Source organism: Mercenaria mercenaria, chromosome 6 (assembly GCF_021730395.1).
Source record: "Mercenaria mercenaria strain notata chromosome 6, MADL_Memer_1, whole genome shotgun sequence".
In the NCBI taxonomy this organism is placed as follows: domain Eukaryota; kingdom Metazoa; phylum Mollusca; class Bivalvia; order Venerida; family Veneridae; genus Mercenaria; species Mercenaria mercenaria.
Genome location: NC_069366.1, coordinates 56,342,434 through 56,469,268, shown reverse-complemented (window position 1 = coordinate 56,469,268; position 126,835 = coordinate 56,342,434). Strand labels below are relative to the sequence as shown.

Genomic DNA, 126,835 nt, shown 5'->3' with positions numbered 1-126,835 from the left:
TGTGATCTTGACCTTTGAGTTGCTGATTAAAATTGAGAGGAATCTTGGGCCAAAGTTAAAAATATGTTTGCTTGCTGTCTCCCTACCTACCCACTTAAAATGCTGCACCCCAAAAGTTTTTATTGGACAATGCTGGTCAATTTTTTTTTTAAGCTGTAATATGACAAGTGCCACATATATTTCAAGTAAGCAAAATAATAAGTAAGAATTTTAAAGTTTAAATTGTATTATTTAAGTTCATCCTTTTATATGACATACACTGATTTGTCTTATCTTTACAGAAGAAATATTCTGTAAGAAACGATCATAGTAAAAGTATAATAATTATACTGTACTCCACCAAAAAAAGAAAAAAAAAAGAAAAGAAAAAAGAACTGCCTACCTACCTACCCAACTTTAAAAAGTAGGGTCGGGAGGCAGCAAACAAAGACTTTTTTAAATGTGGCCTTGCTCCAGTGGCACTTACTCAGTACATAAAGTTTGAAAGCTGTAGCTGTTATACTTTATGACTTCCAGTTAGAAATCATTTTCAGTCTTCAGTCTGAGACTCTATTGACCCTCCAAAGAGATAGGGGTCCTTCTCAAGTGGTGCTAAATGATTGTTTAAAGCTGTCTTTACGGCCAATGTAGACCAAGATCAGCCTGCATGTCCTTGTAGGCTGATCATGGTCTGTACTGTTTGCTATGAAGTTAGTAAATATTCTGTGAACACCCCTTCCAATAATAAATGGTACTGCCCAAATTAAATGATAGATCAGTCCATTTTAGAAATTTAGCAGGCCAAAGGTTAAAATAAAACTTAAATATTAATGAAAAGTATGGAAACATATTGTAATGGAGAATTAATGAAAATTTGGCTAATTTCTGTTAATTACTGAGGCTTGAATTGTGGACAACCAAGTAAAAGTTGTAAAGGATAAAATATTTGCTGACTTAACCAATGTTAGCGTATGACAGTTTCATCTGACTGACTTTCATGCAGGCGTTGACCTCAATATCAGTCAACGGTTTACTGAACTTTGACGTTATTGTACTTAGTTATTCATTCTTTTTCTACTTAAAAAATATGATTGTTTTGAAATTATGATTGTTTTGTTGAAACTTGGCAAAGTACATGTATGCATATTGACATAATTTATAATAATATGATGGAAATTTACATAGTATAAGTATATATTATATAGTATACTAATAGCTTAATTACATTCAATATTTAAATAGAAAAGTACTTGCAGATACATGTACATGTAAATTAAATCAGATTTCGAGGTATTAGAACACTTTTCAAACTTTCAAAAGTTTTTCGCAGTATTTGACAGTTCATGTCAGTGATGTCCTGTATGTATAAGAACACTTTCCAAGAGTTTTTTACTTATCTTCTTCTCTAAAACTATTGATTTGAATTACCCCAAACTTGGTCTTTAGCATTCTGGCAAGGTCCTTTCCCATTTATTCAAATGGTACCTGACATGATCCCTTTCAGGAGCCCAAAGTAGGAAAACCTGTAAACAATTTCTTCTTGTGAACCATTTAAAAGACTGTCACCAAACTTGCTTTGTAGGTCCTCTTCCATTCTACTTCTAGCGGGGCACTAGGTAAAGCTTTTACCTGATATTTGTAAACTCTTATTACAACGATGTCCTGTATTGGTTTCCAAGTGTTTTTTTTAACCTCCAAGGGTTTTTCCTTACATTCTGTGAAAAAAATCTAGAAAGCACAACATAATTGTTTCAAAATAAACCCTTTACAAGGCTTTTCCCTAAAAGTTGGAAAAAGCAGCAACTCTCAAGCTATTGGAACTTACTTATTCTGAGGTTTTAAGAAAGCCCTTTCTGTTTTTAGCTCATCTGATTTTTTGAAAAAAAATGATGAGTTATTGTCATCACTTGAGCGGTTGTTGGCGTCGGCGTCGGCGTCGGCGTTGCCTGGTTAAGTTTTATGTTTAGGTCAGCTTTTCTCCTAAACTATCAAAGCTATTGCTTTGAAACTTGGAATACTTGTTCACCATCATAAGCTGACCCTGTATAGCAAGAAACATAACTCCATCTTGCTTTTTGCAAGATTTATGGCCCCTTTTGTACTTAGAAAATATCAGATTTCTTGGTTAAGTTTTATGTTTAGGTCAACTTTTCTCCTAAACTATCAAAGCTATTGCTTTGAAACTTGGAATACTTGTTCACCATCATAAGCTGACCCTGTACATCAAGAAACATAACTCCAGCTTGCTTTTTGCAAGATTTATTGCCCCTTTTGGACTTAGAAAATCAGTTTTCTTGGTTAAGTTTTATGTTTAGGTCAGCTTTTATCCTAAACTATCAAAGCTATTGCTTTAAAACTTGCAACACTTGTTCACCATCATAAGTTGACCCTGTACAGCAAGAAACATAACTCCGTCCTGCTTTTTGCAAGATTTATGGCCCCTTTTGGACTTAGAAAATATCAGATTTCTTGGTTAAGTTTTATGTTTAGGTCAACTTTTTCTCTTAAACTATCAAAGCTATTGCTTTGAAACTTGCAACACTTGTTCACCATCATAAGCTGACCCTGTACAGCAAGCAACATAACTCCATCCTGCTTTTTGCAATAATTATTGCCCCTTTTGGACTTAGAAAATCATTTTCTTGGTTGAGTATTATGTTTAAGTCAACTTTTCTCATAAACTATCAAAGCTATTGCTTTAAAACTTGCAACAGTTTTCACCATCATAAGTGGACACTGTACATCAAGAAACATAACTCTGTCCTGCTTTTTGCAAGAATGATGGCCCTTTTTAGACTTAGAAAATCATGGGTAGGACAATATTTCTATTACACTAAAAAAAATCAGATGAGCGTCAGCACCCGCAAGGCGGTGCTCTTGTTTGATTTGATGCTATGCCCTATTGCTCTTTATAATTTTGGGGGTCAAAATGATGCTTTCATCTTTATGTTAAGTCAGAAGAATGTTCTTCTTTCTCGCTATCAAACTGCTGAAATACTAAATATCTGTATTCAAAGCTGAGTGGTCACTTTGCCTTCGGCCACCAGAGTCAGTCGCTTACAATGAAATGGAAAATGGCTTTAGAAATATTTTTTCATGAAGCATCTTAAAAATGAGGCTAGTTTTTTTGCACTTAAAGTGGCAGTCAGTGTGACCCCTGCAATGGACTGCTGTATCAGGTATTGTATGATGTTAAATAATGTTTTACACTTATTTTAGTCTAAATACAATTTCTTTCAGCCAGTGTTCAGGAATTGTAACTAGTACTGTAAGTTAACTGAAATACTTATTTTAATTAACTTTAATACCTGGTATTTTAAACCCAAAGAAAACAGAATTACAGAACAATTTTATGAAACTGCAAAGTAACTTCAAGTTCCATAAAATGCCTTTATTTTTATGTTAAAAACAGATTAAGCAGATTAAGTTTGTGTAATGACATGGTTAGAAAAGCACATTGAGCATCTCATATTGATATAAATTTATGTCAGTCAGAACCGTAAAGGGAGATAATAAAAAATATAGGATTTAAAAAAAAAATGTTAATCAAATATTTGAATCTATGTCAGTTATCTGTGTTAAGAATAGCACTCTCTCGTATGTAAGGATCTGTGACGTCACCGATAAGGTATGCTATCTAAAAATAGCACGTGACTCAATTTGCGGACAAACAATGTACAATAGCATAAGTAAACTGTAGATTTTGCATTTATTTCGTTATTTTTGTTCAAGTTTCTAGCCTGCACATCGTAAACAAATGTTTTTTCTTCACTTTTAATTTCAATAAACTAGACCGAGAAAAAAAGAGTCTTTATTTTATTAACATACCGAGTTTTCATCAATATATGAATGGATAATGTTATTATATTATACTGTTCATTTTGTGACACATCCAGTTTTCAGAAATAATTAGAAAAAAAAGATGACCACTCGCAAATAATACCAAATGGAAAACGTTATTTAAAACAAAAATGTTTTGACAAAACAGAAAAAAAAATCCCAATTTTTCTTCTTAATTGGTTACCGTCATATATCAACATTATATTTTTGTAATTTGTTTCTTCCGTTCGTGTATATAATTTCAATACTTGAGAATGTAAAGAAAAAATCTTATTATCGCATAACTGAGTTTACTGAAATTTCGATATGTGATGAACAACATGTATATTTTAATGTAAACTGTCATACACATTTCATATTCGGCTACATATTCAGTTCCTCTTTGAAACAATTAACACCTCTGTGATATGCATATAGGTCCCTATGTTGTGTTTTATTACAAATGACCCCTTAGTGTGACATATGATATTTGACTTTCGGAGGTAATATTCAGATGTTATCTGATATTTAAAACATGTTGCTAATCCAATGCAGCACCATTTTTTTGTACCAAATCATACGTAAATATGTATTTTCAATACGGAAATGCTTGACGGACACCGACCACAGCTGACACCTCAACCACCTCATTGGGGATCATCATCAATTTTGCGTCTTGTGTTTTGTGAATCAGTTCTTTAAAATGAAATACGTGTAGACGCTGATACAGCCTTTGAAAGTCATGAATCAAAATCATTTTTCATTAAATGTTTGAACTCTAAGTGCTTTTCTTCGGCGTTTCGAAACTCAGAAATATTGTAATTTGTTCTGTTCTTCTGATGCAATAATTTAATAGTATTTATTGCAGAATATAGGGTGATGTGCATGCAACATGCTTTTTAACAGTGCTCTTTATTTGCTTATGCTTACCCTGTTTTGTATCGTCTCGTTAAAATACTATTACTCGAATATATGTCATTTTGTATATTTTCTACATTCGTTCCAATATGTTTCTTTAATTAAATATTGTTCATTTTATTCATTCTGTTGACAGGTGAGACAATGCAGGTGGCAATTATGTTACAGTTTTTAAATTCCCTGATATTGTCCTTGTCCGCAATTCGCGCATTGCATTATGGTATAACTGCTGTGTGTTCTATTTATAGAACACGAGAGAGTGCTATTGAGTTATCTGTGTTAAGAATTGTTGAAAAGATGGAATTAAGAATCCTCAAAACAAAAATGTGACAGCCACTTTATAAGCAAGTCATTTATAATGGTCCTTAATATTTTACACAAGTGTATCCTTGCATCTGTAAGATCTGTTTTATTTTAAATTTAGAGAAAATGCATTGAAACTGTGGGAACATGCATTAAATTCTGATTAAGAGTGATCATTTTTATTTGTGTTTTGCATAATCTCTCTCTCATTTAGCTGCACAAAATGTTGAATAGTTTTTGCAGACAGTTGTGGTTTAAACAAAGAAAAGCAAATTGTATGATCATCAAAGATCATTAAATTTTGTCAAAATTGTCCTTCACCTTTGAGTATCATGCACATACACTGCAAGTACCTACTGGTAAGGAAATCAATAGCTCCCCCACCCCTCACTTGCATGATCCCCACTGCTGAAATGGTAATTTCAAACCCCGCAAAAGTAGCAAACTGAAATACTTTTGAAAACTGATGTATGTGTAGATATACAAAACTAACATATTAATATTACAGTAAAATTATCGACTGAATTTCTTACAGTCAGTGCAGACCAGTATCGCAATTGTATTGAATTAAGCATAATAGTCACAGTGCATTGTCGGTTAAACTTATGAATAGCCTATTTATCTTCCAGATCTAAATAGTGAGGTATAAAATGATCTTTCTTTAACATTATTATATAATATTATAAACTGTAGATTTATGTTTATTTTTGGACAAAAAAAACTGGCTTTCAGTTCGTTTGCTTTTTGTTTTATAAAATGTCTTCTTTCCTCATCCTTGAATTTACTGTGTATCATGGTGAAACACTGTGCAGATATCAAAATATGAATTTGTTTTCATCATAACTATGCTTACATAGCGTAATCCCATGAGTTCGGATGTATAGTTAACCTTTAGCCTGCTGGCGGCAAGTGGTTTTGCCTTTGCGACCAGTGCAGACCAAGATCAGCCTGCACCTCCATGCCTGCACTATTCGTTATACAGTCAGTACATTTTCAGTGAACACCCCTTTGAATAAGAAGTGGTACTGCCCAAATTGAATGATGGATCAGTCCATTTTAGAAATTTAGCAGGGTAAATTGTTATTTGCAACTTAGCAGGCATCCTTTTGTTTACTTGCAACTTCATGCTTCTTTTTTATATATATAAATACATATTGTACAGTTATTTTTCCATTTTGTCAAAGTATCAGTGGAATTTTTATCTGTAAACTGGAATGGTAACCATCATAATATTATGGTCTGTTTCTATTTTTTGTGCCATTAAATTTATCAAGTTATATTTTTGGCAAATGTTCATATGACTACTTTATATTATATTTGCAGCCTATACAGACTGAATCAAATTTGTTTGTTTAAATTATAAAAATAGCTTGACCGATTTAATGTGTGTGTTAAGCTGTAAACAACCAACGTTCTTAATGAAGACACTTTAAAACATTTATAATAAGAATTCATTATTTTGACATGTTGATAATACATTTGTCTGTCTTACTAACCTGAATAAAGGACAAGTTTACAAAAACATAATACCATTTAAAGATATATAAGCCAGTTTGTATCAGGTTGATCAACAGTTGGTTTGTGAAAAGCTATTTGGAATTTATTAGCTGGCATACAGTGTTATTTATTTATATTTTATCAAAAATGGAAAATGATTCTGAAGCAAATGCTCAAAATGGAGATTGTTGCCATGGTCACCATACCTTACACCATAGTAAGTTCTTTTCTGTTTGATTCAGTTTCTTGCAATATCATTAATGGCAAAATTAATTATTTTAAGCTGAAAACATATTTGTGACTTCATTAATGGCAAATTATTTTAAGCTGAACATATTTGCGACTTCATTAATGGCAAATTATTTTAAGCTGAACATATTTGCGACTTCATTAATGGCAAATTATTTTAAGCTGAACATATTTGCTACCGGTACTTCATTAATGGCAAATTATTTTAAGCTGAACATATTTGCGACTTTATTAATGGCAAATTATTTTAAGCTTAGCATGTTTTGCGATATCATTTGTAGCATGTTTGATAATTCTAAGTTTCACACTTCCTGCAGCATCATTAATGGCAAATTATTTCAAGTTTCACACTTTGCAACATCTTTTTAAAAAAAATATATTTCCGTTTTATTTCACCGCTTTTTTTTCAAGTTTATATACATTGTTGTTCTTCAATGAAAACTTTGCAGTTGGTTTTCATCATAAAACTCCTATGATTTTTAATTAAATACATATTTCCGTTTTAAACTTGATTCTCAGTACATAAAGTTTAAAGAAATTCTGTCTGTAGGAAATTTTTTGGGAATTATAAAAGAAAATTATAGGAAACTGTCAGATGTGTCTTTAAAGCATAATTATACCGAGTGACAGAGTCATGTTTTTCTTGTGGGTATTGATCGATATATAAGGTAGTCAAATTAATAAATAAGCACTGAAATTGCTTTAAAGTCATGGAAAACCTTGAATTTATTCTTTAAGGAAAACTACTGCAGTCAAGGCTTTGCCAAGATTTTATAATAATCCAGACTGATACATTTGTAGTGATAAAAGATCCAATAGTAAAAGGTTTAGATATTTTAATCTCTTAATCCATTCACTATCAACATTATTTTGACCTTATTTTGCTTTCTAATGAGGCTTATGCTTAGTTTTTAATCTCTTACATAACGTTAAAAATGTAATTCTGTTTCACTGTAACATTTATTTCACAGTGAAAGGAGGTGCAGTGAAAATGGAGCCACCGACGAAACGTAAGAGATTATGCACAAGCTGGAAAGTTCAGGCGTCGGATATTGCTCGGAATACATTTAACCCAATTAGAAGTATCGTCGATGGAATGAAGCTGACGCCAAATCCAAAGAAGGATATGATTGCACTTTCTATAGGTAATATTCCTTGTTATTCATGTTCAAATAGGCAGATTTATTTTGCTGACATTTATTATTAATTACCGGGACATAGAAAGGAGGTGACTGTCAGTCTGGTCATTTAGATATGTATTGTGACTGCAGTCAAGTTCTTGTCAAAAGTAATGGACCTGTAATTTTGACAGCTTTTTTATGGGATATGGTTTTTTTTTGCAAATACCTTTAACGAAGCTTAATTGCACTGGGTTTTCTGTATCAGCTACAAAATTTGAAATTTCAAATGTAGAGAATCTTATGTAATTGTAAAGAAATTGTTAATTGGCATTACAGGTCCACTACTTTAACCTTTAGCCTGCTGGCAGCAAGTGATTCTGCCTTTGCTATCGGTGCAGACCATGCAAGATCAGCCTGCACATTCGTGCAGTCTGATCATGGTCTACACTGTAAACACCCCTTCAGTTGATAAATGGTACTGCCCAAATTGAAGAATGGACCAGTCCATTATAGAAATTTAGCAGGCTAAAGGTTAATTCAGCTTTAAAGCAAACAGTAAGTTGTCATGCTTGATCTCTACCTAATAGTCTCTCTGATTAGTCTCTCCTGGACTCTTGGTCTACAGGCTGAAGGTTTGAATCCCTTACCAAGGTGCAGGGACTGGTCAGAAGTCTGGGAAGGAGTAATCAAGAATAGCTGAGAGAACTTTTTATTGAAGTGACATTTAATACATACATACGCGTAGCGTGGCATACTCAGTTACTCGGCTGAGTAACATTTAAAAATAAAAAAATAAAAAATATAACAGGCTAAACACTCCATAGAAGCAATATAAAACTGATCAGGAGTGGGTATTAGGTTGGGAACATGTCATAGCATTATGAGTTAATGCTGTTGTCTTGGTGCTAAGTGACTTTGTTATAATTTTTGTGACGGCAGACTGCTGTTGCTCTTTTATCAAAATTTCGATCAAAATTTATAAAAAAAAAAAAATTTCTTGCTCCACTTGCACTTGTTATTGTAAATACATATTTAAATCTAAATACATTTAAAATTCGAAAGACATATATTATGATTTCAGATGCATATATACTATAGCTGCTATTGACCATAAGAACAATCTTCTTAACGGCAATTGTCCATCACTAGTTAAATTTGGAAGGATAAACAACAGTGTCTATAACAAGTATGAATTCCCAAGCATTATTAAACCTAAACAAAAATAAATTATCTATCCCATAATCAAAGAGAATCAACGGGAGCAAATAAAACAGATTCATAAATTAACATTTAGGCTTTGTTATCTGCATTGCCATAGTATAACACTCAATTTCAGTCATATAAACTATCAATTCATTAATTTCTACATGGAAAACATACAGTTATGAATATATATTTCCGGGTCACTATACTGCAAAGCACCTACTCACCCTACATCACTCCCCCGTCGAGGTAGAGGGTAGTAGAAAGAAACCAAATTTCAACTTCAGCCACCTTCTTCTTATGCCCTTACACTCATTTCCCAAAATTGTTTGCAGAAAAAATACAATAAAAATTATTTAACGCACGAAATAATTATACATCCTACACCTCAATACCTTTGAAATACAGTAATACCTCGATTTCGGTCGCCAAACACAACATAAACGAAAATCTTGCAGGCTCAGTTTAAATGAGCCTGTTCATGGACGGTAGTGGAAGTGCAAGCCCTCTAGCCCCGGCTTCTAGCCCTGGGTTGAGCAGAACTTAACATTACACATGTTATAAGTACCAGAATGTAATTTAGAAACCTAGGATACACATATGTGCATATATTATTGCCTTTTGTTTGAATAAACTATCTGTCTATCTGTGTAACAAATACTCAGAACCAGCAAATATTTAATTATTTATATTGTCTAGACATTTCCTTTATTATTGTTTCATGAATTTAGATTTTATATTTCAGCCTAAACATCTGTCAAAAGACTTTTGTCTCTGTTATAATCATTATTTACTTGATTGTTTCCAAGAATGTAGTGATACATTTTGCGGGAATTGTAAATTATTGTGATATCAAAAACATGCAACAAAGGGCAAACAATAACTTTTAGTAATTAACTTGATCTAGAAATCAATCTAATTAATGCTTACAACATTTTCCTATAAATGCAATATTAAAAAGAGAATTTACTGTAAATTTAGTTGAAGAATGAAATAAGAATCTGATGAAATAGCTTCATCATTTTGTCTGTAAATTTGAAACTGTGGGTAAGTCAAAGTTTGTCCTCAGCAGTCTGATCAGTTCCTAGGCATTTTAGAGTATTTACTGCAAGGTGATTTGCATATATTCCATTGTAACATGTATGAACACATGTGTACTTTATTTAAGAATTTAATAATATTTTCTGTGCGTTTATATGGTACTTCTCGCAAATTAATGAATCACGCTGGCGATTCTTGGATGATTAGCAAGAAGCCTTCCAGTGTGGTTTATTATACCCATATATGAACGCACAAAAAATAGCATTCAATTCTTATATTTACATTTTACGATAGCTTGCTACAAAAATAACTGATTTGCTTTCTAGGAGTATTAGAAAAACAAAATAAATGTCAAGATATTGATCTTTTTGTCATCCTGTAACAGAAAAGTCAAAAGGCCTGCCCACGTTCAACTATAATTCGCCTTCCGATTAAAATACAGTTCCTGGTTTTTGTTTAAAATATTTTAACTCCAGTGAAAATTCATTCAGTCGTGTTTTGTGATCTTTGATGCCAGAAAAATTAGTTAAAGCTATAATTAAATGTTCTTTTTCAAAGTTTTGGCATCAATTTTGAAACAATTTTTGGAACGTGACCATTCTGTTCATGTTTTTGGTGAAGGACGTCAGCGTGCAATCTCGCAGAAAGGGTCGTCATTGATATTATTACTCTAATGTTGTTTATATGAAAATTAATGCTCTTGTCTTTCCATGTAAAATGTAAATTGCAAATTTTGTATACAACAAATAAGTTTGGAAAACAAACTCGTGTTGTTAATCTGCGAATAACAAATTTTGTCCTGAGTAAAACTAAGACAGCCTCGTCCAAGTCCTTCCAAAATGTCAGTACCCACTTGCAACGTTTATCAGCTTATGTAGACTTTTCTTTACATTCCGAGCCGTTTGTGAATATTTTGTTCTTAACTGAAGGAGCATAGTTTTGGTTAGAAAAGTCACCAGAAGTCACCCTTTCCATTTCTTTGCTCTAGAATTGCCACGGGGGAGGCTCCCCGGACCCCGCTTGAGGAGGGGATTCCTCCTCCCACACTCCCCCCTTGAGTAACATCTAAATTGATCACCCTATGCCCCTGACAAAGGTTTAAACAAATTGCATTGAAAACAGTTTCGTGAGATGATAAATGCTTTCAACCAGCTTCTAAAATTAGCTAAAAAATTGTGTTGCTAAATCTTGTTTAAAGGATAAATTAAACAAAAATTGAGCCGTGCCATGAGAAAACCAACATAGTAGGCTTGCGACCAGCATGGATCCGCACAGTCTGGTCAGGATCCATGCTGTTCGCTTTTAAAGCCTACTGCAATTAGAGAAACCATTAGCGAACAGCATGGATCCTGACCAGACTGCGTGGATGCGCAGGCTGGTCTGGATCCATGCTGGTCGCAAACCCACTATGTTGGTTTTCCCATGGAGTGGCTCATTAATGATTTTAAGTATATTGTATTACATTACGGTATTATAATGCCATGTAGAATGATTTATTTGCTCAATTTGATTTACCATACTTGTCTCTAAGGTGATCCGACAGTGTTTGGTAATCTGAAGGTACCAGAAGAAATCGAGACATCGGTTATAAAGTCTATCAGACAACACAAGTACAATGGCTATGGTCCATCTACAGGTATTTATATAAAGTATTCAGTGCAAGAAATTATGTTAAGGAGGTAGGTTACCTTAATATTTGTATGTGCGCACGCCCAACCGGAAGCTAACGTGATGATTTTCGACGACGTTCAATATGACAAACTAAATGTGTTTGTATCTGAAAAAAAAATCATAAATCTGTCTCCAATCTGATGCTTCATGGTTTAATAATGCAGAAATGATGAATAAATTGCCACAGAAATGCTTCAAAACAGTGTTGCCTTAAAATGACGTCATGACGTTACGTGTCAGTTACCACGCAAAATGAATAGCTTTTATTTTGAAAGTACGTTATTCTGTGCATTTTCTTTATTTGAACTATTTTGAAACAGCCAAAATTTGCTGAAATATTTTTAATGAGTCTTTCGCTCTGAATAATGAGCAATATATATTTTGCTTCTTTTATGTAGTTATAATGAAATTTTATGCAGAATGTAAGAAAATGATGATGGTAACTGATATTATTGGGAATATAGTCTGATGAAGGTTACTTAATACGGCCATTTTCAAATAAAAATTGGGCAGTTTGATTTGTAATACCTTTTTTCAGTTTCCATTGATAATTTTTTACTTATATACTAAAACTTAGCTCTAAAATTGTTCAAATTTCAGTAGTTAAATTGTGGTTTCTTGAATTAAATTGATGTTACCATGGAAACGAAGCCCGTGACCTATAAATCTAATGTAAAATTTGAAAGTGTTGACACTGGTATATCTAAGGAACACAGATTCGGCTTTTTATTTGCATTTCAACAATATATCATTGAATGAGAATGATAGCAGCATGCAGAAGAATTTTTCCATAAAAAATGTCAGACAACGGGTACTGCTGTAAGTATTGTAAGCTGTGAAATTTGTTTGAAAAATGCAAATAACACAAAAATATTACTTGCATTAGAAATAAGATGTTTTAAAGCTTCATCAACAAGAATTATATAATTTTATTCAATATTTTTTATAAGAAATTACGAAAAAAAGCAAGATAAAAGCTATTTTAAACATCTCTGTTGCCATGGTTACTTTAAACTTTAAGAAAAATAGGGTACCATGTAAAGTGCTTGGTATTTTACTAATACTACTACCCAAATATTCCATGTTGGTCATTAACAGAATGGCACTGAAGCCGTCGAAAAACCCGTTTTCATACTTGGTAGTTTGAAAATGAGAGAAAATGCGTTACCATGGAAACACGAGCCTCGCGACATATACATTTTAAGCTTATATTAGAAAGCTAACGCGCATACAAGTAAAATTATCAATTATGCAGACTTCTACGGATCGATAACAATGAAACCAAAATACACTGAAAAGTGTCAAATATCCATATTTTCCTTCTTTCAATATAAAATACCTTTGGAGGTTCATGTACTTCAAACCTAGATAAAAATTGTACTTGAAGGGACACTCTGAGATAAATGAAATTAAGATTGTAGCAGTTAAAATATTAAATTACACGAAATACAAAAAATTGCTGCAGTTCAACTAATTTGAATTTACCCTGGTAATAAGGTAACCTACCTCCTTAAGCCCTCAGATTTGCATACTGTGAAAATACACTAATGTACATTATGACAGTAAGTGCCTGTTTCACTCATGATCAAAGTATGTGTCAGATTTTATGCAATGATGTATTAATGTTAAATCCATTGATTTTGCAAGGAAATTTCATTGTTTGAGCCTCGCCATGAGAAAACCAACATAGTGCATTTGCGACCAGCATGGATCCAGACCAGCCTGCGCATCCGCGCAGTCTGGTCAGGATCCATGCTGTTCGCTAATGGTTTCTCTAATTGCAGTAGGCTTTGAAAGGAAAAAAGCATGGATCCTGACCAGACTGCGCAGATGCACAGGCTGGTCTGGATCTATGCTGGTCGCAATTGCATTATGTTTGTTTTCTCATGGTGTGGCCAGGAAATTTCATTATTTTGTCCAAAACAGCTAGATCTATTTTGTTGAGATATAAGTTTGTGGATTTTGGCGTTTGAACATTTAAATGAATTAGAATTTTATTGCTTTCTTGGATTGAATTTCTTTGATTAATACAACAGCAAATTCCACAGAAAAAGTCAACAAATATGTTTGCCAGTTTAGATAACTTTCTTTTAAATAAACACTCTTCAAACAATGCTTTTTCTCACTGAGACTGTCAGCTGAGAGCATAATATGCTATTACAATGTAATTGTATAAGACAAGTACTTTCATGAAGAGTAAACTGTATCAATTTATTAATCAGAGACTCATGCTGTCTGTATTTTTGGTTTTTTTTGAAATGACATTAAAAAATTGCACTATTTAACTCTTGATTATATATTTTTTTTGAACAAAACATTCATTAAATTAGTATGAGGGTTTTGAATTTAGTCATCTGAATAGTTCTGTAAATAAAATTTATTTTAAATTTGTCCTTGTAATTTCAGGTTATAATGCTAGAGAGCGTGGCAAGTTATTATCTTACGAGAAGTCACAATTGAGGCAAGTAATAAAACTATTCAGATATTAACTATAAAGCGATCTTCTTGAAAAGAGAGTAAAATGCATACTTAAGTTAGCTGCCCAGATCTTTACGTCACTTCATACGATGTCTGAATAACTTTGAAGTGCCCAATTATATTTTGTACAGATTTTAATAACTGTTTTGAAATATATGTAGTATGTACTATAACAATGAACTGTGCCAAGCTTCACCAGTATTAGGGGATCAACAAAGAAGTTATGGGAACTTGAAATTTTATACATTTAAAATCTTTAAGTTTCAGACTTAGAATGTTTCAGAAAATCGGTGAATTTGGACGTGGCATTTCAGTGAAGAATTAGAACTTGTTATAAAGGTCATGCAGTTTCTATATTTAGTCCAGTGTTTATATATAAAGAATGTGATGCAACACTCTGCTTTTAAATCTGACATTTATGATGAAATCACATTCATTGCAGTATGCATATTTGTTAAACCTACACATGATATTTACCAGACAAATGCTTAACCGTATTTTAAATTTTGTTTAGCATGCTCGAGGTGTTCCTTGAGCTTCACATAATCATCAAAAAGGCTAAATGGTATGTATGCATAAGTGCATAAGACCGTCCAATCATGTCAAATGTCAAAGGCATTTTTTGGAATACCCACAGCTTTTGATTAAAAGAAGTATACTGAGAAATCATTTATATTTGTGAGGGACTAGTTTTGGCAGATTTCATAGTAAAGTCAATGCACGAAATTCAGTCCCAAGGAACAAGTAAAATTTCCATTCATTATATAAATGATTGTATGTGCAAAAGCTAAAATTCATGATTTCATGATCCCCATGCAATAGCTGTTTCAACTAAATTTGTGAAATTAAATGATTCCACAGTACTGATTTTTTTTTTTTATGTTTCAGGACATCATCCTGACGAGTGGTTGCTCTGGGGCCCTGGATTTATGCATAACATGCCTGGCAAACCCAGGACAGAACATCTTGATACCGAGACCTGGTTTCTCCATATATAAAACATTAGCAGAGTCATTGGGTATCCAAGTCAAACACTACAGTCTACTGGTATATCACACTTTATTGTAGTATTTACAATTTCTAGTTTATTTGTTGTTTTTATATCAAAATTACATGATTGTATATTTTTGTAGTAAGACTTCCCAAAAATATTTCTTAGATGCTTTTTTTACTTACACAAATGCGTTTTATTTTCAACCTTATTTCAGTTAAAATATATGGATGCCAGTTAACTGAACCATTTTTCTAGGATCCCTAAATAGTAACTCAGTAACTGACAACTTCCCCACATGAACCAGAGGTGGATTTGTTTCAACATGATGATGTCGTCTTCAGTCATTACAGAAAACATATGTCACTCCCAGGATTTAAACTTCCTCCAATTGTTCAAACCTGCAGCCTTCTGATTGGGTCTGAGCTAACCATGCAGGCAAGATTTTCCAATTCATTATGATATAAATAGGACAGAAATTTATAAACGGTGATACAGTATCTTGATATTTTGAAAAAAAAAAAAAAACAATACCGAATGTTGGCACTGTTTATTACAGCCAGAGAAATCGTGGGAAGTTGATCTGAATCACCTGGAGTCGCTCATAGATGATCATACTGCAGCCATCATCCTCAATAACCCTTCCAACCCCTGTGGAAGTGTATTCTCCAAACAGCACTTGAAGGATTTTCTCAAGATCTGTGAAACTTACAAAGTTCCAGTCATTGCTGATGAAATATATGAGCATTTTGTAAGTTAAGTTTGAATTTTTAAACCACTGTTTGTTTGTTTGTTTTGGGTGAAGTCCCATTTTTTTTCAACATTAATTATTTCAGTTATGTTATGATAGAAGTTAACATAAACGTTGTTCTTGGATTATGAATAAGCGCAAATCTGTTCTGTGCAAGTAAATGCCAACTTCTTTACTTAAATCGGAGGTGGAGGGCAAATGCTTTCAGCTCTGTGATTGAACAAGCTCATGACTAACTGGTCTCCTTAGCTTAAAGCAGGTTTTCCACTGTGACATTGTTGTAGATAATTATAGCAACGAAAAACAAATAGCTACATTCTAAAATCTCTTTTTAGATGAACAATTTTTTCATGTATGAATAGTTATTGATTTAATTCTGAATGGATGAATTTCATTTGGCTGAAATAGCAGTTAATTAGTGGGTATATGAATTGTTAGTAATAATTGGTTTTTGATCAATCTGAATCCAGAATTATTCTCACAAATACTTACATTACAGTTACGTAACCTTATAAACATTAGCTTACATGAAATAATTAAGAGAGCATGACAAAATTAAATTCATATCAGATTAGTAAATGTCAAAATAACATAATTTGTCACGAATTTCTGTCACGAAATTTCATTGTGAAACATGAAAATCTTTTGTAACTTTAATGATTGATATGAGTAATATAAATTGAATTTAACTTAACTTGCCGTCAGTTTAAATATTTATAATATTATATGCATGTAAATGTAAATTATTGCTAGCTAAAATGATGTTTGGCCAGTGCTTACCACCTTATTATCCCAATGTTGCTGTCAAAAAAATGTGCAGGGCGGGTCATTTTCCTAATGGTCACAGATTTCAATTTAAGCTATCATGCTGACACGATAATTTGCTTGGTGACATGTAGATCTGATCATTGAATCTTGCAGTGTGATAAGATGACTGTTTGCATTTATCAGTGTTTGTAGCACCTTTAAGTAATGGTACTTCCAAATTGAATGGAAAGTTCTTTTAGAAATTGCAGGAAGGTTAATGTTTATCTGCATCTAACCAGTGATATATTCTATACTGTTAGTATTTCAACAGGAAGAAGAAAACATGAGAAACAAGCATACTAATATTGTAACAAGTTGCAGTGCAATGATTGTAACATAGTTAATTTATTTCACATTTTAGTAACATTATTTTATGCTCCTTCTTGTGGAAATTGGATATAGGTTTGTACGGCCATGTGTGACAATTTTTTTGTCACATGCTGCTCCAAAAAGATATGGTTTTGAGACATGAAACTTGACAGAAATGTTAACCAGCATGTGAAGTTGTGCACATGGAGTTTGGTTTTGATTTTATGCAGTAAAAGCAGCAGAGTTATGGCTCTTAGATTAGATATTTCTAAACTTATGATGTGTGCTGGTCAAACACATAATTATGGTTGAGTGTATTTTAATCTGTGCAAGAATGCTAATCACCATACAAAGGTTTGTACTTTAGGCTTTGTTTTTGCTTTTACCGAGTAACAGCAGAATTATGGCCCTTGAATTAAGATTTTTTAATTTTTATAGAGCACTGCTCTAATAGTATATGACATACAGACAGGAAAATTTACTGCAGTCTTAATAAGTATTTGAAATGTTGTAGATGATTTCATTCGAAACAAACAGACATTTATGCAGATAACCATTTGCTTTGAATAGACTTGATTTTATGATTACACCAGTCAAGGTGAAATTGTTCATCATTACAATGAAAACAGATGTACCGGTATGTTACATTATTAAATTATCTATAGTTGAAAAGCATTAAAGGGGCACAACTCCAAAATGACACCTTAATATTATTTTTCATTTTTAAAAAGAAGCAAGCAGATATGAGCATCTATAAATTATCAGCAAATCATGAATGAACATTATACATTATTTTTTACTATGGATTAAAAAATAAGGCTTGTTTGTGCTATCTTTAATATGAAAAAAGACAATGCCTCAATTGGGAATCGATCCAACTTCAACTTATCCCATAACATTTGAAAAGAACAGTCTAATGACAGCATGGAAGGACACATTTTTTAATTCGACAGTAAATATCTCATTCGGTATATCGCATGTTACTGCAGAGGGATCGATTCCGTATCATTTTAAAGGTAGATTTTGGAAAAAAAAAAACACTGCCCATATTTGTACTGATGTGAAAGATGTTGCGGTTAAGTTATGTGGATGCTTATTAGGTACGAGGAAAAAGCATACCGTAATAATTCTTTCAAAAAATCCAAAGTCAGATGCTCTGTGCTCATGCCGGAAGGACACATATTTTAATTAGATAGTGTATATCTCACTCGGTATATCGCATGTTACCGTAGAGGGATCGATCCCGATTTTTTGTCGCTTTGCAATTCCCTCTATGGATTAAATGCTAGGTGACAGTATACTGTGTTTTATGAGTAGGATATAATTGAGGATATTTGTTTGTTTCTGTGTAAGTAAGATTGAAATATCTTTCACGGGTGAATACTAGATGCAGTATTTTCACAAGTGAAAGATATTTTGATCTTACATATAAAACAAACAAATTTCTTTTTATTTTATGTTTTGACTTAAGTTACCCACTTTATAGTTCCTAACCAGTGAAAAGAAATATCTTTCACTGTGAAAATACCAGATATGTTTCACTCTAATATTTTGATCATTCACTGAAAAACATGTGATAAAATCCATATCATTCATTGCATATCATACAGCTGTGAGTGATATAGCTTTGTTGATCTACTTGTAAATTTTTATTTTTTGTATTAAATTTCTAATTTATCACATAAAATGTTATGAAAATTGTAGAAGTGCTTTTTTCTTTATAGTAAATTTTAGGGAGAATATTTCCATGTAAGCTGTTTTTTTCCAGCAACTTTTGGACTGAATGCTTTCGAACTCAACACAAGTTGTCAGTAACATCAAACACTCTCACAAAGCCAAATTTCATACAGTTTAACAAATTGGTGTCCCTCTATAGGGAAATTTTGATGTAAGCTTTTTTTGATAATATTGTCAAAATTAAAGGACACAGCCTGTTATACTGTGAATCCTTTAACCTTTACCCTGCTTAATTTCTAAAATGGACTGGTTATCATTCAATCTTGGCAGTACCACGTATTATTCAAAGGGGTATTCACTAAAAATTTAATGACTGAATAGCGAACAGTGCAGACCATGATCAGCCTGCATGGATGTGCAAGCTGATCTTGGTCTGCACTGGTCGCAAAGGCAAAATCACTTGCCGCCAGCTGGCTAAAGGTTAATTTTATGGGCACAAGAGCTACTTCATAAGGATATGAATTTGTGGTTCAACTTTTCAGCATAAAATGAATGGGAATTTTACTTGTTCTTTGGTATTTAATTTTGTGGATAAACTCGACCATGAAAATAAGTCCGCCCCCCTTCCCCCCTCCCCACCCCCCACACCACCACCACCACCATTAAGTTAGTTCTGATCATTTGATAAACCGGAAGTAATGGCGTAACATCATTTTTTCCAGATAACATTAAAACCTTGACTTGACATATGGAAATGAAAATCGTTTTATGAATTAATGACAACCAATGAGTTAATTTATGATAACAGTAACATGTCTATCTCTCTTAAGGAGGTAGGTTACCTTGTTACCAGGGTAAATTCAAATTAATTGAACCGCAGTGATTTTTTGTATTTTGTGTAATTTAATGTTTTGACTGCTACAATTTCAGTTCCGTTTATCTCTGTCCCTTCAAGTACAATTTTTATCCAGGTTTGAAGTACATGACCCTCTTAAGGTATTTTATATAGAAAGAAGAAGGAAAATACAGATATTTAACACTTTTCAGTGTATTTTGGTTTCATTGTTATCCGTAGAAGTCTGCATAATTAATAGTTTTACTAGTATGCGCATAAGCTTTCTTATAAAAGCTTAAAATGTATATGTCTTGGGGCTCGTGTTTCCATGGTAACGCATTTTCTCTCATTTTTCAACAATTATGTATGAAAACGGGTTTTTCGACGGCTTCAGTGCCATTCTGTTATTGACCAACATGGAATATTTGGGTAATATGATTAGCAAAATACCAAGAACTTTACATGGTACTATGTTTTTCTTAAAGTTTAGAGTAACCATGGCAACAGAGATGTTTAAAATAGCTTATATGTTGCTTTTTATTGTAATTTCTTATAAGAAATATTATATAAAATTATCTTTCTTGTTAATGTAGCTTTAAAACATCTTATTTCTAACGTTAGTAATATTTTCTTATGAATTACAGTTAATTTAACAAATTTCACAGCTTAAAATACTTACAGCAGTGCCCGTCGTCTGACATTTTTATTGAAAAATCGTTCTGCATGCTGCTATTATTCTCATGGATATTGTTGAAATGAAAATAAAAAGCCGAAGCTGTGTTCCTTAAATAGACCAGTGTCAACGCTTTTGAATTTTACAATTAGACATATAGGTCACGGGCTTCGTTTCCATGGTAACATCAATTTAATTCAAGACACCACAATTTTATACTGAAATTTTAACAATTTTAGAGCTTAGTTTTAGTATTTAAGTAACAAATTATCAACGGAAACTGGGAAATAGGTATAACAAATCAAACTGCCCAATTTTTGTTTGTAAATGACCGTAATAAGTTACCTTTCAGCCATCTATATTCCCAATCACATCAGTTACCATCATCCATTTTCTTACATTCCGCATAACATTGCAATATAATTACATAAAAGAAGCAAAATATTGATCATTTTTCAGAGCAAAAGACTAATAAAAAGTATTTCAGCAAATAATGGCTGTTTAAAAATAGTTCAAATAAAGAAAAGGCACAGAATAACGTACTTTCAAAATAAAAGCTATTAATTTTGCGCGGTAACTGACACGTAACGCCATGACGTCAATGACGTCATTTAAGGCAACAATGTTTTGAAGCGTTTCTGCGGCAATTCATTCATTATTTCTGCATTATTAAACCATTAAACATAAGATCGGAGGCAGGTTCAAGATTTATTTCCAGAAGAATGGATATACAAACACATTTAGTTTGTCGTAAACGTCGTCGTAAATCGTCACGTTAGCTTCCGGTTGGACATGCGCACTTACAAATATCAAGGTAACCTACCTCCTTAAGATGAAATATGATATTAAAACATTTGACACATTAAATTTGAAGTAATGTTTTAAAAGTCAGCTTAAGATGTGCAGATCTCTTTACCCTTACAGAAGAAAAAGGCCTGCTGCGTACTCTTGCTGTGTACATACAGCGTATATGATACGTACATGATGTGTACTGAAATCAATAGTACGCGGGATATACACCGCACATACACCGATAGTACGTTTGTAGTACACTTTTGACATGCAAATGAGCTCTGCCGCGTACTACTTGCTGCGTACATGCTGTGGACTACATAGTACACAGGATGTACGCTGGAGGAATTTAGTATGCGGGAAATAGTACGCAGCATGTACCCGGCACATACACTTTTCACATGCAAATGAGCCTGCGGTGTACTACCCCTGCGGCGTACATGCTGTGTACTCCTGCGGCGTACATGCTGTGTACTCCTGCCGCATACATGCTGTGTACTCCTGTGGCGTACATGCTGTGTACTCCTGGCCCGAGTCCTGCGGCGTACATGCTGTGTACTCCTGCTGCATACATGCTGTGTACTCTTGTGGCGAAACTGCTGTGATAATGTAAATTCCTTACCCCACCAACTTTCATATGCAAATGCTTATCATTTGGACAGAAAAAAAACAGAAAAAAGATAAGTGACATGCATCAATAAGTATTTACCCTTACCAAAATAATGTAGATTGATGTTATCAAATAAATTAGTATGCTTTTCTCCATCCACTTTTCAATGAAATAAATCAATTTTTGTAGCATGTAATTTGGTAAACATTTGAAGAAAATGGCGTAACTGCATCAAGGGGAAACAACTTTAATGCAACTAAATATAAGTGTTATGATTTATTATAGACGATGTGTGCGTAGTATGTATTTATTTTGATTAAAATCCATCTGAGAAAATCTAGGACTGGAATTATATAAGCATTTATACACTTTTACGTCCGTAAAAAGTAGCGCACCAAAAAATTTTGGATTGATTTTTTCCAATGGGGCGAGCGCAATTAGCCAAAAACGTTCTGAAAATATACGAGCGGCAAATCCGATGAACAACTTTTTAATTTGGTGAGGCCTTAATGAGTTAACATAATGAGCATTAAAGCCTTTATAAAACATGATAGAATGGTGTTTTGCTTAAGAGTATTCAAATAACAGTGAGAGCTATTAATTCTTCTGATTCGGGCACTGTTGAGGCATTATCTTGGTAATTATTTCATGTATTACAAAATGTAATGCAACGAAGTTCAAATAAGGCTTTTCAATTATCCAAGTTAGAAAGCTCCAGGATTAATTCAAAATGAAAAAGAATATATTTTTACACTGCATGCAAGGTGCAGCTCAGAAATCACTAAGATGTAAGCTTCACAAATGAACACTGCAAATAGTTCGGCAAATTTTCATTGTTCAGAATACCGGTAATCTGAACTATTCTATGCTATTAAGATAAAAGTTACACGGAAATCAAGTTCTTGCTTCCAAAAAAAAAAAATGTACAAATCCTTCCTGCATGAAGTGTACTTCAGACTTTTACCTAAAAAAATTCAAAGTATAAACACCAAAAGAAAATGAACAAGTCCCTCCCGCATATATGAAGTTTACTTCAGACTTTAACTTCTAAAAAAAAACTAAGTATAAATGCCAAAAGAAATTGTACAAGTCTTTCCCGCGTATATGAAGTGTACTGCACAAATTTCAAAGTATCTGCGGTGTACATGCAGTGTACTATTTTCTTGTACAAGTCCCTCCTGCGTACATGCAGTGTACTCCTTAAATTTTCAGAGTCTGTGCTGCGTACTTGAAGTGTACAAGTGACCTCCTGCGTACATGCTGTGTACTCCTCGAAATAGTACACGGCATGTACGCGGCATGCGGTGTATATAAAATGTACTCCTCTGGCGTACTACTGTGTTCGCGGCATATACACAGCAAATACGCAGCATGTACGCCACAGAGGCTTGCTTCTGTAAGGGTAATCATAGCCAAAAATCTAAAGAAAGCACAAAAACCTATACATTTAATTTCACCTTATTATAGACCATTATGTTTATTCAAGACTGAAAGAAGTGTCATTCAAATCTACATTGTAGAAAAATTTCTATCAGCAGAAATGTTTTCAAAATTGTGATTTTCTCATTAACTGCCATTATGAAAGCTTGTGTTTTATTAGCAGAATTTTCTATGGATATTTGGAAGTTTTGAAAAATTGGGGTTTGATCAAATTCTGTATTGTAGAAAAAATTTTGATGGGAACGTGTAGAATTACCTTAATGATTTTACAGCATTTATTATGTGTAGTATCAATTTATATGTCTTATAATTTCAGGTGTTTAGTGGATCAGCATACCACCCACTGGCATCACTGACAGATACTGTCCCTATACTGTCCTGTAGTGGGCTCACTAAAAGGTATGGTTCTGTGTAAACAGCTAATATTTTGTCATAACTAAACTACCAACTGTTTGTACTAATTGTCTGTTCAGTCAGTCATATTGCTTAAATGATTATTGCAGTTCTATGAATTTAGTCGAATTGAAATAAGGAAAATGCAGTAATTTTTTTTAGGGATAATTGATTATAATTGTGCCGTGCCATGGGAAAACCAACATAGTGGGTATGCGACCAGCAAGGATCCGCGCAGTCTGGTCAGGATCCATGCTGTTCGCTAACAGTTTCTCCAATTCCAATAGGCTTTAAAAGCGAACAGCATGGAGCCTGACCAGACTGCGCGGATGCGCAGGCTGGTCTGGATCCATGCTGGTCGCAAACCCACTATGTTGGTTTTCCCATGGCATGGCTCATATGTTATATCCATATGAGGTAAAATTTTCCATTCTTTTCCATTTGAATATGACATGTTTCTAGAACAAATCTGTGAATGTACACCATTATATAGTATTCTTACATGACATTAATATAAAACCAGTCCATAGTGTGTGCTGCATGATTGGTCCATATTAACACAGGTTTGGTGGGCTAATAAGTAAAAAGAAAGTAAATCCGTGAAAGATACGGTTATTTCTGATGTCATACAATAAAACACTTACTGAATGGCTTGCAAACCAAGATTTAAAACTATTGCCCAAAGTCCAAAGATCTTACAAGATGTCCTTAACCTTTAGCCTGCTGGCGGCAAGTGATTCTGCCTTTGCGACCAGTGCAGACCAAGATCAGCCTGCACTTCCGTGCAGGCTGATCATGGTCTGCACTGTTTGCTATTCAGTCAGTAAATTTTCAGTGAACACCTCTTTTAGTAATAAGTGGTATTGCCCAAATTGCATGATGGACCAGTCCATTTTAGAAATTTAGCAGGCTTAGGGTTAATCTAAATAAAGCTACCATAGCCTAATCTGTCTTTGATTATGAATATAGATAAAAGAACACACAAAATGCTGAAGAAATCTACAGTTTTTACTTTTTTAGCAATCCAAATAGAAAATATGTTAGGAAAATGGTCAGCGACCACATATTAAATTGCTCAGGCAAGCCATGGTTGTGTTCACTGTGCATGTATTTTTTTTGCCAGGTTCTTGGTTCCCGGCTGGAGACTTGGCTGGATTGTTATATATGACAGACAGAACATTTTCCAAGAAGAAGTAAGTTAAATATTCTTTTTTACACAAGCAGCCATTTAGAGGGCCCAGGATACATAATGAAAAGAAGCAATGAATGACATTTGATTCACCTATTCCATGATATGTTTTTTCATTGAATACTTTCTAAAATAACAGATATTACCTCTGATATTGCCATTCAAAAGATCTCAGAAAGTAAATAAGAAATACGTTTTTTTCCCAGGTACGTAAAGGTCTGCAGTGTTTATCACAGAAAATCTTGGGTCCAAATACTCTCGTACAAGCATCGCTTCCAGAAATACTCAAAGACACCCCCAAATCATTTTACTCCGATACACTCCAGTTTATTGAGTCAAATGCCAAGTTATTCTATGAGAAGATTTCTGCGATTCGAGGACTGAATCCAGTCATGCCACAGGGTGCTATGTACATGATGGTAAGTAGTTTAAAGACAACAGACAATTTCTCTTATTCTTAGGCATGACAGCATAATTACAGCATATCTTAATTTGATATAAGAAGAAGACCTAAAATGCAGGCTGTCATCATTAGAATTTTAGGAAAATTATGGGTTATAGGAATGGTCTGCGTCTGTCCGTCCGTCTTCCGTCCTTCCGTAACATTTTGTGTCAGCTCTGTATCTCCTAAACCCCTTGAAGGATTTTCATGAAACTTGGGTCAAATGATCACCTCATCAAGAAGATATGCAGAACCCATGAGTCAGCCATGTCGGTTCACGGTCAAGGTCACAACTTAAGGTCAAAGCTTGAGCCTTCCATTTCGTGTCCGCTCTGTATCACCTAAACCCCTTAAAGGATAATCATGAAACTTGGGTCAAATGAACACCTCATCAAGACAATGTGCAGAGCCAATGAGTCAGCCATGTCAGCTCAATGTCAAGGTCACAACTCAAGGTCAAAGTTTTGAGCCTTCCATTTCATGTCCGCTCTGTATCTCCTAAACCCCTTGAAGGATAATCATGAAAAATGGATCAAATGATCACCTCATCAAGACGATATGCAGAACTCATGAGTCAGCCATGTCGGCTCAAGGTCAAGGTCACAACTCAAGGTCAAAGGTTTGAGCCTTCCATTTTGTGTCCGCTCTGTATCTCCTAAACCCCTAGAAGGATTTTCATCAAACTTGGGTCAAATGATCACCTCATCAAGGTAATGTGCAGAACTCATGAGTCAGCCATGTTGGCTCAAGTTTAAGGTCACAACTCCGGGTCAAAGGTTTGAGCCTTCCATTTTGTGTCCGCTCTGTATCTCCTAATCCCCTTGAAGGATTCATATGAAACATGGGTCAAATGATCACCTGTCCAAGACAATGTGCAGAACTCATGAGTCAGCCATGCTGGCTCAAGGTCAAGGTCACAACTTTGGGTCAAAGGTTTGAGCCTTCTATATTGTGTCCACTCTTTATCTCCTAAACTCCTTGAAGGATTTTCATCAAACTTGGGTCAAATGATCACCTCATCAAGAACGCATGAGTCAGCCATGTCAACTCAAGGTCAAGGCCACAACTCAAGGTCAAAGGTTTGAGCTCTGTATCTCCTAAACCCTTCAAAGGATTTTCATGAAACTTGGATCAAATGGTCACCTAATCAAGACGATGTGCAGAATTCATGGGTCAGCCATGTCAGTTCAAGGTCAAGGTCACAGCTCAAGGTCGAAGGTTTACCCTTTCACTATCCATAACAGTGGCGGGGGATTTAGTTGTCTTTCAGACTGCCTTGTTTTTTATACACCCATCTCTGAGAGCGGGGCGTACTATGTGAACATCCGTGGCAGGGAGGCTGCTGCATCCAAAAGCATGTCCTCTTTCTAAGTCAAACTTGCTGACAATGTTTGTGGGCATAATATCTTGACTAAGTTTGATAACCACCAAAATCGCCTCAGGCACTCTTGGATTATGGCCCGTGAATTACTCGAAAAACTGCCAATTTAGCCTGGCTCTCTAAGTCAAACAGTTTTCATCCGATCTTTAAGTCGACCCCTTTAGCAATATGTATTGTAATTTTTTTCAGTGGGTTTCTCATTGTTTAGTATCCTGCATGAATTTTGTCCTAACACAGTGAAACAAACAACACAACAAGATAGACATGCTTTTAATCAGTTAAATTATGAAAAATTTACACATTCAAATAATTTTTTGTATTATAACAGATCGGTATCGAGATGGAACATTTTTCGCAGTATCTGAATGATGTAGAATTTACTGAAGCTTTGGTGACTGAGCAGAGTGTTTTCTGTCTTCCGGCACAGGTAATTATTTCGCTCCCATGCCCTAACCTTGTTTTTATTCTTTTAAACATAATGAATTTACGTTTTTAGCTCACCTGTCACAAAGTGACAAGGTGAGCTTTTGTGATCGCGCGGTGTCCGTCGTGCGTCCGTGCGTCCGTAAACTTTTGCTTGTGACCACTCTAGAGGTCACATTTTTCATGGGATCTTTATGAAAATTGGTCAGAATGTTCATCTTGATGATATCTAGGTCAAGTTCGAAACTGGGTCACGTGCGGTCAAAAACTAGGTCAGTAGGTCTAAAAATAGAAAAACCTTGTGACCACTCTAGAGGTCACATTTTTCATGGGATCTTCATGAAAGTTAATCAGAATGTTCATCTTGATGATATCTAGGTCAAGTTCTTAACTGGGTCACGTGCGGTCAAAAACTAGGTCAGTAGGTCTAAAAATAGAAAAACCTTGTGACCACTCTAGAGGTCACATTTTTCATGGGATCTTTATGAAAGTTGGTCAGAATGTTCATTTTGATGATATCTAGGTCAAGTTTGAAACTGGGTCACGTGCGGTCAAAAACTAGGTCAGTAGGTCTAAAAATAGAAAAACCTTGTGACCACTCTAGAGGTCACATTTTTCATGGGATCTTTATGAAAGTTGGTCAGAATGTTCATCTTGATGATATCTAGGTCAAGTTCAAAACTGGGTCACGTGCGGTCAAAAACTAGGTCAGTAGGTCTTAAAATAGAAAAACCTTGTGACCTCTCTAGAGGCCATATATTTCACAAGATCTTCATGAAAATTGGTCAGAACGTTCACCTTGGTGATATCTAGGTCAAGTTCGAAGCTCCGTCACGTGCCATGAAAAACTAGGTCAGTAGGTCAAATATTAGAAAAACCTTGTGACCTCTCTAAAGGCCATATTTTTCATTGGATCTGTATGAAAATTGGTCTGAATGTTTATCTTGATGATATCTAGGTCAAGTTCGAAACTGGGTCACGTGCTATCAAAAACTAGGTCAGTAGGTCTAAAAATAGAAAAACCTTGTGACCTCTCTAGAGGCCATATATTTCATGACATCTTTATGAAAATTGGTCAGAACGTTCACTTTGATGATATCTAGGTCAAGTTCGAAAGTGGGTCACGTGCCATGAAAAACTAGGTCAATAGGTCAAATAATAGAAAAACCTTGTGACCTCTCTAAAGGCCATATTTTTCATGGATCTGTATGAAAATTGGTCTGAATGTTCATCTTGATAATATCTAGGTCAAGTTCGAAACAGGGTCATGTGCGGTCAAAAACTAGGTCAGTAGGTCTAAAAATAGAAAAACCTTGTGACCTCTCTAGAGGCCATACTTGTGAATGGATCTCCATAAAAATTGGTCAGAATGTTCACCTTGATGATATCTAGGTCAAGTTTGAAACTGGGTCACGTGCCATAAAAAACTAGGTCAGTAGGTCAAATAATAAAATACCTTGTGACCTCTCTAGAGGCCATACTTTTCATGGAATCTGTATGAAAGTTGGTCTGAATGTTCATCTTGATGATATCTAGGTCAAGTTTGAAACTGAGTCAACTGTGGTCAAAAACTAGGTCAGTAGGTCTAAAATTATTAAAATCTTTTGACCTCTCTAGAGGCCATATTTTTCAATGGATCTTCAGGAAAATTGATCTGAATGTTCACCTTGATGATATCTAGGTCAGTTTCGAAACTGGGTCATGTGCGGTCAAAAACTAGGCCAGTAGGTATAAAAATAGAAAAACCTTGTGACCTCTCTAGAGGCCATATTTTTCATGAGATCTTCATGAAAATTAGTGAGAATGTTCACCTTGATGATATCTAGGTAAAGTTCAAAACAGGGTCACGTACCTTCGTAAACTAGGTCAATAGGTCAAATAATAGAAAAACCTAGAGACCATATTTTTCAATGGATCTTCATGAAAATTGGTTAGAATTTTTATCTTGATAATATCTAGGTCAAGTTAAAAACTGGGTCACATGAGCTCAAAAACTAGGTCACTATATCAAATAATAGAAAAAACAACGTCATACTCAAAACAGGGTCATGTGGGAAGAGGTGAGCGATTCAGGACCATCATGGTCCTCTTGTTTAATGTAGTGGAATTGTAGGATAGTTTCAACCTAATTAAAATTTCACGCTTGTTTGTTGTGTTTCTGTTATTGGGGGAAGGGTACTATAAGATTCATCATTTCAGCTATTCCCCCTACCCGTTGTAAACTTAGGGGTCCTATATAGTCCCAAAGTGAATTTAGGAATCCAGTTGATATTTATACTGACAATAAATAAATATGGGAGGCAGGACTTCAGATCACCATTCAGTTTGTTCATTATTTGTCCAGCCATGTTAGTAATGACCTAATTTCCATATTTTAAGTAAAGAGCTTTAGGAATGATTTGTTCGACTTTTTAGCTCACCTGTCACAAAGTGACAAGGTGAGCTTTTGTGATTGCGCGTCGTACGTTGTCAGTGCGTACGTGCGTAAACTTTTGCTTGTGACCACTCTAGAGGTCACATTTTTCATGGGATCTTTATGAAAGTTGGTCAGAATGTTCATCTTGATGATGTCTAGGTCAAGTTTGAGACTGGGTCATGTGCGGTCCAAAACTAGGTCAGTAGGTCTAAAAATAGAAAATCCTTGTGACCTCCCTAGAGACCATATTTTTCGATGGATCTTCATGAAAATTGGTCAGAATGTTCACCTTGATGATATCTAGGTCAAGTTCGAAACTGGGTCACGTTCGGTCAAAAACTAGGTCAGTAGATCTAAAAATAGAAAAACCTTGTGACCTTTCTAGAGTCCATACTTTTCAATGGATCTTCCTGAAAATTGGTCAGAATGTTCACTTTGATGATATCTAGTTCAAGTTTGAAACTGGGTCACGTGCCTTCAAAAACTAGGTCAGTAGGTCAAATAATAGAAAAACCTTGTGACCTCTCTAGAGGCGATATTTTTCATGGGATCTGTATGAAAGTTGGTCTGAATATTCATCTTGATAATATCTAGGTCAAGTTCGAAACTGGGTCAAAAACTAGGTCAGTAGGTTTAAAAATAGAAAAACCTTGTGACCTCCCTAGAGGCCATAATGTTCAATGGATCTTCATGAAAATTGGTCAGAATGTTCTCCTTGATGATATCTAGGTCAAGGTCGAAACTGGGTCACGTGCGGTCAAAAACTAGGTCAGTAGATCTAAAAATAGAAAAACCTTGTGACCTTTCTAGAGTCCATACTTTTCAATGAATCTTCATGAAAATTGGTCAGAATGTTCACCTTGATGATATCAATTTCAAGTTCGAAACTGGGTCACGTGCCTTCAAAAACTAGGTCAGTAGGTCAAATAATAGAAAAACCTTGTGACCTCTCTAGAGGCAATATTTTTCATGGGATCTGTATGAAAGTTGGTCTGATTATTCATCTTGGTGATATCTAGGTCAGGTTCGAAACTGGGTCAACTGTGGTCCAAAACTAGATCAGTAGGTCTAAAAATAGAAAAACCTTGTGACCTCCCTGGAGGCCATATTTCTCAATGGATCTTCATGAAAATTGGTCAGAATGTTCACCTTGATGATATCTAGGTCAAGTTTGAGATTGTTTATCTTGATGATTCAAAGGCCAAGTTTAACAGGTGAGTGATATAGGGTCATCATGACCCTCTTGTTTTATGATAACTGAGCCGCACCATGAGAAAACAAACAGTGCATTTGTGACCAGATTGGATCCAGACCAGTCTGTGCATCCTCGCAGTCTGGTCAGGATCCATGCTGTTTGCTTTAAAAGCCTATTGCAGTTAGAGAAACCATTAGCAAACAGCATGGATCCTGATCAGATGCGCAGGCTGGCCTGGATCAATGCTGGCCGCAAATGCACTATGTTGGTTTTCTCATGTTGCGGCTCATATAGTTGTTTCAGTGTTACTGTTCTTTAGAATTCAATAGAACTGTGTAATCATAAATTCACCTTATTATAATTTCAGTGTTTTGACTTCCCAAACTTCTTCCGTGTAGTCCTGACAGTTCCGCAGGAAAAGTTGAAAGAAGCGTGTGACAGAATAAAGGAGTTCTGTGAGCAGCATTATCAAGATCATCCTAAACAGAACGGGAAACATCAACATGACGGGTATGAGAAGTGGATCGAATGAACATACTGTCAGTGGAAGAGAGACAGGTGACATTGATGAGCTGTTGCAAATAACTATTTTAAGATTGCGTAATTTTCACTAAATTTTATTTTTGCCAATATTGGCAAGTAGCATGACTCGTGAGTTTAAAACAGTTGTGAATAATCATCAGCTTTATGTCTAACAGCATAACAGTTACAAGTCGCAAATTCTGATAAAAGGTCAAAAAAGCCACTGTTGCATTAATGCAAAATAAAATGTGACGGCAAATCTTACCAATGTGAAAATGTCTGCTGACACATATATCACAAAATAAAAGTGATCCAAAAAATATTCAGTCTACAGTATCCCTTCTGATGGTTACTGTAAAGTTGTGCACTTTGAGGAAATACATGTATGAAGGAGAGTTTTCTGCATCTTATTTCTGCAGTATGAAGCCGTCTGCTTAACCAGATAGGGAAAATGATACACATTGAATGATATGGGAAAAGTAAATGTATTCAGTATAAGTTTCTATAGATATGTGTTTTTAATCCAGCTGGTGTGTGCATAGGCTTTGTATTAGTCTAGTATGTTTTGACTTCTGGTTAAAAGTTTTTTTTGCACGTAGTAGAGGATGTAGCAAGTCATCTTCCTGTATTTCCTGTAATGGAACTTAAAATATAAATGAAACTGATAATGTATATATGTACATATCATTTGGTATACAAGTATATACCGGATAGTGTGAGCACACATTCAGGTAGGATTACTGTCCTAATGTTGAACTGTGTGCACACAACTTTATTGTAGAGCTTGAGAAATAAATGTACAGCTTCATTCAGGAACTTGCTTAACTGTGTGAGCAGCTTCAATTCAGAGCATGCTTAATAATTGTGTGCGTAGACTTATTATAGGAATTTGCTTCATTACTGTGTGAACAGCTTCATTTCGGAGCTTGCTTAATCATTGTGTACACAGATTTATTTAGAAACTTGCTTAATAGTCATGTCAACACTTTATTTCGAAACATGCTTAATGATTGTGTCCACATAACAGCTTCGTTTAGGAATTTGTTTAAATGCTTAAAATTTGGCAAATATTAAACTGGACTTGAAAGCCAAACTGTTTATAGGGACATTTTTTTTTAAAGTAAGTTATAGACAGAGAGGAACTAATAGAAAAGCTTTTGCAGAAATGTATTTATTGATCTTAGATGCTGAGCTTCATCCGCCATGCCCCACTTGAGTAGAGAGCAAAATGTATATGAGCCGTGCCATGGGAAAACCAACATAGTGGGTTTGCGACCAGCATGGATCCAGACCAGCCTGCGCATCCGCGCAGTCTGGTCAGGATCCATGCTGTTCGCTAACAGTTTCTCCAAGTCCAATAGGCTTTAAAAGCGAACAGCATGGAGCCTGACCAGACTGCGCGGATGCGCAGGCTGGTCTGGATCCATGCTGGTCGCAAACCCACTATGTTGGTTTTCCCATGGCACGGCTCATATGTGTATGTAAATTTGAGCTTGACTATCCGGAATAAAAAGTGATTTATGCAGCTTTTGCTATAAGTGATAATGGATAAATGTTGCAATTTGTTTTATAAATGTTGCATTTGCTTGGGATAATTACGTTTCTTTTAATATACATGTTTTAAGCAAGTATTTTATGTTATCGATACATCATGTTTATGATTTTTATTGATACATCTTATTGATGATTTTTATTGATACATTGTGTTAATGATTTTAGGACATGGCTCCTTTTAGGACCAAATACATAGTCATATTTTGTTTAGCTCCATGAAAGTACTAAGTCATAATTTTATTACAATGAAACATATTTTTATTTTGTTATATATGAACATATATGTTTTACTTTATTGATCACTGAATCTCATATAAAACTGAGTGAAATCTCATGTAAAATTAAGTGAAATCTTATATAAAGTTAAATCTAATTTAAAACTAAGCGAACAATATGGCTGTTATTGCTTTATCAAATATTCAAAGCCTTGCTGTGGTTTGTCACCTGATTTATAACAGTTCAGATGTGCAAGAATTGAACCAGGAAGGCGTTAGCCAGAATGAATTGATATCTAAGCATTTGAACAATATAAAGTGGTATCTTAGACATTAAGCGTAAGAAGGCATTGATTGTTTTCATTCTGACATGGTCATTGAAATATTTTGACAAAAATTATGCTGAACTTCATTTATGCGGGTAGTAATGAACAGATTATTTTGCGGCAACTTGACATCATAGTTGATGTCAAAATGGTGTCTAACCAGTCCACAATTCAACCATCATTTATCACAGGATATACAATGTACATAGCTTGATCTACTTCTTTAATTGGCAGTCAAATCAAGTCATGTTGTTAGCATTTATCAATAACAGCAATATTGTTCACAATGTCATGATACCTTAGTCAATTCAGGACAGGGATTCTTTAAGGACCAGCGTAGTCATATTTTGTCCAACTCCATCCAAATGCTGTTAACTAAGTCATAATTACCATTTTACATATTTTTGTTTTCCTGCATGTAATGTATATATAGTAGTTACTTTCCTGATAACTGTATCTCATAAAATCAAGTAAATTCTTGTATAAATATCAAGTGAAGTAATATATATAAGATTAAATGTACAAATGTACAAAAGTAGAAATTTCATATATCAGATAAAATATATGCTAACATGATATATTAAATAATAATGCATGAGCAAGATTTCCTGCGATTATGTAATATACTCAATGTTGTTGTTTTTTTTGTATTGAAAGAATTTCAAGTTAAATATTTATATATTAGCTGCATTGGCACTTTTTGGGTCTTATAAAATGTTAAATGTAATTATTTATGAACCGTTCGAAGCATTGAATTCACCCAAGCAAAACAATAGCAGTCTCATTATGATTGTGTCTGTTCACGAGAGGTAATGAAATGTGTAACACCTCTCTTGCCCACTAGCTACAGATTAAGCAGAATTCTGTTGTAGTAAAACTGAACACTCTTGATGATCCCAAAGGTCCAGAAAGTATATCAGTACTGGGTCCAAATATAGGGAGACTTCTTACAGCCACTACACATCACTTAGGCATAAAAAAAATTGTTTGTTTCTGGTATCCCGACCTACCCTAAATTTTTGTTTGGCCCGACCCTAAATGTTTTTATGGCCTTAGAGAATATTTTTTTGAACTTTTTATGCTTTAAACATGGCCAGTGATGTTAGAAATCAACTAGCTGATGCTCCAAAGGCATAACCCTCTTATTTGTGTTAATTTTTCGACACAAAAATAATTTCCGGAAAGTCTCCCTTAAAAAAAAATCCCCAAAAAAAATTTTTCGACCTACCTACCGTAATTTTTTTAGCATGTTACTGGAAACAAAGAATTTTTTTTTAGGCCTTAAGGATGTCGCATTGCTTTTACTTTATTAATAAACAATTTTGTGTATTTTACATGGCATTGTTAAGGATTGTATATAGTGTACAGGTAAAGATCTGTTTTACCTGACATATATTGTTTTGATTCTCCATATTTACATATTTGAACAAGTCTGTGTTTTTGAAAAATATTTTAACATACATGTAATTCTTAAGAGAAGCATGTAATTGTGAAAATAACTTTTGACATATATATTGTTTTATACATTAAACAGAGATTTGATGATTTGTATAGTAACTTGTTTGCAACTTTACAACTTAGTGTACAGTGTTGGAGATGCTTTTAAAACTCTATTTGAAGGATCAAAAATAGTAAATACACTACTTGTTTTACAAACACTTAATGCTCGATTTTGCTTCTTTTGTTTTTTCTAAATTTTTATATACATTTAGTTTTAAACTTTGTGAAAGTAAAAAGTATCATAACTCAACTATAAAATTTTGATGTTTTCAAGTACAAACAAAGATGTTAGAGATGAAGATATTTGTAATTTATTATTGATCCTTATTAATAAGACCTTTTGTAATATCTATTTTTTTTAAAGCCTTTGACTGTTGTTTTTTTTCTCATAATATAGGCATGTTTGAAATCTGCTAGGGCTGGTAGCATCCTGCTGTTGCCCTTGATGCACAATACTATGATGTGACATGCATGGGTATGTAAAGATGAGTGACATTTTCTTGCCCTTGTTAAGCAGTGCTATGATGTGACATGCAAGGGTGTTTATACACATGACATTTTGTTGCCATTGATATCTGATGCTATGATGTGACAAGCAATGTTAAGTTAATACGGGCAAAATTTTGTTGTGCATCAAAGGCGACAGCAAGATACTACTATGGCCCTTTTAGGATTGAGTACTGACTTATTGTGAAATCATTTAATTTCGTGGGCATAAAATTTCGTGGTTTTGGTCAAAACGGCAATTTCGTCAGGTTATGAATTCATGGAATTCAACTTCTGATCATAAAATGAATGGGAATTTTACTTCTTCGTTGGGATTAAATTACATGGATTGACTCAACCAGGAAATCAACGAAAATTAGTCCCCCACAAATATTAATGATTTCACAATATATTTTTGCATCAAATGAAGAAGCTGCAGTTATATTACAATAAGTCACTTAGTTATATATATAAATTAAAGTATGTTCTTGTAAGGGTTCAGATATCTTAGATCTCAAAATTGTATCCAGGAAATAAGTTTTAATTTTCCAAGTTTCATCGTCAATGTGATCGATTAATTAGGTAATTTTTAAGTGTAAAATACTTTATGCTTAACTAATCATTTATGATTGTACCAAAAGTTTGTATTATAATCTTCAATCAGTAGAGTCCATGCTAAAAGGCAATAAACTGAGTTTGAAGACCAGTCTATGAATACAGTCTTGCTATTAGTCAATTTCAAATGTGTGCTTAAAAAAAAACCAATCAGATGCTGGTATTGAGAGACTGGTCTCAAAACTCAATTTTATAGTCTTGAGCATAGTACTGCTATTTGTCAATAATGTAATACTGAAATGTGTTTTTAATTTAAATAGCATTTACTGTAAATATTAAGTTGCCATGACTACATATTTGTAGGAAGTATTAAACCCTTTGTTTACAGATTTTATTTTTTGGAGTTGTTGAATTATATCAAATAAATGTTTATGAAGGATAATAATGAGTTTGTTTTTAAATTGCAGGTCAGCTTGTTTGTTCATACTTCTTGTTTGATCCACCATTTCCATAACAAAGCTTTTCCTGATTTCTGTTTAGAGAGTAGACAATTCCATTGATATTATACATCAATCTAAAGACATCTGAGGGTGGTTATAAATAAAACTCAAAATATCTTGAGTAGTTTTGAATTTATTGTCAGTAATGATGGAGCGGTGGTCTAGTGGATAAGGTGTCGTCTACTCAATCCAGGGATCGTGGGTTCAAGCCTCACTGGGGTCACGACCATGACTTCTCATATGATACCAGTACTGGTTTTTCCAGGAAGCGGACTCAAGAGTGGTTCCAATAAGCTTGAAGCTGTCCTCACAATCGAGCTAAAACAAATTAGTATTAACTAAACTAAATAGTTTGTTTTTTTTTCAGTAAGAAATTCAGTTTTGACTTGAAATTTGTGACTGAATTGTTAAAAAACTTCTGGAGTTTGTTAGTTAACTTAACATAAGAGAACTTTTCCATACAAAAATTCTGTAGAAGTTCCAAGAAAGACATTTTTGAAGTTATGATTTTGCCTTTTTATCCTGAAACCTAAAGGTGCAGGGAATATAGTAATAGTCTCCGTTTTTCCCACTGTCCTTCCCTGGCTTACAGAAGGTCTATGGTTCTACCCATGTGCTGGCCTGTGATGAAATAGTACACGAAGCAGCACCTTGGGTCTTCCTCCACTGTCAAAGCTGGGAAGTCTCCATTTAAACTGTAATTGTGTCAGTGCAATGTTAAACCAATTTAAAAAAATTAAAACAAGAAACAACTTTTGCCCCACCCCCGCAATATGTAATACCTTGGAAAATGTTAAGTCAAATTCTTTATAACCTGTATGTTATGGACCAGACAGGGAATACACCCTATTGACCTTTGACCCCAGAGTGTGACCTTGACCTTTGGGTTAGGGTAATGGGCCTTGACTTTATCAATAAAACTTGAACTTGGTTGTTGCGTATTACGTCATCTCATGGAAACATTTGTGCCACATGTAATATTAGAATCCCTTTAAAGATTACAAAGTTATGGACCGGACAGATGAAAAACACTACTGACTTTTGACCACCAAGTGTGACCTTGACCCTGAGCTAGGTGTTTGGGTATTGTGCAGCACTGTGATGTTTCAGCACGTTCCGATCAAAATTTTTTCTACAAAGTAGAATTTGATTGGACTCTGAATTTTCAAAACTTCTGATTATACATAAGAAATTCAGCAAATAAAACTGATTGGGTCTAGTACCTGATTTTTTGCGAACGTGCAGAACTACTTTAAATAGATTTGTCAGATGCATAAATCTTATGGATTTTATTTAATCTGCATGTAAAGATGGAAGTATATTGTGGCGGGTAAGGATGGGAAGTGCAAGGTTCAAGAGCCATAACTGTATCTTGCTGAGTTTTGAACTACCTCTATAAATTATGTACTCTTATTTTGAGCAGAATTAAGAAACAACCTTATACAATGACAAAGGCCATTAAGATGAAGTGCAGTGTACAAAACCGTAACTCTACTTCGCTTACATTTGCTTACATTTTTAATTATCTCCCTTTATTAACGTTTCTTGTCTGAAATCATTTTTAAGTGCAGAAGGGATTTTATTGAAACTGTACACGCAGACAGAGGACACTGAACAAATGAGCTGCTGTTCAGGGAAATTCTTTACTACTCTGTCATAGAAATCCCAGCCAACAGTAAAAACAAGTACACTGTAAGTAGATATAACAAGATTTATTTCAACAAAAGATCAAAAACAAATTAACCTTTAGCCTGCTGGCAGCAAGTGATTCTGCCTTTGCGACCAGTGCAGACCAAGATAAGTCTGCACATCTGTGCAGGCTGATCATGGTCTGCACTGTTCGCTATTCAGTCAGACTGAATAAATTTTCAGTGAACACTCCTTTGAATAATAAGTGGTATTGCCGAAATTGGATGACAGACCAGTCCATTTTAGAAATATAGCAGGGTAAAGGTTAACTTAATGGGACAACAACTACCATCAAACAACCTATTACAATTCAAACATACAATTACTACTTAAACAAATACTAAGTGTTCTAGTAAACATTCTTTATCTAATACTATCATAAATACTACTGCAACAGTGCTCATAAACAAGGGAGCCATGATTACTCAAGATCGCTGACACACATTTCAAATGGGAAACAAAGTTGGAAGAGAGTCACAAAGGAAACATTTTTGCTAAATTACTTTGACACTGGCCTGTTACTAAGGTTCAGGAGAAGATTTTCAATGTTTTCCAATGAGCAAAATAGTTTCAGTTGTTATTTTACAACTTTGCCCATGTCACCGTCGGGGCATCGGCATTTAATATCAATGCAGCAAATCACACAAATACAACATACTAGTATTTGATTTTGATTTGAGCTTTACTGCACATAAGCACAGTTCAGATTATATAACACCAAACATGATTAAAAAATTTGATTCCATGTCTCTTAAATAAAAATAAAAATATGAGGTATGAAATCAAAACGTATACCTGCTGGAATCACAGTCAAACCAAGTGTTCACACCCAATTACCGGTAGTTACTTCTTACAATCAGGCAAGTATAAAACAGTGGTTCAAATTCTTTTCACAGAAACATTGTTGTCCCAGAACCACATAGGACATGAACAACAAACAGATTAATAAAACTTACAACATTTCTAACTAACATAAATATAATAGATAATGACTAAGTGTAATCTGAGGTAAGCTACCAGTGCTGTAAACCAAACATACTGGTTCTTCTTAACCTTTAGCCTGCTGGCGGCAAGTGCGTTTGCCTTTGCAACCAGTGCAGACCAAGATCAGCCTGCACCTCTGTGCAGGCTGATCATGGTCTGCACTGTTCGCTATTAAGTCAGTAAATTTTCTGTTTCCTTTGAATAATAAGTGGTACTGCCCAAACTGAATGCTGGATCAGTCCATTTTAAAAATAAAGCAGGTTAAAGGTTAAAATATGGCAGTAAATATTTTCTACTGTCAGCAATAAAATGACAACTCTCAAAAACATAATGAAACTTGACATCTAACATCGCATTAATAGGACACAGAAATTAAAACCTCAGATTATGATCTAACTTTATAAAACGTTCATTTCAAAAGGTAGTTTATCGCCACCACATCTAAAATGGCAGAGATAAAGCAAGAATTTCTTGGTAAGAATTTGAAAACTGAAAACATTTAGCAATGTTCACTTGATAAAATTTTACCTTGACAAACACCTGTTGCACTCAGGAAGAAATTGATAGACTTTGATTGCTTTTAACACATGATTTAGATTTGTACAGAAAAAGGTACTGGCGAAACAATACATCAAAACTGGGGTTCACTAGGGAACTATATAGTGAAATGAAGAGTTTTGAGAGGAGGGGAGAAAAGTAGTGGGGAGAGACAATTGTACTATTTCAATAATAACTTGTATTATTTCAACATAAATCATATAATCTAACTAAGGGACAAAAAAATCCCACAAAAGTGTTATGGACAGACGTAAGGACAGAAGGACGGAAGGACAGAGACCATTCCTATAACCCCCTTCACTCGTGGCGGTGGATTAAAAACACTTTAGAGAGGTCTGTGCAGGGAGATGCTTCTGACCATGTTTGATGAAGCAGTTCATGAGAAGTCATTTAGTAGTTTTTCTTTTTTAGCTCTTGCAGTCCCAAGTGCAATCAAATGAACCATTTGAACAAATTTGAGAAAGGTACATGCAAGGATGCTTCTAAGAAAGTCTGGTAAACATCCATCAAGAGGTACATGACACAAAGTTGTTTAAAAGTTATCTACTTTCAGCTCTTGTGGCAGTTAAGCACATCCATTTGAAAACACTTAATAGAGTTTCTGCCAGGGTGCAACAGACAAAGCTTTATGTAATTTTAACCATTTAGTTAAGCAAAACCGTGGGTGATGGACAACAGAATCTGATGAAGGACATGGGACTATCCATCTATAAAACAGCTCACTCTGAACCACTGATTCAGGTGAGCTAAAAACACAATGTATTAAGGTCTAATTAATATTATTTATACATGTATAATTATCACATAAAATAATTCAAAATTAATAAATTATAATAACTAATTCTTAGTCACTGTTATGAGATCATTTCACATCAAATACCTACCATTTAAATTAACTCAAACATGCATTTTCAAACCTTTGTTCACAACCTTCAACTTCAAAAATATAACAATTCTATTAATCCATTATGTTCAACTCCAAAAATATGTTAACATATCCAATTTTCAGAAAAACATTTAGAAGGATCTAAAAATCTATAGCAAATATACTTGTTACATGTAAAACATACAACTGAACCTGTCTTTAAGGCCACATGAATTAAACAGTCACTTTTCTTATGCAGCCAATCAGCTAACTTCCCTAATTGACTTTTTATTCTAATTTCAACTTGTCTTAAGTAGCCACATACCTTTACAAGCCAGACTGCCACTCTCTTGGCTGGCTCCTTAATAGTTATATTTTTGACTGTATATCAAAATTGAAAAAATTGTCAAAACCTGATTAAGAATATAGACAAATTTTATTCCTTCAACATGTTATGAATACTGTTAATATGATCCTTTTTTCTTTGGTATTTAGGCTACCTATTTTTTGGTACAGTCTGACATAAAACATGTTTGGTCAAAAGCATAAATCTATTTAAATTCTTTATAAGTACAGTCATTTTCATTGTCGGACACCCAAAACCAGTCTATCTGTTACACTCCATTCATCAGAAGTTAGTTATTTAGTCCACATTGGTCGTCATTTTATATCCAATACTGTCATTTCATTGGTCATTGAACAATTTGGTAATGGTTTTGGGACTTTTACATTCTACAAAATGACAGAGAGCCAGCTAACCTATGGTTAACAGATTCAGCGGAACGTAAGCACTCAATCATGCTTACTGTAGATCGGGTGATATTTCTCATTCAAAAAATTTTGTGGATATTAACTTGCGGCATGAACTATCATATGAGCCGTGCCATGAGAAAACCAACATAGTGGGTTTGCGACCAGCATGGATCCAGACCAGCCTGCGCATCCGCGCAGTCTGGTCAGGCTCCATGCTGTTCGCTTTTAAAGCCTATTGGAATTGGAGAAACTGTTAGCGAACAGCATGGATCCTGACCAGACTGCGCGGATGCGCAGGCTGGTCTGGATCCATGCTGGTCGCAAAGCCACTATGTTTGTTTTCTCATGGCACGGCTCATATAAACATTAAAGTTTCATGAATTCTTAATACAGTGAAATTTAATATGGCTGCTACCCATGAATCGCTAAAGCAAGTCAATGTGGAACTTTCCCAATTGACAGTATCGTACATCTCATCTTTTCTAAAAAGTCTTAAAATAAAGTCCAGAAAGTCAGAAGCTGTCACTGAAGACCTCTTCCTGAGTGGCATTTCGTGAGATCATTTCTAACGATAACATTTACAATACTATAAACAATAACTTAATACAATGTGTATAACATATTTGACTCAGTCTGACATGTGATTCTCAAAACTCAAGCATACATTACATGGAGAATAATAAACAGTATAAGTAGTATATGTCATATACATGTAGAAAAATGAAGAACATGAATTTAAAACAAGCTATTTCTTGTACAGTATATTTTAAAACTTGAAATTCAAAATACTGCCACTAGTGTATGACTGACTTTAGACACTTTTAATCTTTGGTCACAAGAGTAATTTTTGTAATTTCTCTATTTGTTCCAAAGCGAATTGGAAATCCCCAGTATACGGTTCCCATGGAGACGTAAACATGACTATGTTCACCATGTCTGTACAGACCAGCGTAATAGGGGTTGAAAAAATATGCTCCAATTGTTAGTGGAAACATTTGTCCTCCATGGGTGTGCCCTGAAATAAGAAAATGTAAATGTCAACATTTTCAAATAGGTCAATAATATTTTGGTAACTAAGGAACTTTTTTTTTCTCTCAAAATTAATTATTTTTTCTTTTGATTTATTTCTACAACTTGTACCATTTCTGTTGATGTGGAAGTAATATCTAAATACTACCTATACCAATTCCTAGCAAAATGTGACCAAGGAATACCATTGTAAGGAATCATTCAACCAGCACAAGACAATTTACCTTAACCATGACCAGTTAGCCAGTAAAACATTACATCCCTAATTTTGACATAAATGTAATAGTAATAGACTGCTACAGTTGGTTTTGTCAAACTCAAATTTGACAACAACAAAAAAGATATTACTGTATGATGCAACATGCATGATATGTCTGGAACTGATTTTGTCCCTAAATATTATCTAACACATTTATTACATCATTTCTATGGTGGATCTACAAAATGTGGGGAGCAGTTATCAAATCAGAAAAAAGGGCTTAATATTTCAATAATTCATTTCAGCCTGAGTGTGATGAATGCTAAAAGCTTATTTGAACCATTCCCCCAGTCTGCCTCATTGAAAAACTAGTACTTGAGTAGAAACAAGAGCTGTCACTATTGGTGACAAATGCCCCTTAAGTGTGCCCAAGAATGCTACAGTTGTATGCGCAAAAAAAATCACACATCATTTCGTGACCTTGACCTTGACCTAAGAGGCCCGGGTCATAAGCGTGACACACCTTCTCAATATGGTTAACATTTGTGTCAAATTATTTTCAAATACCTTGATAAATGGCAGAGTTATGGACCAGACTAGAAACACCTTTGACTTCTAAGTGTGACCTTGACCTTGAAGCTAGGGGTCTGGGTCTTGTGCACGACACCTTATCTCATTAAAGGGAACATTTATGCCAAGTAATTTCAAAATCCCTTCATCAATGGCAGAGTCATGGACCGGACATGAAACAGACCCTGTTAACCTTTGACTTCTAAGTGTGACCTTGACCTTGGAGCTAAGGGTCTGGGTCTTGCACATGACATGTCGTCTCATTATGGTGAACATTTATGCAAAGTTATTTCAAAATCCCTTCATGGATGGAAGGGTTACAGCTCAGACAAGAATTTACGCGACGCACGCATGGACAGACGCAAGGACGGAAGCACAGACGGACAGTGAGATTTTAATATGCCCACCTTCGGGAGCAAAAAAGTGCCACTCAGACCCCAGAGTAACTCAACCCCACAACATTCAGGTTAATCAAGTGACACTAAAACATTGAACAAAAAAGTAATGGCTAACCAGAGAGTACAAGATCAACCCTGTGGTTTGACATCAGAGCAGCTTTAGCTGCTTTTGGTTGATGAGCAATAAGTATCACAGGACTACTTTCATCACATGTACGTAAAGCGCCACCTATATCCATTGTATGATCCATAAACCTGAAATGTTACAGAAAACTATGGAATTACAAACAATTTTCAATAACAACCCAAGCTCAGTTACAAATCATATACAATAACAGATACAAGCTCAGTTATAAAAACAAACTTGGATGTGTTACAAATTGTAGCCTTTCACTGTATCAACTGTACAATCCATATGTCAGAACGTCTTTAAACTCTGGTCTATAAACAAGAATTGAAGAAAATAATGTACTGGTGACTATGACATGTCTTTTAAGCTAAATCTTGTTATCTGCAGAATTCTCCTGTAAAAGAAAGTGAGAAAACTAAGACAAGACTTTATTGCATATTGTTCAGGGCCCATTTTCATAAACATTTTAATTCTGAAATTCAAACTTTGACTTTAAACTTCTAAAACTTAAATTGCTATGACTTCCTTTGTAATAAATCTATATTTCTGAAACTTTGCACACCTTTTTGCTGTAGTATATGTCATATTTGTGCCAAATTTCATTTAATCCATATAAGATACAAATATATGGCAAAAAGAAATTTTAGCAGTTCGAAGTGTAAGTGGGTTTTTTTGTAGGGGGAGGGTGGGGGTGGGTGTTTTAACATCGCACCGACACAATTTTAGGTCATATGGCGACTTTTCAACTTTGATGGTGGAGGAAGACCCCAGGTGCCACTCCGTGCATTATTTCATCACAAACGGGCACCTGGGTACAACCACTGACCTTCTGTAAGCCAGCTGGATGGCTTCTTCACATGAAGATTCAACGACCGAGTGAGGCTCGAACCCACACAGATGAGGGGCAAATAATTTGAAGTCTGCAAACATAACCATTTGGCCACGGAGGTCCCCGAAAGTCTAAGTTTAGTATAGGACAGATCAGTGAACAACTAGTTAAAACATGGTCTAGCATGAAGACAACAGCAAATGCACTGTTTTGGCTTCCAGTTTTAGGTAAAAATGAAGCCTCTCTTGCTTTTCTGGTTGAGGAAAACTATGACCTGGGTAGAACCATCGACCTTCCATTAGTCAGCTGAAAGGCTTCCTCAAAAGGTCGGATTTCGCATTCAAACCCAGTGGTGAGCATCAAATGACCATTGCACCATGTACTATGCCCCAACGATAACGTGATGTTTACAAACATAACTATAAATAGATTGAAATGAAGCATGGGGAATTTAACATTTTTGTAACTGGTCAAAATGTAAATACTTCTTACTTTCGTATGAATTACAAAAACGGTGAGTGGTGAAGCATATTGACTGTATTCATCTTTTGCGATGTGGGTTCGAAACTCAGTGATGACAGTTAATTTTCTTTTTATTTTTTGCATGAAAAATTGATTCCTTCATTTTCACTCACACAACAACTGTTACAGCGAAATATCTGAGACTGATATGGCAGATGAGCAAATTTATGTGATATTAGTTAAATGCATGCACTAACATATAAATGAACATGTAAATGAACATAACGTTATCTAAAGACATATATGCACATACAAACCATCAAAAAAAGAAACGAAGAATATGGGAACAGAATTGTAAACGGACAGGAAAAAAATGCTGGTATTTTTAAAAAAATCATCATGAGGATTCAAACTCATGCAAAACCAACTGATGATTTGCTGCTGGTATCTGCATTCTGCCCGATTGCTTGACTACTGCACAAGCAAAATGAATTGTTATTTTACCTATTATCATGAAATGGGTGCGTCCTTGCGTTTGCGCAGGAATCATGTTATCTTTGGGGATTAGTAAGTCCCGTTATTGTATTTGTAAATAAACTCAAAAAGATAATTGTTAATTAGAGGTAATATCAATTGTTAAAGATCAAAAAATCTGAAATATCATAACACAAACCTAACAACTATGAAACAGTTGAGAACTGTTTTCTATGTTCAAAGTGTTAGTTCCACCCTTTCCAGAGACTCTGCTAAGTAACTTATGATTACTTACTTAAACGTATCAGCTGTGGGATCGTCTACACCTGCTAAACATATACCAGTGTTTCCAGCTCCCTTTATTACCACATTTGAATTGTGTAAAATCTTCACACCTAGGGATTCTAGATTTTCAAACCAGTTGTGAACATCAGTTGTGTAGTATTCATGGTTTCCTAACAAAGGAAACAAAATGTGTGTCACAGTAAGAATATCATAATAGTCAATAGGGGACAGGAGAAAAAGGCCAAGCGAACTGATGGTCGGCTGCAATAGGGATCATCCACTCAGCATGTCCAATCATCCCAAGAAGTTTCAGCATTCTTGGCCTAGTGGTTCTCATGTTATGGATTGGAAATGGTTTTCCATGTTCTGGCTATGTGACCTTGACCTTTGATTGAGTGACCCCAAAATCATTAGGGGTCATTTACTATGCATGTCCAATCATCCTATGAAGTTTTAACATTCTGGTCCAAGTGATTGTCAAGTTACTGATCCAAAAGAGTTTTCCATGTTCAGGCCCCTGTGACCTTGACCTTTGCTCTAGTGAACCCAAAATCAATAAGGGTCATCCACTCTGTAAGTCCTATCATCCAATGAAGTTTGAAGGTTCTGGGTCAAATGGTTCTCAAGTTATTGATCAGAAACGTTTTTCCAATTTCTGGCCCCTGTGACCTTGAACTTTGATCAAGTGACCCAAAAATCAATAAGGGCCATCTACTCTATATTTCCAATCATCCTATGAAGTTTCAACATTCTGGGTCAAGTGGTTCTCAAGTTATTGATCAGAAACAGTTTTCCATGTTCAGGCCCCTGTGACCTTGACCTTTGATTGAGTGATTCCAAAAATCATACGGGTCATCTACTTCGTAAGCCCTATCACCCTATATAGCTAAAAAGACAACCCGGATGTAAAAAGTTCAATTCTGTGATTGAATTAAAGCTAGAAAGTCAGCACACTGTCATCATTTGAACAATCTTGGTATACTGACACTTATAGCAAATATGTCTCACACCATAAACAGTGTGTACAGATAAATGGAGAATATCTCAAGACAGAATGAAGAAAATAAATTTTGGCGTTAAATATTGATTGCCGTGCATGACATCAGAAGTATCAATGCCATGCTTAGGGCACCCTTAACTGACGTTAAACCATTCAGTGCATTTAATTTCCTGTAACATATTTTAACTGCAGTTTTCTTTGCGCAGTACAAAAATGAATACATTTTCCATAGATATTTAATTGTTTAGGTTTTGTTAGCTAGATTGTATTAAGAAAGTCAACAAACTTATGAAACAACCGTAGCACATCATCTTTACACCTAAAGACATTTATCTGATATCACTCTCACACAAGTGGAGCATGATTCAAAATGACCTTTCCCCCAAAAAATGTTAATGCAGTTATCAATCATGTATTTACAAAACTCATGTAAGCTGTATCTGGTAATATCATGTAGACTACACTATCTATTTGCTTTATCAGTCAAGGGTGCAAGCCTTTATGTTATCAAATTCATAACCCAAATGAGTTATTCAAAGGTAACAGAAATAGGTCATCATAATTTGTTTCATCTATAATCTATAAGTATGTGGGGTAGTTTTTGTTAGTAACTTGCACTCAGTGACTAGTATGGTATCCAGGAACAGTAAGTAGATTGAATGACTGCCATTACTATGTCTTCAACTGAACAAGCAAAGAAATAAATTCTTTCATAAAGATATTTCTAGAATGCAAGATATAACCATTTCTGATATCTAAATTATTAAAAGCATACCTGTTACAAAATATACACCATATTTTGATTTTATCCAGTCTAATGATTCTGTTGCAGACGTTAACTGGTCAACCCTTCCATCTACAAGATCTCCACCAATAATCACAATATCTGAAACAAAATGCATTCTGAATTATAATATCAACAGTTAATAAAGTAAAAACATCAGAGCCTTCACTAAATGAAAACTGGGTTGGAATCAACATACCTACAGTATCAATGAACAGAATCAAATAACATTATCAATTAAACACACTCTGTGCTTGACAAATTCTTTGAAAACAACTTGTTTTTAACAACTTGTCTTGCAGGACGAGCTGCTTAGAATTTTCACTCAGTTTTTACACACAGCATCTTTCTTAAGGTCTGTTAAAAACTGTAACTACCGGATTATTGTTCCAGACTATCACGCGTCCAGCTAATGCAATTAAAATACGGTACTGTAACGGAGCGGATTTTAAGAGTTGCAAACAACAAATTTACTTCGTTTTAGATATTTTAGCTTTTAAGCTTCTTCATGGCTCCGCTTTAATTAGATTTATTATATTTTTGGTCAAAAATGACATTCGTCCTGCATAATGAGTACTATAGCAAGTTCCACTCACCCAAGGCTACTCATATTTACGAGCGGACGTGTGGATTTGTTGAGCCCTGACACTGATATATTGACTGACACTTGTGCAAAACATGATTACAGAAAATGGATCTGATAGGTATGTCAAAAACTAAATTCAATATTTAAGGAAGTAAGTGAAAATTACAAAACTGACACTAATTCAGACAACCTTTTGAAGTTACTTACTGAAAATTACCTGAATGTAAATAATTTATCATATGAACAATCTTCTCCAGGGTTCTTTTTCCTACAGTTGGTCCGAGATGTATATCACTTACAAACGTAATTGTAAATTTATCAAGATGACTAGGTAATCCTTTGATTGGAATGTTAACTTCCTTTATTTCCGGTACTTTAAATGTGTTGTAAAAACCAACAGTAACAATAAACAGTGCATATAACACAACAGCAATCCTTGGGAACTTTGAAGGTCTGCTTCTATGTTTCAATGAATTCTTGTCTATTAATTTCAACAAAGTTTTTACTGCATAGAGAACAACTTGTGCTGCAAATAACTGCACTGAAAATGCTAAACATAAAAAGAACAAATATGTCACTAGATATGGTTCTGAGGATATGAGAAAAGAAAAAGACGTGTACACAAATTGTGAAAGAATCAAAGCAGTCATAAGAAAACCCCGCCAGAGAGCAGATTGCACTGAATACTGTTTCCAGTTTGCTATTTCTCTCCAATGAATCTCAAATCGAAATTTCGAACTTTTCTTTTCTTTATCAATGTCTGATCCATCTATTTTCACTTTGTCATTGACGGTGTCAAATAAATCTGAAAGATTTATCCAGTTGAAAAGGGTCATGACAATCATGAAAGCTTGAATAAGGCAGGTAATTTGGAATCTAATTATTTTTGCTCTCAAAATATCATTCACCATATGAATGACAATCCATCGATTAAAGACAAACAGTGAAACTGCGACGAGAGCTAAACTCAGAATCCACTTCCGTACGGAGGCTGCCATCTTGAAAATGCTTACACCATATCAAATTCAATAAGTGTTATTATTTAAAATAGGGGAGTTCCTTATCTCTAGTAATATTTTTTCAAGAGACAGAGAATATAAAATTTAATTTATTTTTTAAAAGATCATTTGATAGACGCTTATATTCTGTTTCAGAGAATAAATTAATATTAGTCATGTGCATAAGCGACTGTTTACATTGCTGATTTTTTCATCTCTTGGATGCGATAATGTATCGGTTATTCCAAACAGAGTCACCTAATTTATTCAATTTTAAATAAATTTCATCTTTAGGTAATGTTCAATGAAACGTTTTGATAAATACACTGAAGTAAGCTGCCAAGTCCAACTGAACGATTTACAGTCAACTCGTCCCCTAGTCAACGCTAGCAAGACATTTCGACCCCAAGACATTTCGACCCCAAGAGACAATTCGACCCCAAGACATTTCAACCCCAACTCCTTGGACATTTCGACCCCATTCAATGCCTGAAAACATCTAAGAATGCTGTCATTATTATAATTAAGCTTTAATCTATAGATAATTGAGCAATTTCAAAATGTAATAACGCTTAATTAGCAAATAAAATGTTAAAATACGGTTATTTTCGCGAAAATAAGAATTTTTTTACGAAAATGAGCCATATTTGTCTAAAAAAATTTTTTTCTAAAATTATTCTTCTAATTTCTTAAAGACTTTATTAGTACAATGCCTTCATATGAGAAATGAGTGATTTTTATCTCACAATAACGAAATAATCATCATTTATAAATTTTACAAAAATAACGGGATTTATATATCAGCCGCGTTTATTACGTAAATAATTTAAGAACAAATCGTTCTGATTATCTATCTTAAAATAACCTTTATATAACATATTTTCATACTTGGTGTTTATTTATATTTTCAAATCATCTTAAAGACTATTTTAGTACACAGCTATATTAAAAAAAAAAAACAAGATTTTTAAATCATGGGCCGATTTCGCTGATTTTAATTATGAAAATAACTTTAATAAAGTCACATCTTTAATACCTCTTTATTTATTTATTTCAACCAAATATAAATAATTATAATGTAACTCAAAGAAGTTTAAGATGTCACTATCTTCATTACATTGATATTTAAAATCATAATCAGAAAAAACGTGATCTTTTGATTGGATTATCACACCTTGATTAATTGTTTGTTGATATACAGCACGTGTGTGCGCATTGCAATTAACAATCAATTAAGCGATTGTGGTGACATCGATATTTATAAACATGTGTCAACATTATCTTTAATTTCGGCGAAAATGTAAAGAAAACATTAGGGAAATTAAATAACACATTGCTTATTTTCGCATTTAATGTTATTTTCGTAAGCGATTTTGACGCACACATACAGTATTTGCTTTACAGAATATGATTTTTGTTATTTACAACTGCTCTTTTCTTTTGTTATGAACGACATTCCTTCCAGTTGTAAAATTTCAAACATGAAATCCCCGTTACTGCAAAATATAAGAATATATGAGTACTGTTCTGTTAAAAACGGGGGAAAAATATTATCATATTTCATATCTGTAAAGAAAATGTGGCAGCCGTATTACTTTTTTCTGTATTAAATATTTTAGCAAATACACGTGATTTAGAGTATGATTTTAAAAGTATGATTTTAGCAACTTCACACATTAAACCGGAATCCACCTAAAAAACCGGGATACACCGGAATACATTTTCCATAACCGGGATACACCTATATTTTGTAAGTTAAAGGTATTTTTGAAGTTTTTTTTTTAAATAATTCAATCATATAATTTTATCATAAATGAATAAAATACGACGAAAGGAAAATAAAATACGTTCACGCAAAATTTCCATTACCGAAATACACCATTATTTTATTAATAAATGGTATTTTTGTAGGGTTTATTGCAGAAATCATTCGTGTATAATATAAATAATACTGGCAGTAAGTATCAGAAAGATAAATAAAATTCTTTAACGCAAAACGATTTCATAAGAGATTGAAATTCGGCCACCACGCGGAAAATTACCATAACCGAAATACACCCATATTTCTTTCACAAATGGTATTTTTGAAGTGATTTATGACTGAATTCAAACATATATATCATAAATTATTATTTTTCAAAAGGAAATTAAAATACCTTTGCGCGTTACGTCTTGTACATGATTGAAAATCGGCGTGCGCACTGGAAATTAGTGCATTCGGAATTCCCATGTCCTAGATTCTCTAATGTACACAGATATTTCTTTAATAAATCGTGTTTTTAGGGTTTATGATAGAATTCAATCATATCTCAAATAAATAATTAATTTACAAAAGGAAAATAAAATGCATAAAACGTTTTTACACGAAGTTGAAAATTTGTTGAGCGAACGGGAATTTTGCGCACTCGTAGATGAGTGCAATCGCCATAATTTTGTTAGCTTTTGAATTAAATAAAAGCTTATCATATTTAACTGCACTTACCTTAAGCTTGTTAGACATTTATTTGTCACATGTAACTTGTGTGTGCTTACAAATATACTGATTAATGGATATAATCAATAGGTGTGATAATCCAATCAAACTCTATCAGGACTAATCAGAGGCACGTGTTTGTTTCGCCGCATATATTCAAAGGACATTAATTGTGCTTTGGCAATAAATGCAGTAAACGTTTTTATATTCATATATAAACATGTTATAATTCTTTTAAAAACTGATTTTTCATAATATATTTTCTTCTTAAATTCCCTTACAGAAGAAAAAGGCCTGCTGCGTACTCTTGCTGTGTACATACAGCGTATATGATGCGTACATGATGTGTACTGAAATCAATAGTACGCAGGATATACACCGCACATACACTGATAGTACGTTTGTAGTACACTTTTGACATGCAAATGAGCTCTGCCGCGTACTACTTGCTGCGTACATGCTGTGGACTACATAGTACACAGGATGTACGCTGGAGGAATTTAGTATGCGGGAAATAGTACACAGCATGTACGCGGCACATACACTTTTCACATGCAAATGAGCCTGCGGTGTACTACCCCTGCGGCGTACATGCTGTGTACTCCTGGCCCGAGTCCTGCGGCGTACATGCTGTGTACTCCTGCTGCATACATGCTGTGTACTCTTGTGGCGAAACTGCTGTGATAATGTAAATTCCTTACCCCACCAACTTTCGTATGCAAATGCTGATCATTTGGACAGAAAAAAACAGAAAAAAGATAAGTGACATGCATCAATAAGTATTTACCCTTACCAAAATAATGTAGATTGATGTTATCAAATAAATTAGTATGCTTTTCTCCATCCACTTTTCAATGAAATAAATCAATTTTTGTAGCATGTAATTTGGTAAACATTTGAAGAAAATGGCGTAACTGCATCAAGGGGAAACAACTTTAATGCAACTAAATATAAGTGTTATGATTTATTATAGACGATGTGTGCGTAGTATGTATTTATTTTGATTAAAATCCATCTGAGAACAATCTAGGACTGGAATTATATAAGCATTTATACACTTTTACGTCCGTAAAAAGTAGCGCACCAAAAAATTTTGGATTGATTTTTTCCAATGGGGCGAGCGCAATTAGCCAAAAACGTTCTGAAAATATATGAGCGGCAAATCCGATGAACAACTTTTTAATTTGGTGAGGCCTAAATGAGTTAACATAATGAGCATTAAAGCCTTTATAGATCATGATAGAATGGTGTTTTGCTTAAGAGTATTCAAAAAACAGTGAGAGCTATTAATTCTTCTCATTAGGCATTATCTTGGTAATTATTTCATGTATCACAAAATGTAATGCAACTAAGTTCAAATAAGGATTTTCAATTATCCAAGTTAGAAAGCTCCAGGATTAATTCAAAATGAAAAAGAATATATTTTTACACTGCATGCAAGGTACAGCTCAGAAATCACTAAGATGTAAGCTTCACAAATGAACATTGCAAATAGTTTGGCAAATTTTCATTGTTCAGAATACCGGTAATCTGAACTATTCTATGCTATTAAGATAAAAGTTACTCGGAAATCAAGTTCTTGCTTCCAAAAAAAAAAAAAATGTACAAATCCTTCCTGCATGAAGTGTACTTCAGACTTTTACCTAAAAAAATTCAAAGTATAAACACCAAAAGAAAATGAACAAGTCCCTCCCGCGTATATGAAGTTTACTTCAGACTTTAACTTATAAAAAAAAAAAACTAAGTATAAATGCCAAAAGAAATTGTACAAGTCTTTCCCGCGTATATGAAGTGTACTGCACAAATTTCAAAGTATCTCCGGTGTACATGCAGTGTACTATTTTCTTGTACAAGTTCCTCCTGCGTACATGCAGTGTACTCCTTAAATTTTCAGAGTCTGTGCTGTGTACTTGAAGTGTACTAGTGACCTCCTGCGTACATGCTGTGTACTCGTCGAAATAGTACGCGGCATGTACGCGGCATGCGGTGTATGTAAAATGTACTCCTCTGGCGTACTACTGTGTTCGCGGCATATACACAGCAAATACGCAGCATGTACGCCACAGAGGCTTGCTTCTGTAAGGGTTATCAAATTAAACATGAAAAAATAATTCAATTAGTTCCAATAATAAATTTTCCGGTCAGCGCAGTTTATTCACTGACATGTATTTTGTGTATGATTCATTTAAAAATAGAATGTTTATATACATCTATATATTAATATTTTCTAAAATATGCAAAATGGAAAAAATATAAAATGAAAACATACAACTATTTCTGAGGGATCGAAATGTCTTGGGGTCGAAATGTCTTTGGGGTCGAATTGTCCAAGAAAATTAAATTTTGGGGTTGAAATGTCTTGGGGTCGAAATGTCTTGGGGTCGAAACGTCCAAGATTCCTAGTCAACTCGTCCCCGATTTGGTCATTTCGTCCCCCTCGGCGATTTCAAATCGGTCATTTCGTCCCCCCTTTTTCGGCCCCCTTTTTAAAACGTATTTTGAAAAAAAAAAATCAAAGTAGGATAATAATCTGTTTTTTTCTTTCAAATAAGTATATTTATGCTTTAAGTTTGTTTTAAGAGCTTTTTGCTTTAAAAGTGATCGATTTAACAAGGAGGATTTCCAGTTTTTTTTTCTGTTTTGTTTTTGTAAGTATGCTATGTTGGACAACATGATAGCTGTTTAAATGCCCGTATTTGATGCTGCTTATTTTCAAACTCTTGAATAATATTAAACTTTTTATTAAACGTTTTTTATAATAAATGATTTCCTCACTCCAGTCAACTACTAACACATTTAATTCTACTTGGGGAAAATTTTCACACATTTCATCCGGTCAATCAACAACTTCTCATGCAATTAAATACCATTAACACCTTCCAATCAGCCCAATCAACGCCTTTTAATGTGATTAATAACCTTTAACACCTTTTGCATGCAGGTATATGCTCATTCTACTTTTTTAGAAACCACAGTCTCGCTACTTTTGAAGTATTTCTTTTTTACTTTAATGACAAAAAATTAATATAAAGCATGTGACAGATATTTTATTTATTCTTTATTGTATTTCTAAATAAAACATTCTTTTATTATGACCAGGGGTAACGATTTAAATATTGCTATCTCTTTTCTTACTATGATTTTTAAAAAGTTAATTAGATTTCCTATTATATTATATTTTTAATACAAAGAGCATTGTATTTATTTTTTGTATTTTATTTCAGTTAATTGTCTTATATTTTCAGTATATTTCTTTTATTATTTTATCAAACCTAATTATTTAAAGTTAACTATTTCCAATATAACTCCTTCAAAACATACGATGATTTTAAATACAAGTTTTCAAAGTCAAAAATATCATAAAAATGCAAAAATGCTTAAAATATTAAGGGGGACAAAATTACCAAAAGGGGGACGAGTTGACCAAATTTTAGGATGAGGGGGACAAAATGACCAATTTTGGGGGACGAAATGACCAAATCCGGGACGAGTTGACCAAATTTTATGATGAGGGGGACGAAATGACCAAATCGGGGACGAGTTGACTGTGGAACGAGTTGACTTGATACCAACTGAACAGTAACTTAGTCAAGTTAGTCAACTTAGTGCCTCCCTGATTTCACAATCAGTTCCAAAGTCCGCCTGTTTGCAGATGACACGGCAATATATCTAACATTGTCATCTGCAGACCAATCTGTCACTCTCCAAAATGACCTAAAACTTCTAGAAAAGTGGGAGTTGGAGTGGGATATGGAGTTGAACCCCTCCAAGTGTCAAGTGATCCACGCCACTAGAAGGAAACATCCTATCCCTATCCAGTATTTCCTACATGGAGTCCAACTTGAATCGGTCAGCTCAGCTAAATACCTAGGCATGGATATCTCAAATGACCTATCATGGAACAATCACATAAATAGGTCAACCAAAAAAGCTAACCAAACCCTAGGGTTCTTACGAAGAAACATTAAGGTCAAATCCCAACCCATTAAGACCATTGCTTACCAGACTCTAGTCCGACCCCAGCTTGAATATGCCTCCGAGGTATGGTCGCACCACACCCAAACCCAGATAGACCAAATTGAAAGCGTACAAAGGAGAGCCACCCGTTAGATCAAGACTGACTACTGCCGTACTTCTAGTGTAACAGATATGCTACACTCCCTAAACCTTCGTCGACTGGATTTAAGGCGTATAGATTCTACTAATTTCTAGGTTATCACTCTTCTATAAGATTCATCATGATCTGGTTGCTATCCCAATCGTAGATCACCTTACCCCAATGACCTGATGTGTCCGCTATGGCCATTCCCTAAGTTATAGGTTAATTACTGCAACCACTGACTATTACAAGTTCTCTTATTTTCCGAGAACTGTGTACCACTGGAACCAACTTCCCCCCAGTGTCGCCCACCTCCCTACCCTAGAGCAGTTCCGTGCCACAGTCTTGAACATGTCTCGCCCTAGTTATATCCTGCTAACTCGAGTTTTAACCTTTTTATTTCACCAAAGTTATTTTTTAGTTTCTTCCACTCTAAATTTTTATCACTATATTCTTTCTCTTTATGATTTTGACGCGCAAAATGTCTACGTCCCCGCAAGGGGTTCGACGGTTATGGAAGATAGACAGACAGACAGAATCCTGGGAGCACCTATTACTGTGGTATTAAGGACCTTATGCAAATTGAAATTAGAAATTCATGCGAAAAATCAGAATCCTCAAAACAGTTTTGGAAATGCAAGGACACAAAAAATAAATGATAAAAATTGAAATGATATATCTGTAGGTAAATTTGCGAGCATGAAAGCTATGCTGAACCCTATCTCCACAGTGCATTGGAAGAAAATAAGTGAAAATTTTTGGTGCAAAATTTTTGTATCGTATGCAACCCAAGCTGCTACAAAATATGTATTTTCAAATCAAAGAAATGCCAAAATAGTGCATATGAGCGCTACTTTTTCAAGGAAATGCCTTTAAACATAATCTAATGTGCTATTAACACGTGCACAGTTTTTCTAAAATATTTCGCCGCCATGTTTATTTCAGGGAATTAAATATATAATTGTTCTTTTACCTCAGATTTCCTTACTGAAATATAAATGTCTCCTTATTCATGGTTAGAGATATCCATTTAGTATAGGTTTGCACTGTCCGATCTCCTTTACATGTTGCCGATACTTTACATTTAAAGAATAAACACAATGTGTAAACCAAGTTTTTCGCTTTACACACGTCTCTTGGACAAGAAAGCCGTTTCACTTAAAATCTGTAAGCATCTGCTAGCAAAATGTTAATGAAAGGTCGGAACTTTTTCTAAAATAAAGTTAAATTTCAATCATTTTCAAAATCTGGAAATATTGCACATTGTGTTGAATATATAGATAAAACAGAAATCCCAAAAATAAACCATTTAGAACTATTCCGGGAACTAAATGTTTCAGCCGAACAACGCATTTCAAGATGACACAAAACTGACTTTTCTTTATAAACAATGTCAAAGTTCACCTGAGGGAAATTGCTGAAAAAGTGAAAGTGCTTACTTGCTTTAGTTTTACGTCTTGTAGAAAACAATCAATTCTCAACTTTAAATACATATAATGTTCTATAATTATTCCAGTATCAAAAACTGCCTGATCTTTTCCGTGAGAAATGAAACGAAGCAATTTTAACTGTTTGTTTACACTTCAACCATGTGAAATTAAAGGCATGTACTATCACAAGACTCCCGTGCATTTTGAACCTCATGGTGAATAAACTGAATTTACTTTAAAGTATGGTGTCTCAGTTGAGCCTGAGTTATCTTTTAATTTCAGAGAACATACATTAAAAGAAATGGTTATGACATTATGCATGTGTACGAATATTTCAAAGTCTACTCTATATAAACGACGATAGAAAACAAGTGTGAACTCGGCAAATAGCAAGTGTATTATTTTCAGGTGTATACTAGACACTGAGTCCTGAATGTTCGTAATTTTCAGATGAAGAACTCTTGATCCTTGGTTTCGTAAACAGTCTTAGTACTGGACTGCTGCTTCTGCTGTCAACACCACAGTAATGTAAAGTCAGTGTCCATTTGTATGCCGGGATTGCAATACACATTTATTATCAGTTTTAAATCTATGAAAGTGTGAAAAATATCATTCTTTAACGAAGAGCCAAGATACAAGTTACTTTTGAGATATTTCTGATTTTAATCATCAGGCTTTTGCGCGAAAACTTCAACAAATTGCATTTTGTTTGTTTTATAGTTATATACAATTGTATACATGTACAAGTTTTATTACCTCCGAACATATTTGGCTGTACATTTTTTCTGCAATTTATTCTCACTGTATTTTTAAAAACATCCTGCATAAATTATCATATTGTATAAAACATCAATAAGTCAAAATTGGTTAGTTTACGACGCATGAAACATGAAATAAGGAATCACTGTACACATCTAACTTGTCCTGGTCCAGTATGCGGAAATACAGTGGCCCATTATGTTTCAAGATTGTCTAAAAAATATTTGCATATATCGTTATAAAGCAAATATTTCGATTGTTTATATAATTTATAAATATACAATTACGTATGTGTGAGAAAGTTACTGCAGAAAGTGCCGAAAATTCCATTTCCACCGAATTTTCCATGAGATGAGCAACGCGTAAGTACATCAATTCCAGTATGATAAATTAAACCTTTCGTAAACTGGCACAATTCTTGAAACGATTTTTGGATCGTTGCTAAATCTTGTTAACATTGAGTCTTAAATTTTAGGCAGTTTGGTACACCATGCATAGAAAAAATCTTGTTCACACATTGCACTACTTTTATGTATGCTGAAATACTTTTATGTATGCTGAAAATTTCATTTTAATACATGCAGTGGTCAGATATGAAAACAGATTTTGTAATAATTTTAGTTCTATTCAGTAAAACAATTCTCCTATGCATTAATTGAAACTTTGGACTAACTTTTGCTATTCATGAATTTTTAATAAAGTAATGGAAAAGGATTAATAAATGTAACCGAAAATTTGGAAAATTACAAGTATAATATCTGCTTTATTTATTTCCAAATTTCAGTTTTACTTTTTATACAGCTACTTTTAGTTAAGGTCTTGCAAACTGAGCTGTTTTTGTGCTATGAAACAGCGGCATTTGAACGTTTTGGTTCACTATATTCTTGCACCACAAATGAAGGTCACTCTGAATTCAAGATGGTGGAAGTACCTTAAGGAATCAAATGAACATATATTTTAAACAAAGACAGCATTTTTTAGCTCGACTATTCATAGAATAGTAGAGCTATTGGACTCGCCCATGCGTCTGCGTCCGCGTCGGCGTCCGCGTCCGCGTCCCGATTTGGTTAAGTTTTTGTATGTAAGCTGGTATCTCAGCAACCACTTGTGGGAATGGATTGAAACTTCACACACTTATTCACTGTGATAAACTGACTTACATTGCACAGGTTCCATAACTCTGTTTTGCTTTTTTACAAAATTATGCCCCTTTTTTGACTTAGAAATTTTTGGTTAAGGTTTTGTATGTAAGCTGGTATCTCAGTAACCACTTGTGGGAATGGATTGAAACTTCACACACTTATTTACTGTGATAAACTGACTTACATTGCACAGGTTCCATAACTCTATTTTGCTTTTTCACAAAATTATGCCCCTTTTTCGACTTAGAATTTTTTGGTTAAGGTTTTGTATGTAAGCTGGTATCTCAGTACTCACTAATGGGAATGGATTGAAACTTCACACACTTGTTCACTGTCATGATCTGACATGCACAAAGCAGGTCCCATAACTTTATTTTGCTTTTTTACAAAATTATGCCCCTTTTTCAACATAGAAAATTTTGGTTAAGTTTTTGTATGTAAGCTGGTATCTCAGTATCCACTAATGGGAAAGGATTGAAACTTCACACACTTGTTCACTGTCATGATATGACATGCAGTGCAAAGGGTCAATAACTCAACTTTGCATTTTACAAAATTATGCCCCTTTTTCAACTTAGGAGTTTTTGGGTTAAATTCTTATATTTAAGCTGGTATCTCAGTACCCATTAATGGGAATGGATTGAAACTTCATACACTTGTCCACTGTCATGAGCTGATAAGCACTATGCAGGTTCCATAACCCTATTTTACTTTTTTACTAAATTATGCCCCTTTTTCGACTTTCTTATTCATTCAAGCGACAAGGCTGTTAAATAGTCGAGCGTTGCTGTCCTCCGACAGCTCTTGTTAATTTGACTGGTAAATATTTAAGAACAAACATTTTGTGGTGCATGGAGCCAGTTTGTATTGATCATAACAGTCTGAATTATTTTTGTTAAGTAGTCCAACTAATTTGATGAGATCCTAGGAAATATTGAAATAATTTTTTCATATGGGCGATATCCCCACTCGCATCAAACACTTGAAAGACCAAAATTGTTGAAGCAACTTCCGATGAAATTTTCACCGCTGCCAACGCTTTACATGATATAAGTTTAAATGCCGATTATTTCACGAATTGGCCATAAATTCAAATAAAACTTACATGTATCGAAAGGGGATTCAATTCCTCATTGATTTATGTAAAAATTATCAAATAATATCCAAAATTACGAATATTCTGGTGATTTAAACCTATGTATGTACTGTGCACAATTAACGTTTACCGTGTACAGTACGCCAGTATGCGCAAGCGATAAAACCAATAACTTTACAGGACCGTGTACTGTGATTTATCCTCCATTATTTTGGTCCTTCAAAGTTTTGATGTTTAGATTGCCCCATCACAAATATAAAACAATCTGAACGACTAATTATTTTGACTGTTTTGTTAAGCTACTGAGTAAGGCATGTATGGGTACTTTAGGATTATTTTTATGTCATGTATTACCAATGTATGGGGTTTAAAATGTATTTTTTGACTATTTTCATGAAAATTTTCGCAAAAACACTTCAAATTAATATATAAGAATGTATTTTTACTTGTAATCTACATAAGACAACATTCTAAAGGAAATTATCAAAGTTATTGTAAGCTTTCGAAGCCTATGGTGTAAACATTATAAATGGTAATTCTTAAAAACAGTTCAGAGATTTATTTAAAAATGTAAAAATCGAATGATTGAAGTTTTACTTTTATGAAACAATGCCTTTTACAAGATAAATATACGAAAATGTATCAAAAAAGTATAAAATTGCAGTTGTTGGATGTTTTTATTAAACAAGAGGGCCATGATGGCTCTGTATGTTAATGAGTATATGGCTCACCTGAGTTTAGTTGCTTGCTTAAACAAATTTCTTTGCTTAAGCTTCACTAAAAAAAACTAGGTGAGTAGGTCATGGTAAAGATTATTCAAGACAGCTACAGAAATCTGTTCAAAAATTAAACTGGTGGTCCAAATTTCTTTGCTGTAGCTTCAAAAACAAGAAAGTAGGTCAATAGGTCAGGGTTAAGAAAATTACAGATGAGTATTGAAATCAGTATCAAAAGTTATAAACGTGGTCCACATTTCTATGCTGTACCTTCAAAAACAAGAAAGTAGGTCAGTAGGTCATGATTAAGACAATTTTTTAATTCAAGATGAATATTGAAATCCGTATCAAACATTAACTTTTATGCTTGTGGTCCAAATTTCTTTGCCACTGCTTCAAAAATGAATAATGTAAAACAAGTGACCACCCGGGCGTGGTCTATACTGACCCCAGGGTCATGATAGAACAATCTTGGTAGAGAACCACTAGAGCATAACACATACTAAATATCTAAGCTCTGAGTCTTAGTTTAAGCCAAGAAGTTTTTTTTAAGGTTTTTCCCTGTACAGGTCTATTTAAACCATGTGCCCCTCAGGGCGGGGCGATATTTGATCTCAGGGGGGTAATTTGAACAATCTTGGTAGAGGACCACTAGATGATGGTACAGACCAAATATAAAAGCCCTATTAGGCCCTGTGGTTTTGGACAAGAAGATTTTCAACATTTTTCCCTATATAGGTCTATATAAAACCATGTGACCCCTGGGGCGGGGCCATATTTGACCCTAGGGGGATAATTTGAATAAACTTGGTAGAGGACCGCTAGATGATGCTACATAACAAATATCAAAGCCCTAGGCCCTGTGCTTTTGGACAAGAATATCGTCAAAGTTTTTCCCTATATACCCATGACAACCAGACTTCTGTACGGAATTCAGTTTTGGACAATTTTTATAGAAGACCATCCAAGGAATATCCCTGTGAAGTGTCATCAAAATTGGCCTGATGGTTTAGGAGGAGGTGTTGTTTAAAGGAAAGTGTGGACGGACGCTGGACGCTGGACAATGAATGATCACAATAGCTCACCCTGAGCCTTTGGCTCAGGTGAGCTAAAAATTAAACACTACCATGGAAATAGGTTTACCTTGGTAATAGGTTCAAACTTACTTTGCTATACATAGAATAAAGTTGAAATAATTAAAGATATCTTAAAAAGTCAAAAAGATCCAACTTCCACCACCAGAGACCTTTGGAATAAAATAATTTTATAGTTTATATCTTGATTTTGTTAACCTTAAATGGACTGGTCCGTCATTCAGTTTGGGCAGTATCAGTTATTATTCAAAGGGGTGTTCACTGAAAATTTCCTGACTGAAAAGCAAACAGTGCAGACCATGATCAGCTAGCAGAATGATCTTTGTCTGCACTGGTCTCAAAGGCAGAATCACTTTCTGCCAGCAGGCTAAAGATTGAATAAAGCTGCAATTTGCAAAAAACCTTGTTACTGATTAGGTGGATAAAACAGAAATGTCCAGATAAAACTGACCCTTCTGTTAGGGTGATTCTTGTTTTGTCGTGTTGTAATGACATTATTAAAAAAAGTGTTCCATCATTTAGGTTTAATCAAGAGTTAACTAACTTGGCTATTTCAGTTGATTTGATGACCGGAAAGTATTGTGTGAAGTTTCAATCAAATGTATTATACATGTAGTTACTGAGATACAGCTAAATAATTTAATATTTGAACACAAAACTTTAAAGGCACTGACCTCCAGATGGTAAAGAAACAATTTTAGGTATCAGGAAATTAATGTTAAGGTATACATGTATTTCTTATGAAAGCTTGGAAACTTAATTATTGACAATGTTATGGAAAAATGAGAATTAGTTGTTTTTACTGATATTTACATTCAAAATTGAAAAGCGGTTATAACAGGTTACTTGAGGTAAATCTTTGAATTTAACAATTCCTCTGTGGTGTATTGGTCAAGAACAGGGAAAGTTTTTATTGCTGTGGCGGCCTGGGTTCAATTCTTGACTCTGGCATGTTTTCTCTTGATTTGGCAAGATTTATAAGATAGTTTAGGAATATAAAAACTTCGAATAGTCAAAGAAAAAAGTGTATAATGTTGTATAATGTTGCTTAAATGAGATTGACCACTTTAACAAATTTTTATACATGTATAAAAAGAACAGACAAAAATAAACAGAAATACATTGCATGTACAGTCCCTGATTCTATGAAAATGGCAAAAAGTAACTCAATTATTGGGGACTTAAATTATTGACATCACTCTGTACCTTTTAGTTAATTTCTACTTTGTTCATTGGTGTATGAATTCCAATTTACAGATAAAATTTCTATTTCCAGTGATATATTGAATTCATTACAGTAGCTGATGAAATGCTGATGAAATGTCCTAATTTGATTGATTATGTTAATTATCTTTTTCAGATATATGGTAATAGGCAGTCTTGATTGTTTTGTGCTCTCAGAGAATCAGAGAAAATGCTGAAAATTAAACGGATGTCCTCTGTTGGAGACAAAATATTTTTTGATTTAGAGGCTGATGGTTAAAACTAAGAGACTAAAAGTTGGATTGTAGAAAAAACAGATTCACAAAGATGATACAAAAATTATTGCAGTGGATTCATATTACCTCTTGGCTTGAGAGACAGAAAAAGTTAATTGAATGGTGGTAATTAATACTATTTCGAAATAATTGAAAACTCTAAAATGAAGACTGCTGTAAATCACTGTAAAAATGTGATCAAAATGCTGGTGTTAAATCAGTATGATTAGGTGTACAGGAATTCAAAACAGTGTAGTCACTTAACATTGAAAGTGTTTAAAAGTTTTTAATTTATCTCGGTTATTAACATGGGGAAAAAGAAACAGTCACTAAATGGAACACAGGACATAGGTTCTGTAGACAAGGCAGAGATGGAACTGAAGGAAAGAAAGTTACAAAACAAAAATCTGGAAAACAAAGAAAGTAAGGTTGCCAAAGACTTTAATGTAGAAGAAGAGTTTCAGAAACTCTATGATCAAGCAGTTAAGATGGGAATGACTGACGATGACTTGGCTCGATTAAGAATTCTTCACGATATCTCATGGAAAGGCTCCTATACCAGACTTTTTATGAAATGTGTTTTAATTATTTTGATTACCATTATTGTATTTTATTTTTCTTTCCTATTTACTTGCCTGCTGGACTGGCCTGTTAGCAGAGAGACAATTGTTCGAGCCTGGATGGGTCTGTATGGTGCTGACATAGACAGTGAACCCTGCGTTATTGACATGCCTGAGTATATGGCTGACGTATTTAGACCACCAGTGGAATGTTCTTTCTGTGAAAATATGACAGAAGTAAATACAGTTTATAATATCTCCCAAGAAGAGTTTGAGGAAATTTATGCATACAGCGGAGTGCCGGTTATAGTCGGAGATGGAACACAAAATTGGACGGCTCCTGAATATTTCAGTTTTGAATTTTTCAAGGAGATTTATAAAGAAGGGAGTCTGGCTCTTGATAACCAAGAGAAAAATTGCCAGTTTTTTCCATATAAGACAAACTTCAGAAATCTTGGAGAGGTACTTAGTATGAGCCCGGAACGTGCCAGGATGGAGGATGGCTCAGAACCTTGGTATATTGGCTGGTAAGTAATGTATTGAAAATACTCATGCAGAAATTGTGGCTGGAAAGTTTGGTGTTTGTATAATTTGTTTGCCATAAGTCACAAGACTTAGTGGTCTTTGGTAAAGATTATTACATAACAGGTTTTGTATAATCTGGTCTACAGAGTTCTGTAAATACAGTTATACTTTTGTAGATATAAGAGTATGAATATCAACAAAGAAAAAAAAACATCCAGCAAAGTCAAAGAAATGGCTTCTTTTGGAGCATCCTTCCAAATTCAATAATACATCTTTCTTTACAGTAATTTTCACAGACCACATTCATGTGCAGGGATGTAGCAAAACAACGGAAGCCCAAAACCTTTAGATTTTATACTGAGAGTTGCCTTAAGAGGTTTCAGAACATTTCTGGTCTTTTTGTTAAGTGACTTTATTTCACTGGCATAAGACTGTAAATTTTTTGCCAAAACATTTATTACCTTGATTACATTCGGATTTGAATTTATGGATTAAAAATTTTACAAATAAAAACAAAATGTTACATGTTTTAGAGGTTTGTTTTTATGGATGGGGCAACCATGAAATTAGTGAAAGTAATTTTAGTAATTGGTAAAAATGAAGCTTTAAATTTGATACAATGGTACTTGTAATAATTTTACTTTGCATCAAGGTATTGCTTCTTTGGTTTCAGGAGTAACTGTGATTTTTCTGCAGCTAATACATTAAGGAAGCATTACAAGAGACCGTACTTCCTACCCAAGCTTTCCGAGTCAAGCAAGACTGACTGGATGTTCATGGGAAGCCCTGGGTATGGTGCACACTTGCATGTAAGTTTATGATACTGTTTGTATGATTTTCTAAACTTAAAACTTTGTTCAGCTTGAGCTGTAAGTATATGTTGATGGTTCAGTGTCGGTTGTCGACATTCCTAATTAAACATCTCCTGTGAAACTGCTGGTGAGAATAACATCAGACTTGGCCTGTAGCATCCTGGAAAGATCCTGGCCCAGAATTATTTTAAATGGGGACACTGGCCCATTTTAGGAGCTGCTAGAGCTAAAAATTGAAAAACCTTTAAACAACTTCTCATGAACCAGTAGATGGATTTTCATCAAAATTTGTCTGTAGCATCCCCATTAAGATTCTGTTCCAAATTCATGCAAATATGGGCACTAAGCCCCTTTTTGGGGCCACTTAGAGCTAAAAATAGGAAAACTTTTCAAAAAAAACTTTCTCATGAACTTCATCAAATTTGGTCTGTAACATTCCTGTGAGGTCTTCACCCAAGTTTCAAATAGGGGACCTCAGGCCACTTTAGGATATTCTAAAGCTACAAGTTGAAAACTAGACAACTTCTTCTCAAGAACCACTTTATAGAACTTCATCAAACTTTGTTGGTACTCATTTTTAGCTCACATGTCACAAAGTGACAGTGTGAGCTTTTGTGATCGCGCAGCGTCCGTCGTCCGTCGTCCGTCCGTCCGTCCGTCCGTGCGTCCGTCCGTGCGTAAACTTTTGCTTGTGACCACTCTAGAGGTCACATTTTTCATGGGATCTTTGTGAAAGTTGGTCAGAATGTTCATCTTGATGATATCTAGGTCAAGTTTGAAACTGGGTCAACTGCGGTCAAAAACTAGGTCAGTAGGTCTAAAAATAGAAAAACCTTGTGACCTCTCTAGAGGCCATATTTTTCAATGGATCTTAATGAAAATTAGTCAGAATGTTAACCTTGATGATATCTAGGTCAAGTTCGAAACTGGGTCACGTGCCGTCAAAAACTAGGTCAGTAGGTCAAATAATAGAAAAACCTTGTGACCTCTCTAGAGGCAATATTTTTCATGGGATCTGTGTGAAAGTTGGTCTGAGTGTTCATCTTGATGATATCTAGGTCAAGTTTAAAAGTGGGTCACATGCTTTCCAAAACTAGGTCAGTAGGTCTAAAAATAGAAAAACCTTGTGACCTCCCTAGAGGCCATATTTTTCTATGGATCTTCATGAAAATTGGTCAGAATGTTCATCTTGATGATATCTAGGCCATGTTCGAAAGAGGGTCATGTGCGGTCAAAAACTAGGTCAGTAGGTCTAAAAATAGAAAAACTTTGTGACCTCTCTAGAGGCCATATTTTTCAATGGATCTTCATGAAAATTAGTCAGAATGTTCGCCTTGATGATATCTAGGTCAAGTTCGAAACTGGGTCACGTGCGGTCCAAAACTAGGTCATTAGGTCTAAAAATAGAAAAACCTTGTGACCTCTCTAGAGGCCATATTTTTCCATGGATCTTCATGAAAGTTAGTCTGAATGTTCACTTTGATGATATCTAGGTCAAGTTTGAAAGTGGGTCACATGCGGTCAAAAACTAGGTCATTAGGTCTAAAAATAGAAAAACCATGTGACCTCTCTGGAGGCTTTATTTTTCAATGGATCTTCATGAAAATTAGTCAGAATGTTCATCTTGATGATATCTTGGTCAAGTTCGAAAGTGGATGACGTGTGGTCAAAAACTAGGTCATTAGGTCTAAAAATAGAAAAACCTTGTGACCTCTCTAGAGGCCATACTTTTCATGAGATCTTCATGAAAATTGGTCAGAATGTTCACCTTGATGATATCTAGGTCAAGTTCGAAACTGGGTCACGTGCCTTTAAAAACTGGGTCCTTAGGTCAATTAATAGAAAAACCTTGTGACCTCTCTAGAGGCCATACTTTTCATGAGATCTTCATGAAAATTGGTGAGAATGCTCACCTTGATGGTATCTAGGTCAAGTTCGAAACTGGGTCAAGTGCCTTCAAAAACTAGGTCATTAGGTCAGATAATAGAAAAACCTTGTGACCTCTCTAGAGGTCATATTTTTCAATGGATCTTCATGAAACTTGGTTAGAATTTTTATCTCGATATCTAGGTCAAGTTCAGAACTGGGTCACATGAGCTCAAATACTAGGTCACTATGTCAAATAATAGAAAAAAACGACGTCATACTCAGTTCAAAACTGGGTCATATGGGGACAGGTGAGCGATTCAGGACCATCATGGTCCTCTTGTTTTCAAATGGGGTCACTTATCCCCAGGGTTTTACTGCCTCTTGCGCTAAAAAAGAAATACCTTTTACAAGCAACTTCTTCTCATTATGTGCTTGATGGATTGTCAAAAAGTTCTCTGTTGAATTCCTTCAAATAGGGATACTTTACCCTTTTAAGGGGCTATTTAAATTAGCAACAAAAAGAAATATTCTCAGGTGCCTCCCCCTTGAACTGCTTGGCAGATACTCTGTAAATTTGGTTGGTAGCATCCTTTTAAGGTCCTCTGTTAAATTTGTTCAGATAGGGACACTTAACCTGTCATGTTTTTATACTAAACACATTTTTTACCATTCATGATTCAGTTTGTCATACATATATTCAATGGTCACTATGGCCCTCTTGTTGCCTTGATTTCCTTAAAAATGGGTCAAAGTGGCTGACAAGTTGTGATAACCTTATCTTATTAAGGTGTCTCTTCATCTTTGTCATCTACAATTATTAAACTGTACATGAACTTGGACCTTTTTAGTGAGGTTGTTAAGTACTCACTTGCCTTAAAGCAGCATGCCTCCTGGTCCAGATTTGGCTAAAAAATAATCTTTCTTTCAAATTGAAATTTTCATCGTATAAAGTAGTAAAAACAGCAAATTCTCAAGTGTTTCCGTAACATAAAGTTTGTCAGTAATTAAGTTTTAAAGCCTTCTTAAGAAATATAGCATTTATTTCAAGATATCTAAAAAAATTATATTTTTTTGTTGTCGAAAGATCTGAAGGCATACTGCTTTAAACTGCTGTGGGTTCGTAAGCCCTCCAAAGGGTGTATAATTCTTTCATCTGAGGAAGACTGATTGTTCTATCCAAGTTCATGTGCATTCTGAAATAATGCCCATAGGGCCACCACCACTAAGAAGTCGTCATATGACATGAAGACATGCATGTGTCTTAAAAGTTAACTAATAATTAAACAAGAGCTGTCTCCATAGGATGACACATGCCTCCGATGGCACTTTGAATGAATAGTTATGGCCGATGTTAGAGTTTAGGACCTTTGACCTACGGACCTGGGTCTTGCGGGCGACACGTCGTCTTACTGTGGTACACATTCATGCCCAATAATTTTAAAATCCATGCATGAATGACAAAGATATGGACCGGACACGCCCATCAATGCACTATCATGAAATATGACCTTTAACATCTAAGTGTGACCTTGACCTTTGAGCTACGGACCTGGGTCTTGCGCATGACATGTTGTCTTACTGTGGTACACATTCATGCCAAGTTATTTGAAAATCCATCCTTGGATGACAAAGATATGGACCGGACACGAATGCACTATCATGAAAAATGACCTTTAACGTCTAAGTGTGACCTTGACCTTTGAGCTACGGACCTGGGTCTTGCGCGCGACACGTCGTCTTACTGTGGTACACATTCATGCCAAGTTATTTGAAAATCCATCCATGTATGACAAAGATATGGACCGGACACGAATGCACTATCATGAAAAATGACCTTTAACGTCTAAGTGTGACCTTGACCTTTGAGCTATGGACCTGGGTCTTGCGCGCGACACATCGTCTTACTGTGGTACACATTCATGCCAAGTTATTTAAAAATCCATCCATCGATGACAAAGATATGGACCGGACACGAAAATTGCGGACAGACTGACAGACCGACAGACTGACAGACCGACAGACGGTTCAAAAACTATATGCCTCCCTTCGGGGGCATAAAAAAGAAAGATTACATAAATGTATTAAGTGTTAATCATGCATATTATAAGCTTTTAATTCTGGTTCTGAAAACCAGAAATCATTGATAAACTGGAAAAGCCAACCATGATATTAAAAGATGGAAGGAGCCATTTGCGCAGTCTGGTCAGGATACATGCTGTTCGCTTTCAAAGCCTATTGCAATTAGAGAAACCATTAGCAAACAGCATGGATCCTGACCAGACTGCACGGATGCGCAGGCTAGTCCAGATCCATGCTGGTCGCAGACGCACTTGTTGGTTTTACTCATGGTGCGGCTCATATAATACTGTACTTTGTTTCTATCAGATTGATCATGTAGGGTACCCCTCCTGGCAGGCACAGATCACAGGAACAAAGCGATGGACCCTTGAACCACCTCCAGAATGCTACTATAAATGTGCAGATAGGATTCAGGTCACTGTACACCCTGGACAAATAAGTATGTTTTTATATGTTTTTGTCTTCTTCCACTCCATAAAAAAATATTGGATGTGAGGGGCACCTAAGATATGACTTGGTCTGTCCTTCTAGCAGTCAGTCAGACAAAACTTGTGTTGTGTATATTTCAACAAGGGATGTCTGAGGACAGCAATGCTTGACTATTCAAATACCTTGTCACCAGAAAAAGTTTGAATGATTGAAAACATAGACATAAACAAGCACAAATGAGGCAAAGTCTTTGAATTTTATTTCATTATGCTAAATGCCAGTTTCAAAATGCAAGAGACTAGGTTGAATATGAATAAAGTATGAGAACACATTTCTCTTATGTTTTTATGGCTGCTCGAAGTCCAGCCGGGTTGCCAGCTAGCCAGAAAATCTAAAAGGGTAACCAGCTAGATTGTGGGGAAAAAATCAGCCAACTAGAATTGTAATATATTGTTTCTTTTCGTTCAAATTAAAATGAGGTTTTTGGCATCAAAAGTGTTTGTAAATCTTCTGTATATTAAGCAACGTTAAAGAGATGTGAAAGTTTGTAATGACTGGTTTTATCGTAAAATCAATTACCATAAAGGTAAAGTAAATAAATAAAACTACCGTTGAATCTGCCCCCTGTGTTAAACAACCACTTGACTTAAGCAGTCATTCAGTTAACTTCTCAGTGTAACTTTTTGTTATAATTTAAACTTATCTTAGCAGCCACCTGCCTTAAGCAGCCAGACTACATCACTATATGAGCCGCACCGTGAGAAAACCAATATAGTGCGTTTGCGACCAGTATGGATCCAGACCAGCCTCGCTGCTGTTCGCTTATGGTTTCTGTAATTGCAATATGCTTTGAAAGCAAACAGCATGGATCCTGACCAGACTGCACGGATGTGCAGGCTGGTCTGGATCCATGCTGGTCGCTAACGCACTATGTTGGTTTTCTCATGGCATGGCTCATATGCACATTTTGTCATAAATTTAAGAAAACTGTTATTTCTGACAGGTACTTTAAAAGTACATGTACGGTACCCATACTATTTTCTATTTGCAGTTGTGCTGGACACAGATATTTGGTATCACTCGACCTTGAATGTTGGTAGTGAAATCAGCATTACAATTGGCTCCGAGTACGATTGAGTAGGAGTTACCTGACACTGTGATCCTCACCGGAATATCAAAAATCTTCTGTATAAATTCACCGAGTAGTTATCCAAAGATTCCCTTCAATCCTGTGATGAGCATGTATATCTGTTACTTGGGAAACCTGTTCTATTTTGTTGTTTATGTAGATTGTGGTGGATTTGACATTGCTCTTTACTATTGCCATTTCAGTACTGGATTACAAGCTCTGGCTTCACAAGTAATTTCTTGGAATTATTAAGTTGAGATATATTTGTGTAAAAGAATAATGGAAATGAGACTTTTATTTCCTTATTTTCATTTAACTCTTTCAGATTCATTGCAATAGAAACACTTGATTTTAACTGACAAGTATGTGTACAGTCTTAATCAGACGCTTTCAGAATCAGCTTTATACATGCAAGATGCATTCTCTTTGTTAATTTGCATATTTTTTTGTATATTTATAAAAAGAAAATAAAAGTTTGTTTTCACCTCTCTCATATATACAAGATTCAGTTGTTATGTCTGCTTTTTAGCCCACTATGGTGAGCTATTGTGATCACTCAACAGCTGTCATCTTGTTCATCAATACTTTTTTTTTTCAAAAGGCATCTCCTATGCTAGTTGATAGGGAGGTTGGTCATCACCAATAGATGACCCCTATTGACTTGATATCAGTAGATCAAAGGTTAAGGTCACAGTGACCTGGAACAGTTAAACGGTTTCCTGATGGTAACTTGAGAACGCTTGGGCCTAGGATCACGAAACTTAATAGGGAGGTTGATCATGACCGGCAGATGACCCCTATTGATTTTGAGATCAGTAGGTCAAAGGTTGATGTCACAGTGACCCAGAACAGTAGATCTTTTTTTGCCAAATAACTAAAGAATGCAAATAATTTCTGTTCCTTGTGCAGTTACTGAATGCATCAAGGAGGGCATTTCATATTCTACAAGCTCTTGTTTAAATAAAGACTTAAAGGTAAAAATTAGCTTGCTGCTTGAGGTCATGCTCTTAAACAAAACTGAATGATTTAAAGGAATTTGGTAAAGAGTCACCGTAACCCGTGAAGCAGCATTATCAGCCTACAAAATTCAAAAATGGATATCAAATGATCCAAATATCTCATTCTTTAATATGGATTTTTAGCTGAAATAGCTTAAATATTTCTAGCTAAAGTACCTTACTACTAAGATGTAACTAACCAAAAATATTTTTCTATCTTTAGTAACACTGACCTTGACCAAAGCAACCTAAACTGCAACTCAATTTTGGTATCAATAAAAGCTACCAATTATATCAAGCTTAGTCACAGTTTCTCATTCTAAACCATTTGAGCCGTGCCATGAGAAAATCAACATAGTGGGTATGCGACCAGCATGGATCCAGACCAGCCTGCGCATCCGCGCAGTCTGGTCAGGCTCCATGCTGTTCGCTTTTAAAGCCTATTGGAATTGGAGAAACTATTAGCGAACAGCATGGATCCTGACCAGACTGCGCGGATGCGCAGGCTGGTCTGGATCCATGCTGGTCGCATACCCACTATGTTGGTTTTCCCATGGCACGGCTCATTTCTATTCTTACCTGAACCAAAGGTTCAGTGTGGGCTTTTAATGCAGGTGGATGGATCAGCGTCCATCAGCAGACGTTCTTAAATTACATAAATATTTTCTCCATTGAAGCTACTAGCCAGAATGACACCAAACTTAGTTTTTAGCATCCTGGCAAGGTCCTCTCTAAAGCTACAGTCACAAATACGGATATGTCCGTGCATTGAGGCACGGTGCAGATGAGATTGGTCTTTGGGGGACGGACATGGGTAAGTACGGAGAGCAGTCTTAGTACGGGGAAAAAGGTGAGAAATGGGGAACAAAAATACAGGACGCAAGTAAGTGCTAAGTTTCACTGTGCTTGGCAACTTGCCCAGCGCGTGGATGGGTCTGCGGTGAACTACGTTGAACTATGCTTAAATACGGTCAACCTTGGATAACTACGTTCAGCTACGGATTAATACAGCAAGGTACGTTTCAGTACGGATAACTACGTTTTAGTACGTTTAACTACGGATGAATAAGTTTCAACCAAGTTGGACTAAAGTCACGCTCAAATGGCTACAGATCGCTCAAACTTATGTGCATGTTCAAAAGTTGGAGAAACTTGCAAGTTTGGGATAAGTCTTGAATGCGTTTTGTTCAAGTGTTGGTACCGATTGATACGGATTACTACTTTGAGGTACGGATCGATACGGATTACTATGTTTCTATCCGTGGCTAGACGTAGCTATCTGCGCCGTATGTGTGACTGGGGTATAAAGTTTGTTTAAATTGTTCCTCTTCACTCCTTTAAGGGCCTATTAAAAATAAACAAGAGGCCCATATGGGCCCCAAGTTGCTCACCTGAAGATAACCTTAACCATCTGACATTGCTTTCAACTAGGTTTGGTGAAAATTCTTTAAGCTGTTCATCAAAACAAAAGTTATTCTATATATTGCTGTCACACACCAAAACCATCAGAAGAAATCATTTAAAGGTATTTCTATTTTAACTATAGTGGCCCCTAAAAGGGACAAGCGCCCCCCCCATTTGAACAAATTTGGCATAAGATCTTATAATTATCTGACAGACCCAAGTTTGATGAGGATCCATGAGAAGTACTTTAAAGGTATTTCTATTTTGAGCTCTTGTGGCCCCTAACAGGGGCCAACTGTGCCCCCAATTGAACAAACATGGTAAAGGACCTTATAATGATCTTCCAGACAAGGTTTATTGAAGACCTATCAAGCACTTCATGAGAAGAAGTTATTTAAAGGTATTTCTATTTTTACTCTCTAACAGTCCCAAAGGGAACAAGCACTCTCTCCACCCAAGTTTTGCATGCAACTAGGTATAGCTATCATTTAAAAGCAAAAAGCTTTTAAACTTTTTTCTTTTTCTAGGTCAATTACCAACTTCACTGGGTAAAGTCCCATAATTCTGACATGCATTTTGTCCAAATTATGCCCCTTTGGGACTGGTTAAAGTTTTCCATGCAAGTTACTATCTCGAAAACTAAAGCAGAAACTGATCTGAAAATTCACGTGTCTTTGGGGCTTTACAAATAGGTGATAGCATCATAACTCTGACATCCATTTGGCCATATTATGCCCCTTTTTGGATTGCATGAAAGTTACTATCTCAAAAACTAATGCAAATATTGAATTGAAACTTCACGTTTCTTTGGGTTTATTAAAACTAGGTTATAGCATCAACTGACATGTATTTTGAAAAATTATGTCCCCTTTTGAACTAAAGAACTTCTGGTTAAAGTTTTGCATGCAAGTTACTGCCTACAAAACTAATGCAGGTACTGGATTCAATCTCTATAGATCTTTCAACATTTAGGGTAATATTCCCGCTTCTGGGACAACAAATTGAATAGTCCAGTACTGGCTGTCATATGGAAAGTTCTTGTTATTTTTAGCCCTAGTGGCCCCTTAAAGGGGCCAAATGCCCCCATTTGAGAGATGACTTTCAAGCGGTTCATGATAAAGCCTTTTAAAGGTATTTCTATCTTTTGGTCTAGTGGCTCCTTTATGGAGGAAGGAACTTATACTGATCCTCTAGACAAAGTTTAATGAAGATCCATCAAGAAATTCATGAGATGTTTTTAAAGGTATTTTTAACTCTAGCAGTCCCTAAAAGGGGCTCAAGTGCCCCTAACTGAAAAATGCTGGTGAAGGACCCTATACTGATACTACAATCAAGTTTGATAAGATCCAACATGTGGTTCATGAGAAGGAGTCATTTAAAGGCATTTCTAATTTTAACTTTGGTAGCTGCTAAAAGGGGTCAATCGTCTCCATTTGAAAAAAAACTGACAGGACCTTATAATCATGCTACAGACCAAGTTTGATGAAGATCCATCGAGCTGTTCTTAAGAAAAAATCGTTTAAAGCTATTTTTCATTTTTAGACATAGCAGCCCTTAAAAGAGGCAGACTGCTCCCATTTAAAAAATTTGGGAGAGGACAATATAATGATGCTACAAACCATGTTTGATGAAGATCCATCCAGCAGTTGATGAGAAGTCTTGAAGTTGTTTCTATTTTTAGCTCTAGTGGCCCAAAAAAGGGGTCAAGTGCCATCATTTTAACAGACCTTACAATGATGCTATAGACCAAGTTTGATGAAAATCTATCAATCTAACTTGATCTGTAGTAAGATTATAAGGTCCTCTCAAACATCTATTCAAAACAGGGCACTTGACCCCATTATGTGGCTGCTAGAGCTAACAAGAGCTGTCCATAAGACAACGCACTCAACTTTTCTCAGTGCTCAACTCTAAATAAGAGCTTTGCCAGTAAAAAACTTTAACCAAAAAATTCTTAGTTAAAAAGGGGCATAACTCTGTCAAAATTTAAGGGTATTGTTTCTCCTGGTGTAGACTTTGATAGTAAATAACTACATTGTATTTTAAGTTTCAAGTCAAAAGCTTTCAAATTGATTGTCAAAATTCAAATCTAGAGTTATGGGGATTGTTTCTCCTAGTGTAGACTATTGTCAACAAGAGTGCCAGAATGTCACAATATACGCCCGTCACAGCAAATTTCTTTACTCTAGCTCCTGTATTGCAAATGAATTTTAATTTTATGGTTGTTTAGTAATCATTGTAAATCTTTTGTTTTCCTAAGTCCACAAAAAAAATTCTTTACCAGGTAGAGAGACCTTAAAATACACCTAAAATTTGGAAGTAACATCTATGTTGTACCACAGAAAAGTGGTCTTGGATTTTCGCTATGGTCAATTATAAAAAAGTTACAATATAAGTTATTTATAGTAACAACTAAGGGAAGTCAATCTTAAAAAAAAACAAACAAAAAAAAAACAATTTTTTGTAAGTCCACAAAAAAATCTTTACCAGGTAAAGATTGGTCAAAATACACCTCAAAATTGGATGTAGCATGCATGTTGTACTACAGAAAAGTGGTCTCGATTTTTCCCTACGACTAGTAATGAAGAAGTTACAATATAAGCTATTTATAGTAACAACAAAGGAAGGGAAGTAATTCTAAAGAAAGGAACTGTGCATGACACTTCCTCTTATGATGGTATATAATTGTGCCAAGTTACATCATAATCCCTCCATGCATGAAGAAGAAATGCTTCGGACAAAGTCATTCTTGTATCTGACCTTTGGCCTCTAAGTGTGACCTTGACCTTAGACCTAGGGACCTGGTTCTTGTGCATGACACTTCGTCTCAAGGTGGTGAACATTTGTGCCAAGTTATATCAAAATCCCTCTATGCATGAAGAAGAAATGCTCCGGACAAGGTTTTCATTCTTGTATCCTTTGACCTCTAAGTGTGACCTTGACCTTTGACCTAGGGACCTGGTTCTTGCGCATGACACTCCGCCTTATGGTGGTGAACAATTGTGACAAGTTATATCAAAATCCCTCTATGCATGAAGAAAGAATGCTCCGGACAAAGTTTTCATTCTTGTATCCTTTGACCTCTAAGTGTGACCTTGACCTTAGACCTAGGGACCTGGTTCTTGCGCATGACACTCCGTCTCATGGTGGTGAACATTTGTGACAAGTTATATCAAAATCCCTAAATGCATGAAGAAGAAATGCTCCGGACAAAGTTTTCATTCTTGTATCCTTTGACCTCTGTGTGACCTTGACCTTAGACCTAGGGACCTGGTTCTTGCGCATGACACTCCGTCTCATAATGGTGAACAACTGTGCCAACTTTCATCAAAATCCCTCCATGCATGTAGAAGATATGCTCCGGACAAAGTCATGCTTGAATTTGACCTTTAACCTCTAAGTGTGACCTTGACCTTAGACCTAGGGACCTGGTTCTTGCGCCTGACACTCCGTCTCATGATGGTGAACAACTGTGCCAAGTTTCATCAAAATCCCTCCATGCATGTAGAAGATATGCTCCGGACAAGGTCTGTGGACGCCGCCCGCCCGCCCGCCAGGGGCGTTCCCATAATACGTCCCGTTTTTCAAACGGGCGTATAAAAACTTTAACCAACGGCGACGGCAGGGCAAGTGCAATAGCTCTACTTTTTCTTTGAAAAGTCAAGCTAAAAGTAGAAATAACTTTAAACAACTCCTGAACCACCTGATGTATCTTAATCAGGCTTGGTCTTTAGCATCATTGTAAGGTACTCTCCCAATTTTGTTCAAAATTGGGGCATATGACCCCATTTTAGGGCCACTAGAACTTAAAACAGAAACACCTTTAAACAGCTTCTTCTCTGGATTTACATCAAACTTTCCCAATTTTGTTCAAATGGGGGTGCAAGTTATTTCAATACAAATGCAACCTACTACTTGCAGCAAACTATAAAAGTACATAAACATGCAGCTGTCTGGCAATACTGAAGAGTGTATCAAAGATTAATATTTTCATTAATATAACAGCTGAATACGCAGGACATAGGTATCTATAGTTAAAGAACAGATTATTTTTGTTTTGAAACTTCTTTTATTGCATTCATCCAGGTAACACTTGAATACAAAATTCAAACTGTATACATAGCACATATATTCCAAAAAATCTGTCATTTCCCACTTTTTTTGTTACAAAGTGAAATTTTTTCCCTTACTTTTGACTACAGGCTTCTAGAAACAACAAAGTGCTCAAACGGCCAGGTTACAAGTATTTTTAATGTAGTCAAATTCAAAAAGAATTCGACAAGCTTTAACCCTTAGCCTGCTGGCGGCAAGTGATTCTGCCTTTCTGACCAGTGCAGACCAAGATCAGCCTGCACATCCATGCAGTCTGATCAAGATCTGCACTGTCCGCCATTCAGTCAGTATCTTTTTGGTAAGCACCCCTTTTAACAGTTAATGGTACTGTCCAAACTGAAAGATGGACTAGAAATTTAGCACAGGACTTGAACAGACTCAATCAAACTGAGTCTGTTTTTATGTTCCTTGGTGGCATTCTATGCTTCAGAAGGATATTTTTACAGATTTCAGTGACTGAAGGGAACTGTTCTAGTGACATAAAATGTTATGTTAGTCTAATGGTAACCCATTCAAACTCATAATTCAGCATATGTATTATAGTTACATAATAATGTTAACAAATATATTGCTCATACTACAATCATACAACAGATGCATAAACAGTTAACCTCTAATTGCTAGAGGTTACAGGAAATTATACACAGTATGCTCGAATAATCAAGGGTTTTGAGAGTGATTCAAACAGAAAATATGTGGAAAACGGCCTGGATCACATGATATACTGGAATAAGCATGTGCTCTTGATGGTGTTTCACTGTATATTATAATCCAAAGCAAAATAATTTTACATTTCAATATTTTCAGTCCAAATGTGTTCAGTGAATCAATAGGTATTTCATTCCAATTCCCATGAAATCTACTGACCCAAAAAAGGTGGACCATTCTTAAAGCCGCTGTGCAGGATACTCTCGAGTGTTTTCACATGATCCTATGAGATGCCTGTATTTTACCAGACATTGCCCATTAAATGTGTGCAATGCAATGTGACATTAAAACTGACCAACACTAGTTAATTATTTTGTTGTTTCAGAGACTTATTCTTTCAAAAGTTTTTGTTTTGTTTTTGTTGGGTTTAACGTCACATTTACACAGTAATAGGTCATATGGTGAATTTTCAGCTTTTGATGATGGAGGAAGACTGTAGGTGCCCCTCTGGGTGTTATTTCATCACCGGCGGGCATCTAGGAAGAACCACCGACTTCTTGTTAGATGGCTTCCTCGCATGAAGAATTCTATGCCCCGAGTGAGGCTTGAACCCACATTGGTGAGGGGCAAGTGATTTGAAATAAACAACATTAACTACTCGGACTCTGAAGCCCCTATTTCAAAAGTAGGCATAAATGAATCTGAACTGTGGTTCAAATAGTTTGCACTGGTAAGAAATAAATGGTTGCGTTTAAAGTACATAATATTATTTAGGAAAACACTAACATTTGGTAAAGGCAAACAAAACAAACATGAAAACTCTATATAATATATCTCACTCCCTCCCTTTTACACTTGTTCCTCCTAACATTTATATTTACACATCATCTATTCCCAAGGCAATAGTTATCCCTTTCTTTTGGCTACTATTTCATGGTATGTACACTATTAAAACTGTTGTAGCTTTTTGGTTTTATGTCTTTTATGTCTATAGCTCATGTTCAAAGGGCAGTCTGTCAACATTTGGGAAAAACTTTCAACCTTGGCTCCATCTCTACACATTTGCCAATATATATCACTCCATTCAAATTTATGTGATATTTATAAACTGTCACTGAAAACAAAACAAAAATTACAGAAAAAAGGGTAAAAACTGACATCATCATGACACAGACAAATACAAATTATGGGTATTGGTATCAACCTTATATTTACAAATACTAAAGTTTCCTTCTCACTACTTATATTTATTTTCAATACATTCACTATTTTTTCAAATTTCTCTGCTTTTTAACAAGGTTATGTAACTCCTCGTAAAAGCCGAGTTCTCGACGATACACCTGGTTGAAATGGTACACCAATTTGAGGAAGCCATCGGTGATGTTCTTGTTGTATATGTAGTCTTCAAGCAGGCCGATGTAAGGCTGAATGCTAGACTTGCTGTCCCCTCGCCACATCGACAGTTTGATCTTCATAGTACGACAGTCGCTCTCGCAATCATTTTCTGTCTTATATAAATCCTTGAAGTCTGAAAACAATTTATATTTCTCAATAACTGACTTGTATTTCATAGTCAGAGTGCAAATATGTTGTATTGTTGTTATATTCTCTATAATATCAAATATGTTTTAAGCAGCTTGTCAAGGGCAGGACATAATCTGACTGCTTAGGGCAGGTGGCTGCTTAACACAACTGGAAATTAGAACAAAACTAGAATGTGTCTGTAGGACACAGGGTGTGCCCCCCACTGGTACATTTGTCACAAATACGGGGCAATAATAAAAATGTTTGCAGTCTTAAGGGGGTAATATAGCCTCAACAAACATTTTATGAAAAGGATTCATGATTCTAGGCCATATGCGTTTTGAGCTATGAGCATCACAAACAAAAAATCCACTATTTTGGCTATTTCAAGGGACGTAACTCTGTAATAAGCACTAAAATTCTCAAGAAGAATGCCAAGTGTGCAAGGTCACATCATGATAATGACTCAAGCAAGATTTCATGAATTTACGTCAAATACTTTTTGAGATAGGCACATTAGTAGGTGTAAATGTGCATTTTTGACTATTTCAGGGGCCATAACTTTAACAAGAGGGCCATGATGGCCCTATCTCGCTCACCTGTTATCATTGCACTTGAGGACAAGAAGGTCCTCAGAAAAAATATCTTAAGTCCAAAGGACAGTAACAACAAAGGGAAGAAATTTAACCAAAAAGAAAAAAAAAATTCTTACAAGGTACAGATATGTCAAAATACACCTAAAAATTGGAGGTACCATCCATGTTGTACCACAGAAAAGTGGTCTCAGTTTTTCCCTACGGCCAATAATAAAAAAAGTTACTAAAAATAAGCTATTTATAGTAACATAAAAGGGAAGTAATTTAAAAAAAAATTATTGTAAGTGAACAAAAGAAGGATCTGCCAAATAAATCTGTTGACATAAATGAAATTTCAGATCAGTATCTTCATTAGTTACGGAGATATACCCATTTTAATTTGAAATAAAGGGAGGTAATTTGACATAAAATCAGTCCATAGTTATCTACCCTGATTGGCTCAGTCCAACTAATGACAATAATGAAATTTCAAATAAGTCCTATAAGTACTTACTGATATAAATCCATTTTGATTACAATCAGGGGAGGTAATCAGATATAAAATAACTCTGAACCTACGCCTGGATCTGATTTGTCATGGAATCCAAGAATTATTGTTGTTGAAGTTATTTTGGAAGTTTGTATCAAATCAAACCATAAATGAAGTCTCTATATGGCTGCAAAAGCCAAAATAGCCAATTTTGGACCTTTAAGGGGCCATAACTCTGGAACCCATGAAGAAATCTGGCCAGTTCAACAAAGGAACCAAGATCTTGTGGTGATACAAGTTGTGTGCAAGTTTGGTTAAAATCGAATCATAAATGAAGCTGCTATTGTGCAGACAAGGTCAAAATAGCTAATTTTGGCCCTTTCAGGGGCCATACCTCTGGAACCCATTATGGGATATGGCCGGTTCAACTAAGGAATCAAGATCTTATGGTGACACAAGTTTTGTGCAAGTTTGATTAAATTCAAATCATGAATGAAGCTGCTATTGTGCAGACAAGGTCAAAATAGCTAATTCTGGCCCTTTCAAGGGCCATAACTCTGGAACCCATAACGGAATCTGGCCAGTTCAAAAAAGGAACCGAGATCTTATGGTGATACAAGTTGTGTGCAAGTTTGGTTAAAATCAAATTATAAATGAAGCTGCTATTGTGCAGACAAGGTCAAAATTGCTAATTCTGGCCCTTTCAGGGGCCATAACTCTGGAACCCATAAGGGAATCTGGCCAGTTCAATAAAGGAATCAAGACCTTATGATGATACAAGTTGTGTGCAAGTTTGGTAAAAATCAAATACTAAATAAAGCTGCTATTGTGCAGACAAGGTCAAAATAGCTAATTTTGGCCTTTTCAGGGGCCATAACTCTGGAACCCATTATGGGATCTGGCCAGTTCAAGAAAGGAACCGAGATCTTATGGTGATACAAGTTGTGTGCAAGTTTGGTTAAAATAAAATCATAATTTATTAAATGAAACCACTATCGTGCAGACAAGAAATTGTTGACGGACGGACAGACGGACGACGGACGACTAACGAAGGGTGATCACAAAAGCTCACCTTGTCACTATGTGACAGGTGAGCTAAAAATAGGTGGCGGAGCCAGATGAAAAATAGGAGGTGCACAAGTTCATATCATGATTAAGACTCGGGCAAGGTTTCATGAATCTATATCAAATACTTTTTAAGCTAGGTGTGTCACAAGGTGAAAATCTGCATTTTTGACTATTTCAGGGGCCATAACTCTGGAAATAGGGGGCGGAGCTAGACAAACAAGAGCTGTCTCCATAGGATGACACATGCCCCCGATGGCACTTTAAATGAATAGTTATGGCCGATGTTAGAGTTTAGGACCTTTGACCTACGGAGCTGGGTCTTGCGCGCGACACGTCGTCTTACTGTGTCACACATTCATGCGTAGTTATTTTAAAATCCATGCATGAATGACAAAGATATGGACCGGACATGCCCATCAATGCACTATCATGAAAAATGACCTTTAACGTCTAAGTTAGACCTTGCCCTTCGAGCTACGGACCTGGGTTTTGCGCGCGACACGTCGTCTTACTGTGGTACACATTCATGTCAAGTTATTTGAAAATCCATCCATCGATGACAAAGATATGGACCGGACACGCCCATCAATGCACTATCCCTTAATGTCTAAGTGTGACCTTAACCTTTGAGGTACGGACCTGGGTCTTGCGCGCGACACATCGTCTTACTGTGGTACACATTCATGCCAAGTTATTTGAAAATCCATCCATCGATGACAAAGGTATGGACCGGACACGCCCATCAATGCACTATCCCTTAATGTCTAAGTGTGACCTTGACCTTTGAGCTACGGACCGGGGTCTTGCGCGCGACACGTCGTCTTACTGTGGTACACATTCATGCCAAGTTATTTGAAAATCCATCTATCGATGACAAAGATATGGACCGGACACGCCCATCAATACACTATCCTTTAATGTCTAAGTGTGACCTTGACCTTTGAGCTACGGACCTGGGTCTTGCGCGCGACACGTCATCTTACTGTGGTACACATTCATGCCAAGTTATTTGAAAATCCATCCATCGATGACAAAGATATGGACCGGACACGAAAAATGCGGACAGACCGACAGACGGTTCAAAAACTATATGCCTCCCTTCGGGGGCATAAAAATAGGAGGTGCACAAGTTCATATCATGATAAAGTCTCAAGCAAGGTTTCATCAATTTATATCAAACACTTTTTTAGCTAGGCGCGTCACGAACTTCAGACGGACGGACGGATGCATGCATGGACAAGACCAAATCTATATGCCCCCACCATGGGGGGGGGGGGGGGGGGGGGGGGGGGGTACAAAAATTGACTGGTTGCCTAAGGCAAATGGTTACTGAATACAGGTGGCCACTAAGGCAGGTTTAAGTGTATAATATGTTGCAGCGTTGTTTTCTAACTTTTTCAGAAAGAGCTAAAAATACATACAGTAAACCTCGCTTTTAAGGAACAGCTTGGGACCTCTAAAATTTGTTCCTTATAACCGAGGTTCCTTATATCCTTATAGCGAACTAGTTCCTTGTAACCGAGGTTTGTAAAACGAACACTTTTTGTATAGCGAACACTATTTGCACTATTTGACTGATGTTTGAAAAGGGCTATTTGTTCACACTCCGGACCGACCATAAATCTGTATGTGAGGAAGTTGCGAGTCTAGTACTGGTCCTTTTCTGGAGAGATGGTAAGGTAAACTGCCTGCATGTATGTGACTGTAAAAGTGTTGAAACACGGCCTTAAACCTAAACTAAGCCAAAATGTACGTCGGTAAGAATGACTGTAGTATTTGTTTATTTTTTGTTGGTTATTTCTATCTTCATTTTTAGAGAGTGCTACATTATGACTATAAGATATGTTGCAGTTACGCCCCTTACCTTGATCTACTGCATGTTATGTGAATAGGCATCAATACTAATATAAAATAAATGTTCAATTTTCTATTTTGCAGACACTAGACAACAGTGTCTTACATACGGATTAAAATGTAAATTATACCTATAATTTTGCTATTGTTTATTTTTGCACCTGCTATAATTTTTACAATTGGAAATTAGGTAAACTGGACTGTTTGCCATTGTTAAACACACGTAATTACTAATTAGCACATTTATTAGGAAATTTCCATCATTACGAAACTATCTAGACTAACAATGACCAATATTATAATCCCAAGTCTACTATTGTGTAGTATTTGATAAATGTTAATGATGATATTATATATTTTCTTTTGATTGTATCCTTGAATTAACAAACTAATATAATAGAAATGAAATCATTTGTTTTATTCAAGTGCATGAAAGCACGTGAAAGTGCCGAGATTACTCCGACGTCATCAGTGATTCTCCTGTTTATTTCCGATTTTCAATAATTTTTATTCTTTATGTCTATTCGCTATAACCGAGGGGTTTTCCACTGAATTTCATACTTTGGGACTGGAAGAAGTGTTCCTTATAACCAAGTTCCATATAACCTAGGATTTTTACATTGAATAAAGAAGAAATTAGAACGGGGAATTGAAAACTGTTCCTTATAACCGAGTGCTCCTTATATCCGAGTTCCTTATAAGTGAGGTTTACTGTAAATGAGTTAATCAGTATTGACATAATTTGGCTGGATTTGACAATAAAAGTTTTATGTGCAGGCATATATTGTACAGATTTAAATTGCTTGCACTAATTGACTAAATATGTACTAGAGCTACTGGCCCACAATTCGGGTGAAAATTTTCAGTATCTTCAAAACGTTAAAAAAAATCACATATTCTTTACAGAGTGATGCAAGAACAACTTCCGGAGACCCACCTAGGTATTTATGCCCATGTTTATACAGAGAAGACAATATTAAACAACTGAAACATAAAACAAATATATACTGGTACTGTGAAATCATTTAATTTCTTGGGCATCAAATTTTATGACTACTGTTTCCTGGGAACATCAGTTCACTGTTCACAGCCTTTAACCATCGGCAAATGATTCTGCCTTTGCAACCAGTGCCAGCTGATCTAAGTCTGCACTGTTCGCTACTCAGTCAGTAAATTTTCAGTTAACACCCCTTTGAATAATGTTGTACTGCCCAACTTGAATGATGGACAAGTCCATTTCAGAAATTTAGCAGGGTAAAGGTTAAATTTTAAAGAGAAAATAGATATAATATTAATTTTGCTAATTCCTAGGGATTAAATTTTGTGAATTCATGCAATCTTTTAGAAATCAATAATATTAATTTGTTTGTTTGTTTGTTTTGGGTTTAACGCCTTTTAACAACAGTATTTCAGTCATGTAATGGCGGGCAGTTAACCTTACCAGTGTTCCTGGATTCTGTACCAGTACAAATCTGTTCTCCGCAAGTAACTACCAACTTCCCCACATGAATTATCAGAGGTGGAGGACGAATGATTTCAGACACAATGTCTTTTATTAAATCGTCACGGAGAACATACGCCCCGCCCAGGGACTGAACTCGCGACCCCTCGATCCATAGACTGATGCTCTCCCTACTTAGCTAAGCGGGCGGGCCAATAACATTAATCATTTGACAGTAAATAAACTCAATACGTAACAAACTTACCCACAGTTTCATTACAAACACAGACCGCCATGGAGTAAGGAATATTCAGCTTCACAGGCAGCCCGGCATGTTTGTGAAGGTAGTTTACCACACACTGAAACACAAATTTCTTCTTCTTTCCATGGTAGTAACAGTCCTCTGACCAGTCATCTGGACTCAATCGCTTCAGTGTGGGCCTCTTCCTGGTTGACTAAAATTATAAAATTATCCATTGTTTGATTTGGATATAACACCATGTTCAGGTTGTGGACTCGTAAAGACACTTGGCAATTTACAAGAGGTTACAAATGTTATGGTGACTCTGCATTCTTTGGAAGTAAAATTATCTCAAACCGCACATGGCTTTTCTTAAAAACTGGAGAATGCCAACATTGCAGAGAATACGTAATCAGCCAAATGTCATTAAGGGTCCACAACCATTACAGGTATATACAGTATATAAAATATGTAATGGCTATCATTATTCCTGGAATTCCTGGAATTCGTTCCAGCTCTAATTTGTTCCTCTTGGGGTAAAGTACAACCTCTGTTAAGTACACCTCTGGAGAACAATTAACATCCCTAAAATGAAAGATATGTTCTTCCATTCAGCTGCATTAACCTCTCCTATGCATAGCCTCTGTACAACAGACAAAACTCCATCTTCCGAGTGGTGTCTGCTCCTAAGAGGTTGCAGTGTAATTAACAACTTCCACACAAGAATCAGTGGAGGAGGACAATTATAGCAAACACAAGCAATGCAGAGATCACTGCCTAACAATGGGATCCAATTCTGGCCTTTAAACCGCCTGTCTTGTATTTGCAATCTTAATAACTACACAATAGTTCTGCTTTTTGTCACATTAACATTGGCGTCCTAACAGACATGACTCGGTCTTATTTTAGGTTGTTATTTCTGATAGACATAAAATTCGAAACTAATAACAATTTGTTGTCTTGTTTATTTTTTATCTGCTGACTTAATGAATCCTGTGGGCAACAAAATATCAAGTAAGGACTAAATATTGGACACCTGTCACTGAAGCTGTATATTTTTTACTGAAATTTTCTTTGAGTAAAATTATTTTTAAAAATTCATACCAAAGGCATTGCTGCAGTAAAATATACCTGAGGAGAAGGCTCGGCCGAGGCAACTGACTGAAATAGAATGCTTCGATAACTGCTAAGACCCGATGCTCCTGCACCAGACTGTGTTAAATATGAACCGGAAGCACCAGAACTTGCTGTAGACTGTGTAGCTGTTGATGCCGGTCGAACAATTGTTAGCGGGACACTTGCTTGGTATAGGTAAGCTGAAACAACAGGAAAGATGAGAGTTTAATCTCTATCCTTTACAGAAAAGACCAACAAAATCTTTGTTGATGACAAAATAGTTCAAAGATGTTCTGAAAAATGCAAATATGTAACTGCTGTTGTCTGAACTGAATTCTAATGGAGTACACCAAATTTAGTTGACACTACTTACTAGCCATTTGATGATAAAGGAGTGTACAAAGGTGAAGTGTGGACATAAATGTAAAATGTAACCAATGCCAGTGCCTATGATAAATTGATGACAATATCTTGTCGATTAAAAAAAAAATCAATCAAGCATAAAATGTCCCAATTTTTCCTTTTTTACATACGTTTTTCTTGCCTAGGCACGTATGTAGAGTTCTGTCCAGGCAGCTTGTGGTCAATGTCAAACACGTCCATTAAATTGGCATCCACCGAGTTGAAATAGAAGACAAACTTGAAGAGGCTGTGCCACACTTCAGACTTGTCATACTTCTCCAGCTGTGTGATCAGAGGTTTCATTATGACCTGACATTCCTGCGGCCACCGTTCAACCTTTTCCTTGCACTGACCGAACCCTTTAACCATGTAGTCTTCTACCACAAAATACAGACGAGCCTCTGAAATAACCAATAACTTTATATGAATTTATCATTTGTTCCAGGTTGAGGAGAAAAACTCTTATATCTAGAAGCATATTTGAATTACCTGAAGCTATCACAGTTTGAATTACCTGAAGCTATCACAGTTTGAATTACCTGAAGCTATCACAGTTTGAATTACCTGAAGCTATCACAGTTTGAATTACCTGAAGCTATCACAGAAAAAAAAGCTCTGCAATGGTGTCACCTGAGGCGGTTAAGTATGTGACCCCTACAGGATTTCAGCCCATGGCCACAGAGTTGAGCAACCAAAACTAGATCACCAGCCCAGGTTTCCCCTAAGTTCTGGTCACACAAGTTATTTTTATAAATTCTGTATTATTTTACAAAAGTGGCCCTTTTATTAATTGTTTATTTTTATCCGTTCTTTACAAACTTTAAAGTGAGCCTTTTTATCAATTCTGTACTTAACTTGTAAGTGGCTCTTTTGTCAATTCTGGATTAAGATTATTGATTCTTTCCTTATCAAATTATATTTGTATACCAATTAACCTTTCTGATAGGCAGTGACTGCATAAACGTTGATAGATAAAGGGAAAACTCATAGGGAAAGACGGGTCATCATGCAAGAAACACTGCAATGTTTTCAGGCCTTTTAAATCCAAAAATTTGTACAACGTAAGCATATTTCCAAATAAATTGATACATGTCAAGGCTAAAACCAAAACCCATGTACTAAACAAATTACAATGCTGATATTTCCCTTTCAAAAAAATGTAAATTACCCTGTCACTTCAACATACAGTATTTAGGACAATAAGTGAACATCAAGGAAACATGTTTTTAACAGTATGTTGTAAAATCTGATACATTTGTGATACTAAGAATTTGCTAATTTTTTACCTCAAAAAAAAAAGTTTACAAGGAAGTGAAATCAAGATTTTCACTTTGTGAAGTCTATAAGACATTTTATAACATTAAACACTACTTTTGCAAGTATTGTTTTCCCCCATCAGTTACTTTGCAAATATAGCGAAAATAAACCCCCTGCATAAATTAAGGATTTTACTATATACCTGTTGAACTAGCAAAATTAATGCATTTAATACCTGGTCTATTTTTGTTGCAAGTACAAATCAATCTGCTGAATCTACTACCAAACTTTTTTGGCAATCTGATGTGGGTGTAGCACTGTGTCAACGTATACTGGTACGTAGATACCCAACGACGATCATGTACCAAGCATTTGGTTGGACACGGATCTGCAGCAGCTGGATCATTTAGATCGATGGGATGTACCAGCGTTGAAGCTCCAGCCATCTGATTAGTTGATCCGCCAGTGGAACTTGCTCCTGATTGGCTGGCCTAGAAAATAGAAGAAAGTAAACTTACTCAGTGTCACATTTTTGTAACACTGGCTAAGATCAGTAGCATTTTCCTTTATACTTCAACATCATTATCTCATAAAATCATTCATATACTTTTTAGATACAAAAATGTCATTCATTCCATACCGTATAATTCACACTGTAAATGGAGAAATTATGACGCTTATATTTATTGACATTTAACAATTCAATGGAGCTTTTTCAAATTACACAACAATAATTATACTGTAAAAGAACACATTTTCGCAGAGTCAAAATTTCGCGAATTAAAAATTTTGAGTTGTTAGCGAGGTTAAATATTTGCGAAATTGTTAAAATGGTATCCTACTTTAATCTGAATTTTATACTAATGGTAAATATTTAATGCAAGGATTAATTTTCGCGAGATGTAGGGCCTAGGGCCTTGTGAATATAGCCAAAATTAAACCCTCGCAAAAATTTTGGCTTCTATAGTATTAATCTTCCAAGTACATATCACTTTCACAAGTTTCAAGTAAAGTAGGACGAGTGTCATTCTTAAAATAAGAAAAATAACCTATTTTAGTGTTTCTTTGTCTTAAGAAAATGAAGGCTATTTCAATAATGGGGGACGGAAATAAATGGTAAATTATTAAAAAATCTTGTTCATCAAGATGTGATACGCACAACTACGAAATACCAAAAAAATAGTCCTCATTGAAGTTAAATGATTTCTCACTTACCATTATACTATAAAATCGGTGATATTTGTGGAATACTATTTTTTGTGGATTTGGTGGCTGGTTATATCCACAAAATTAAATCCCAATGAACAAGTGTGACTCTCATTCATTTTATATTCAAAATTTGAATCCACGAAATGATACCTCAACAAAATAGCTGCTGCTTTATCCAAAACAAAAAAATGTGTGCCCATTAACCTTTACCCTGCCAAATTTCTAAAACGGACTAGTCGATCATTCAATTTGGGCAGTACCATTTATTATTCAAAAGGAAGTTCACTGAAAGTTCACTGACTGAATAGCGAACAGTGAAGACAGAGAAGAGCCTGCACAGAGGTGTAGGCTTATCTTGGTCTGCACTGGTCACAAAGGCAGAAGCACTTGCCACCAGCAGGCTAAAGGTTAAAATAACTGTACATTGTTACAGATTTTATCCATGATTTTCAGCAACTTCAAACTTTATAACCCTGGTGAGGTACAACTGCAGAGAGTTACTGAAATTCCATATTTCAAATTTGAGTAACCGTTGCCACTGTTGGAAGTTCTCTCAAGATATTTTGGTCAGCAATACAAAATTTCTAGCCTTTAAACAGAAGCATACTACAAGATGGTACTAGATATTGTAAAAAAAAAACACATATATTTTTTTGTGAGCATGAAACTTAATGGTTTTATCCAAAAAGTGTAATTTTGTTGCGGCATAAAATTCTGGTTTTCAGAATGATGGTAAAGATAAAAGGAAAGGCAGCTCGAACCTTTCAGTCAGGATAATTTACTTTTGTGGGTTGATCCAACTGCGAAATCCTCAATAATTTGTCCCCATAAAATATTAATGAATTTACAGAATAAAAAGGGTATAATAATATTATTATTACTGTTAAATTGTCATGTTCTGAAAAAATAAGAATAACATCATCCCCTCAAGAGTTTTGGTGAAATCATTTAATTCCCCTGGGATGAAAGTTTGACCCAAAGGACACAAAAATGTGGAATTCAAATTTAGAGGATTAAATTAATCTTTAACCTGCTGGCTGCAAGTGATTCTGCCTTTGTGACCAGTGCAGACCAAGATCAGCCTGCACGTCCACTATTCAGTCAGTAAATTTTCAGTAAATACCCCTTTGAATGATAAGTGATACTGCTCAAATTGAATGATGGACCAGTCCATTTTAAAAATTTAGCAGGATAAAGGTTTATGGGAAACATGGGCTGACTCAACCACAAAAATAAGTCCTCAACAGATATTAATGCTTTCACAGCATTTGACTGTTGGTGGTCTCTATACTTTTAATGAATGATTTGAATATTCTTGTTTTGTTGGATTTTTCAGTTACAAAGATTCATATCTGGTCATACTGCGACTTTCTGGTTTTAAAGGCTCATAATGTCTTTGTTTACAATGTGGCTGCCACAACCTTTGTTATAAACAAAATATGAGCCGCACCATGAGAAAAACAACATAGTGCGTTTGCGCAGTCTGGTCAGGATCCATGCTGTTCACTTTCAAAGTCTATTGCAATTAGAGAAACCGTTAGCGAACAGCATGGATCCTGACCAGACTGCGTGCATGCGCAGGCTGGTCTGGATCCATGCTGGTCGCATACACACTATGTTGATTTTCTCATGGCGCGGCTCATATTATATCAATTCCTTGCTAATTCCTATTTCAGATAACTATTTTCTCAAATATAAATTTGTCAAATGTTTGGATATTGATTAACATAGTAGAAATTTCTATGTTTTTTTTATTATCTCCCTTTATGACTCCAACATAAGTTCATTGTTCAGTACTAAAATTAGTGCTTTACGAACCATGTAATTATGCACAAACACATATTAATTATGCACAGAATCTATTTGGTCAGCTGCTTCATCTGTTTTAAACACAAAATTTAAAGCCTTAAGGGACCTTAAAGCTCCAAAAGGCTTTAAATTTTATGTTAAAAACACATGAAACAGCTATCCAAATAGATGTTATGCATAATTATATGGTTTGAAAAGTGCTACTATTAATACTGCACATGAACTTTTACAGAATCATAAACCTTAATCATTTCGCTAAGAAGCTGCAACTTCATGAATAAAGGCCATTAAAATATTTGTTAACCTTTGTTGAGTTGTAATTGATGTCCTTGCTGACATGTACTATTTTGTACATTCTTAGTTCTGATGAAGACATGAAACTAATAACAATGTAATTTTTTATTATTTTTTTATCTTTTACTCTTAACTCGGCAACACTGGGCTGCATGCATACATACAAATACATTCAAGTCATATATTCAAGGGAGGCAAACCTTCCGATTAATTATTTCAAGACTGAAAAGCTTTTCAAGCAAATTCCGACTATCAAAACTTTCATGGTTAAACAGCTTTGTAAATAAGAATGATTCGACAAAATACCTCTTCTGTTGAATTGTGGCATATTAGACAAATTTTGCACAGATCTTACAAAAAAGCAACATTTAACAATATATAAACATAACTGCAATCAGCTGAAATATTATATGCAAGTCTTACACAATCATGACAATACCGAGTAAATTACACTAAAACTTATAACTTTGAGTTATATCTATCATCGCCAGGCACTATTTTCCTTATCTGCTTGAATTATTATCTGCAAATGTAACAACTTCACACTTGCAACACAAATCGTTATATAGCGATTATCACAAATTGTATGAATACTTTAAGATATATCATATGACCAAAAAATGTTAATGACATTATCTGTCACTCTGCCATTTTGCTTTTTTTAGGTATGGGTTCACCTCGGTCTGTTTTACTCACTTTGCTGGCTGACGTATCACCTGATGCTGCCGACTTCGGAACAGTGTTATCTGTAGCCGCACTCCTTGTTGCAGTGCTCAAACTTTGTCCAATTGATAAACTGGAAATATGACTGGCTGGCGATTGTGGAGCCTGAAAAGTTATATAATTATAAGAATGTGTCAAGTCACACGAGTCTGATATTCTGTCAATAAAACTTCAGAAAATACCCACTATATATAAAATAAACATGCTATTTTATACATAGGGTGTATTTTATTTTAAAGATACTCATAGATTTCTGAAGTCTTACTGATAGAATTTCAGACTCCTGTGGTCAAGTGCGTTAATTAAAAATATCGTATGTCTTGGTGTGTATACAAGACATTCCCGCTATGTTACTCAAACTATGAGTCTATTTGTCTTTGCCTGTATCGGTTACCGACCAAATTACAATCTTACATGTATACACAGGGCTATATATCCCGATATATAAGAGGAAACTAAATAGAAATCACTAATATTATACATGCACAGTAATATTACCTGCACCTTTTGCAGTTTACACAATAAAAAAACTTCCTTAAATTAATGCTTCTGCTTTGTTAGGAATTAAGAATACTAGATTCAAGTTTTAAGATTAAATCATAACCTACTAGTTTTGTAATTTCAAACCCCAGTTTCCTTGTTTCAAATAGAAAGTAGACACAAGGCTGTGCAAACATTTAAACCTGAAGCTTAAACTGTTAAAATTATCACAGTGGTTTATGTACATGTAGTAACATGTATATACTAACAATTTAAAACATTTTAAAAATAAACCATAGAAAAACCCAGGCCTTACTATAAATTGCTCATGAAATCAGGAAATCCCAACCAACATGGCTGACATTATAAATAAATTTATTTTTGCTATAAATAGAATCAAGGGAGAAAAATCATTCCAGGTTCATAGTTTCTGTACCAGGGAGTTGAGGGCCTTAATCATGTATTAACCTAGCTAAGAGAGACAAGACAGTGCAAGCTTTTGTTGAGGAAACATAGTGCCAAATACATTTCTCATTCATAAAAATAAATATTCCAACAACAGACAGCCAATAATATACATCATACAACAAACAAATTACCTTAGCTTGACCGACTAATTTGCTTTTCACTTCATTAAATGCTTGAATCTGATTGACAAGTGTCATTTTCTTTGTGATAGCTTTGTATCTAGTGCTAGGATTTGCCGTGTAATGGTAAGAAACGTCGGCAAATTGGGTATTGGGCCCCAGCACGTCTTTATCTACAGCTTCCACCAGCTCTTTATACTCTTCCTTGAGCTGTAAAGTCAATAAATCCTCTGATTATAACTTGTACCTTTACTTCTTCTCAACTTCTCCACATGAACCAGAGGTAGAGGGCAACTAAAACAATCTAACTGTTACTGTAATTTGTCATATTGTGATCATTTTACTGTGTTAAGGATCTATGTTACAACCTATATTTAAGTAATTTTAGGTGAACTGGACAAGTGAAATTTTAATTAGCTTAAACACGTATGTCCGAGATATTTTCAAAACTCATAATTATTTAAAAATAAGTTGGTATTGCCCTGTAGGGCATAACCATTTTATGTGTCTGTCAAAAAGTACCGACAAAGAAATGAAATATATCAACACCTAATTATTATTATATAAGGCAGAGGAGCAGAAACACAAGTCCTAACATTTTGATTCCAAATAGCTTTTTAATCTTTTTTACAACGATATTCAAATAAATCAAATTAAAATTTGATTTCAGTACACAGTAATATATACTGATTTATTTATATGGTAGCTGATAATTTATATATGTAAAAACAATTCAATGGGCAGTCATTCATTTATTTTCAAAAATGCATATATAGATCTGCAGTAATTTTCCAAGGTATCCATAAGTGCCTTTAGCTAATCTCCAACTCTTAAAGCCTGCATAAATGTTTTTTGTACCAAATGGAAAGTTTGAGGAGGAAACAGAAAATCACTTTTGTACCTCATCTTGATTCATCTGGTCTACTTCATCATAAACTGACAATACTTCAGGTGTTATTTCCTCGTCATCGGATGGTACGTACGCCTCAACTGTGTCTTGCGTTTCTGTTGCAAACTTTTTCAGTTCTGTTGCGATGTTCTCCAATTCAGACATACTTTCTGTTGTTTTCTTTATGGTGGCTTTAACTTTTTCTGCCCCGTTATCTGTTTGGACTTTTTCAAAACGTACATGGCATTTCTCTCTTTTCATAAACGTCATGATGTTTCGGCCACAGAAGCCTACAAGCTGACCAAGTAACTCCGGCTTGTAGTCCTCGAGCACAACTGTCAAGTTCAATTCTTCTTTTTCCTTCTTCTTAGCCTGTTGGACTGCTTTCACTTTACGAGGCTCCAATACGCTATAATCCTTGTCAATCACTTTTCGTAGAAGGAATAACAGCTTCAGTGCACTGGATCGAGGGGCTGGCTGTGGGGCTGTGGAGTTTTCTGCATTGATTTCTTTATCTTTACGAAGCCATTCCATGATCTTCTTCATTATGGGAACATTGGCATTCCCGATGTTTTCCAGGACATATCTATCAATGAAACCAACAGCCTGAGCAAGCTGTTCATCTGTAACTTCATCCCAAAGACTAACTGAAAAAAACATATTTCAGGACTTTGATCAATCTGGAATAGATTCAAAGAAACTGAGAACATTTTACATGAAAGACACCTTTTGTTTATGTAAGTTATCATATTTCAAAATAATCTTTGCCTCTAACCTTAATGTATTATCATATAATTTGAAAATCTTGAAAGACTACTGTAAATTTAGGTGAAGACAATATATGACACAGCCAAAACATACTCATATAATAACTTTTACAAGATTCCTTATATAAATCACCACTTTATGACTGACATATATAAAACACATTTATGTTTGCTGGGCTAAAGGCAAAACCTGAAAAAAAGTCTGTGGAAATTTATTTCTGACGTCATGTAATAAAACACTAACTGATTGACTTGCCAGTCAATAGTCTAAACTATTTGGCCTAGGTCTTCAGACAAATAGTTTGACTTAACTGACTGGCAAGCCATTCAATAATTCTAAATGGGGTTTTAGGACCAAATAGAGGCCCATCAAACTGCCAAACATCATTATCAAATAAGTTGGACTTTGTCAAACTCACCAATACCAGGACGAGAAGTAGCAATTCCTTGGTCGCATGTACATAGCAAATTGTTAAATCTTCCAAGGTATATCTTGGGAAGTAGGGAATCCCTTATCTTGTTCAACAGTTGTTGAATTCTTGGCTGCCATGTTTTATTATGCTTGAAACATCTTGGAACGGTGTTGTCCTTCTTTTGATTGCCACTTGCCATTCTATCTCACTGAATAATAAAAAAGTTACTTTGTTCTGATGCTTATTTGTTTAGTCAAGTCTTCTCAGGGCACTCGTTTGGCCATTTTTGGGGCCGAATATGGGCCCCATTCCCCTCATAAAATAATATGTTTTTTTCCCCTTTCACAGAAGAAAGTTACCCTGATAACAGGTTGTTTGAGACAACTAAATATGAACTCTCTTTCAAGTTATATTTAGTTACTCTAAGTAAGGTTACTGCTGCAATATAGTTACATTAGTTAGAAATGATTGAAAACAGTATTGATAAGTGTGAAAAGTAGTAACATATATATGGCTAAAATCTTCCTCTTTTTGTCTTAAAACGTCGAAAAATTCCCCTTCCTGAGGGTATGGGTACCTGTCCCCAAAAGTTGTCTAGTGCCCTGCTTCTTAAATCACTCATTCAAGCAGCAGGCGGGGAAACTAAAGCCCTCGATAATGTTGTCATAACTTTTGGCCCAACCCATTTGTATGTATATGGCATATTTGATGTATGTGATTGTTGTTTGTGTTTTTGTATATATGCACAATAAAATATGATTAAACTAAAATTAAACTAAACTAACAATATTTTATTCTTTATTTTCGTTATGCATGACATTATCTATCTTCAAGTACTGTTTAACCATTTACAAGGACGTAGACACTTTCATGCGTTTCAAGCCACAAAGATTGACATTATGTGGTCTTATTGTGTAAACTGTTTAAGTCCATTGAAAAGAGATGAAAAAAGAAACTTTGTAAGCACAGATCAATATTTTTTAGTACTGCAGACACAAACCTAAAGTGATGGCGCAATTCCCCAGGCGCAGACTACCAAGTGGGGGGTAGGTATAACTCTATGTACATTACAATGTACATGATACCAGCAAATAGGATATCCTCATTTCATATACATATGATATATAGCTAGCTAAATATGTGTCAGAGATATTCTGTCCAAAATATTAGACATGTACATGTATACAAATGTACATTATTTTACCTTCAATAGATCTATTCAATCTTTTTAAGGATACATTTTATTTTTAATTTGCAATCAAAAGACATAAAAATAAAAAAAGGTTATGCCGGGTCTTATTTATAGGACTACGTCAGAATAAAATAAAAACAAACAAAAAAAAATACGTTACTTTTTTTGGATCTACATAATGTAGTCAGATCACCAATACCTAGCGTATTTCTTAATTCAATAACTGTTTGGATTAACGTATCATCGAACAGTCATAACGCTTTCATTACAATAAAAGATATCTTAATGTAATAAAAAGAAATCTTACAAATAGTTGCAAATCCTTGAAGTTGAAGTTCTAACTTGGGATTCCACTACTTTTCAACTTTCGTTTTCCCTTGCTATTTTCAATATCTCGCACTTCACTTCGATGGATGTAAAATCCCAAAGTAGTCCAAACTTTCGTCTGTATATCGGCTTACTCCAAATTTATCATATTTGAGCTGGGATACATTATCATTTTGACCAATGAGAAACCAGAAAACTGATTTCTGCCGAAAAGACAAACAAGGAAATTGAGTCAACATCATCATTTTATGATTGCGAAAAAAACACAAGTTATTACAGATTTTATACATTTTTATCATTAATTCACATTTAGCCAAGAAAGGAATATGAGTGACAAGCAAAGCTTCTTCCAGCGTGTTTTTGGGTCGGGCAAAAAGGGAGAGAAAGAGCCCACACCCCAAGAGGCTATTCAGCGTTTGAGAGAAATTGAAGAAATGTTGATGAAGAAATCAGACTTTTTAGAAAAGAAAGTTGATTCTGAACTGACAACAGCAAAGAAAAATGGCACTAAAAATAAACGAGGTAACAAGACAAACTTTATTTTGACAGTGATTGGCTGGTGAATGCAGGTTTGCTAGAGGCCAAAAGTGGGTCATTGGTCATTTTCAATTTTAAGATAGTTCTGCACTTTTGATTTACCGGAAGTATTGGCGTAACGTCATTTATCTGGAAAACGTAGAATAAAGTCTGTATTCAGCATACAGAATTGAAAATCATTTTATGAATTATTGACAACCTGTGAGTAAATTTATTAAAATGACACTGTTACCATATTTCTAAGGTCAAAATAAGATATTAAACCATAATTTACATTAAATAATTCAAAATAATGTCTTAAAATTAGCGTAAAATAGTCGGTTCACTTTAATCATGGTCAGATATCTCAAAAATAAGCAAATAGACCTTTTCATTTTATTTCACCAAGTATTGGCAATATGTTTATTTACAACTTTGAGAAGTTTTATCAAAATCTACATTGTAGGAAAATTTCTATTCTCGAAAATGTTTTGAAAGTTATGATTTTCCCATAGACTTCATTATGAAAAGATGCGTGAGGTCCAAATTTTTCAAATCAATCTAGCAAAAAATCAAGCCCCCTATCCTTTTTATTTGCTGAAGTTTCTGTGTATAGTGTGAATTTTGAAAAATCAGAGTTTAATCAAATTCTACATTATAGAAAAAAGTTTGATCCAAATGTGCAGAACTACCTTAAGGGGGTATTTTTTTTATAATATTTTTTAAAACAGAATAAATAAGCTGTAAACAGGGGTTTATCGGAAATGTGAATTGTGTTTTGTAGGTATCAAGTCAACTCGTCCCCTAGTGGTTAGTCAACTTGTCCTGGATTTGGTCATTTTGTTCTTTTTACTTAGTAATAATATAATCCTTTATTTATTTACTTTATTTTAGAATAAGTGATATAGGAGAGATAGCCATGACATCACTCATCAACACCTGTTTATCTGGTGGTGGGCAAAACAAATGTTTTTACATCGTTTGTGTATGGGATCGGAATTTTTATTTTTTAATAACTTTTTTGCTAATTGATGGATTTTAAAAATTCAAAAAGTTTTTAAATGCTTACGATTTTCACATTTTCTTATTTAAACATCTTTTTAAAAAAAATAAAATGAATTTTAAATGACATATGATTTTAATAGCGTCGTAACGATGTTCCAAACTTTTAGAAAAAACACTGTAAGTTAAGCGTTCATAATTAATCCATTATATTTCGAAATATTAATAAAATTTAAGTAATCAATTAATTGCTTGTTTTATATCCTTGCCATTAATCAAAAAATTATTGACATCATTTGTGTTTTAAGAAAGTTAAAGCTGTTAAAAAACATCACTGTTTACAAAAAAACATGGATGCTCGGCGTCTGCCCACCAGACCTTTGTCTTATGATATCAGTTCTAAAAATAGAAAATACAACGGATTTGTATACAAACACGATCTGTCCTATTGGAATCAAATTATCAGTTCATTTTAAGTAAATGTAATTGAATCTTTAAAACAATTTGACTGTTATTTAGAGGGAAAGGCAGGATAATGTATAAAAATAAAGATATAAAATTAACTTGTAAATTAAAACTTTTAGAATATATCTTATGTGGAAAATACAGTGTTTCCTAGATCTTCTTCATGTTATGTAATGAACTTGTACTTGAGTGTTATGCAAGACGAAAGAACAGCTAAAAATTATGTATTTACAATTAAAAACTGCTAAAATCATGACTGTCTAATGTCTTAGGAGGTCGGACATGTCCATGGCTTGCATGGCGGTCCGGAAGCTGTCTCGGGATGGTAATCCTCTCGATGTTGTTCCACAATTTGATGGTGGCTGGTAGGAAGGAGTATTTATATACTTGATGCTAGCATTGATGTGTCTGATGTTATTGGCAGTGGAGCCTCGAGTCTTGACTGCAGTAGGTGGTGCACGGGAACCTCTACAATGAAGCTTGTGATCTTGTAGAGCATGGTGATCCTATTCCTGGCTCTCCTGTGTGCACTTTGGCTCCCATTCCAGATTTATAATATGAATGAAAGAACAGAACAAAACACCATATTAGCTGTTTATCAGTGAAATTATCAATTATATACATGTATTATTGACAGAAAGATCTAATGAAGCAAGTAAACATTACTTTGACTGTAATAAATTGTACCTTTTACTTTGATTTTTTGTTATATTAAAGTCGTTGTAGCATTAACTAAGTTATAATATCCATTTTTAGCTCGACTTTTCGAAGAACTCCATCCTGCTTTTTGCAATAATTATTGCCCCTTTTTGACTTAGAAAATCAGTTTTCTTGGTTAAGTTTTGTGTTTAGGTCAGCTTTTCTCCTAAACTATCAAAGCTATTGTTTTAAAACTTGCAACACATGTTCACCATCATAAGCTGACCCTGTACAGCAAGAAACATAACTCTATCCTGCTTTTTGCAAGATTTATGGCCCCTTTTGGACTTAGAAAATATCAGATTTCTTGGTTAAGTTTTATGTTTAGGTCAACTTTTTCTCTTAAACTATCAAAGCTATACTTTGAAACTTGCAACACTTGTTCACCATCATAAGCTGACCCTGTACAGCAAGCAACATAACTCTATCCTGCTTTTTGCAATAATTATTGCCCCTTTTGGACTTAGAAAATCATTTTCTTGGTTGAGTATTATGTTTTAGTCAACTTTTCTCATAAACCATCAAAGCTATTGCTTTAAAACTTGCAACAGTTTTTCACCATCATAAGCGGACGCTGTACATCAAGAAACATAACTCCATCCTGCTTTTTGCAAGAATGATGGCCCTTTTTAGACTTAGAAAATCATGGGTAGGACAATATTTCTATTATACAAAAAAATCAGATGAGCGTCAGCACCCGCAAGGCGGTACTCTTGTTACTAGTCCCAATCTGTGACTAGTTACCTCCCCTGAAGGGCTGTCCACAGATTCACAAGCAACGACTACTTAAAATCGACTACTTAAAATCGGCGTAATTGAGTACTTCAGTCTTTTAGATATGATTGTATGCATAATGGTGATTGAATGGCGAAAATAAAAATAATTCTGAATAGAAATTTATTCTTGCGCTTAAGTATAAAAAAGAGGGGCCGGAAAAAGGGGTATGAAATGACCAATTTGAAATCGTCAAGGGGGATGAAATGACCAAAATGGGGACAAGTTGACAGGAGATGAGTGGACAGTAGTTTTGTACACTAACAGTAACACTGCTAGGACTTCGTTGTACAGTTTATGTTTTCAGTGAAAATTTAGTCCTGTTAAAGCATGGATACTAAAGACCACACAGTGTTACTTCGTGAATGCAGCAGGCGATAGAAAATATATGATTTCAGAGCCATTATGTTTAAATGGTTTAACTTATCCAGTGATCTTGAGGTGTTTCAGATTGTTAAACTTTCTGCAGTGGTGGCTCTGGGATAAATTTTCTTTTAGCCAATTGAAAAATCTTTTTACTTTTAGCCAAATCTTATTACCTTTAGCCAAAAAATTTAGCCAACATTGCAGATTGAGTTCCTGCGCAGTCTACTTTGCTACATAGTACAGTTTACAATGAATTTGGTGGCAAGTTCATTTGTGTCATCAGTGACGAGCTCAGAATTATTTTGGGGGTAATTGGGGAATATGGAGTACTAAAACACACAAAAATTTGTGTCAAGGAAAGCTCTGATGAATGACAAAAGGAAGTGTCTAGCCATCAGGTAACTGGGCATCTATAATGGAGAAATGAATAACACGAAGAAATAAGTTGCCAAAGTTTAAAGAATTTAGAAATATTGAAGTGAATCAGAGGACAGGCTAGGTGTCAGGTTACCGGATGGCTGGAATGCATGCTAGGCATCCAGTAACTGGATGGCTAGACACTTCCATGGTAAAATCACAGGTACTATAAGTTTAAGCTGCCATAACTTAAGGTATTAGGCCCCTAATAGTAATGTTAAAAAAGTGGTATTTGCTCGGTATATTCTTATAGTTGACCGTGCTTCGCACTTATATGCAAATTTTTAAAAACTTTTACTGTGCCGTTTTTTATAACTTTTGTGTAATTTATGGTTTTTCCTAAAGCTCAAGTAGAGGAAAATTTCAAAGTGGTGGTCTTTATCCAAAACGTTTTCAGAGAATTTATTATTCCATCATTTTTTATGAAAGAAACATCAAACTATTGGTAAACAATCATAAAACTTAAAATAAAGACTGTCAATATAATTTTTTCTAGGGTGCCTCGAGTAAACGGATTTAATCAGACAGAATTCCAACTCCAATATTGAACAATTATGGTCGAATCCTGCCGGTCTGTTTTGAAGTTTGCTCACTTCATTCAAAAATAACCTTGGGACAGAAGTAAAACCTACCTACATTTCTTCCACAATATGTAGTCTAAAGAATGAAGGCAAAATAGAGAACTTTTACCGCATGTAACTCAGTATTTTTAAAGATATCTAACTCTACCACTTCTGTTTTAGAGGTAAATTTCCTTTTAACAGCAAGAAATCGCATAATAAATGATTTTTTTCCCATTTTTGTACAATAAATCAATAACAAGTCTTGAAAGAAGTAAAAACGTACTAGAAAAAAGGAAAACAAGGGAAAAAAAATTTGGTCTCAGTAGGGCTTGAACCTATGCCCCCCTGAAAATTTCTGCCAAAGTAGGTTCATGGTAGGTATTGATACTATTGAGTACTCTTCAAAAAGGAGGTACTCTATTATGGGCCTAATACCTTAACTAACACAACTCTTATTTGCTGATGGTCACATCCATTAAGTTATGGAGTAACCCCATTTGTTTACCTAACCAGTGTTGAACTGCAACATCTGCACACTCACTGTTGTGAGAAACTGATGATGTCATGTGAAGTTGATTATTTTTTGATATCGGGATAGATTTTTTATATTTTCAAACTTGATTGAATCATAAATATTAGCATTTTAAAAAAAGTTCATGAAACATACCTTAGAAAGTTTAAATTCACAAAAATGTCCATAAATAATGATTCTGTACCACTGATTTGTTTTCAAAATGATGCATATATTGTGTTACATTAATTTTCTTATGTTTTATCAGATGAAAATGAAAATGGATTAAAAATATAGTTAAAGTAATAAAACGTGAGTCTGTGGCATTTTAGTTAATGAAATTATAGCGTGACAGATTTCTGGCACTATTTTTGATTATATTTAAATACAGGGTTCTTTCCGCGCAGAGATCTGTAACAGCATATCATAAACATCTCTGATGCTGATTTTTTGGCAAGAATATACGAGTCTATCTCCAGATGTTTTGTACATAATTTAATTGAAGGAACAGACAGTGTAGTATGTGAATTTTCATGCAAAAAAATAACACTAACAGGGTTGGGCACTAACATGTTTTGCCAAAGATCCTGAAGGACTCGTAGAGAGCCTTTTACGTATGATATATCTTCATTTTTATGGGCTATCACTTCTTTTACATTTTGATTGATCAAGTCAGAGCTTTAAAACCAACAGCCTGTTACAGGTTATTTTTCTTATATTTCTAGTTGCGCTTCAAGCATTAAAGAGGAAGAAACGTTACGAAAAACAGCTACAGCAGATTGATGGAACTTTATCAACTATCGAGTTTCAGAGAGAGTGCCTTGAAAATGCTAGCACCAATACGGAGGTTCTTAAAGCTATGGGATCTGCTGCAAAAGCTCTGAAAAAAGCACACAATAATATGTAAGTATAATAACTGTATTTGCACAATTATATGTATTTTAAGTATTTCGTATAATTATGCCTAAGAACAGTTTCCACATAAATGATAAAGTATTTAAACAATTATGTGTAAGTAATACTATTCACACAAATATGTAAGTATTCACACAGTTATATATAAGTACTATATTCATATTGCTATACATATTTTAGATATTGATATGATTATAGAATAGAATATCTTTATTTTCCAAACAGGGCCATTTCTGGCATGACATTTATAACAGTGAACACATGAATTAAAACCAAGGAATGAATTTGTATTTTGGGTGTTAATGTGGCTAAAATCTCTAGCCAGCCACATAAAAACCATATACAAACTGTATAAATGATATAAGGGGGGTTACCCTTGCACATTAATTAAGCCACTTAAGATAATGGTGTTAATGTTTCCATCTGTATGGACATCCAGAGTGTCCATAAGATCATTATGTGGCTTTCTGTCCAAATATTCCTAGGCTTAGCTGGCCTATGCTATGCTGGATATAATATTAAACTTTCATAGATGTAATTTGCAAAGTAGTTGATAATATCAGCATTTTCATTACTCATAACTTCATAAGCGATATGAATTTGTGCTCAACTGTGAAGTAAGTATTCACATTACGTACCTATTGTCTTATATAGATTTTCACGCTGTGTGTTATACGCAGTACACTCCGTGACAAAATGTATGACTATCTCATTCTCAACTTCTCCAGAATTACATAAATCACAATATCTCCTATCAGAAGGAACCTGTTTATACCGTCCAATTTCAATATTAAATCCTAAAATTAGTAAAACAAGTTGTAATTTCCTTTTTTATACCCTCACCAGACATGTTTTTGGGGGGGGGGGCTATATAGGAGTCAGTTTTTTCGCGTCCCGTCCCGAAATCTATATCTCAGTTATTACTAAATGGATTTGATTCAAACTTAAAATAGATGTTCCACCTTATCACCCACATCATGTGACGCAAGGTGCATAACTCTGACACAAATTTTTAATGAATTATGCCCCCTTTTACTTAGAATTTAAGGTTAATTTTGATGCATTTTCACTATAGCTCAGTTATTACTAAGTGGATTTGATTCAAACTTAAATTAGATGTTCCACCTTATCACCCACATCATGTGACACAATGTGCATATCTCTGACACCAATTTTTCATGAATTATGCCCACTTTTACTTAGAATTTAAGGTTAATTTTGATGCATTTTCACTATATCTCAGTTATTACTAAATGGATATAATTCAAACTTAAAATAGATGTTCCACCTTATCACCCACATCATATAACACAAGGTGCATAACTCTGACACCAATTTTTCATGAATTATGCCCCCTTTTACTTAGAATTTAAGGTTAATTTTGGTGCATTTTCACTATCTCAGTTATTACGAAATGCATTTGTTTCAAACTTGAAGTAGTTGTTCCACATCATCACCCACATCATATGACACAAGGTGCATAACTCTTGCACCAATATTTCCTGAATTATGCCCCCTATTTGCTTAGAATTTTACTTATATATAGTGTTTTGATACACTTTATCTGTACCTCTCTTATTATTTGATATTTTTTAACACAGACTCAAGCTATTGTGCAATTTCATCCACCATTGGAGTCATTAAACACTCCAGTGACAGTTCTTGACAGATTTAAATGTTTTTGGTACAAAGGTGTAACATCATAAAATACAGGTCAAGTTCGATTTAAATTGCACCTTCTTGTGGCCATGTCTTTCTTATGGTTGCCATTCTTCTGTGACAAGACTGTATTGTGGGGGAACTGTCACTCCTGTGACAGTTCTAGTTTTATAACTGCAAAGTACTTCTCTTGACCAAGATTTTCTTTAGATAAAGCATATGTACATAAATTTCCAACTCCTGTTTGTTATACCCCCACCAAACATGTTTGAGGGGGGTAAATAGGAGTCAGTTTTGTCGCGTCGCGTCCCGTCCCGTCCCGTCCCGTCGCGTCCCGAAATCTATTATCTCAGTTATTACCAAATGAATTTGATTCAAACTTAAAATACATGTTCCACCTTATCACCCTCATCATGTGACACAAGGTGCATAACTCTTGACACCAAGTTTTCATGAATTATGTCCCCTTTTACTTAGAATTTAAGGTTAATTTTGTTATATTTTCACTATATCTCAGTTATTACTAAATGGATTTGATTCAAACTTAAAATAGATGTTCCACCTCATCACCCACATCATGTGACACAAGGTGCATAACTCTGACACCATTTTTTTTATGAATTATGCCCCTTTTTACTTAGAATTTAAGGTTGATTTTGATGTATTTTCACTATATCTCAGTTACTACTGAATGGATTTGATTCAAACTTAAAATAGATGTTCCACCTCATCACCCACATCATGTGCCCACATCATGTAACACAAGGTGCATAACTCTGACACCAAGTTTTCATGAATTATGTCCCCTTTTACTTAGAATTTAAGGTTAATTTTGTTGTATTTTCACTATATCTCAGTTATTACTAAATGGATTTGATTCAAACTTAAAATAGTTTTTCCACCTCATCACCCAGATAATGTGACATAAGGTGCTTAACTCTGACATAAATTTTTTATGAATTATGTCCCCTTTTACTTTAAATTTAAGGTTGATTTTGATGTATTTTCACTATATCTCAATTATTACAATATGGATTTGATTCAAACTTAAAATAGATGTTGCACCTCATCACCCACATCATGTGACACAAGGTGCATAACTCTGACACCAATTTTTCATGAATTATGCCCCTTTTTACTTAGAATTTAAGGTTAATTTTGATGTATTTTCACTATATCTCAGTTACTACTGAATGGATTTGATTCAGACTTAAAATAGATGTTCCACCTCATCACCCACATCATGTGACACAAGGTGCATAACTCTGACACTAATTTTTCTTGAATTGTGTCCCCTTTTACCTAGAATTTAAGGTTAATTTTGATGTATTTTCACTATATCTCATTCTGATTGGCTTAGAGCCAAAAGGAAGTAACCTTTTTTTAACTTTTGTACTGAGTTTCTTCCCCTTAAATTCCAGGAATTAGTCTATTTTTAGAAATCCTATTTTTAGATTTTCAATATTTTAGATGTTTTTCTAACTTTTTTATTATAAGTCCTATGTAAAAAGTAAATACATTTTTCTGTGGTAACATGGGTTGGTAAGACATTTTTTTGTATTCACTTTTAGTGTATCTAATATTAGAGATTTAATATATTTACTAGTATTACTATACTAGTATTATACTAGTATTACTTATATGTGGAAGCCCAGGATGAAGTACTCCAAAGTATTTTTAAGATTTCTTATGGTTGCCATTCTTCTGTGACAAGACCGTATGGTGGGGGTATAAGTCACTCCTGTGACAGTTCTAGTTTAATATAAGACATTGTACCAGTTAAATGAGCTGTATATGTACTAACAAGTCTCTGCTTAACCACAGAATAAAGTTTTGTGTTATTAGCTCACCTGTCACATAGTGACAAGGTGAGCTTTTGTGATCACCCTTCATCCATCGTCATTCCGTCCGTCCGTCAACAATTTCTTGTCTGCACGATATTGGTTTCATTTATGATTTTATTTTAAACAAACTTGCACACAACTTGTATCACCATAAGATCTCGGTTCCTTTCTTGAACTGGCCAGATTCCATTATGGGTTCCAGAGTTATGGCCCCTGAAAGGGCCAAAATTAGCTATTTTGACCTTGTCTGCACAATAGCAGCTTCATTTATGATTTGAATTTAATCAAACTTGCACACAACTTGTATCACCATAAGATCTCAGTTCCTTTCTTGAACTGGCCAGATTCCATTATGGGTTCCAGAGTTATGGCCCCTGAAAGGGCCAAAATTAGCTATTTTGACCTTGTCAGCACAATAGCAGCTTTATTATTATTTGATTTGTACCAAACTTGCACACAACTTGTATCACCTTAAGATCTTGCTTCCTTTCTGGAACTGGCCAGATTCCATTATGGGTTCCAGAGTTATGGCCCCTGAAGGGGTCAAAATTAGCTATTTTGACCTTGTCTGCACAATAGCAGCTTCATTTATGATTTGAATTTAATCAAACTTGCACAAAACTTGTGTCACCATAAGATCTTGGTTCCTTCTTGAACTGGCCAGATCCCATAATGGGTTCCAGAGTTATGGCCCCTGAAAGGGCCAAAATTGGCTATTTTGACCTTTTCTGCAAAATAGCAGCTTCATTTATGATTTGATTTTAACCAAACTTGCACACAACTTGTATCACCATAAGATCTCGATTCCTTTTTATACGCCCACAGGGACGTATTATGTTATCGCCTCGGTGTCCGTTTGTCTGTCTGTCTGTTGGTTAGCAATTTCCCTTCCGCTCTGTAACTCTTGAACCCCTTGATGGATTTCAGAGAAACCTGACAGAAATGTTCACCTCATTGAAACGAGGTGCAGAGCGCATGTTTCGGATGGCTCACTTCAATGTCAAGGTCACACTTAGGGGTCAAAGGTCATATGACTTTGTTTTGTGTGAATATTTCTCTGCATTTGCGTTGCATTGCAGTGCTCTTGTTTTTATTTGACAGATCCTTCTTTTGTTCGCTTACAATATATTTTGTAATTACTTCCCTTTTATGTTACTATAAATAGCTTATTTAGTATGGCCGTAGGGAAAAACCGAGACCACTTTTCTATGATACAACATGGATGGTACCTCCAATTTTAAGTGTATTTTGACATATCTGTACCTTGTAAGAATTTTTTCTTTTTGTCTTTGGTTAAAGCAATGGTACTCAGGTGAGCGATATAGGGCCATCATGGCCCTCTTGTATAAATAGCTTTCTTTTTCACATAACAATAGCCTTTGAAAATACTTAACTGAGCTAACAAAAGCATCAAAATATAGTGGGTATCTACCCAATTCTCCAATAACAGCATCATTACTTGCTTTTTTGTGTACACCAGTAACATACTTCAAGAACTTTTTATGAAGTTTTTCAGAAGGTATATCACTAAAATCCGGTTTATTTATACTTGAAAGAATGGTATTTATGATTGACCATATTTCACTACTGTATAGCAAAACAGGTTTCACAGTATGGTCAAACAAATGTAGGATGATATTAGCACTTGGTTAAAAATTACCAAATGCTCTGGTGAGTTTGAAGTTAGCTTTCATTGCTCTATGATTATAATATTATGTACTGGTAAGTCTCACACAATTAAATGTAAGTACAGTATTCACATTTATGAAAGCATTGCTAATTTAGCAAACTTTTCAATGGAAATCTGAACTGGTTTTTCAGTTTCAACAGAAAATGAAGATTTAATGTTTTCAGTGTAGAAATAGTCCTAAGACTCTTGAATAAGATGAAAATTGTAGTTTATTTGGTTGTTAAGTGAGTGTAATTTTAAGGCCACAGTTTTTTCCATGGGAGTTGGTCGAGCTGAGAACCCTTTGTATTGTTCTGAAGTTTTACATTGCCTTGTAATTTCTTGACTGATGATTTTCTTGTTTAAGAAAACCCAAAATTGAATAAAAAGATGAGAAAATGATCTCTTTTGTTTTGAGCAAATGACGTTTATTGATACTGCTATTTTTTCAGGGACGTGGACAAAGTGCATGATTTAATGGATGATGTAGCCGAACAACAAGAGATTGCCAATGAAATTAGTGATGCTATTTCAAATCCTGTAGGATTTAACACAGATCTAGATGAGGTAAAGTAGAATTTTATGATGTTGCAGTGCGGTGTTGTTTTTGCATCATTTTAGCAAGCCCTTGTTTCTACGAGAATAAGTCAGACTTTCAGATTGAGCTGTTTCTTAAAGTCTTACAGTTTCCTCAGTTCTTCTCAACTCTCTGTTTCAGAAATGGTTATTTCGTTCAGACATAAAGTCATGGATTTTGATCTTTAAACATAAAATGAATTGGAATTTTAATCGAAACTGCAGTAACAGCTACTGTCTGTAGCACTTTGTCATAGAAATGAATAGTTACCTCCCTTGTATCACTAAATACTGTTGGATCAATACAGAAGTGTATTATGTTTACAGTTTTTGTCACACAGTCAGGTCCATTTTAGATTGGATGGCCATTGTAGGTGAAAAAAAAATAGTGTTCCAGCAAACAGTCTGCCATTATGCAACTGGACCAGATGTCTTCCATGGTGGCTTCTTTTCTACAATTAAGCCTACAGTCAAAAGTTTGGTAGTTTGGTAAAACATAAGCAATATTACTTGGAGAAAAAAGTCCAGCACATTCAATGTTGTCTTACTTCATACTTTCTGTTTTCTGTAACAAATCTGTGTTTATGTCATCTGCACTTGCTCAAAATTACTATTTCCTTAGCTTCCATACTTTGCTCAGATAAAGTCTTATGTAAAATTTGTTTTCAAATTGGCAACTTACAGCAGGCGTATAACTCAAGACAACTTTAAACTATCAGAATGTTATTTAAGAAATAATATATCCAGGAAAGTGATATGTTGTTGAATTTTTGGAGTTCAGATGCGAAGGAATTATAGCAGAAAAGCACAGCCTGAGTGATATAATAACATGCATCTAAAGAACAATGATTTTATTCAAAAGCAAGTCACTGTTATAGATATATTATTTTGATTCTAACATTATTCTAACAGGATTGTTATGTACATCCTTGACAACATCCACTAGATATTTGCTTGATGCTATGACGTAATGTGCGTACTGACATTCAGACAGTGAATTGTTGCCTAATATCTCACAACTTCAGTCTTCTTTGTTTTATAGGAAAATAAATCGGGTCTTGTTAAAATGTTTCATTTAGCATGCTCTAATTTTCAGGTTCATGTCTCACAAAGAAAACCCATGCTGGTTGTCTTATTGATATCTGAACACGTTTTAGCAATAACTGGTTTTATTTCTGGCAAAACAAAATGACAAAGACAATATCAGCAATTTTTTTCCGGTGACTTTATTGCCACACCCTGCTGAAGTGTGACTTTGTTACAACAGAATCACCATGATTCTGACAAAGTAAATTAGTACGATATATACACCTTGATTTCACAGTTCTTTTCTATTGATCAACTAGCTAAGATATTTTTCATATACACAATGCAGACTTTAAGTCAGTTTTAAGCATCGTTTCATAATATTAGTGGCTTTTAAAGGGGAATACTTTTAGCATGTTAAGTAAAAATGTTTGTTGGTGTCTGGATATGGGATTTGCACTGTCAGGGAAATTAGTTGATATAAATTTCCAAAGTAGAGTATATACCATTAGGTCAGCTACACAGAACAAAAGCATGTAATTATTCAGTAGGTGTATTACCACTTCGTATTGTTTCAGTATGTTAAAACATGGTTCTGCCATGTATTATTTATTAATATTAAATTTTGTAGTCAATAAGACACGGTGTACTATTATTTTATAAATCACAGATTTATCGCGTAAAAAATTCCCTGACATTTTGCACTAAAAATTCCTGTATACAGTCGAACTTTGTTTGCTGGAACTCGGATAATTCAAACACCACACTTCTCTCAAACTGGTCAGTCATCAGGCCCTGGCAAAATCTCAATACATCGTGTATAGTTTGATGGCTTTAACTGCGGATAACTCGAACAAACTTTGATGGTCCTGTCAAGTTCAAGTGTATGAAGTTCAACTGTAAGTCTGTATCTTCCTGTAAGTTTATGGAGAGCTGCTTAAGTTTCTGATTTTGTTTCATGATGATTGAACTTTTCAGTCATACTAGGATCAAGAGAGAAGATATTTCCGTAAGCGTGATAACCTTCAATCCTACCTTTCCGTACCAGAGGTAAAGGATAATTGTCTGCTGGCAATGAATCAAATTCAGCTGTCAAATAATACTTTCATGTCATTGAATTTAATTCTTACTCGTTTATAATGATAATATCGGAGAAGTGCAACGGTATCGTTAGAGATGTTTATGTCACTTGGACAATAAATTATAACTAAAACGGGAAATATATGATTATAAGATCAGGCATCACGTTGTTTTTGAAATAATGATTTGAGCCGTGCCATGGGGAAACCAAGATAGTGGGTTTGCGACCAGCATGGATCCAGACCAGCCTGCGCATCCACGCAGTCTGGTCAGGATTCATGCTGTTCGCTTTTAAAGCCTATTGGAATTGGAGAAATTGTTAGCGAACAGCATGGATCCAGACCAGACTGCGCGGATGCGCAGGCTGGTCTGGATCCATGCTGGTCGCAAACCCACTGTCTTGGTTTTCCCATGGCACGGCTCATTTCTATTTGAAGAAGTGATACATTAAATTAAAATTACTGTTGTCATATGCTTTTGATTATTCCAACGTCGGTAGTCACGACGGGTAATATTTGAGTGGCTTAGTTAGGGTAGATATATTCTAATATTACAATAACATAACAATCATCATCTGTTGGTGTAGGGGTTTTGTCTCAGTTTGTTGTTAAAATTGTTGATAAATAAAACTTAAGATATTTCTGTCTCGGGCAAAAGTTTATCATTTTATTTACTGTATAAGGAGTGATCAACTACACAGAAATGTGAATAAGGTTGTAAAAAAACCAAAAAGAAAAAAACGTAAAATGTAAAAATGTACCTAAAGAACAATGAATAAAAGAAATCTTTTTTCTTGTTACTTAAGGAAATATGTCAAAGTTAATTTGTTCTCCATAACCGATTCATGCAGTGAAGTCGTCAGTTAGTTTTAGAGAACAGGACATGTTGATACTGTTACGGAATACTGTAATGCTGGTAAGCTTATTATTAACCTACCACTGTATATAACTAGAATACTGTTGAAAAGCAACATTAAACCTACCGGTAACTGAAAATGTCTCCTTTTCATGACTAGTGTGTGTCCACCAACAGCTGTGTTGAAATGTTGTTAACATCCGACTATAAATCAAAATCTGATTGTTTGTGGGGAAAAAATAAATTGACTGTTATATTATTTTTCAGGATGACCTTATGGCAGAGTTAGAAGAACTAGAACAAGAAGAATTAGATGAGAAACTGTTGGATGTTGGTCCAGTGGCAGACAACCTTCCATCAGTACCCACAGCAGAACCAGCGGCATCCAGAAAAGGTGACATGACTGCTATAGAATTCCTTAGAATGTAATCAGACTGAGACTGTTACATTTATGTCAGTTGTTCTGTGTCTTTTTATGCCCCCAAAGGTGGGCATATTATATCATATCGCACTGTGTGTCCATGTAAGTTCTTGTCCCGGCTGTAAATCTGCCATCCATAAAGGGATTTTGAAACAATTTGGCAAAAATGTTCACCATAATGAGACGACATGTCATGCTTAAGACCCAGACCCCTAGCTGCAAGATCAAGGTCACAGAGGTCTAAGGTTAACAGGGTCTGTTTCATGTCCGGTCTATAACTGCCATCCATGAAGGAATTTTGAATTGACTTGGCATAAATGTTCCCCATAATGAGACGACATGTTATGCACAAAATCCAGACCCCTAGCTCTAAGGTCAAGGTCACAGAGATTAAAGGTTAACATGGTCTGTTTCTTGTCCGGTCCATAACTCTGCCATCAGTGAAAGGATTTTAAAATTACTTGGCATAAATGTTCCCTAGATAGAGATTTCGTGTCATGCGCAAGACCCTGACCCCTAGCTCCAACATCAAGGTCACACTTAGAAGTCAAATGTTAACATGGTCTGTTTCTTGTCTGGTCCATAACTCTGCCATTTAACGAGGGATTTTAAAATTACTTGGCATGTTAACCATTTTGAGAATGTGTGTCACACTTATAACCCTCAGGTCAAGGTTAAGGTCACAAAATTATTCATACCTAAACTATTCTGGCATATTTTGCGCAGACAACTGTAGCATTCTTGGGCACGCTTCGGGGGCATTTGTCACTAATAGTGACAGCTCTTGTTATGTGTTTGTGTTTGGTAAATATCACACAATTGAATGTCAGACAGACTTTACATGTATAACATGGTTTCATATTAACAGAACAAAAAAAGCAAGTTAAAAAAGTTGGTAATTCAAATTGCTGAAATTTGCAAAGCATAAGTAATTTGACTTTAATCCAGCAACATTTAGTATGGAACTATAGCCCAGTCTGTAGCATAAACTATTGACCAGCAGTTAATGCAAGGAGTCATATAATTATTTAATAAAAAGTATTTTTATATTTCAGTTGCAGCTACAGAGGATGATGATGAGTTAAAGGAATTAGAAGCCTGGGCAAGCTAAGCATATTGTGATATATGTGAACAGTGTATATGTGACAATTATGTGTGTATATATGTGATCACTTTTTATAACGATTGAGAAAAAGACTGTGCTTCGGTATACAGTCAAAATTTATAGTGGCTACCATTGTGGAGAATTGTTTGATTTTAAACAACCTCTTTTTCAAATCCCCATTTCCGGAATATTCTGATTAATTTCAACTAGTCCTGTATGAAGCAAATCAGAAGCATCCACCTACAATGAGAGACTCTTCGTCCTTCTTCCCTTGAGTGGCTTCTCAAAACGGGTATCATGAATTGATTTCAAGCCAATGTTTTGCTATGTTCGTATTTCAACCAATATATATATTTATTTTGATAAATGTTCAATACCTGCAGTTTATTCTATTAAAGTATCTGTTGGTGAAAATATAGGTTATTTATTGTGATTTTCGCAGTTTTTAGACTAACATATTAAATTTTACACAACGTGTAAAAAGAAGGTTAGTGGGACAGTTTACACACCTACACAAAAATGAGTAGACCAGACTGGTGGAATTTTTATCTGAATTCTACAGAATACATTTGATTATCCTTAATCCTGGTTGCATACAATAAAAAAAATCTTTGAATAATAAAAGAAAAACTTAGAATTTCAATCATAAACATACTTTATGCCTAATTCTGTCATGTTTTAAGAGAAGAATGTTGCGAAAATTATGGGGACAAAAAAAACTTTAGGGTGTTTTTTAAACTTTATGGTAAATTTAGTCTGTTGTACAATATTTAATCTTAAGAACAAGGAAAGATAGTTTTTAGCTCACATGTCACAAAGTGACAATGTGAGCTTTTGTGATCACGCAGCGTCCGTCGTCCGTCGTCCGTGCGTGCGTGCGTCCGTGCGTGCGTCCGTGCGTGCGTAAACTTTTGCTTGTGACCACTCTAGAGGTCACATTTTTCATGGGATCTTTATGAAAGTTTGTCAGAATGTTTATCTTGATGATATCTAGGTCAAGTTCGAAACTGGGTCAACTGCGATCAAAAACTAGGTCAGTAGGTCAAATAATAAAAAAACCTTGTGACCTCTCTAGAGGCCATATTTTTCATGGGATCTGTATGAAAGTTGGTCAGAATGTTTATCTTGATGATATCTAGGTCAAGTTCGAAACTGGGTCAACTGCGATCGAAAACTAGGTCAGTAGGTCAAATAATAAAAAAACCTTGTGACCTCTCTAGAGGCCATATTTTTCATGGGATCTGTATGAAAGTTGGTCAGAATGTTCATCTTGATGATATCTAGGTCAAGTTCGAAACTGGGTCAACTGCGGACAAAAACTAGGTCAGTAGGTCAAATAATAAAAAAACCTTGTGACCTCTCTAGAGGCCATATTTTTCATGGGATCTTCACGAAAGTTGGTCAGAATGTTCATCTTGATGATATCTAGGTCAAGTTCGAAACTGGGTCATGTGCCGTCAAAAACTAGGTCAGTAGGTCAAATAATAAAAAAAACATTGTGACCTCTCTAGAGGCCATATTTTTCATGGGATCTGTATGAAAGTTGGTCAGAATGTTCATCTTGATGATATCTAGGTCAAGTTCGAAACTGGGTCAACTGCGATCAAAAAGAAGGTCAGTAGGTCAAATAATAAAAAAACCTTGTGACCTCTCTAGAGGCCATATTTTTCATGGGATCTGTATGAAAGTTGGTCAGAATGTTCATCTTGATGATATCTAGGTCAAGTTCGAAACTGGGTCAACTGCGGTCAAAAACTAGGTCAGTAGGTCTAAAAATAGAAAAACCTTGTGACCTCTCTAGAGGCCATACTTGTGAATGGATCTTCATGAAAATTGGTTAGAATGTTCACCTTGATGATATCTAGGTCAGTGTCGAAACTGGGTCACGTGCCTTCAATAACTAGGTCAGTAGGTCAGATAACAAAAAAACCTTGTGATCTTTCTAGAGGCCATATTTTTAATGGGATCTGTATGAAAATTGGTCAGAATTTTTATCTTGATGATATCTAGGTCAAGTTCGAAACTTGTTCAACTGTGGTCAAAAACTAGGTCAGTAGGTCTAAAAATAGAAAAACCTTGTGACCTCTCTAGAGGCCATACTTTTCAACGGATCTTCATGAAAATAAGTCAGAATGTTCACCTTGATGATATCTAGGTCTTGTTCGAAACTTGGTCACGTGTTTTTAATAACTAGGTCAGTAGGTCAAATTACTAAAAAGCCTTGTGACCTCTCTAGAGGCCATATTTTTCATGGGAACTATATGAAAATTGGTTTGAATGTTCATCTTGATGATATCTAGGTCAGGTTTGAAACTGGGTCAACTGCGGTCAAAAACTAGGTCAGTAGGTCTAAAAATAGAAAAACCTTGTGACCTCTCTAGAGGCCATACTTTTGAATGGATCTTCATGAAAATTGGTCAGAATGTTCACCTTGATGATATCTAGGTCTTGTTCGAAACTGGGTCACGTGCCTTCAATAACTAAGTCAGTAGGTCAAATAATAAAAAATCTTGTGACCTCTCTAGAGGCCATATTTTTCAGTGGATCTTCATGAAAATTGGTTAGAATTTTTATCTTGATGATATCTAGATCAGATTCAACACTGGGTCACATGAGCTCAAAAACTAGGTCACAATATCAAATAATAGAAAAAAACGACATCATACTCGGTTTAAAACTGGGTCATGTGGGGACAGGTGAGCGATTCAGGACCATCATGGTCCTCTTGTTTTTAAATGTGACATATCAGTAAGTATTTATGTCATTATTGTTTCTTTTTTTCTGTTTTTGCTAGAAAAAATTAGCTTTTTGTGAATAGGGGCAGGACGGGGGGAGAGGGAGGGGGTGGGGAATTATTTGCTTCAAAGTTGTTATTGTCCTGGTTGAAAAAGTGTTTGGATAATATAACTGTTTTTGCTGGGGAAACTGTACATGTTTTCTTTTTTGCAGATGTAATTTCATACTTTCTGCATAGTATACTTTTGCTGAATATTTGTTGTGTATGTAACTTATTACTGGTATTCAAAAGGCCTTGCCTGCAGGTTTTACGAGGAATATGAAATTTTCGAAAATAGTAATTTGTAATTAAGCTTCGGTATAGATTATTTGAGATAAAAAAATTTCAGTGTACTCAAAAGTATTAGTTAAGATACATCTTTAGAAGTCGATTTCTTTCTATACGGTCGGATTATTATCGAGGTTTGGCTATATATTTACTTTGTAAATTGTTAGTTAGCTCATAAGGTAGGGAAATTATAAGTTACAAGTTTATCCTAGTGAAGACTCCATGAACATTGCTTAGATTAACTGACCATTGTTCAGTACAGAAAAACCTAATAATATGAGCCGTGCCATGGGAAAACCAACATAGTGGGTTTGCGACCAGCATGGATCCAGACCAGCCTGCGCATCCGCGCAGTCTGGTCAGGCTCCATGCTGTTCGCTAACAGTTTCTCCAATTCCAATAGGCTTTAAAAGCGAACAGCATGGAGCCTGACCAGACTGCGCAGATGCGCAGGCTGGTCTGGATCCATGCTGGTCGCATACCCACTATGTTGGTTTTCCCATGGCACGGCTCATATACTTAATTTTCTTTTTCTTTCAAATTGAAAGTAAACATACCAGTATGTGAATTAATTGGACATCCAGTTAACAATATTTACATTTTCCCTATTTGTTCCATTGAAGATTATGACGTTAATTTTGCTTGAACTGTAAAAAGGAAAGGTGCCAAGCTTACAATAAGACAGCCTTTTGATAACGTGCAGCTGTATTAACAGTGTTGTATGTAGTCAGGGAAAACATTACTTAGATGACATCACAGTTGTTCTGTTCAGTGAACTGAATAGCCCAGGGTTCATATGAAATGAACAAACAAATTAACCATGAATTGCTAATGCAGTAGTGGATTAACTGATAATGTTCTGTCCTTTATTTTGCACAAACTCAAAAAAAAAATTATTCATCTCTTAATAGTATTCTTGAAAAATATAAAATGTATTCAATATATGAAGTGTAGTTCAAACAATACGCTATACTGGGGGAGTACTTCCTGATTGTGCTGTTTTACACTTAGCAATGTTGTTGTTATAATAATTATTATTTTGTATTATTTTGGTCTTTTGAGCTTTATCAAATTTGAGCTCGAGAACTAAGTAGTTGCTGTGTATTTGTTCAATTAAACTTCATTAAAGTTCATTTATAACATTTATGTATTTACTTTTTAAGATTGGTTTGTTAAGTTCAGTATATTATTTAACTTTTCCATTTTAAAGAACATACAATAAGTGTGTCAGTATTTTATTTTGTACCCTTTAGATACAGACAAGCCTGTGATAATGAACACTGTGAATAGTGGTCACCTGACTTGAAATGCAAACAGTTTAATTTTCTGCTTGAATATTTTCAATGTGACTCAACCTTTCAGTAAAGACCAGCAGCAGATAAATGCCTTATTTTGGTCTCAAATGGTCTCTTTATACACAGGCTTGGCTGTACTTGAATGCAGCTCCTCTTAACGGGTTAATTGGAAACCTGTCCAATTTGTTTAGACCAGTGAGTTGTCACAAATTTCTGGTCAGATCTGTTTAATTCTGCAATTTTACTGCAATGTCCTTTCTTCAAGGCCTGGTTCTAAAAAGTGTATATTTTAATGAAATAAAAAAGTTTTTTTGCACAGCCCTGAAATTGTAGACTGGTGATTATCCTTTTATAACTTTACAACAGAACCAGTGGAAGACGAGTTGACAACACCTAACACACTGGGTAGTTTGAACAAGTTATTTAATTCTATACCTTTAGTATTTGTGTCTGTCTTTGAGATGTAACAAGTATGTTACATTTTTTTCTCAGTTACTTCAGTTAAGGAACCACATGCGTGATGTCCTTCGTTTGTATATGTGTCAGATATACATGTATGTTTTATTTCTCAATTTAGTGCATTGTTGTCATTAAAATGTATCCATTAGAGTTTTACACCATTTATCTTTGTTTAATTTTTGTTTTTTTGAAAGCAAATAATGGTAGAGCTAAATTTGAAATGAACCATTTTGCCAACTAGGTATACAATGTTTTTGAATTTCTTATCAAGAATCCACAAAAATTAAATATCCCTAGGTATTATTAAATAAATAGACACATCTTTGAAAAAACAGCACTGTTAATGCTTTTACAGCATTGTATCACCATGAAATATTTTCTTTGATTTATCTTTATTCAAAAGAAAGAAAGCACATATTCCGTTACCTGTCTGTATGTCTTGTATTAAATTGTTAGTGTTATTTTGTTATTAGATCACCGATTAAATTATGATTTGGTTAACCATAATAGGTTCTTAGTTAATTTATACATCATCTATTTCAACCGCCTTGCCCAAACTCCACTCCCTTTTCAGTTGTTCTGCATGTAATATTTGAAATTCCTCTTGGAAAATACATGCTTCTAAGTCTAATTAACATATTAAAAGAAGCTCAGTAGATTTTTAAAGTCATCAGTGGCATAAGTTACCAGATATTTTTCCTCTAGAACTGCTTCATTTCATTTGTTGATAGACATACTGGTTCCAGTTATTAAATCTGTGACACAAAATGTTGTTATTGATGCATTGATTTGCAGATCACATCAGAAATGCTTTCACACATTACCAGTAGTCAAAACAAACCTAGGTGATCTGTGAAAAGATTTGTACCATATTATCTTAGTGTTGTAAATTTATTATAGACACTCTTTGATTATTTCATACTGTTGAACGGCTCATATTAAAACTTTTAAAAATTCTGTAACTTTTCTTTTGTTGTTTGAAACCCTATTTTCTTTGTAAGTTGTAAAAGAGTAACTTACTTCATCTATTAAGACTGAAAAACATGATAGTATGGCTCAGCATATTGTTGATGTAATCTTACCTTCATGTCCCTGACCTTAGGTAATTCCTGTTATTAGCTGGATTGTTACAAAGTGGATAAAATGCTGTGCCTGATCAGTCAAGTAGAACACTAGTATTGCTACGTTCAAGCAGTGTTGACAGTATAAAGTATTAAGCCAACTTACGATGTACCGTGTCTCTATTGAAAGTCAGAACCAGCAATAATTGTCCTCTTCGCAACTGCAACCGCCAATATTTGTCAATTAATGCTCCCAGGGTACTAGTAGGTGTCAGTGCATTCCTACATTCCAGTTATGTTGAAGAGCAAGCAACACTGGTCCTACTATCTACTGTGTGATCCACACTTCTACACAAATTTCCTGTTTGTTTTGCAATATCTCAAAAGTTACCTCGCACTTTAAATTTAATGTTACGAACAAATGTGTTATCATGTATCATAGAAAATTTCCTATGTAGATTTTATACAACTGTGAAACGGGAGGTATTACGAAATCACCAATTGTGGTGGGCGGGTTGGCAAGCTGGCATCCGCAAAGGTTGTCTGCTCTCTGATTCGATCAGTTCTTACCTAATGTTAAACAAACCAAGTCAAAATGTTTATATAGATATAATATCTCGCCAAGCTGATTCCCTAAAGTCTATGGAGTTGTGGCCGTTGGATTTTCAAAATTGCGAAAATTGACAGTTTATGCCCACTAACTTGAGCAGTTCTTATCCAATGTTCAGCAAACTTTGTAACAATGTTAATAGGCATAATTTATCAGTCAATTTCGATAACAAGCTAGATTCTCTAAGTCTCCCTGGAATTCTCTCCGTTGAATTATTGGGCGAAAATTGTAACTGTCTCTGTCTAACGTCTAACTTGGGTAGTCCTCATCCAATTTTCTCCAAACTTGTTCACAATGTGTATGGGCATGTATCGCCCAAGTTCGATGAACAGCTGGATTCTCCCAAGTTTTTCAGTTGTAATGGCCCTTCAAAATAGCAAAAATGGACTATCCGCACTCTAACTTGGGTAGTTCTTACCCATTGTTCACCAATCTTGGTCACAAAGTTAAAATGGCATAACATCTCAGCCAAGTTCTATACTCAGTCGGATCTAGCTGTCCTTCCCATTTCAAAGGAAATATACCAAATAACTTGCCATTATATATATGAAGAGAAAAGGCTTAGCTGAAACACCCGGTCCTAAAAATGCTGCACTGCCGTTAGAATTGCGTATGCATGTTCATTTCTTTTTTGCGATATAATATTCGTTTATGTTAAAATGCTTATTGCTACAAGGCGTTTTGTTTGCTACGCCAAATCACCGAGCGACAGCATTTTTTTTATCAAATGAAAGTGAAAGATGAAGTAGATCTACGACATAGTTTTTTAAGGTTTAGGAGTATATCACCAAAACACAGAAATTTTTGATAAACGAACAACATCGTTACCAATATTTTACCTGACCATTACATGTTCTGCCGTACTGTCCCGTACTTAAAATATTCTGAAAAAGTTGTCCCCCTTTGAAAATGAATGTCATTTGTAAAGAAATAAAAATAAACAATTGCTGAAAACTGTCTTCCACCTAGTTATGTGAAATTTCAACACTCGCACGCTATTGCAAATGCATCAAAACAAACATGTGTAACAGTTCTTTGAAAATGGTGAGTTTTTAAAGGCGTTTGACTGTCCGGAAGTGGGGCCCCTTTAGGCAGTCCTTTTCCGGAATTTAATGATAATATCGGTATACTGACACTTGTTTTGTAGTTTTTGTAATGATAGCGTGTATATTACTCTACAAAACAAGTGTCAGTATACTGATATAAACATTGAATTCCGGAAAAGAACTGCCTAAAGGGGCCCCTATCCGGACAGTCAAACGCCTTTAAAAACACACCATTTTCAAGGAACTGTTACACATGTTCGTTTTGATGCATTTGCAATAGCGTGCGAGTGTTGAAATTTCACATAACTAGGTGGAAGACAGTTTTCAGCAATTGTTTATTTTTATTTCTTTACAAATGGCATTAATTTTCAAAGGGGGACAACTTTTTCAGAATATTTTAAGTGCGGGACACAACGGCAGAACATGTAATGGTCAGGTAAAATATTGGTAACGATGTTGTTCGTTTATAAAATATTTCTGTGTTTTGGTGATATACTCCTAAACCTTAACCCACGTCTCCATTTGCGTGGCCGAAGCTTGTCCATAATGTAAATTTCCGGTTTTAAAATGGCGGACAAATGCATTTCCGTTGCTTTAGGAAATGAAATTATTGTTGAGAAAGGAACAATTCAAGCATAGACACTTAGCCAGACGAACAAAGAACTACATTATTTCTTACAAAGTATCAAAATATTGACAGAAACTCATATAATGCTCAGAGAAAACAAGGGCGATAAAGTGGGTAGGGGTGTCAAACCCTCGCTCAGTGGAGATGATTTAGATGCTATCGCTGAGGCGGTTAAAGAAAACGATGAAGCCTAAATTAGCTGAGAATAGAGACTCTGTAGCTAAACCTGTTACTACAGAACTCTTTGAACGTGTGAAGAGTGCTGTGCGTGTGAATTACCGTTATGAAGCGGACAAGAATAAACAATACACGCGCAGAGACTGCCAGGATTCATTGCTTTAATAGTGGTGAAAAGGTTAAAACTTGATACTGAAATAGTTGATATGTTGAATCATATTGCTCGTCTTGACGTGAGGTGCCAAGAAATTGAAACTCGTACTGGCAAACCCCTGAGAGTTGATAAACATGGAAAAGCCAAAGAGGTACCTGCTATGACGGTTTCGCTTGGTCATATAATTCTATAGAGTTGTTTGATAAGCTTAAAAACCACATCATTGACTTGAAATCAAAATACACAAACTTTTGGAGACTTCAACGCACGGAGTGGATCATTAAGTGATTTCATTGACTTCAATAAATATATTACCAATGCAAACTTTGATGCTGAGACCGCGCACGAACTTTGATGCTGAGACCGCGCACGAACTTGTATTATACAATATAAGAGATCTAGGGTTTCCAATGGAAAGGTTATCTGTTGATACTAATCTCACTTTCTGTTTTGTTTTGACTATTCAAACAAGAAATAAAAAAGAACATTTTAAAAGAATTTGTAAGAGACCCAAATACTACCAAGTTTTCAATGTTGATGAATAATACTGAAAGAAATACACTTGTAAAGCTAGCAGTCTTCTGTAAACACATTAATATGAAAAAAAAATTAATTAGCTCTTTTCTACTATATAAATGTCTGTATTAAACTCTAAAATTGTTATATGTGTCTATGTATACTGTACATGCACTGTGCTTCCAGTCCTATAAGTTGATTGTGCATTATCTCCTAGTTTGACATGTCTTGCTATTTGTGTTAATTGTTGTGTTGTTTTGGCCCGATGCTTCTAAGAGGCCAAGGCTTTCAATAAAATCTATAAAAAAAAGTCTAAATGTAGCCTAAATTGTATTGAAATATTCAAAGGTATGCTATACACTGCAGAAAATAGTGATTACCGAAATCAGTAATTTTGAGACATTTGAGCCGTGCCATGGGAAAACCAACATAGTGGGTGTGCGACCAGCATGGATCCAGACCAGCCTGCGCATCCGCGCAGTCTGGTCAGGCTCCATGCTGTTCGCTAACAGTTTCTCCAATTCCAATAGGCTTTAAAAGCGAACAGCATGGAGCCTGACCAGACTGCGCGGATGCGCAGGCTGGTCTGGATCCATGCTGGTCGCACACCCACTATGTTGGTTTTCCCAGGGCACGGCTCATTTGTAGGTGACATTCACACAAATCTTGTATTACCTTGGTATTTTCTACCATAATATTAATGTTTTTATGTTGATATTAAAAGTATTAGCGAAATTTAACACGCAATGTCGGGAGAGGTTAAAGAGCCCGAACTCTGCTGCAAATTATATATTTACTATATATAATATTACATTTATATCAGAACAAAAACCAAAAACCCTATATTTTCGTGACAAGGGCTTGTTATGTATACGTAATGTACTCCGTCGACTAAGTAATGGTTTTGCTTTCGTCCGAATAATTTTTATGTTATTACTGGTTTTCTATTGCATGTGGAGTTTATAACGACAGATTCAACCGTAGAAATAAGATACTATAACATTACTTTGCACGTGTGATAAATTCTTAAAATAAAATTCTCTCGACTCCATAATTATATTCAGTTGAATCTCTGTAAGAAGGAAACAAATTAAATATTCCCTTTTAACAAGTAATTTTATTATTGGCTAAAATTATGTTACTTTTCTGGACAAAATTAAGTTACTTTTTTGGACAAATTCTGTTACTTTTCTGGACAAAATTAAGTTACTTTTCTGGACAAAATTTTGTTACTTTTCTCGCTAAAATTATGTTCCTTTTCTGAACTAAAAAAAGCTTACGCTGAACTAACCCCTATCACAATATATACGAATTTAAATTTTAACAACAAGCGTCTGATACACGGGTATGCATTTAAAGTTTGATATAATCCCGCATTGTTATCCTATCGAACTTTTTACTGTCAGACCACATACATGAACTCTTTCGGAGATTTACCCATATCAAGAGCATGTCTGTCAATAATCTCCAAACGGTTGTTATCAGTGGAATATCAAAGCATTAAAGCCATCAGTGGGATCTCAAAGTGTTGAAGTCATCAGTGGGATCTCAAAGTGTTGAAGTCATCAGTGGAATCTCAAAGTGTTGAAGTCATCAGTGGAATCTCAAAATAAAGTCAGCAGTGGAATCTCAAAGTGTTGAAGTCATCAGTGGGATCTCAAAGTGTTGAAGTCATCAGTGGCATCTCAAAGTGTTAAAGTCATCAGTGGGATCTAAAAGTGTTGAAGTCATCAGTGGGATCTCAAATTGTTGAAGTCATCAGTGGGATCTCAAAGTGTTGAAGTCATCAGTGGAATCTCAAAGCATTAAAGTCATCAGTGGCATCTCAAAGTGTTAAAGTCATCAGTGGCATCTCAAAGTGTTGAAGTCATCAGTGGGATCTCAAAGTGTTGAAGTCATCAGTGGGATCTCAAAGTGTTGAAGTCATCAGTGGAATCTCAAAGCATTAAAGTCATCAGTGGCATCTCAAAGTGTTAAAGTCATCAGTGGCATCTCAAAGTGTTGAAGTCATCAGTGGGATCTCAAAGTGTTGAAGTCATCAGTGGGATCTCAAAGTGTTGAAGTCATCAGTGGAATCTCAAAGCATTAAAGTCATCAGTGGCATCTCAAAGTGTTAAAGTCATCAGTGGAATCTCAGTGTGTTAAAGTCAACAGTGGGATCTCAAAGTGTTGAAGTCATCGGTGGAATCTCAAAGTGTTGATGTCATCAGTGGAATCTCAAAGTGTTGAAGTCGACGTCATCAGTGGAATCTCAAAGTGTTGAAGTCATCAGTGGGATCTCAATGTGTTAAAGTCATCAGTGGGATCTCAAAGAATTAGTTATCAGTGGGATATTAGTGTTAAAGTCATCAGTGGGACCTCAAAGAATTAAAGTCATCAGTGGGATTTCAAAGTATTAAAGTCATCATTGGGATCTCAAAGAATAAAAGTCATCAGTTGGATCTCAAAGTGTTGAAGTCATCAGTGGGATCTCAAAGAATTAAAGACATCGGTGGGATCTCAAAGTATTAACGTCATCAGTGGGATCTCAAAGAATTAAAGACGTCAGTGGGATATCAAAGTATTAAAGTCATCAGTGGAATCTCAAAGTATTAAAGTATCAAAGTACGAATAAGAGGGGCCAAGTCAACAACTCTTCGGTAAAGGTTTTAAACAAGGCAACAGTAATTATCTTTTTTTTACCCTGAGAATTTTTCGGCTATGGTAGGTACTAGCTAAAAGAAATCAATGCATTTTACATTTATACCTAGTATTATAGTTCAAACATCTTTTTTTATCCAATGACAAGCGAAGGATTTTCAAAAAAGTAACCAACTTATTTTCATATTACTTCATAACTGAAAAAAAATGATCCACTTAATCATGAAGTGGTACAAAATTAATTAGTATTCATTGTTTCGCCTACTATGGATTTCCCACATTCAGGGAGGCGGAACAACAGTTACTGCCAAAACAGGGACTGCATACAAGAAATAATGTATCTATATAAATATAAATATCAAATAGTGTTTCTTTATAATGCAAGCTGTACTTTTACCTTTCTGCACCTTTCACTCTTTGTATTAACTCCACGATTTTAATACAGCATTGACCGGGAAGTGCACTAATTAGAGTGCATAAAGTTAAATCTGCATTGAATAAGAATGTAATATTGTGTTCTACAAACTACTCAATAAGTAAGTCGTCTACAATGTATTTATAATTACATCCGCATGATTTTGTGTACAGAAAATGTTGGTCACACCTCCCAGGGAAATTCAAATTCAAGTCTTAAACTTTTTTCTCAAAGTCACCTTTGCAAAATAAAACAAAAACAGATTTTTTAATAAGATATTGTAAAAAATGTGCAAGTTTAAAAAAATTCTTTCTACTGATTTAAGGTAATTTCAAAGAAGGGCTTCCTATGTGGTTTAGTTTACTTGAGACGGAGATGTTGCTGATTGACGAAAAGGGGCGTTTTAACTATAAGTCGGTTATAGTTACACTTATTGACATTCTAATGCATTAAGTTTTGTCTTCACTACTCTGCGCTCCGTTTTGGCATTAGAAAGTCAATAAATGATCTATAACCTATACTTAAACAACTATATGCGGAGTTCTTTCTCCGGTGCGACCGGGTATATTTTGGCCCATTTTAGCAATGTCTCTACAAACACAATACTAAGTACGATTTTATGTTTGCTATATCTTCCTTTGGAATAGATGGGTAAGCAGGAAAAGAAGTTTATATACAGCCTTGCGGTTCAGTTAGGCGATGTTTTATTAAAATGTCTGTACCTCATTTGTTTTTTACTACTGAAGAAAAACATTTTCAGGATAAATCTGTTTATATGCATGTCGGTTTTACGAAGCTTGGATTTTGATATCCTATGAAAAAGGCTTGAAAAAACCACACAGAATTGTACAAAGAAGAATAAAACATGTATCTTAATTTCGTCTATTTTTTTTATAGGTAATTCATTCACCGGAAGTACTTATGCCATTGAAGCGAAGCACCGACGGTGCTCAAATTGCACTGTTAGCAGCCGTGTGAAAGTCATGGCGACATAAGACACTTGGCAAGATAAACTGGTACTGACCAGATTCGGGCGGAATCAAGCAAACAACGTGTTAGACAGTTCAACTCTAAGAACTTGTCTAGAGGTTGTCTTTCAGGAAAAGAACAACACTATTTTGAGCATCCAACTAATCTGCCCGTTTTCCATATACTAATTAAAACGCGTCCAGTGGGGGAAAACTCCCACTCTTTAGTTTGATGTGGTCGGTGTCGGAAATCCTTTGATCTCAGTAATTTCAGGGAAGCTTCAGAATTTTCATCCTATTTTGAGAATGGAAAACGTGTGCTAATTATTAAATAAACGTCTGCTTTAAGTCAAAACATCCGGTATTTTAGAAAATGTCAATTTAGTTTAGTTTATACTAATTCATTTTAGCTCGACTGTGATGAAAGCCTGAAGCTTATTTGAACCACTCTCGTGTACTTCTTGGAAACACCAGTACTGGTCATGGCCGTGGCCCCATTGGAGCTCGAACCCACGTCCCCTGGGTTGAGAGGCCGTCACCTTAACCTCTAAACAACTTTGATCAAACGGTGAAATGTATTTGGTGTAAGCATATGTAGCTGATGTATTTCAAACACTGGCCGGGCCAAAAGGCACTTTCGATCGGTTGGGGTTGTCATGAACCAACTTGGAGAGTTTGTGTGCGTGTGTGTGTCTGTGGGGGGGGGGGGGGGGGGGTCCTGAACCATCAGTTTCAGCATTCCGTTATAACATTGCCCGCTGTTGGTTATATGAAGGAATTTTTAACAACAAGACAGCGGATATGTCAGCAAAGATAATCTCCCGATGGTACGGACAAACTTCGGATTAATTGTATAAAAATCATTAGTTACTAACCCCAACAAACGTGTTTTTCACCCCTCAGCACTTAACTGTTTTCAAAGAAATGCATTGCTATTCCGAGCAATGAACCACTCCGCTGTCGGCGAAAAATAA

At 35.1% G+C, this 126,835-nt stretch overlaps 5 protein-coding genes across 13 annotated transcripts; 3 read left to right on the top strand and 2 right to left on the bottom strand.

Moving 5' to 3' along the window:
* The first annotated feature begins 5,517 nt into the window (after window positions 1-5,517).
* LOC128558050 (tyrosine aminotransferase-like) lies at window positions 5,518-36,206 on the top strand. The gene is made up of 11 exons (XM_053546830.1): window positions 5,518-6,733; window positions 7,737-7,910; window positions 11,662-11,766; window positions 14,208-14,266; window positions 15,153-15,326; window positions 15,830-16,021; window positions 23,481-23,563; window positions 24,681-24,750; window positions 24,953-25,165; window positions 26,898-26,996; window positions 30,971-36,206. Exons 1-11 carry the CDS (start codon window positions 6,664-6,666, stop codon window positions 31,133-31,135), a joined length of 1,404 nt encoding a protein of 467 aa, XP_053402805.1. The 5' UTR covers window positions 5,518-6,663; the 3' UTR covers window positions 31,136-36,206.
* Window positions 36,207-37,954: 1,748 nt separating this feature from the next.
* LOC128557769 (transmembrane protein with metallophosphoesterase domain-like) lies at window positions 37,955-48,869 on the bottom strand. 2 transcript variants are annotated; one of them, XM_053546005.1, is made up of 5 exons: window positions 48,074-48,869; window positions 47,262-47,372; window positions 45,497-45,656; window positions 43,422-43,561; window positions 37,955-42,125 (listed from the first exon to the last, which is right to left on the bottom strand). In XM_053546005.1, exons 1-5 carry the CDS (start codon window positions 48,852-48,854, stop codon window positions 41,932-41,934), a joined length of 1,386 nt encoding a protein of 461 aa, XP_053401980.1. In that variant the 5' UTR covers window positions 48,855-48,869; the 3' UTR covers window positions 37,955-41,931. The 2 variants fall into 2 exon arrangements, with proteins under 2 accessions (XP_053401980.1, XP_053401981.1); XM_053546006.1 differs by having other exon boundaries at window positions 48,765-48,837.
* A 146-nt stretch (window positions 48,870-49,015) lies between these two features.
* On the top strand, window positions 49,016-71,048 carry LOC128557770 (uncharacterized). 3 transcript variants are annotated; one of them, XM_053546009.1, is made up of 6 exons: window positions 49,060-49,148; window positions 57,307-57,389; window positions 63,024-64,228; window positions 64,900-65,035; window positions 69,293-69,425; window positions 70,467-71,048. In XM_053546009.1, the coding sequence occupies exons 3-6, from the start codon at window positions 63,450-63,452 to the stop codon at window positions 70,550-70,552; spliced, it is 1,134 nt and encodes a 377-aa protein (XP_053401984.1). In that variant the 5' UTR covers window positions 49,060-49,148; window positions 57,307-57,389; window positions 63,024-63,449; the 3' UTR covers window positions 70,553-71,048. The 3 variants fall into 3 exon arrangements, with proteins under 3 accessions (XP_053401982.1, XP_053401984.1, XP_053401985.1); XM_053546007.1 differs by lacking the exon at window positions 57,307-57,389 and having other exon boundaries at window positions 49,016-49,148; XM_053546010.1 differs by lacking the exons at window positions 49,060-49,148; window positions 57,307-57,389 and adding an exon at window positions 57,441-57,977.
* Window positions 71,049-78,682: 7,634 nt separating this feature from the next.
* LOC128557767 (uncharacterized) lies at window positions 78,683-119,576 on the bottom strand. 6 transcript variants are annotated; one of them, XM_053545998.1, is made up of 11 exons: window positions 119,567-119,576; window positions 96,346-96,369; window positions 94,853-95,054; window positions 93,679-94,313; window positions 92,790-92,987; window positions 91,684-91,815; window positions 87,911-88,166; window positions 86,550-86,819; window positions 86,032-86,216; window positions 84,925-85,114; window positions 78,683-79,235 (listed from the first exon to the last, which is right to left on the bottom strand). In XM_053545998.1, exons 3-11 carry the CDS (start codon window positions 95,043-95,045, stop codon window positions 78,973-78,975), a joined length of 2,322 nt encoding a protein of 773 aa, XP_053401973.1. In that variant the 5' UTR covers window positions 95,046-95,054; window positions 96,346-96,369; window positions 119,567-119,576; the 3' UTR covers window positions 78,683-78,972. The 6 variants fall into 6 exon arrangements, with proteins under 6 accessions (XP_053401973.1, XP_053401972.1, XP_053401977.1 ...); XM_053545997.1 differs by lacking the exon at window positions 119,567-119,576 and having other exon boundaries at window positions 96,346-96,477; XM_053546002.1 differs by lacking the exons at window positions 96,346-96,369; window positions 119,567-119,576 and adding an exon at window positions 96,238-96,335.
* On the top strand, window positions 96,563-118,603 carry LOC128557768 (charged multivesicular body protein 4b-like). Its single transcript, XM_053546004.1, has 5 exons — window positions 96,563-96,887; window positions 102,404-102,581; window positions 108,218-108,332; window positions 111,570-111,696; window positions 112,779-118,603. The coding sequence occupies exons 1-5, from the start codon at window positions 96,692-96,694 to the stop codon at window positions 112,832-112,834; spliced, it is 672 nt and encodes a 223-aa protein (XP_053401979.1). The 5' UTR covers window positions 96,563-96,691; the 3' UTR covers window positions 112,835-118,603.
* Window positions 119,577-126,835: the final 7,259 nt, after the last annotated feature.

What these genes read in the sequence shown, in the direction of transcription:
- LOC128557770 (XM_053546007.1), top strand. Translation starts at nt 63,450, where the DNA reads ATGGGGAAAAAGAAACAGTCACTAAATGGAACACAGGACATAGGTTCT. An exon ending in GAACCTTGGTATATTGGCTG is followed by an intron (nt 64,229 to 64,899) that starts GTAAGTAATGTA and finishes CTTTGGTTTCAG; the next exon opens with GAGTAACTGTGATTTTTCTG. An exon ending in GGTATGGTGCACACTTGCAT is followed by an intron (nt 65,036 to 69,292) that starts GTAAGTTTATGA and finishes TGTTTCTATCAG; the next exon opens with ATTGATCATGTAGGGTACCC.
- LOC128557769 (XM_053546005.1), bottom strand. Translation starts at nt 48,854, where the DNA reads ATGGCAGCCTCCGTACGGAAGTGGATTCTGAGTTTAGCTCTCGTCGCA. An exon ending in GATAAATTATTTACATTCAG is followed by an intron (nt 47,373 to 48,073) that starts GTAATTTTCAGT and finishes ATTTTGTTTCAG; the next exon opens with ATATTGTGATTATTGGTGGA. An exon ending in CCCACAGCTGATACGTTTAA is followed by an intron (nt 43,562 to 45,496) that starts GTAAGTAATCAT and finishes GTAACATTTCAG; the next exon opens with GTTTATGGATCATACAATGG.
- LOC128557768 (XM_053546004.1), top strand. Translation starts at nt 96,692, where the DNA reads ATGAGTGACAAGCAAAGCTTCTTCCAGCGTGTTTTTGGGTCGGGCAAA. An exon ending in AAAAAAGCACACAATAATAT is followed by an intron (nt 102,582 to 108,217) that starts GTAAGTATAATA and finishes CTATTTTTTCAG; the next exon opens with GGACGTGGACAAAGTGCATG. An exon ending in ACCAGCGGCATCCAGAAAAG is followed by an intron (nt 111,697 to 112,778) that starts GTGACATGACTG and finishes TTTATATTTCAG; the next exon opens with TTGCAGCTACAGAGGATGAT.
- LOC128558050 (XM_053546830.1), top strand. Translation starts at nt 6,664, where the DNA reads ATGGAAAATGATTCTGAAGCAAATGCTCAAAATGGAGATTGTTGCCAT. An exon ending in AGAAGTCACAATTGAGGCAA is followed by an intron (nt 14,267 to 15,152) that starts GTAATAAAACTA and finishes TACTGATTTTTT; the next exon opens with TTTTTTATGTTTCAGGACAT. An exon ending in AGAACATTTTCCAAGAAGAA is followed by an intron (nt 24,751 to 24,952) that starts GTAAGTTAAATA and finishes TTTTTTTCCCAG; the next exon opens with GTACGTAAAGGTCTGCAGTG.
- LOC128557767 (XM_053545998.1), bottom strand. Translation starts at nt 95,045, where the DNA reads ATGGCAAGTGGCAATCAAAAGAAGGACAACACCGTTCCAAGATGTTTC. An exon ending in ACCAGATGAATCAAGATGAG is followed by an intron (nt 92,988 to 93,678) that starts GTACAAAAGTGA and finishes TTGACTTTACAG; the next exon opens with CTCAAGGAAGAGTATAAAGA. An exon ending in TTGCAACAAAAATAGACCAG is followed by an intron (nt 86,820 to 87,910) that starts GTATTAAATGCA and finishes TGGTTATTTCAG; the next exon opens with AGGCTCGTCTGTATTTTGTG.